This window comes from Delphinapterus leucas, chromosome 20, assembly GCF_059928025.1.
Source record: "Delphinapterus leucas isolate spDelLeu-1000000601 "Yukka" chromosome 20, BTC_Dleu_Yukka2, whole genome shotgun sequence".
Taxonomy (NCBI): domain Eukaryota; kingdom Metazoa; phylum Chordata; class Mammalia; order Artiodactyla; family Monodontidae; genus Delphinapterus; species Delphinapterus leucas.
In genome coordinates, this window is record NC_143148.1 from 34,722,135 (window position 1) to 34,866,313 (window position 144,179).

Below are 144,179 nucleotides of genomic sequence, written 5' to 3' on the forward strand. Positions count from 1 at the left end.
GAGTGATATTTATGCACTTGTTCATAGAAGTAGCTGTCTCCATACCAGCTGATTCCCTTGGCAAAAATAACACATTCAGATGCCAATGCAGTGACCTATTCACAACTTAAAAATTAATAGGTATTAATTTGGTCTAACATGAATGAAGAGGTATTGAGGATTTTCTTTTCCTGATGTTCATGGCAATGTCCACTGACCTCACCCTGATTCTCTCTGTGTATGAACGCGTTGCCAATTATGGTACTAACAGACCAGTTAGATAAATGGAGATGGAGCTCAGTCTCAAGGGGCAGAGAGATCTGAGTTCAAAACCAGCCCCAAACTGTGTGCAGTTGGACAAGCTGCTCAATCTATTATATAGAATATGTAGAATGGGTCCATATGAGGGAACTTTCAAGGCTGTGAAGAGTAAATGAGATAACGTAGCTAGGACACTCGGTCCAGGGTTACTGCATGGTCGTTACTCCTTCATTGGACTCCCTCCTACTCTTCCTTTCTTACAACAAACTGCCCTGACAGCCATGGCAGGAGATTCACTTTAAATTGTTGTGACCTTTATCCTGGAGTACTGCTTCTGTCACTATTGGGGAAAGAATTGAATGCTTTCACCTCTTACTAGGCCTTACTTCATCTTAGGGGTCTGAGCCCTGTAGATTCAGAAAAGTCATAAAGATAGAGCCAAGGCAAGACACAAGATAGCTTTCTCACTGTTACTGTCACACCAGCTCCACATGCGGAGGCCCTGCCTTTGAAGAGCTCAATGGAGGCTGCTTCATCAGACTCTTTCTATTTTCATCCCTGAGTGTACAGCGAGTTAAATGTGTTGAACATCTCCTGGGGCACCTTTAGCCTGGTTGTGCAAAAACTGTTGAATCTTGAAAGCCTGGACCTTCTTGATGATTTTTGAATTAAAACTATTTCCTCTTTCTATCTCTCTCTGTTGTTTTTCATCATTAAAAATGAAGCTCTGCATCTCTTGAAGAAAAAAATGCAGTCTATTAAATTTGGAGTGTATTTCTGTGTGTGTGTGTGTGTGTGTGTGTGTGTGTGTGTGTGTGTGTTTGTATGATGCATATTTTGGATGAATGTTTGGGGTGTGGGGCTGACAGGTACAATTGGCCTGACTTGTCTGGTCTGGCATATGTGGTGGCCATGTTTTGGATGTGTGAGTATAGGAGAGGGGTATGCAAGCGGCACGTGCGTTTGGTATGAATGTGTGGAGGGTGTGTGTGTATGAATGTAATATTGTGAGTGTCAGTATTCCTGAGGTATGCATTGTGTGCATTGGGTGGGTAAGTCTGCCATATGTATTTAGTTGTGATAGACATGTGGGGCTATGTGTGTGAATATATATGTGTGCCTGCACCCATCTTTTTATCTGTTAGTTTTGTGTCTTTCAGCTGCATTGCTCAAAAGCTATAGAGTTATAGCTCAGAATAGTTCTCATAAATAAAAGCATTTGGCCTCTGTGGTTTAGCCGTATAGAAATTGGCAACACCCTCCCTGTCAGGGTGTCTGTTGCCAGAGGCGAGGCTTTGGGGAGATACCCGACAACTACTTGGAGGCAAGTTAGATGACTCACCTTCTCGGATTGAAACACCCCCGAGATCTTATTGTTCCATGCAAATCACAGCCCTAACTCTGCCTTTTGAATTGATATTTTCACACCCTAAGAATAGAACCACCAGGATCCCACTTTAGCCTTTGTATTGACTCATAAACCCCAACTTTCATAATTCTCAAGGAGAATTAGAGAGTTGGCAGCAATCAGAGATCTTTTTTTAAAGTCCAACCCAGTGTAAATATTTTATCAGGAATCATATGTCCTGTTAATTTGATCATCTGTTCTGCTCACAGTACTTACCCATTTGTACTTGGCCCACGCTGAACGCTTCATGCCTTAGGAGGGAATCAATGTGGGATGTTCCTATAAATCTCTCTAAGGAGGCCTTTCCCCACAGCATCACCACTGTGCCCTTCAGTGACTGCAGTGTTGTACCCCTAGAGATCCCTTTCCATAAACCTTCCCTGACCATCCCAGTGATGGGGGAGCAATCCCTTCTCTGTGAGTTATTTGTTCTTTTACCCTAAACTTTGCATGTGTGGCACATAAACCCAAACTCATAATGGGCACAAGGTCTTCCTCACCAGACTGAGGTGCGTCCATCTTGCTTCCTAAACACTGTGAAGTCTCTGACTTAGAAGAGGAAATAATGGGCTCAGAAAAGGGGGAAGAAAAGAAGGAAGAGAGGGAGGAACAGAGGGAGGGAGGAAGGAAGGAAGGAAAGAAGGAAGGAAGGAAAGACTAAAAAAAATAATAGCCATCAAAAATATGTTTTTTCAGTGCCAGTCACTCTTTTAAGTGCTTCATGTTATTACTTCACCTAATTCATTTATCAACCCTATTTAAGTAGGTTCTGTCATTTCACTTCAAGTTATAGATGAGGAAACAGTGACAAGCAAGGTCAAATGACTTGCCCAGCATCACTCAACTTACTAATGAGCTGGGCTACAAACCAGGCAGTCTGGCTCTAGATGCCAACCTTTAATCAGCCCACATGTTGCCTATTTGGGTTTTGTGCTCTGCCCAACAGTGTGTGTGTGTTGTTGCCTCTGTGACACCGGGAAGGGGCAGCTTCAGACTCAATCCATGTCTTTTGTCCAGATAGCCTTTTTCCCTTTTTATCTCCTTACATTAGTAAAGATATTTTTTTAAAAGGCAGTTGTCATACATCAAATTCTATCTTGCTTAAGCTAAAAGGGAACTTGTTGGCTCATAAACAGCGATGTTCAAGTCTAGGATGGCTTTCATTCATGACAGAAGTAAGCAGAACTGCATAATGTCATCAGCAATCTGTTTGTTTTTTTTTTTTCCATCATTAAGTTCTGCTTTCTTCTGTGGTAATTCATTTTCAGGTGGGCTCTGGGCACAGTAGAGCAAAGATGGTCAGTAGCAGCTCAGCTCTATGGATACATGATTGGAGTTTAGAAATTCCAGTGTAAAGTAGGAAGACTTTTTTTCCCTTGATGAATTTGACAAAAGTCCTACACGTGGTTCACATTGGTTAGGTTTGGTGCATGCCCACCCTGAACCTGTCACTGGTGGGGTTGATGCCGTGCTATGTTTGGCAGGGCCAACCTCATCTGTCCTCCACTGGAATGACAGGTAGGGGGAGCGCCTCGTAGACCACAGGGCATGAGGATGGGAAAGGGTGGTCCCCACAGACACACGGGGCAAGCGTGAGTAGAAACAGATCCGTCACCGTGTCTCTTCTGACCTCTTTCCCTCTCTCATCTCTTTCCCTTAATCGGTAGAAGTGGGTATGAATCTGCAGTTATTCTGAAATAAGTAGGTTTGCAGTATTTCTAATAGTCTGGGGCCTGGGACACCATAGAGAAAAAAAACATGCTCTTCAGACCCAGAGTCCTCATCTAACTAGTCAATGGCTTTCTCATAATTAGAGTGGATCGTGCTGGTCCAAAGACCAATAGATTCAGTGACTTCTTTGCACTAGAAAAATGGCCTATTTGAATTTGAAATGAGGATCAACATTGTAACCCTGGATATAGTCAGAGGGACAAAAAAGTCTTTAGGACCATAGGAAAGGAGACTGCATTCATAATACAAGAGGACATGGTTTAGATTGTTTAAAGAAGAAATACGTTTTTGGTAACAGAAGCGTGAAGGAGCATTTATATACCATCCTGTATTTCCAAGCAACTGGAGATCAGACAAAACTACATGAAATTATCATGTGGAAGCACCATTCTTTCCACTCAGACATTCTATACACGTACCTGAGGGACGGTTAGGGTTATTCAGATTTAACCATGCCGTTCTCTTGCTCAATGATCCCCCATTCCCTGCAAGATAAAGTTCAAAGTCTTAGACAAAAGAGTGAGGCTAAAACCTTTAGAGACTGTAAGTACTGAAAATATTATAGCATATATTTCATATGTAACAAAAGATGAAAACAATATTATGATTTTTCCCATGATCATTACTTGTGGATTTTGTTTGCGTTTGTAATAACAATTTTTCTTTCTCTCTTTCCTCTCCTGAGTGCCAAAGCATTTGCCAAGTCTCTCAGATTGTCATGTCTGTGCTTCTCACATTATAATGTGCATGCTAATTACATGAAATCTTGTTAAAATGCATATTATGATTCAGTAAATCTGGGGTGGGGCCTGAGATTTTTAATCTCCTTTACCTCCAGTCCCACAGCCTGGAAGATGCCTTTTTGATTTTAGATCTCCTGGTGGTTACTCCATAACTTTAAGTTATACACTTATAACTCCTTTCCTTTATTTATCAACTTAAGGCATTATCTTTTTACTCCCTTTTATGAAATATGAAAATTTTGTTCATCAATACCACCTCTTTACCCCATCCTTTTTTCCTTCCAGTGTTTGATAGTTTGATATTATTTTTAGTTTTACTATCATCAATATTTCCCTGTTTCATATTCCATCATCTCTAGTCAGTATTCGGCTCTCCTTTGTGTGTGATAAGAGTAACGGCACCCATTCCATTCCCTTTGTCTTTGCGTCTGCATTCCACCTTTGACCTTCTACCTTCTGTCACTTCTAATTTTACTCTTACTTTTTATTTCTAACGTTTCCCAGATGATCATGATGCTGCTCTTGCAGCAAAGAAATTGACCTTATCTTTCCAACTTCTTTTCTCATCATCCTCTACTACATGTCTACTCAATTTCTGGTTATCTTGAACAGATCAGACTCTTTCCTAGATTTTGCTCAGTTTCCTCCTCTGGCACCCACTTCCCACCTCGCCTGTCTAACGCTTGCTTTTACTGCAAAACTAAATCTCAACGTTTCCTGTAAACCTTTAAAAATTTTCCCTTGGCTCCCTGTTTTTGTTTCTTTATAATCTTAACTCTATCAGGCTTATGGAATAGAAAAATCAGGGATAGTATAACATGATAGCTGTCCTACAGGATTAAAAGGCTATCATATGGGTGGGAATTTTATATACATGTAGATTTTTTAGGTGGGGAGGGGCAAAAGGAACAAACCTAAAACCTTGAAATAACAGGTTTAGGTCCTAGCTCATTGTGAAGAAGGGCTCTTAAATATTCAGAGATATTCAATAATGGAAAGGGCTGCTTGTCCTGAGTAGTAATGAGCTTCCCATCTCTGGAGGTATTCAAGCAGAATCTGGTCAACTGATTATTGGGGGCACCTCCAAAGAGATTAGTCCACAGAAATACTGGTAAGGTTCTCAAATGTAGCACTGGAGTATATGACACTACCAGGCATGTCTACTAAAGCATCAATTTAACTTCACTGTTTTTGGAGAGTGAGAAAGGGAAGGGAGTCAAGAAACCTAACTGGTAAATAATCTGAAACATTTTTATAATATCCAAACAAACAGATTTATTATGAAACAAAATATAGAATTTTAATGTATTTTTAAGATGAAACATGAGAATTCCTTGGCGATCCAGTGGTTAGGATTTGGCACATTCACTGCCAGTAGCCCAGGTTCAACCCCTGGTCAGGGAACTATGATCCCGCAAACTGTGCGGTGTGCCACCCCCCCCCCCAAATAAAAAAGACGATGAAAGAGAAAACTTCGACCAAATTTCAAATTTGAAATAAGCCTATTTCAAATTTGAAATAATTCCAGTTATGACCCTATATATCTTAGATAATGCTTTCCTTCTGCAAAACTGTAGGCATGCTTTAGTTTACTAAAGCAACTGGGGAGAAATGGGAGGAACTGGATCAGTGGTTCCCAAACCTGGCTAATCATGAGGAAGACTTTTCCTAAAAGTCTTGGACCTTACACCTGATCATCTCTAAGGGCTTAGGAATCTGTATTTTATAAAACATTTTCAGGTGAGTTTGGCGATCCACCAAACATGGGAATCAATGAATGACAGACTTCATTCGTTTTTCTAATGGCGTCTTAGTCAGGATAGTCAATAACCAGCTGCTGCGACACATAACCCCACAATCAAGGAGTTTAACACTCTAAGGGTTTATTTCTTACTCAATCCAGTGTGCGTCAGCAAGATCAGGAGAGACAAGAATCTCTGCTCCGTTCAGTCAGGGACTCAAGCTCCCTCTAGTGGTTCTGTTAACTGAATCCTAGGCATTTGGCTAGGGAACAAGGAAATGAGAGTCTGGATATCACATGGCAGATTTTAGCAGTGGTGTGCTGGAGTTGGCTTATACTGGGTTGTGAGAAGCAATTGCTAAACTTGTAGGAATTTAGTGAGTTGTCTTTAAAATATGACCCTTATGAAAAATTAAATTATATACACTTCAATTAACTAAATTATATTAAAAATAAAACACCATTTCCTAATTATACTACCACATTTATAAAATTCTCTTGAGGTTATTTACATCTACTGTATCTGTATGGTAGAAATACAACATAATACATATTTTCCCCCAACTTCACATTATGTTAGTACCTTGAAATTAGACATGGTGGGAGTATTTATACCATGGAAATTGGCAAATGCTGCAAACCAAGACTCCCCTCTCACCCTCCTCGGTAGCTGGTTGTTAAATCTTTACTAGGACATACTTATTTTAGGGGTCTACGCCTGGAAGTGGCATATATCACTTTAACACGTATTCCATTCACCAGAACTCAGACATATGGCTTCACCTAGACGTATGGGTCTAGTTTAGTTGCCCCATCGAAGACCACAGATATTGGTAGGTATTTAGAGCCTTATCATGAAAGATAATTTAGCCATTGAAATGACTACTTTCTAGGACATTTCCATGAATAAATTATATAATATGTATATGTAATGTGTTTATGTATATAGTCACTTACAAAAATTCATGAATCCCCAGTTCAAAACTAGGATTGGGGGTATCTTGTGAAGAAAGGCCTATTTTGGTAATGCTAATAAGCTTTCATATGTGAATATTGTATTTCAGTTTATCATGTACGTTGCCACTCTAAAATTCTCCCATATCTCGAGACCTGCAATTTTATATTGACCTTGTAATTGTGAATCAGGGTATGGTATGTCAGTGAGAACACCGGCCTCAGATAAACATATTTAAACATCAGCCTTTTACTCTGATTGGTTTTGAAAGTTCAGCTGATTAGCTATAGATATTTAAAGCCATAATTCCTAAAAAAGAAGATATCAAAAATGAGTATACAGTTAATTCTCAAATAACGCATGCATCAAAATGCTAGGAATTCCCACATTACACTAGAACTTCTGACCTGGGTCTCAGATAAATAGATATTTAATATTAAATATGGGATGCTTATGTTGTATTAATAATTTCCATTTTGAATTTGTATGTTATTATTATTTTTCCTAAGGAAGCTATACATTTATTAAAAATTTTGTGTGCAGATTCTTGAATACATTGTCTTTTTTTTTTTTTTTTTCTTTTTTAAACAAGATGTTGGGGGTAGGAGTTTATTAATTTATTAATTTATTTTTGCTGTGTTGGGTCTTCATTTCTGTGCGAGGGCTTTCCCTAGTTGTGGCAAGCGGGGGCCACTCTTCATCGCGGTGCGCGGGCCTCCCACTATTGCGGCCTCTCTTGTTGCGGAGCACAGGCTCCAGACGCGCAGGCTCAGAAGTTGTGGCTCACGGGCCTAGTTGCTCAGCGGCATGTGGGATCCTCCCAGACCAGGGCTCGAAACCGTGTCCCCTGCATTAGCAGGCAGGTTCTCAACCACTGCGCCACCAGGGAAGCCCCACATTGTCTTTTAAGGAAGCAAATTAAGTCACAGTGGGGTTCTTATTCTCTATAATTTCTTTATTTTTTATTTTGTTAATTTCTGCTCTTATTTCCCTCTATTCATTTCTCCTATGTTTATTCTTCTGTTTTTTTAAAATCCATATCTTTATTCAAATGCTTAGTTTATTAATTTTTCATCTTTTTTTCTATTATGTCCATTTAAGGCTTTAATCTCCCTATAATTATTTACCCTAGAAATAGCTCTTCACTCTTATTAATTAGTTAACTTTTTAAAAAAATTATGTATATTTAAAGTGTACAATGTGGTGTTTTGATATATATATACATTGTGAAACAGATCTATCACCTCACATAGTTAGTTATTTATTTTGAGACGAGAGTACTTAAAATCTACCCTCAGCAAATTTCAAGTATATTATGCAGTATTATTAACTATAGTCACCATACTCTACATTCATCTCTAGACTTATTCATTCTATATAACTGGTATTTTATACTCTTTGACCAACCTTTCCCCATTACCCTGATCCCTTAGCCTCTAGCAACCACCATTCTACTCTCTGCTTCGTACGAATTTGATTTTCTTAGATTTCACATATAAGTGAAATCATGCAGTAGTTTTCTTTCTATCTTTGGCTTATTTCACTTAGCATAATATCTTCCAGGTTCATCCATGTTGTTGAAAATGGCAGAATTTTCTTCTTTTTAAAAGCTGAATAATATTACATTGTATATATATACATATACATGTTTACATATACATGGGTAAAGTTAAATATATAGTCAAATACAGATAATGTAATACTGTAATGGTAGTGTGTAAATTACTTTTAACTTTAATATAAAAGTTAAAAGGCAAAAATATTAAGAATAATTATAATCACAAAAGTTTATTAATGGATATAGAACATAAAAAAAGTAAACTCTGACTAAAAAGACCCACAGTGTAAAGGGGAAGTGGTTAAAGTGCAGAGTTTTTGAATGCAATTAAAGTCAAGTTGTTATCAACTTAAAATAGATGATTATACCTATAAGATATTTTGTGTAAGCCTTGCGGTAACCACAAAGAAAAAACCTACCAGAGATACTCAAAAGATAGAAAGAAAGGAATCAAAGAAATCATTACAAAAAATCATCAAATAACAAAGGAAGACAGCAAGAGAGGAAGAGGGGAACAAAACAACAGCAAAACAGACAGAAAACTGTTAACGAAATGGCAATAGTAAGTCGTCATCTATCTACAATTTCTTTGAATGTGAATGCGTTAAAGTCCCCAATCCAAAGGCTTAGAGTGTCTGAATGGATTTTAAAATCCATAATTTCCAATGACCTACCTTAGAGTTCTCTCTTTGTTTTGGTTAAGTCTGCTTTGAAGCTCTCTGCTTGTTTTTTCATTTCAGACATGTGTTTCTTAGCTCCACAATTTCTGTTTAATACTTTCTTATGATACCTATCTCTTTGTTGAACTTGTTTTGTTCAAGTATTATTTTCCTGATGTCATTGAGTTGTTTACCTGTGTTTTCTTGTAGCTCACTGATCTTTGAAAAAATTATGTTGAATTCTTTGGCAATATGCAGATCTCTATTTCTTTGGGGTTGGTTATGATGAGTTATTGTGTTTCTTTGGTGGTGTCATGTTTCCTTGGATTTTCACGTTCCTTGTAGTCTTGCGCTGTTGTCTTCACATTTGAAGAAGTAGTCATCTCTTCTAAACATTAAGGACTAGCCCAGGCAGGGAAAGACCTCCTCTCATTGGTGGGTGCAAGGATGTCAGCTGGGTGTGGTGAGTGATGACTCCATGTCTGGATCCATGTTGGGAGATGCACGAGGATGCCAGTTCTGGGGGTATGCAATGGTGCAGTCTCAAGGGAGCATGCGGGTTGGGGGTGGTGGGTGTGTGGATGGCCACACAGCTGCAGCAGGCACTTGGTCCCATGGTTGCACCTTTGCAGCTGGGATAGGTGCCTGGTCCAGCAGGCATATGGGTGCATGTGTGGTGGCACTAGTGGGTGCCAGGACCAGTGCATGGGCACGTGCTTCATGGTGGGTGTCAGTTCCCAGGCATGGGGGCTGTGGCCTCATTGAGACTGGAATGGGGGGAGTAGCACTTCTGACTACAAGTGGGGAAGGGTGGCTCTTGGCAGCTCCAGTTCCAGGGGGCACAGTGCCTCTGGCTCCAGGCAGGTCCAGCAGCTAGGGTCTGTGTGAAGACTGGGAGTGCTCTGTGGTAGTAGCTAGGGCTGTTGCGATCAACAGTGGCAAAGGCTACTGAGATACCCTGCTGTTCTTCCCCATGGGAGGAACTGGTGGCCGACAGGATTCCTCATGGTGACGTGCCAGCAAAGGTGATGGGCAACGCAGGCAGAATGTTTCTTGCTCCCTTATATATTGCCATTCCCAGTCCTATGCTCCTCTGGGTCACTGCAGCTCCCTAATGACACTCCAGAGTTCTCCCAGAGCTGTCCTCATCCATGGATAGTTGACTTTGTCACTGTTTTTGTGTGGGGATGAGGGCTGGGATCTCTTAGTCTGCTACCTTGCTGATGTCACTCTTAGTATGTTATTTAGAAATGAAACTTTGGGTAATATTAAGTTGTATTTTGGTTGTACTAAATTGGAATTACATTATAAGACCCAAGAATCTCTCTCTCAGTTTTTTTTTTTTGAGATTCCTGCAGAAGAAGTGAACATAATGAGTAATATAACATGGAAACAAAGTGCACTGTTAGTTGGACCAGGGTTCAGTACTCCTCAGAGCAGCATTTGGGAAAGCAGGTTTGGAGCATATGTCTTTAGGCTTAAGGTTTAAATGAGACTGCCAGTTTCCCTGAATCCCAAATCTAGACTACAGGACCTTATTACTCTGTGGATTGCTGCAATAATAAATTAATGATGAGGGAACCCTCAGGTTTCAGGCTCTTAGTCAATTTACCAACCCAGCCACACTGAGCAAGAAAATGAAAAATGAGAGTGGGCCTCACCCATACGAGTTAATACTTAAAAAAAAAGTTATTTATTTTGGCTGCACTGGGTCTTAGACGCGGCACACGGGGTTCTCTAGTCACGGCTCATGGGCTTCTCTCTAGTTGTAGTGCGTGGGCTCTAGAGCTCATGGGCTCAGTTGTGGAGCATGGGCTTAGTTGCTCCGTGGCATGTGGGATCTTATTTCCCTGACCAGGGATCGAACCCGCGTCCCTTGCATTGGAAGGCAGATTCTTAACCACTGGACCACCAGGGAAGTCCCCCCATGTGAGTTAATACTTAATGCAATAGTTATTCTGCCTATTGATAAACACAGACCAATTTGTGTCCCAGATGTTGACAAAATACTTCAGCAGCCCTTTGTCCTTATGAAGCTGGGGAGAGTTTCACTATACCACCAAACCATTATTTCAAAGAACAGGTCTCATCAAATACAGCAGCTGAAAATATGGAGCAAATGAAGATATCCCCTTCCCCCCACTGTATTTATTAACTACTATGGAATTGTTTTCCACGTTAGTCATCATATCAATAAAAAAAATAAAAAGGATATATATGCCATATATAAATATTTTTCAATTGGAAACATGTATTTCATCCCTTGTGACAGCCATGAGATTGTCTTGCAAATTCCTAAGTGTAATTGACTTTTGAAATTCATAGCAGCTTTTGTGTTCAGAGGATGTTTCCCACCAGCTGCTCCCAGCTAATGAATGAGTGTGGCAGGGATAGTAAGGTGGGCTCATTCCAAGGAGACATGGGACTCTTCTAATGGTGACTTTGGCTTGAAGACTCCCTATTGGTCTTGTGGAAACTTCCTATGACTGCATCACAGTCCAGGATGGCTTGACCCAACCTCCGCTGCCTCACTCTTTTATTTGAGATCAGATTGCTTCCTGGTCTGATGGTTTTCCCAGCCTTTACAGCTCTCACATAGGTGTCTTTCCTGAGAGCATCCTTGAATGTTTAATCTTAGATTAACACAGCCGTCTAAGAGTTCAAGAAGGACTTGCAAAAAAGTGATTTTAATAACTTTATTAAAAAATACAGAATTTATGATGCCTTTAAGAAAGACTAATGAAAAATATCTAAATTTTCCTCATGCTTTTGCCCACATGCAGCAATGAAGACCCAACACAGCCAGAAATAAATAAATAAAATAAAAAATAATAAAAAGCCAATTCTTTTAAAAAATAAGTCCTATCAGGTATGATTGGTCTGTTGATTGATAGATCAATATCTATCTATCATCAATCATTAGTTTATTGTTTTAAAGTTTTGGCTGATACAGTCTGGCAAATATGGTATCTTCAGTTGATTATCTTAATTTGTGATAAGATTTTCAAGAGCAATGCAATAGAAAATCTGAATTACTCCAAGCAAGATGTCCGTAGGATAATGGGGCTGTGCCTTGCTGTGGTAAACACACAGAGCGTGGTTCATGGTGAATGAGTGCTTGGCTAGGTGTATCTTTTTTATAGGTGGTCTCCATAAGCAGCTTGCCCAAGTTCTGATGAAGCTTGAGATTAACATGGCTCTGTTGGTTTAATTCCTGGTTTCTGCTGGAGTTCTAGTAACACTGGCTTATCAGTCTTAAACAGGGGACCAGTACATTTTTGGCAGCATTGCTTGTTGCTGGGAGTTCTGTCAGGAGAAAAATCAATAGCCATATAGTTATGCTTGTATTTTTCTTCTGCCTGGTATATTTATAGTGGTCAAGTAAAATTGATGTGTGTGTGTGTGTGTGTCTGTGTGTGTGCGTGCATACAGTGGTTCTTAGAGCAGATATTAAGTTGATGATGATAATGATAAATAGTCTCTGAATAGTATGTAAGAGCTCACAAGTCATGTCCACATATACTGTGTATTTAAATCCTAATTGTAACTCTGAGAGGGAGATGTAATTATCCCTATTTTACAAATTAAGGAACTGAGGATCAAAGAGGTTAAGAAACGCCTATAGTTAATAAGAGAACATAAACCAGGAGGTGTGACTATGTTTCCATACTCTTATCAATACACATTACTTCTCTTTTTTGATATAGCTTTGATTCTACTTGCAAAATATATTAAACTAGACATTCTGTGGTTTTGGATGGCTGATAATTTTCATAAAGTTTGAAACTGGATTATTCTTTTTCTCTTGAGAGGAAAGAAGAAAAATATTTTTGAATGTTTATAATATGCTAGGCGATGTTTAGTTATTTTTACATATATAATCTCACTTGATCTTCAAAATAAGTTTTTTTTTTTAAATTAATGTTTATTGGAGGATAGTTGCTTTACAATGTTATGTTAGTTTCTGCTGTATGGCAAAGTGAATCAACTATACGTATACATTTATGCACACTTTTTTTGATTTCCTTCCCATTTAAGTCACCACAGAACATCAAGTAGAGTTCCCTGTGCTATACAGTAGGTTCTCATTAGTTATCTATCTTATACATAGTAGTGTATGTATGTCAATCCCAATCTCCCAATTCATCCTACCCCCTGTTCCCCCCTTGGTATCCATACACTTGTTCTCTATGTCTGTGTCTCTATTTCTGCTTTGCAAATAAGTTCATCTGTATCATTTTTCTAGATTCTACATATAAGTGATATTATACAATATTTGTTTTTCTCTTTCTGACTTACTTCACTCTGTATGACAGTCTCTGGGTCCATCCACATCCCTGAGAATGGCACAATTTCATTCCTTTTTATGGCTGAGTAATATTCCATTGTATATATGTACCACAACTTCTTTATCCATTCCTCTGTCGATGGGCATTTAGGTTGCTTCCATGTCTTGGCTATTGTCAGTAGTGCTGCATTGAACATTGGGGTGCATGTATCTTTTTGAATTATGGTTTCCTCTGGGTACGTGCCCAGGAGTGGGATTGCTGGGTCATATGGTATGACCTTTAGTTTTTTAAGGAACCTACATACTGTTCTCCATAGTGGCTGTATCAATTTACATTCCCACCAACAGTGTAAGAGGGTTCCCTTTTCTCCACATCCCCTCCAGCATTTATTATTTGTAGATTTTTTGATGATGGCCATTCTGATTGGTGTGAGGTGGTACGTCATTGTAGTTTTGATTTGCATTTCTCTAATAATTAGTGATGTTGAGCATCTGTTCATGTGTTTGTTGGCCATCTGTATGTCTTCTTTGGAGAAATGTCTATTTAGGTCTCTTGCCCATTTTTGGATTGGGTTGTTTGTTTTTTTGATATTGAGCTGCATGAGCTGTTTGTATAGTTTGGAGGGTAATCCATTGTCAGTTGCTTCGTTTGCAAATATTTTCTCCCATTCTGTGGGTTGTCATTTCATATTGTTTTTGGTGTCCTTTGCTGTGCAAAAGCTTTTAAGTTTAATTAGGTCATATATGACAAATCTACAGCAAACATCATTCTCAATGGTGAAAAACTGAAAGCATTTCCTCTAAGATCAGGAACAAGACAAGGATGTCCACTTTCACCACTACTATTCAACATAGTTTTGGAAGTCCTAGCCATGGCTATCAGAGAAGAAAAAGAAATAAAAGGAATCCAAATTGGAAAAGAAGGAGTAAACCTGTCACTGTTTGCAGATGACATGATACTATGCATAGAAAATCCTAAAGATGCCACCAGAAAACTATTAGAGCTAATCAATGAATTTGGTAAAGTTGCAGGATGAAAAATTAATACACAGAAATCTCTTGCATACTATACACTAACAATGAAAGATCAGAAAGAGAAATTAAGGAAACAATCCCATTTACCATTGCAACAAAAAGAATAAAATACCTGGGAATAAACCTACCTAAGGAGGCAAAAGACCTGTACACAGAAAACTATAAGATATACCATGATATATACCAGAGATATACCATGGAGATGGAGAGACATACCATGTTCTTGGATTGGAGGAATCAATATTGTGAAAATGACTATACTACCCAAAGCAATCTACAGATTCAATGCAATCCTTATCAAATTACCAATGGAATTTTTCACAGAATTAGACAAAATTTTTTACAATTTGTGTGGAAACACAAAAGACCCCGAATAGCCAAAGCATTCTTGATAAAGCAAAATGGAGCTGGAGGAATCAGGCTCCCTGACTTCAGACTATATTACAAAGCTACAGTAATCAAGACAATATGGTACTGGCACAAAAACAGAAATATAGATCAATGGAACAGGATAGAAAGCCCAGAGATAAACCCATGCACTTATGGTGACCTAATCTATAACAAAGGAGGCAAGAATATACAATGGTGGAAAGACAGTCTCTTCAATAAGTGGTGCTGAGAAAACTGGACAGCTACATGTAAAAGCATGAAATTAGAACACTCCCTAACACCATACACAAAAATAAACTCAAAATGGATTAAAGACCAAAATGTAAGGCTGAACACTATAAAACTCATAGAGGAAAACATAGGCAGAACCCTCTTTGACATAAATTGCAGCAAGATCTTTTTTAACCCACTTCCTAGAGTAATGAAAATAAAAACAAAAATAAACCAATGGGACCTAATTAAACACAATATAGTTTAAGAACAAATTATTTCCACTTTTACAAAAGCTAGGAGAGTTTCTGGAATGGACTTCTCAGTGTTTTCAGAGAATATTACAAGGAAAGAATAGACTATTGTGGAAACCACCTGTAAATTCTAATATAGACATTATTTCAATTATGTAATTTTATCCCCTCAGTCCCATGAGGTAGGCAGCACAGTTCATAATATTCCCAACATATTTTTATTCATTTATTTTTTAATGTTTATATTTATTTTATTCTTTTTAAATTGAGGTATAGTTGATTTACAATATTATATTAGTTTCAGGTGTACAATATAGTGATTCAATATTTTCATAGATTATGTTTCATTTAAAATTATTACAAAATAATGGCTATATTTCCCTGTGCTATGCGATATATCCTTGTTGCTTATCTATTTATACATAGTAGTTTGTACCTTTTAATCCCATACCCCTAGCTTGCCGCTCCCCTCTACCTTCTCCATGCTGGTATCCACTAGTTTGTTTTCTATATTTGTGAGTCTTTTTCTGCTTTTTTATATACATTTGTTTGTATTATTTTTTAGATTCCACATATAAGTGATAATATACAGTATTTGTCTTTCTCTGTCTGACTTATTTCACTAAGCATAATACTCTCTAGTTCCATCCATGTCATTGCAAATGGCAAAATTTTGTTCTTTTTATGGCTAATATTTCATTTTATAAACACACACACACACAAACACACATACACACACACACCACATCTTCTTTATCCATTCATCTGTTGATGGACAGTTGGGTTGCTTCTATATCTTGGCTATTGTAAATTATACTGCTATGAACACTGGGGTGCATGTATCTTTTCAAATTAGTGTTTTCCTTTTCTTTGGATACATACCCAGTGGTGGATTTACTGGATCATATGGTAGTTCTATTTTAGTTTTTTGAGCAATCTTCATACTGTTTTCCATAGTGGATGTACCAATTTACAATCTGACCAACAGTGTATCAGGTTTCCCTTTTCTCCACATCCTTGCCAACATTTGTTATTTGTAGACTTTTTGATGATAACCACTATGACAGGTGTGAGGTGATAACTCATTGTGGTTTTGATTTGCATATCTCTGATGATTAGCAGTGTTGAACATCTTTTCATATGCTTGTTGGCCATCTGTATGTTGTCTTCAGAAAAATGTCTATTCAGGTCTTCTGCCCATTTTAAAATTGGGTCTTTCTTTCTTTCTATTTCTCTCTTTCTTTCTTTCCTCCTTCCTTCCTTCCTTCCTTCCTTCCTTCCTTCCTTCCTTCCTTCCTTTCTTTCTTTCTTTCATTCTTTCTGATACTGAGTTATATGAGATGTTCATATATTTTGGATACTAACCACTTATAGGTCATATAGTTTCCAAGTAAATATTTTCTACCTAAATATTTAGGTATGTGGTCTTTTCTTTTTTTTTCTTTTAAGGAAACTACAGACTTTATTTGGATTTCAGCAGTTTTTCCACTAAAGTTCTTTCTTTGTTCTAAGATCCAATCCATAATCCCACATTGCATTCAGTTTTCCTGTCTCCTTAGTCTTCCCAAACTTGTGACAGTTACTCATTCTTTTTTGTTTTTCATGTCTCTTTTTAAAATATTTTATTTTATTTTTTAACATCTTTATTGGAGTATAATTGCTTTACAATGTGTGTTAGTTGCTGCTGTATAACAAAGTGAATCAGCTATATGTATACATATATCCCCATATCTCCTGTCTTGTGTCTCCCTCCCACCCTTCCTATCCCACCTCTTTAGGTGGACACAAAGCACTGAGCTGACCTCCCTGTGTTATGTGGCTGCTTCCCACTAGCTATCTATTTTACATTTGGTAGTGTATACATGTCCATGCCACTCTCTCACTTTGTCCCAGCTTACCTTGCCCGCTCTCTGTGTCCTCAAGTCCATTCTCTACATCTGCATCTTTTTTCCTGTCCTGCCCCTAGTTTCTTCAGAACCATTTATTTTAGGTTCCATATATATGTGTTAGCACACAATACCTGTTTTTCTCTTTCTGACTTACTTCACTCTGTATGACAGACTCTACGTCCATCCACCTCACTGCAAATAACTCAGTTTTGTTTGTTTTTATGGCTGAGTAATATTCCATTGTATATATGTACCACATCTTTATCCATTCATCTGTCGATGGACACTTAGGTTGCTTCCATGTCCTGGCTATTGTAAGTGGAGCTGCAGTGAACATTGTGGTACATGACTCTTTTTGAATTATGGTTTTCTCAGGGTATATGCCCAGTAGTGAGATTGCTGGGTCGTATGGTAGTTCTATTTTTAGCTTTTAACGGAACCTCCATACGGTTCTCCATAGTGGCTGTGTCAGTTTACATTCCCACCAGCAGTGCAAGAGGGTTCCCTTTTCTCCACACCCTCTCCAGCATTTATTGTTTGTAGATTTTTTGATGATGACCATTCTGACCGATGTGATGTGATACCTCATTGTAGTTTTGATTTGCATTTCTCTAATGATTAGTGATGTTGAGCATCCTTTCATGTGTTTGTTGGCAATCTATATATCTTCTTTGGAGAAATGTTTATTTAGGTCTTCTGCCCAGTTTTGGATTGGGTTGTTTGTTTTTTTGATATTGAGCTGCATGAGCTGCTTGTATATTTTGGAGATTCATCCTTTGTCAGTTGCTTCATTTACAAATATTTTCTCCCATTCTGAGGGTTGTCTTTTCGTTTTGTTGATGGTTTCCTTTGCTGTGCAAAAGCTTTTAAGTTTCATTAGGTCCCATTTGCTTATTTTTGCTTTTGTTTCTTTTGCCTTGGGAGACAGATCCAAAAAAATATTGTCATGATTTAAGTCAAAGCCTGTCCCACCTATGTTCTCCTCTAGGAGTCTTATGGTTTCAGGTCTTACATTTAGGTCTTTAATCCATTTTGAGTCTATTTTTGTATATGGTGTGAGGGGATATCCTCAGTTTTAGAGGTGGGTCATTGGAACGTTAAAGACGTAATATGCTACTCAGAGTGCTTGGTTGCAGATGATAGAAAACAACTCTAACTTATGAAAAAATGATAACTTATTGGAAGGATATTGGGAAGCCCTGAATTCCACTAAGACTTGAAAAAAGAGGGGCTTCTCCAAAATATGAAGGGGGTTCAGTTCTCAAATTAGGAAATATTTACAATAGTGATAACTTGCCCGGGTCTCCCATTTAGAAATGTAATTGATGCTCCACTCTTCCTTTTATTTAATTTTTTTAAAACTCCAAATTCACATTTATGCCTTTTCAAACTGGAAAGTTTTGTACCTTCCTTTCTCTTTTTAGGAGAACTCAAAATGTTAAGGTACTCATCGTCAATTGCCTATGAATACTTACAATATGTGAAAGTAGCTTTAAGTTTTGTGGTGAGTACAAAGAAATAAAGCATACCTTTGCTGAGCCTCCTTCAAGCTTCCCCTGAGGACTGCTGTGCTGGGCTGGGAGGGGCAGCACTTGGACTGGTCTAAGCCTCTGAGTTGGTGGGAGCAGGTCTTAAGTGTCCATATGGTCTTGGCAGCCAGTTATGCACTAGATGGGGGGGGGTGATTAAATGCAGAGATGGGGTTAAACTGTTAAATCCCAAGTGATATGAATGTCTACAAATGAATGACCCAGAAAACTCCCTCCCCCACCCCATACTCTGTATTTAGGAGACAGATCATATAGACTTTGAAGAGCAGCCCAAGGATGAATAGATTTATATTGTAAACCATGCTTGTTTGGTTAAAAAAAATTCTGCAACAATTTACTCTCTTACACCACAAAATCCTTCTTCATTAATAATAGATTTCATTATTTAAATTTACTGCTGTAGATTTCAAATATCAGGCTGCTGGTAAATTATTAGCCAGTCTCTAAGTAATAAGAACTAATATTTATTAATGAGAGTTTAAAATATGTAAACCATATAATTTCTTAATCTAATCCCAATGCAATGAAATAATTAATACACATGAGTCCACACCACTGTGATCATATTCACACATTCTGCTTCCTTGGTTCCCTCTTTATTATTACAAAATAATTGATGTTTGTCATATGGCATATAATGAAATTGATGGTGACCCTGCCTGCCAGTGAAAACATATATTTCACTTTTTTTACCTGTTGTCCTTTCCCCCACCGCATATCTTCCAACATTGACTAATGAAATGCCATGTAGAATGGCATTATAGATTTGTCATTTAGCCAAATATTATGTAAGGTAATAAGTACAACACTGTTGCTCATTCTTTCTTTTTTCTTTACCCTTTATTCAACTATGGTTTAAAGTGTAAAATGGGCTTACTGCACATGGAACCTAAAGTTGGGATATAAAAACTTCTGATAGAATTATGATTCAGTTTTTTATATGGGGAAATATTTTAAATGTGTAAAAATAAATATATGCTCTTTGATTTCAACATTGAACTGTATCTGCTTATAGCATAAGATTCGTGTGTACATTCCACTGCTTTGGCTTGTGTAACTGTGAAAGAATTTTGCTTTCATGTAACAGGGACGTCTATCCACGTACTGGGTGAATTATAAACTACTTCAAACACCCTTGGAGGGAGGGGGCGTGGGCTATATTATGCTCACATTCCTGCCAGTGATATAAATGTCCTCTTTTTTGATGGAGGCTGGCCATGAGAAAATTTGTTTCACACGACAACATTACATACCATATTTAGATTTGTAGCCATAATCTTGTCGAGAGTTGATTATCACATGATTGGAGCAGTAAAAAAAATGAATTGGGGTTTAAACTTTTATGAGAAAGCACTTATATTGTGGAATAAGACTTCTTAATGGAGCGCAGGCATTAAACAGACCTTGTATTAGGCTCTGAAATTAATGGGTCACTGTATAACTTTCTAGTTTTCATAGCCTGATAAGATTAATGCTTGCTTATATAGCAAATTCAATGGCTCATTTAATTTCATATGAATGTTTAAAGTTAAATTGCTTTTGGATTAAGTCTTAATTCATTATTCATTTTAACATCTGAAAGAACTTTCATTTTTCTTTCATTTTATTTAATCAGGTGCATCATCATTAAGTAAAGCCTAAGGACGTAGATAGCTAAAAATAACGTGAAAAGGAAATTTATTAATTTACATTGAAAAGAGACTTAATTGTTATAAAATTTATTCAGTACTATACCATGCTTATGTATGGTACTATTTCAGAGACGAGATATTTATAGGCTTTTTGTCATATTTTAAAACACCAAATTGAAAAGCTGCCTATTTGGCCACCTAATGTTCCATGTGTACTCCTTGAGCAAAGATTACAATTGACCTTTATTTATACATTTTTCATTTATTCTCATAGTCAACAAACATTTATTCAGAACCTACACTCTATAGGCACTGACCAAGCACTGTGGAGTATTCACTGTTGAAAACCACTCCATGACTGACCTGTAAGAATCAACAAGTCTTACAGAAGGGAACTTCACTTCAGAGGGCTATGGTGTTCCCATCTGTACCGTGAGGGGGTTCTATTCAAGATCTCTAAGGTCCTCCTCAGTTCTTGTATTCTGTGATCCCACGGCTATATCATCCTTTGGGGTATGGGCAGAAAAGGAAAAATGAAATTAATGAATCTTCAAATTTATACTATTGGTCATTAATATAATATCAATCATAACCATAACTACAACTATAATTATTAGTTTGAATATTCCTTTGAAATATATCCATTCTATCATTTCATGTTGGCCAGGTAACCATTATTATCTCCAGTTTGGAAAACAGTTGTGATAAGCATTTATTGAACATGTACTGTATTTCTAGGACTTTGCCAAGTCCTATGAGGCATGGATGTGTTGGTCTGTCTTGGTCACTGCTCTGTCTATATGGCCTGTAACAGCGCTTGGCATGTGGTAGCTGATCAATAAATATTGTGCATTCCTCCTCAGGCACTGCCAGGTAATTCTTAAGAACAGGCCAGGGCTTCCCTGGTGGTGCAGTGGTTAAGAATCCGCCTGCCAATGCAGGGAACACGGGCTCGAGCCCTGGTCCGGGAAGATCCCACATGCTGCGGAGCAGCTAAGCCCGTGCACCACAACTACTGAGCCTGCGTTCTAGAGCCCGCGAGCCAAAACTACTTAAGCCCGCGTGCTGTAGAGCCCGTGCTCCACAACAAGAGAAGCCAGCGCAATGAGAAGCCCGTGAACCACAACGAAGAGTAGCCCCCCCTCACCGCAACTAGAGAAAGCCCGCGTGCAGCAACGAAGACCCAACACAGCCAAAAATAAGTAAAAAAAATAAATAGGGCTTCCCTGGTGGCGCGTGGTTGAGAGTCCGCCTGCCGATGCAGAAGACACGGGTTCGTGCCCCAGTCCGGGAAGATCCCACATGCCGTGGAGCGGCGGGGCCCGTGAGCCATGGCCGCTGAGCCTGCGCGTCCGGAGCCTGTGCTCCGCAACGGGAGAGGCCACAACAGTGAGAGGCCCGTGTACCACAAAAATAAATAAATAAATTTATTAAAAAAAAAAAACAAACAGGTCAGTGTGGGAAACATTAATGTAACTCAGAAGTTCTTAAAAACGTGATCCCTTGTAGCATCAGCATCACTTGGGAACTCGCTTTAAAATGTATATTTTCTGATCCTCTCCGGATCTGCTAAATCAGAAACCCTTCGGTGGGGCCCTGTAATCTGTATTTCAACAAGCTCTCCAGGTGTGCATTAACATTTGAGAATCCCTGTTAAAAGGAGTCAGCTTAGTGTTGGGTCCTAAGGAGATGGGAGCATGTCCCATGCCCACCTGGTCTGAGATCTGAAGGGTCGAAAGGAAAGCAAACCAGCTTCTAGTCTTGACAGTGGGAAGTGAGGGTGTGGGTGGGAACAAAGAGGCTGAACCAGAAAAAGAGCTGTGAGCCTGCCTGAACTCTCCTCCCGACTGGGCAGGGGAAGTATCTGCGGCACCATCCACAGGTGCTGCAAAGCAAATGTGTTCACGTCTGTGGTGAAATTGAGTGTAGAGAGAGGATGCTGATTTAGCAATGGGTTTAACCAATGGAAAGGGTTATTTAGAAGCTGGGTCGAGCCAAGGTAAGGATGTGGAAATCAGGTAGGAAGTCGGTAATGGAGTAGCAAGGCCCGCATTTTCCTGATACAATTTTTTTTTTTTTTTTTTTTTTTTGGCGGTACGCGGGCCTCTCCCGTTGCGGGGCATAGGCTCCGGACGCGCAGGCTCAGCGGCCATGGCTCACGGGCCCAGCCGCTCCGTGGCATGTGGGATCCTCCCGGACCGGGGCACGAACCCGTGTCCCCTGCATCGGCAGGCGGACTCTCAACCACTGCGCCACCAGGGAAGCCCCATTTTTTTTTTTTAACATAAAAAAAAAGGTTTTCTGATGTTTCCTATGAGAATTTAAGAATTCTAAAGCCCTTGCTTTTTCCACATAAGGAGTGCCACATGTGAGATTTTTTCGCCCTCAGGTATGTTGGCTTAGAGTAACATATTAGATAATGAATTATTCAGGGTGTTTCCTAGGTTGGAGGAGAGACGCACCTGTCTGAGACGCTTACAGACTTGATTAGATAACATTTGTCAGCTGCATCAGCTGGAGGTAACTCCTGACGCAAATTATATTTCCCTGTAGGTAGTGGAGCCAAGCAATGTTCCAGATTTCATGGGATTGCTGAAGAGGCTTGCAGGAGTGTCATGCCTAAGAGGCTGCATTGCATTTGTCAAGATAATCAGACTATTTGCAATCACTATTTTCTGCCCTCTTTTTTCAGAGTTCCTAGATGGGAATATAAAATAACCAAGAAGAGGTGACACATTTATGTGCTATAAATAGATCGTTTCCAGTCAAAATGTAATAGATCCATACTTTTCTTGATAAATTCCTATCAGTGATTTCTTTTCTGTTTTTTTAAATTCCTTTCTGTCACTGAGTGAAATAAATTAACTTGTGATCACATAATGAGCCATGTTTATGCTGCAAAAATTTTGTGTTTATACACCAAACTACTTATACTATACACAGGAGATTTTCTATTTTGCTGAAAATACCTTTTCTTTTCTTTCTTTTTAAAAAAAATTTATTTATTTGTTTTTATTTTTGGCTGGTTGGGTCTTCCTTGCTGCACGCGAACTTTCTCTAGTTGGAGTGAGTGGGGGCTACCTTCGTTGCGGTGCGCAGGCTTCTCATTGCGGTGGCTTCTTTTGTTGCAGAGCACGGGCTCTAGGCATGCGGGCTTCAGTAGTTGTGGCACACAGGCTCAGTAGTTGTGGCTCACGGGCTCTAGAGTGCAGGCTCGGTAGTTGTGGTGCACGGGCTTAGTTGCTCCGTGGCATGTGGGATCTTCCCAGACCAGGGCTTGAACCCGTGTCCCCTGCATTGGCAGGCGGATTCTTAACCACTGCGCCACCAGGGAAGTCCCCAAATACCTTTTCTTTTAGCTTCTGGAAAGCTCTCTTTGGGCTTGTTTTTAAAATATATCTCCCAGAAAAGCACAATATTATTTCTCATGTTGGAGTAGGCATATCTGTGGTTCTGCTCTCAGCACAGTCAAGAGAAGGTTGAGCTTAAATCACCGTGTGTGAGGAAGTGTTTGAGAAACAGTGTGATTGCATTCAGATCCAGCTCCCTCACCAGCCAGTTCTGGGAGACTTTAGGGACGGTACATGGCCTTCCTCAGATGGTGCTGGTGGCTGCCTAAAACAGATGTTTGGTATTAAATAGAATAATGTATGCAAAGTGTTTTTGCTCAGTGTTAATAAGCTCTCTATAAATGTTAGTTTAAATTTTTGATCAAAGATAGCAAGACAGAGTGTAAAGAGCATGATGGGAAGTTGGGTCTAAAATTCATATACAGGCAGACCTCGGAGAGACTGTGGGTTTGGTTCCAGACCACTGCAATAAAGCAAACATCACAGTAAAATGAGTCCCACGAATTTTTTGGTTTCCCAGTGCATATAAAAGCTGTGTTTACACTATACTGTAGTCCATGAAGTGTGCAATAGCATTATATCTTAAAAAAACACAATGTACATACCTTAGTTAAAAAATACTTTATGGTTAAAAAATGCTAACCATCATCTGAGCCTTCAGTGAATAGTGATATCTTTTTGTAATAGTGACATCAAAGATCACTGATCACAGATCACTGTAACAAATATAATAATAATGAAAGTTTGAAGTATTGTGAGAATTACCAAAATGTGACACAGAGACATGAGGTGAGCAAATGATGTTGGAAAAATGGCGCCAATAGAGTTGCTAGAAGCAGGGTTGCCCCAAACCTTCAATTTGTAAAAACATAATCTCTGCAAAGCACAATAAAACAAGGCATGCCTGTAATTTCTTGTTAGTCCACAGTTTTCTTATCAATGCCAAGAAGAGTTTGAATTCATTGGTTTCTAAGAGCTGTTGCAATCATGGAGCCTTAGGAGTCTATTAAAAGGACCTCGGACCTATTTTGAGAAGAGAGAGATGTGGAACTAGCTAGCTACCCTTCTCTCCCTTACCTTCATTTTTTTTACCCCCCACTCCCCCTCTTTATACTCATGTTAAATGTCTCTGCTTGTCTCCTTAACATATCACCCCAACATTTGCCGTGTTAGAGAGAAGGGTCAATTGAGAAAATGGACTTTCTTCCTAAGAGAACTTATTCAGCAGCCCCTTGTTACCAAGGCACATATCTCCATATTGTGCCTGGAACCCCTTCACTGACAGCCTTTAGGAAGGCGGCAGCCACATGGTTCTGTGAAGTCAGGTCAGGACATCCAGGTTTGCATAAGGGCTGAATGATAAGGGAACGGTTGATTCGGTTTGGTAATTCAAGTGGGGTTCCAAGTCAGTTTTGGCTGCCATGCAAAGGATAAACATTAGATCTCCACCATCATGAGAACATGGACAAAACTTCTCTGTCGTTCAGTCGTATCTCAATATTAAGCTATTGACTGGAGTATCATGTCTGAGTGAGTGATTTGTAAACAAAATACATGAACAACCACAGATGGTTCGCTAAATCAACTACCAGATTTGTGGAACTATTAAAAAATAGGCAGTAGAAAGAAAATTAACTGGCTTTGAAAGATGATTATGTTGTATCACTTGATGGTAGCAAGTTAAATAGTATGTGCCACTTTGTCAATAAGAATGTGTCTGAATGTGAGACTGCAAGCCGAAAAGTTATTAGGTGTTATCTCTAACTGTTGAGACTTTGAACAGATTCGTTGCTATTCTTTTAGTATATAAGCTTCTAACTTTAAAAAGATGTTAACAGTTTTGACAAAGACAAAATCAGAGGCTGTTAGTTTGCAACCTTGGGAGTTATTTGGGTGTCCCTAGACGAAGGGCAGGGAGAGACCAAAGAAAGAGGCAGGCCACTCCAGGTTGGTAGGTGGCAGGTTTATTAAGAAGGGGAACCTACATACGGCTTGTCTTAGGCAGCTGCAGACAAGCAGATCTTTGCACCTGCCTGCTAAAATCTTAAAGTTTACATAGAGGCCTTAATGGGGATCCGTTACATATACCATACAGGGGGTCTCAATCCCACCTTACTGTCTCAAGGCTGTGTCCTTGGGCAGCTTCCAGTGTGGGGAAGGCAAGCAGAGCTCTCAATCCAAGGACAGGGGAGGGGGTAAGAGCCTCTGATTGCCTGGGTCCAGCTTGTGGGTCAGCTGGCAGTCACGTCCTCTCAATGACCCCCTCCAACACTTTACCCCTCCTTATGGGCTCTTATAATCTCATGTGTCCCCCTCGTCTGCAATGTGCCCTGACCAACAAGAGGTTTCATTAGCATGGAGGTGGCTTGTTTGGCAGCTGTCTGGCTGCATTGGAGGCAGATGTAGCAACAATATAGGCACATGTAAGAGAAAACACTGATTAAGACAAGGATTCCCAAAATCAGTGATGATTTTTTTTTTTTATCAAGAGCCCCATAATCCAAGTCACTGATTTATTAAGTCCCCTAGGCTGGGGGTTAGGTCACTCAGGGCATTTATTTGTGTTTTTATTTGATTTAATAAAGGTGGTATATACATTAGCAGACTCATCAGGTATGAGCACACAATATTCTGTTTGGATAATTGCATAGGTGCCCCCTTGTGAGGCAGTAATAATGTCTAAGGCCATCCTCTTTTGGAGGACAGCATTTCTCGTTAGAGACATTTCAGTGTTCAGTAAGGACAGGCTTTGTTGGCTATCGTTTAAGGCTTCCTGAGTGAATTTAGTAAGTGCTTCTGTGTGTGCTATAACATCCTCCAGGTCAATGGAGGGAATAAAGAGGGAAGCCAAATGATCATACCAGTGAAAAACAAAATGTGCCCCTCTGGCCTTGAGGAGAGGGAAGTTGGCAGTTTTTGCTGTGGGTAGATTTTCTCCTGTGCCCGGGGAAAACCCTGGGTGCAGCAGCCCAACCACCCAGGTGGAAGCCACGGCCAAAGATGTGTGCTGCGTGACATTGAGTCCCATTCAGGGTTACCTGGTAAATACCTGGGAGGTGTGACCAGTCACTATCAGTCATTATCCTTTAATATGACGGAATGACTACACAGCTCCAGTGATACCCATCTCATATTCTTGGTACAATTGAGTTGGTTCTCTTTAGAGTGATTTCTCTGTTTCTAACATAGGGCTGCCTGGGTGTTCAAATGTCCATATCCTGTGGTAAACCCATAAATCCATTCCAAATCTGAGCATAGCCACCCATAGCTCTAATGGTGGTATTTCTGGGACCTTTCTGGTCAGTAGTCTGATGGGCTGCCTGTTGTAGTTTGATTGGCAGAAAAAGAGTACCGTGCCCCATGTTACTGATGATGTGTGCCACAGGCCAGGTTTTTGAATCAGTTGAATTAAGCGTCCTAGTTGTAGCTTGTTCTTCCTTAATGTACTGCTTTAGGGCTTTCCAGTCCCCTTCCTGGAGCGGTGATCCCTACCATGGCAATCCTGATGAGCTAGAGAGGGGAGGCTGCCCACATACCCAACAATTGGATTGATTTCTTTGCTGGGCATTCTTTGCAGGCCCACCGTAGAAAGGAAAGGTCCATCCTGTGACCGGACACCATAAGAAAAGCAGAAGTCTAAGGTCAAAAAAGACATTATTTAGTAGGAACTTGTATGGGGAGGTCTTCCCTTCTATAAGAATTACACTTGTGGCCTAATCCTTAGATGTTAATGTGGCTGCAGCTTTAGGAACCTGACCTGGTTGTGCAAACCATACATGTTGGCCGGCCTGGGAGGGAGGGGGGAGGCAGCACTGTCAGGTATGAAGAGGTGGAGTGGGGGCAGGGTATTCCAGACCAGGTCCTTTACTTTCTCTCCTCTTTAAACGGCATACATTCCATTCCAGGTAGAGTGTATTTCAGCAGGCTTATCTTGCAGCAGGACAATGGGATCCCACTGGGTGTGAAGTAACTCATTGGTTTTGTGGGATGTCCCATTGCAAATTCCAGTAGGTAACTCCTTTCCCAGATGTCAGAGGGCTTGGCGTTCTCAGCAGCATAGCTCATTGATCCATGGTGAAAGTTGGGGCAATGGCTGTTTCCTGTGATTTCTGTACTTTTATGATATTGGGCGCCTTGGTAGGGGTCCCCAGTCTGGCCTATGGGGCACTAGGCCCTACTGGTTGGCCATTCAAATGTATTAAAGCCTGGGACAGTACTTTAGCTCACCCGGCCAAGGTGGTTTTGCCTGTTAGTAATTTAATGTGCTGTTTTAATATTCCATTTTTCCTTTCTACCAAGCTTGCTGCTTGTGGGTTAGAGGGGCGATGGGAACCTACATTCAATATTGTGTTCTTTGCCCAGTCTTGGACCTTTGAAATGTGACCCCAATCACTGTCTATTCAATGAGGGTGTCCATACATGGTACTCAGTTTCCCTAATTCCCTAATGGTGGCAGCCTGGTTTGCATGGGGAAAGGTTGGGTTAGGCCAGAGGCAGTGACCACATAAACCAAGGCATATTTAGAACCCTCACTTGCAGGGAGGGGGCCAATGTAATCAATTTGCCCATCTCTCACCTGTTGGGAACTCCAGTGGATGACCCCAGATTCCTTCGGCAATTATTGAGAATGCACAGAACATGCTGTTACTGCATTAATCAAGTCACTGTATTCAAGGGCAATCTGGCATCCTTGGTAATACATCATTCCATCGAGGCACTGTGGTGGCCTCCTTTCCATGCACTTCTTCTGCTGTATCTACTGAAGGGTCAGTTGCTAGGGCTCATATCTGGGCTAAGGCATCAGCTTCCTGATTTCCAGGAGGTGTCAGTGCCTTATGAGCTGGGATGTGGAAGACAATGAGGACTACCTCAGGCTCTTGCAGGTGAGCCCAAATGTCTTTCCATGAATGCTGACCCATAAGGGCTTATTCATGACCATCCAACCCCCAACCTCCCACTGTCCAAGCCACAGGGTTCATCCTTTAGAACAGCCCAACTGTCAGTGCAAAGGATTGACAGCCAGGGCTTATATGTGGTCATCAGCCAAACCACTATGAGCTCAGCACATTGGCTGTTGCTCTTTGTTGCTGTTTCCATCTAGATGGTGTCATTATTGGGCCGAATAGTGACTGAAGTCCATGTGGACAGATGCCTCGGCTAGATCCATCTATATACCAGGCATCAATGGGAATTCCCCCCATCTTCTCTTTGCAGGCTGCAGGGGCTGTCATAGGAGCAGAAGTGGAAACATCTGGAGGACGATGTATTCTACATGCCTAACAGCACCAGCATTTTTAGAGGCAGTAGGCTGGTGGACAGGGTGCTCCTCTGCTGCGGATAGCATATCACTTAATCACAGTGGGGTTTTGAGCCATGGCAGAAGTGGGTCGATGGATAGGAAGGGAAGTTCTTACCACGACATGCTGCTCCTTCAGGAGAGGCTCTACCTGGAGGAGTGCTGAGTACCCTGTAGGAGCTGTTGTTCTATGGGGGTGTATCATGTTCCTGCCCCCTTCCAGAGCTGGGACCAAAACCCTAGGGGTACTCTCTCCTTTTTGTTTTCTGTGCCATAGTGCCCAATGCATACCTTCCAGAGTCACAGACACATCTAACTCAAATGGTATCCCTGCTTCGGAGATGCCCACAACTTTAATCTGCTCTACTAGTATTTTTGCCTCTCAAAGGTGGCTTGCTGCTCTGATCTCCAGGCTGTTATGTGCTCTTTCTTTACCAGGTAGTATAAGGGATGGAGGCACTGTGCCAGGTGGGGAATAAAAGTCCTCCAAGACCTCAAAATCCCTACAAAGACTTGTATATCTTTCATGTTCCTAGGGATTGGATAGGCTTTCAACTTATCAGTCACAGGTTCTGGGACAACACATGTCTTAATCTGACCAAACGATTCCCCAAAACTTCACTGCAGTGCTTGGGCCTTGAATTTTCTGTGGGTTCACTGCCCATCCTCTCCCTCACAGTTGTTCCAGAAAAGCCTGCAGTGTTCTACAGTAGAGGCAAGTGTTCATGTTTTAACATTGTATCATCAGTGTAAGTGCTCATTTTATTGAGTTGAGGAAGGAGAACAGGAGCAGTTCTCAAGTTACAGTCCCATGACATAAAAGGGGGCTGTGCAGGTAACCTTGGGGAAGCACTCGAAAGGTCTGTTCTTGTACTTCTCACATGAAGACAAATTGGTCTGTGACTCAGCAGCCAGGGGTTTGCTGAAAAAAGCATTTGCTAAGCCCAGCACAGCATGGTACACTCCTAGGACCAAGGCCAAGGTGTCTAAGATGGTGACAGTGATGGGCACAGCCACATGGATGGGGGACAGTACCTTGTTGAACTCTCAGTGGCCCACTCTCACGATGGGCTGAGCCATCTGGCTTTTTTATTGGCCATACTGGGCCAATAGTTAACTTGGGATTTCCCCCACATATGCCTTTGTCCCAAAGCCCATTTCTTCAGTTTTCTGGCCAGCTTGCCAATTACTAGTTTGCAGACTTAGGAGCTTCCTGGCTGTAATCTGAAACTGGCCCCCATACTTGGAGGGCAGGGAGAGATGGAAGAAAGAGGCAAACCACTTTAGATTGGTGGCAGGTTTAATAAGCAAGGGAACTTACATACGAGGCTTGTTTTGGGCGGTGCAAGGCGAGTAGATCTCTGTACCTGCCTGACAGAATCTTAAACTTTATAAAGAGGCCTTAACGGGGCTCAGTCATGTATACAGTCCAGCTGGTCTCAACAATACATTACTATCTCAAGCTGTGTCCTAGCGCAGCTTCCAGCACGCGGAGGGCAAGTGGAGGACACATTCCAAGGGCAGGGGAGGGGTGAGGAGCCCAGGTCCAGCTTGCGGGTCCACTTGCCGTCACATCCTCTCAATAACCTCTGCTAACAGAGGCCCTGAACCTATACTAGTCAAGGAAATGATTCTGTGGACAAATCTGCACCAGGTAAAAGGATGGAGAGGGTGGTTGTGTTTTTCAGCCAGAAGTTGCCCTGTGATTGAGCTGACTCTCTTTCCCAGTTCCTTTACCCTGGGCGCCTTGCTCAGCCGCCTGACCCCACTTTTATTCCACTTGGTTGTAACTGAGTTACCGAGTGGTCGACTCGGCTTTAAACTTTGAAAGTGAGTCAAGGAGAGAATCAAGTAGCAATTCTAAGAGATAAAAACATTAAGAAATATTGCCTCAGACTAAAAAATTGCCCCCAGATTTTTCTCAAGTGCAGCGGAAATGAAAGCAGAAAATTGCTCTGTGCCATTTCTGGGGCCTACTGCTATTAGAGACAGATGATAAACCTCACCAAATTGGCCCACCACGCAACGAGCTGGAGCAGATAGATGTAGCTTGCCCTTTTTAAACAGAGCTAACATGGCAACAAGCTGATTGCAGCTAAATCAAACCCTGTCACCGAGCTCTCTTTCTGGAGGCCACCAGTTGAAAGGAGTAAATATAAATATGTATGTGCATGCTGCTCATGAATGCCGCCTTTACTTAGATCCCTCCAAAAAGGGGCAAAAAAGAACTAAGCAGCTTAAACTTCCTCCCTCCTGCTTCATCGATTGGCATGTGGTCTCAAATTAACCCTGATTTTTAGGCAGATTTGGGGTTTCAGAATCTCCCTGTAAGGTCCATTGTGCCCTCGGAATCAAACCTGAGTTTTAACCTTAGCTCCAGTGTTTATTAGCTGAGTAATCTGTTACCTTTCCCTGCTTCTTAGCTTGAGGGATAAGATTTATTATATTTTTTTGTGTTACTTCCCCTCCCATTCCTGCAAACGGAATGAGCTTTTTGCTTGTTTTATTTTGTTTTTGGCAGTTGGATCGCCATTGCTAAATGTGAGAAATAGATTGAGAGAGTGAGAACGAAGGAGACTTGAGAGAGAAAATGGGAGAGCATAATAAAAAGCCTAAGTAAAGCGGAATAATAAAGAGATGAAAGAAAAGGAGAAAGAGGAGAATTACAGGGACTGGTGAGTTTGGGAAAGTCCCATGAAGAGGGGCTGGAGTGGGCACAAAATCCCTGAGAATAGAAGATTGGTGGTGGGAATTTTGAGAGGTGACTGTAAATTAGGAATTTGATCCCTTTAAATATATTATTTAGGAGATGCATGTAAAGAATGGATTCCCTTTGTAATTCCCGAGTTTAGTTTTATGGCTAGATGGCACAGACGCTGGACCACAGAGACCATAGTTTATATTCAGCTTATACAAACACTAATTTATTTTGATTTCATAGTGTTAAAAAATAGGTATAGGTATTTCAATTTTATATTTGATAACTCTGAGCGTTATATATAAATTATTAGATGAGATTATTAGGTAAGGGAATCAGGTTTCAAATCCAGGTCTGTCTAAATACCAGTCCCTACTCTTTTCCATATCATGCTTCCAAGCCACCTGAATTCCAAACCAAGGTATATGGCAGAAATAAATGACTGTTTTCGTTTTTTTTTGTGGTATGCGGGCCTCTCACTGTTGTGGCCTCTCCCGTTGCGAAGCACAGGCTCTGGACGCGCAGGCTCAGCGGCCATGGCTCATGGGCCCAGCCGCTCTGCGGCATGTGGGATCTTCCCGAACCGGGGCACAAACCCGCATCCCCTGCATCGGCAGGCGGACTCTCAACCACTGCGCCACCAGGGAAGCCCCATAAATGACTGTTTTAAGTAACAGGAATTGTTTCATGAGGAAACTTTTTGCCTTGTTAAATAGTGGAGGGCAAATGTTCAGCTGTTGGCCATAACTGGGTCAGCTATTGATCACTACACACGTTCGTTCAATCAGCAAATATTTGTTGTATGTGACACACACTGTAAGGAGCTGGGAAACAAATATAAATAAAAAAGAGATGTGATCTCTGTTCTCATGGAGCTTACGGCTCTAGTGGGGAGACAGGCATTCATCTACTAATAAATTCATAAGTACATATAGACCAAGTTATTTGAAAGAAAGGAATATGGTTTTCTGAGAGCCTGTACTGAAGTAGCCTGAGATTGGGGGTCAGAGAAAGACATGAGGATGTGCATGCAAACTTTTTCAATCTGTAATGCTGCTGTGTCTCTTTTGTTCAAAATACCTATTGACTCTCTACTTTGTTTACTGTATTCAGTGCCTAGAATAATGCCTGGTAAAGTCTCTGCATTGTATAACTTGCATTCTGATAGAGGAGATGGACAATAAACAGAGAAAACCAATATATGATGTATTTTCAGCTGGTGATAAGGGAGATGAAGGAAAATAAGGCGGAGTGAGGAGGAAGAGTAACCAACAGTGTTATTTTCAATAGGATGTGGGATAACACATCTGAAGGAGAGACATGAATGAAGGCTGGGACTGAACCATGCAACACAGGGGAGAACAACATTTCACATCAAAGGAACATAAAGGAAAGCACCCAAGACAGGTATATTCTTAGTGTGCACAAGTAACAAAGGAAGCAAGGAGGAAGGGGCAGTTTGAAAGAAAGCTATAGAAAACACAGCAGGAGAGATGATCAAGGGCCCTTTTGCAGACCTTGGTAAAGGTTTTGGACCTTAATATGATGGGAAATATTTGGGTGCTTTTGAGCAAGGGAGTTACTTGGTCTAATGCACATACATATATGTGTATGTGTCTATATATGTCTATACACACATCTATATGCATGTCTATATATATCAGTACATGCACATATCTTAGATGTATCTCCTAGGAATAAAGGTGACTGTTTCCATCACTGGGCACACTCCATCAATAGGCATAAATCAAAATGTCTTAGATCAAATTAGTACCCCTACGGCATAATGTAAATGATAAAGAGAAGGGATCTCATTTTGTCACTTTCCTTTCAAATATCAAGTTGTGTTAAAAAAAAACATTTTTGTCAATCATAGGTGCAGATGGGAAGAGTGAGTGACTATATACCAATAAATATGTGAAAAAGATACTCAAAATTACCAATCATCAGGGAAATGCAAATCAAAACCACAATGAGGCATCACCTCACACCTGTCAGGATGACCACCATAAAAAGACCATAAATAACAAGTGTTGGTGAGGATATGGAGAAATTAGAACCCTGTGCACTGTTGGTGGGAATGCAAAATGGTGCAGCCACCATGTAAAACAGTATAGAGACCGTCCCCCCAAAATGAGTTTTTTAAGGAACCTCCACACTGTTCTCCACAGTGGCTGCATCAATCCACATTCCCACCAACAGTGTAAGAGTGTTCCCCCTCCTCCACACCCTCTCCAGCATTTATTGTTTCTAGATTTTTTGATGATGGCCATTCTGATGATGGCGTGAGATGATATCTCATCGTAGCCCTGATCTGCATTTCCCTAATGATCAATGATCCTGAGCATTCCTTCATGTGTTTGTTGGCAATCTGTATATCTTCTTTGGAGAAATGTCTGTTTAGGTCTTCTGCCCATTTTTGGATTGGGTTGTTTGTTGTTTTGTTATTGAGCTTCATGAGCTGCTTGTAAATTTTGGAGATTAATCCTTTGTCAGTTGTTTCATTTGCAAATATTTTCTCCCATTCTGAGGGTTGTCTTTTGGTCTTGTTTATGGTTTCCTTTGCTGTGCAAAAGCTTTTAAGTTTCATTAGGTCCCATTTGTTTATTTTTGTTTTTATTTCCATTTCTCTAGGAGGCAGGTCAAAAAGGACCTTGCTGTGATTTATGTCATAGAGCATTCTGCCTATGTTTTCCTCTAAGAGTTTGATAGTGTCTGGCCTTACATTTAGGTCTTTAATCCATTTTGAGTTTATTTTTGTGTATGGTGTTAGGGAGTGTTCTAATTTCATACTTTTATAGGTACCTGTCCATTTTTCCCAGCACCACTTATTGAAGAGGCTGTCTTTTCTCCACTGTATATTCTTGCCTCCTTTATCAAAGATAAGGTGACCATATGTGCTTGGGTTTATCTCTGGGCTTTCTATCCTGTTCCATTGATCTCCATTTCTGTTTTTGTGTCAGTACCATACTGTCTTGATTACTGTAGCTTTGTAGTATAGTCTGAAGTCAGGGAGCCTGATTCCTTCAGCTCCATTTTTCGTTCTCAAGATTGCTTTGAATATTACTCAGCCATAAAAAGAAACGAAATTGAGTTATTTGTAGTGAGGTGGATGGACCTAGAGTCTGTCATACAGAGGGAAGTAAGTCAGAAAGAGAAAGACAAATACCATATGCTAACACATATATATGGAATCTAAGAAAAAAAATGTCACGAAGAACCTAGGGGTAAGACAGCAATAAAGACACAGACATACTAGAGAATGGACTTGAGGATATGGGGAGGGGGAAGGGTAAGCTGTGACAAAGTGAGAGAGTGGCATGGATATATTATACACTACCAAACATAAAATAGATAGCTAGTGGGAAGCAGCCGCATAGCACAGGGAGATCAACTCAGTGCTTTGTGACCACCTAGAGGGGTAGGATAGGGAGGGTGGGAGGGAGGCAGATGCAAGAGGGAAGAGATATGGGAACATATGTATATGTATAACTGATTCACTTTGTTATAAAGCAGAAACTAACACACCATTGTAAAGCAATTATACTCCAATAAAGATGTTAAAAAAAAAAAAAAAAGTCTCTTGTCTTTTCGGCAGGTCCAGACTTTTTCCCGGACTCCCTTCCGGCTAGCCGTGGTGCACTAACCCCTTCAGGCTGTGTTCACGCTGCCAACCCCAGTCCTCTCCCTGGGATCTGACCGAAGCCCAAGCCCGAGCCTCAGCTCCCAGCCCCCGCCCGCCCAGCGGGTGAGCAGACAAACCTCTCGGGCTGGTGAGTGCCGGTTGGCACCGATCCTCTGTGCGGGAATCTCTCCGCTTTGCCCTCTGCACCCCTGTTGCTGCGCTCTCCTCCATGGCTCCGAGGCTTCCCCACTCCGCCACCCGCAGTCTCTGCCCGAGAAGGGGCTTCCTAGTGTGTGGAAACCTTTCCTCCTTCACAGCTCCCTCCCACTGGTGCAGGTCCCGTCCCTATCCTTTTGTCTGTTTTTTCTTTTTCTTTTGCCCTACCCATGTGCGTGGGGAGTTTCTTGCCTTTTGGGAGGTCTGAGGTCTTCTGCCAGCATTCAGTGGGTGTTCTGTAGGAGCAGTTCCACGTGTAGATGTATTTCTGATGTATCTGTGGGAAGGAAGGTGATCTCCGCGTCTTACTCTTCCACCATCTTCCTCAACTCCGAGCAGGTTGTATTAAGTTATCCTTCAAGATTCCTTCCACAGATTCTCTAGTTATCCCTATAGCTGTTCATCGTCTAGAATATACAATTGCCTAGAATCATAAAATCCTTATGGGCCAACCTACCTCTGGAAGTTCTCCAGCGCCAATATTTCAGATGCCTCTCCTTTATTTCTAACAACATTTTACAGACTTTTCTGGTTGCATCCAGACCTTGTTTGAATTATTCTGCAATGCCTTGTCCTCCCCTTCCTCCCTCAGCCATGTCCATTTACATAGCGATGGGCTCAGAATCCAGACTGCAGCTCAGAGAATTGGGCTGTACTTGCTTTGGCATCACTTTGCATCACCTCACCTTGGAATCTGCTCTTGTGCCTGCTCAGGGCATTTTGTGAAAATTGCCAATAATATGGCTTCTGCGTCTGCTGGTGTCACTTACCCTTTAACATGATGGAATAAAAATGTTGGAAGTACTGGAGATGCTTGTTACTCTACATTTGGAGCTGTCTGTGGATGTGGCCCTTGACCTGCAGCTTCTCCGTAGAGATGCTTTCTGCTTCTGCTAAAAGTACCGGCTTTCTAAAGCAGTCTCACATCATTGCTAACTCCCCCCTCTTTCTTCAGGGTCAGACTTCCTTTGTCCACTGACAATGGGGACAGGGAAAGGAACTCACAATTATTGTACACTGTTTTGGTGTTTTATATCAGTTATCAAATTCTGAGCTCACACCCGCTCCATCTGGGAATCTCTGTGATTCCCATTTTATAGAAGAGAAAGCTGAGTGTCCAAGGAGTTGAGTAAGTTGCCAAAGACACAGACATAGTCAACAGTGGAGATGAATGCATGAATTTTATGATTAAACTTACAAGAGTCAGTTTTGCTTGCCACTAAGAACCCCGATACAGGAATCAAGTCCTCTTTAAACCAAAGTTTATATCCATTCATCAGCTCAAATTCATCACCTGTCTTTGAGATGAACTGTAGTAGATGAGTTGGCCTGCTTAAAAAGATCTGAAGAGAGATACCCTTGTTCCCTAGGGCTCTGGCGAGTTGTCATTTGTAGGGGAGGTGAAAGTGTGTGTGTGTATGTGTGTGTGTGTGTGTGCGTGTGTGTGTGTGTGTGTGTGTGTGCGCGCGTGTGTGTATGATTTCAAATCCAGGTTTCATTCTTCATTAACTGTTTGAGGCTTGGGGAAGTTAAGCAGCATGACCCAGGTCAGTTTTCTCATGTGAATGATGGATATAATATGCATCTCATCCAGATTATGAAATGAGCCATTTGTTTAAAGCACTTCTCACATAGTAGATGTTTAAAAATACGCATTAACGTTCCTTTTTGTAACAGCCTTTAAGAACCTATGTTTTCCGGGAGTTCCCTGGAGGTCCAGTGGTTAGGACTTGGCACGTTCACTGCTGGCACCCAGGTCGGGGAGCTAAGATCCTGCAAGCCGCTTGGCACAGCCAAAGAAAGAAAAAAAAAAAAAAAAAACCTATGTTTTTCTGATGTAACATTACAAAGTCAACCAAACTAGGGAATCAAAGCCAACTGAAGTAGATACCTTTAGTTTCGTTGATCGAAAGTAGGTGGAAATCTTCAGCCAGTGGAAATCCGGCCACCCACTTGCAGAGTAGGGGCAGGACTGACAGAAAGTTAAATCCCTCAGGCATGTTGGAGAGAGAGTTAAGCCCTGGCAACAGTTATGTCCCAAATCAGTGATTTTCAAAGTGCTCTGGAGAGCCTTAGTGTTCTCTGGAGAGCTTCAGGGGGTGTCAGTGAGAGGAGGCGACGGGGGTGCAAGCCTGACTCTTGCTCCATGTGAACTCTTCATTATCTTTTAAACTTTTGCTTGAGTCATGGCATCCAAACAACATGGTGGGAATTAGATCAATGGACTCACTGATCACAGTTGATTTCTCTTCCTCCTCATTTGTAGAAAACCAGGGCTTCTACTTTCCTAGGTACTCATGTCTGTTGTGTGTCCCTTGCAAGGGACTGCGACTAGCCATTGGTGCCCCTCATGATGAGGCTCAGACCTGTATGGATTTACTAAATCATAGACAGACTGGCACCCTGTCCTTAGCTCTGGCCTTGGGTTCATTCACAAGGGCATCTGCTCCATTTTCCTGCTTTGATGTTGACTCCCCCTCTCCACAGACTTGGATGCTGGTGTCTCACTGGAGCTCAGCATGTGATTTTAAATTCAGATGGTCAGATAGCTAAGAAAGTGCTGATAGCTTATGCTGTGGTGAAATATGCTTTTTTTGTTTTGTTTTCTGTACATAATTGCTTTTGTATTTTGCGCCCCTTATCCCCAGCTGACAATATTTTAATTAAAAGTTGAGGTGAGAGAACATGGGGAAGTTTGTGGAGAAACGTGCTTGCTTTTTGTTTAATCCTACCACTCCAAAAAATGCTTTAAGCCCTTTGGTAAGCAAATAGAGAATTGAAAAGTGAGAAAAAGCCAGACAATGTGTTTTTCAAAAATATCTTATTTTGTTTATTCTTGTCTTTTAAGAAAAGACTCAGAATTCAAATGCTTTTGCTCTCCCAACTCTATATTATTGCTTCAAGAAATGATCAAGATCACTGAATCCTTTCATTCCTAAAGCATTATAAAAATAGAAAAATCATATCTATGTATATATGTCTATTTATGATTTTTAAATGGCAAATTCAGCACAGGACCTAATCTAAATCAAATATGAATTCCAAGCCTGAATGTAATTGATTAAATTAAAATCAAGAATTGTTTCTAGGGCTTCCCTGGTGGCGCAGTGGTTGAGAGTCCGCCTGCCGATGCAGGGGACACGGGTTTGTGCCCCGGTCCGGGAAGATCCCACATGCCGTGGAACGGCTGGGCCCGTGAGCCATGGCCGCTGAGCCTGCGCGTCCGGAGCCTGTGCTCTGCAACGGGAGAGGCCGCAACAGTGGGAGGCCCGCGTACCGCAAAAAAAAAAAAAAAAAAAAAAAAAAAGAATTGTTTCTAAAAGGGATGCTCCTATATATTACTACTCATAAGGATACAGTGGGAAGAGTGCATTATTTTATTTCTTCCATCAGATGGTTTTCTCTCTTCACTTCTGCAGAAAAATAGAAGTTGCAGGTAACAAGAAAATTTATTTCTGTTCTCACTGTTACAGCCTTACTCAATTTTAGCTGCTCCCTCCCAGTTACATGTAGTCTCTCTCTAGTGTGATCTTTTTCCTGACATTTTTCCTGAGCCTCGTTTCCAAGGGAAGAAGCAAACATACTTGTAAGCTTCTCCTAGAAGCATAGTTGGTTGACTTTTGCCACCTTTTCTTTTTCATCATATAGTATCAGTAAAGCCTCCTTTAGCCTGGTTTATTTTCCCAGAGTTGGGCCAGTCCACAAATGATCTTTGTAAACAAGCTGATAAGAGGTGCCAGGAAAAAAAAAAAGCTATTTTAAGGATTTCTCCTTTCTTTAGATACAGATACTGCTGAAGGCTTCACTGGGTTTTGCCGTCTTCTATTTTGGAGACCCTGTAATTTACACAGGAATAGTTCTTTTAGCATCAACCCTGCCAAAGACTGAATGTTTTTGTCTCCCCCAAATTCATATACTGAAACCTAATTCCCAGTGAAATGGAAGTTGGAGGTGGGGCCTTTGGGAGGTGATTAGATCATGAGAGCAGAACCCTCATAAATGGGATTAGTGTCCTTATACATCTCGGAGAACTCCCTTGCCCCTTCTACCATGTGAGGACACAGTGAGATGACAGCTGTCTATGAACCAGGAAGCAGGTCCTCACCACACACCAAATCCGATGGTGCCTTGATCTTGGATTTCCCAGCCTCTAGAATCTGGGGTGGGGAGTGGGGAGGTGGGGGAAACAGGTGAAGGTGGTCAAAGGGTGCAAACTTCCAGCTATAAGAGGGTTAAGTTCTAGAGATCTAATGTACAGCATGGTGACTATAGTTAACAATATTGTTTTATATACTTGAAAATTGTTAAGAGAGTAGATCTTAAATGTTCTCACCAAAAAAAAAAAAAAAAGTAACTATGTAAGGTGATGGATGTGTTAACTAACTGTATTGTGTTAATCATTTCACAATATATACATATATCAAATCATCACAGTGTACACCTTAAACTTACATAATGTTATATGTCAGTTATATCTCAATAAAGCTGAAGAAGTTTTTTTAAAAAGGGACCAAAAATATACATTTGTAAAAAATTTTACAGTTATGATTTCTGGACTTAGATGTAGGGGCTACATGTGACTTTTATAATAGTGCTTCTCATATTATATTGACATACTTGGTATAATAATAAATATTTGTTTTATTCATTTATCCATCCATCAATGCATTTGTCACAGGTCTGCATCAAAACAGAGCCCAAGGCAAGGATTAATTCTGATGCAATCAGCCCGCATTCACTTGGTAGTTAAAAGGATAGGGAAAAAGAAAATTAGTTGAGGAGAGATGAGAGGCATTCAAAGAAAAGTGGCTACTGCTTTATAATAAGTCACAACAGACATAGCTGATTGCTCAGTAGATCCAATACTTAAGATCACAGGATGCTTTGGACAGAGAAGCTGTTCCTTGGAATGGTACCTTGGAGGGATAAAGGATAAGAGAATTTGTCTTCTGGTTCCTTCTTCTTTTCCATCTTCTGTCTCTCATTGGTTAATGTTTGTCTTATTGGGAATTAATGCCTCCAAACTTCTGGGTTGCTTTTTAAATCTCTGTTGGCAAGCATTATAGAAGCCATTTGATGTGGCACTTTGGGTCCAAACTGATATGATAGGCAGAAACTACTTTTATGATTAGCAATTTTGCATCCCATTTGCAATATTTTTACTTACTCCAAGGTCATGAAGATATTTTCTTATTTTTTTTTCTAGGAGCATACTGTTTTATTATTCACTTTTACATCTACAGTTCATATAAAATTGATTTTTATGTATGGTGTGAGGTAGGAGGCCAATTTTTCAATTTGCATTTTCAATTGGCCCAGCATCAATTATTATAAAGGCTATCTTTTTCTCATTGCAATTTTACTTCTGGACTTAAAAAAAATTTATTTTTCATTGGTCTTTTAGTCTTTCCTTGTACCAATATCCAACAGTCTAAATTGTTATAATTTCATAATTAACTTTTAATGTCTAGTAGTGTAAGTGCACAGCTTTGATCTTCAAAACAAAGTTTCGACTATTCTTTGCGTTCCTGTAAAATGTTAGTATTGACATCAGTTTGCACGCACAAATATCCTTGAAATTTTTATTGGAATTGCATAAGATCTACAGATCAATTTAGGGAAAACTGATAACTTTAAATCATTGAGTTTTGCATCTTTAAACATGACTTTTCTTTCCATCTTTTTATCCATTTTTTCTTTTGTTCCATCTTTTTGTTCTTAAAAATTTTTTTTCTCAATAATAGTTTTTAATTTTCAGTACAAAAGTCTTACACATTGTTCTTAGATATATTTCTGGGTAATAGATTTTTTTGGATGATATTTTGATAAATTTTTTTTTGAAAATGATTTTGTTTTTGTTTCTGGTGTTTATTAATAAAATTGGTTTTTGTATATCAACCTTGTCATTAGGAATTCTTGCTAAATGCACTTATTATATCTAATATATTGTCCATAGAGTATTGAATTTTCTATGTACACAACCATGTATTAAATAGTTTGTAAATAATCACTCTTTTAGTTTTTCTTTTCAAAATTTATATATATATATATATTTTTAATCCTAAAGCCTTGACTAGGCACTTTTTCATTATTAAATGTTGAATGAAATTGGTAAGCAATGACATTGTTTTATCATTCCTGATCTTGGGGAAATCTTTTAATATTTCACCTTGAAGTTTTTTACATGAAAATGTATGAAGTACGATTTTTTTTTTTTTTTTTTTTTTGCGGTACACGGGCCTCTCACTGCCACAGCCTCTCCCACCGCGGAGCACAGGCTCCGGACGCACAGGCCCAGCGGCCATGGCCCACGGAACCAGCCGCTCCGCGGCACGTAGGATCCTCCCGGAACGGGACACGAACCCACATCCCCTGCATCGGCAGGCGGACCCCCAACCACTGCGCCACCAGGGAAGCCCGAAGTATGATTTTTTAAAAGATGTGATTTATCAGATTAAGTTCCCTGCTATTTCTAATTTGCTGAGAGTTTCGTTTTGAAATCATGAAAGAGTTTGAAGTTTATTAAATGCCTTTCTTGCATCTGTAAATATGATGGTAGATTTTCCCAGTCATTTTATTTTCTTAATTGGTGCATTACATTGAATTTTCAATGCTAAACCAATCTTGTTTAGAAGAAGCACAGGGCTTCCCTGGTGGTGCAGTGGTTGAGAGTCCGCCTGCTGATGCAGGGGACACGGGTTTGTGCCCCAGTCTGGGAAGATCCCACATGCCGCACAGTGGCTGGGCCCGTGAGCCATGGCCGCTGAGCCTGTGCGTTCGGAGCCTGTGCTCCGCAATGGGAGAGGCCACAACAGTGAGAGGCCCACGTATTGCAAAAAAAAAAAAAGAACAAGAAGCACAAATTGGTTGTAATATATTTTCCTATATATTGGTGAGTATTATTCTGTTCAGGAATGTGTGTCTGTATTCATTAAAAAATAGGTCTGTCTCATCAGATTTTGATGTTAGCTTATTCTGGCATTATAAAATGAGTTGGGGTTTTTCTCCATTTTTTCTTCTGTTCTGTGGAAGAGTTTATATACTCTTGGGGTTCTTTCTTTCTTAAATATTTAGAAGAATATACTAGGCAAGTAATCTGATTTGAAATTTGTGGGAAAATTTAATAATGGATTTAATTTCTTTAAAGTTGAGTATAAAACTATTCAGAATCCTTATTTTTTCCTGTATTCCTTTTAGTTTAAGTTGTATTTATCTAGAAAAATGTTCATTTCATCTAATTTTTAAATTTATTAGCAAAAAGATGTTGATAATCACATCTTATTATCTTGTTAACATCTGTAGAATCTGTAGAGATGTCCCTTTGTTCTTGACTGAAATTGATGGTTTGTGCATTCTTTTTCTGTTTTTATGAATCATTTTTGTTAGGAAGCTGTTAATTTTATTATATTTTCAAAGAAACAGTTTTTGTATTTGTGGACTTATTATTTGATGTTTGTCTTCTATATTATTTTCTGCTCTTGTTTTTGTTACATCTTTCCCCCGTTTTCCTGTGGTTTTATTTTCTATTCTTTATTTTTAAAGACTTTCTCTTTGAAATGGATTCTTATTCATTTTTCTTTTCTAACACATGTATTTAAGAGTAGTTTTAGCTGCATTCAAGTTTTGATAGGTACATTGCTCTGTTGTTGCATGTGCGTGTGTGTGCATGGGTGCATGTGCAGAGTTTCTAATCCATTTACGTTTACTCTTATATTAACTGGCTTAACAATTTGTTCTCTATTTATCACATTGGTCATATTCTTTTTTCTCTCACATTTCTTGTCTTTTATTGATTAATCATTAAAATGTTATTATTCCATTTACATCACTTATTAAATTGTTATTTTACTATTCCTTTTGTGGTTCCTCTAAGTATTAAGACATTCATCCTTAATTTATTCCAGTGCAATATAATTTAGTACTTTTACTACTTCCATAAAAATTCCAGGGCTGTAGAACACTTTATTTCTATTGATTAACCTCATGCCTGTGCTGTTATTATCCTACACTTTTCTACGTATATTAAGTACCATAATGTATTACTATTGTTTTATGTAATAAATATTTATGTAGATCCATCCACTTTTTTTTTTTAACACCTTTCTTTGCTCTTTATTTCATCTTTTATTCTCATGTTTCCATCTGGGATCATTTTCTTTTTGGCCAACCAACACACTTTAAAAGGATGCCTACTATATCTTTTGCTAGTATTTCTGATTGTTTTTAGCAGATTTTTTTAGGATAACTAACCAAGTTCCAGAAATATAGAAATCAGTTGGTTCTTTTCAGTGGACTCACTTTCTCTGCTGTAGAATTCTCAAATTAAACTGAATGAGCCCGCAGATCTTTTTTTATTTTGTATCCTGATATTACTTTCAATAAAAATTTAGTAATTTAGTAAAATTAATTATTTTGAACTAATAAGCTCAATTAGACTTCATTTATTTTCTTTAGCTAGATTGGCATGTGGTGTTAATGCTTAAATATGCAGGGAATTAATTTCTTTTAAAATTGTTGAAAACACATGGTTGATTGAGGCTTGCTAAAACAGAAATATTCTGTATATATCTGTAATACTATTTTTATGTCTTTATCAAATATCACATCTACATTTTTCTATAGTTATGTAGTCCTTTCCTCCTTGTATCCTTATAACTGCTTTGGATTTTAACATACTGTGCTAATTCCTTTCATTATATTTACTTTTGTATTTGGTTAATTTTGTCCCCTGAGACATCATATGCTTTTGTGTCTGGCAACTTGGTAATAATAGTAGTAGTTGTTGTTATTATTATTCTCTGTTCTTTGAGGGGACAAAGGAGAGCCTGGTATATATTGCCTGATAAAACCCTGTTTTGAGTCTATGATAACATCTACCTTGTTTTTTTCCTGAGATAATACACATAACGTCATGGTATCAGAAATATCCTTGATGTTAAACATCTCTATTAGCAAAAATGTCTTCCGCAACCATAATATACTAACTTGGAAAATTGTTATGATGTTTCTCCCCCACAGACTTTCGGGATGTGAAATTTATAAACATTACCTTTGTCTCAGATGTAAATGTTAGAAAACTAAATGTCTTCAAAGAATCTGACAGACACACCAAAGCCAAATTTTATTTCCGTTACAAAGCAAGTATTGCCTCTTTGGATTTATTATATATATAATTAGGAGCTTACTAGAGTCTAATGAAGGCTATCTGTATATCACCACTATTGCAAAAGTGTACCTTTGACAATTGATATTTTGCGTGTAGAATAGAATTTAACTTTGTGTGCTACACATATTTTGATATTCAGGGATTGTCAGACTTTTGGTTTAAGGAAGTTTGATGGGGTTACTGTGGACTTCATTGTTCAAATGAAAAGTTCAGAAAAGAGAGTATAATGGAATTTGGAATCTATTCTATCTGCTTTTGAATACAGTCCAGCTATTATATTAATACCAAGATGGATAGAACAGAGCTGGCCCTATGTGCAATTTTTCTTACTTTGAAGCAGGCTACATGAAGAATTTTTATGTTTTGTTTTTGAAAAGTAGGTAGATTATATTCTTGGTTCATCTTTGTTTTGCAGAGGTAAAATTAGAGGCCTCAGCCTCCTGCTGGCAGAACAAGCTCTCAATTTCTCACTGTAGAAATTCAATCTGATTTCTATCTTTTTCACTAAAAAGCTGTCAACAGCAAATAAGCATTCCCCATCAAAGAGCCACATTCATTTCTGAGGTATACAAATTCCTCTCATGGGAGAGGATTCAAGTAATTTAAATTGTTTCTGACTTTTAATTTCTTTTCTGGGAAACAGGAAATGATATTAGCATGGACTTTTAACTGCAGTCCAAAATGAAAGAAGAAAAGACATGCACGGACACTCTTCAGGGTGACATTCCCAGTGCCTTTATGTCTCAGAGTACAGCATGTTTACAGCACATAAAACAGTGTTTCCATCTGCATTCTTGTTTGCAGCTAGTCATCTAATCTGAGCTGTAGCTTCATGCTTTTAAGATGCATTAATACAAACTCATCTGTTTTAGAAGCAGACTTGCTGTTGGAATGTATATTGCCAGCATAAAAATAGGAAATGCCTCTGAAATAAAAATATTTTTCTTTCTTAGAATTTAGTTTGGGAAGTGGCCTTTTCTTTAGAAAGAGATGAAATTCTAGGTATTATCTTGTCCCCTTAATTTTTACTTTTTTTGGGCTTATTTTATTTATTGAAGATGAGGGTTTGATAGAGTACATTGGTTTGTAGCTAAACATTTATGCTGAGCATATGCATTACTTTCTTTGCAGAACTTCGTTAAAGAGACTTGTAAAAATGCGAGCTTTTGGTTTTAAACCGTAAATTTCATTATCTGTCATTCTCCCCGGCCAGTTCATGCAGACATTCACAATCTCAAAATCTTATGATTGGGCTAAAAGTGGTAGGCATGGTATACACATACAAATAAGTAAGCTACCTATCACAGTTAAAAGCAAAACTCCCTTTACGTGCAAATGCATTTGACAGTATTTAGAAAAGAAGAGGAATTTAATAAGTAGATTTAGAGTGAGCTAGAAATCTACGACAAAGGTTATCAGATGACTTCCAGGACTTTAAAAGTCCTCCCACTTTTCGTAGGAGTATTCTGATTAGTGAAGGTCCCCTTAAAATGAAGACACGTAGAATCAAACTCAATTGCAAACGGTGTCTCATTGGCACAGGATGAAAATGTAATCTAACTATATTTTCTGATCTAGCATCCATATATATGTGTCTGTGTATCTATATCTATATCTTTATCTATATCATCTATCTATCTAAATCCTGGGCTCATTCTTTTCTTTATTCAGTATAATTTTTTTTAATTTAATTTTATTTATTTTTTTATACAGCAGGTTCTTATTAGTTATTCAGTATAATTTTTGAAGATCTACCTTGGAGGTTCCCAACAGTGAGCTAAGAACTATACAGTCTTGACGGAGGATGAATAAGGCTGGATCTTACAATATGGGGCTAGGGAAGATGCATGCTAATTACATTATTACATGTGTGACATATTTTAACGATGGAGAAGTAAAGGACATTAAAGCAGCACATAACAAGTATCCCTGGTCCCTAGCTGGGTTTAGAAGTTTGAACAGCCTGTTAATGTAGAGCACCCCCTGCCCCCAGATGGATAATTGTGAGAGCATTTGTTCAACAGGTACTTGCAGGAGAGGCTGAATAGAGAAACAGTGGTGGCAGTGCTGAGACTCTCCTTTCGTGTCTTGAGTGATTCAGCACTGGCCCTAAGTTCAGCATAATAGAAGCCCTGCTGTTAACCAAGCCCACCCTCACCCAGTTTAGCTACTGCGGGTTTTAGTTGATCAGCCCCTCTGGATTTCACCCTCACCAACAGTTCCACATTATGCACTAGAGAGAACTTTGGTAGATTCAGTATGACTTCATCTCATTTCATTTCGAGTGATGTTTCTGCACCCTTTATAGATTAGGACTCTGAAATGTTGGGTCTCCTGAAGTCTCCCTGAGAAATGGTGTTTAAGGGGCCTCCAAGGAGGAGGAAAAGCTATGCATATGAAGAGGGACTGGGAGAAGGAGTCTGAGAAAGAAGGAGCAGTATGTGCAGAAGCTCTGAGGAGAAAAGAGCAGCTGCTGAGAAGGCCAGTAGGTCAGTGGAGGGGAGAGAGAGAGGGGCCAGTAGGTCAGGGGAGGGATACAGAAATAAGGGAGAGGTTGGCTTGAGACGAGGCTAGAAGGATGGGTAAACTTTACCCCTTTTATTCATTTGTAACCCCAATTCTATTCTTTTCCCTTTTTGCACTGTTCTGTGCTCTGCAAAGTTGACCCTTGCAGATTGCATCACCCAGACTCCCTGGCTTGCCAATTGTTGGATTTGACCAATGAGATGCAATGACAGTATACGGAAATGTGGAGGAGAGATAGGTCGAGGTATGTCTCTTCCAACTTTCTTCCTGCTTTGGTTCCCTGTCTCAGGCAAGAACTGCATCCCTCCAGTTCCTCTGGAGACCTCTCCTCCATGGCTGCAGCTCTCATTGGATTCCTGGAGCATCCTAGCATTGGCTTTAGGGATATTAATGTCTTCACATTATTTCTTACTGCCCTATCATCTTTGCCCCATCATAATTCCCTAAATTATGCCTGTACTCCTGTAAACAGTCCCTAAGTTAAAATATCTTCATCTGAATGATGTAGGATCAATTCTGTTTCCTGCAGGGAGCCTGACTCATTTAGGTGGGTTCTAAGGCTGTGCAGCTGAGGAAATATCTTGTAAATCCAATAAAAATACCACTTTTCTTACCTCACCCAAGATGTTTGATTCCCACATCCTGGAGACAATAAAAAGATGGAGCCTTGGTGAATCTTAGTAACTGCTATCATGCCCCTTTCTGGTATGAACCATATATGAGGCTGGTTGAAGTCATATCTGTAAGGTTGGAAGAGGGTTTTCCATGCCTCCTGATTCCCTCTTCTCCCTGCCTATTTGAAAGGCCATTTCTGACCTCTCACCTGATTGGTATTGTGTGCTAAGCTGAGGAATTAAAAAAAAAAAAAAGTCCTGAAAGCTACATGCATTTTCATACCCGCAGCTAACACGTAGGCTGTATAGACCCATGATAAAATACATATGGTTTATGATGATTTAATAAGTTACTGCTTTCTCCAGGACAGGAATCCTGGTGATAACTTGGCCCAGAATATAGTATCTCAATATCTACCTCGCTTGTGAGGTGGGTCACAAGTAATTTGTTACCATTCATAATTAAGTACTGAAGTTTGCAAATAATTATCTATGGATTCATAGTTACCCTACAATAACAGAGTACTTTCTTGCCTTCTGCTGTACTTCCTTGAGAAAAGAAAAAACAATTAAGATACAGCTAACATGCAGGGAATTGTATAGAAAACCCCGCCTCTTTGTCTATGTCATAGTCGTGAATGGAGTGGTGATGCTGGTATTTAACTAGCACCTTGGAATAAAAAGACCAAGAACCACTGCCTTCACATTTAACTATGACTAGAGGTATAATTTCTCATTTTGTGACCTGTGTATAAGGAGATTTTATTTTCTTTTTGTGGGGAGAGTACATGGCAAGGAATAATAATTGTTCATAAGCCAAGAGCGTTTGCATTTAGGATGTCAGCTTCAGGAGGGTGGAGCCTTTGTTTTTTCACTGCTTTGGCCCCAGTGAGTAGACTAATATCTTGCCTATAACAGATGCTCAACACATACTTGTGGAAAAAATGGAGAATTGGATAGTCTACTTTCTGGAAACAAACAGGTACTTCCTTCTCAACCTCTCTGCCTGAGAAGCATTATATGTGGGTGGTAAGAGAACAGGTTTTAGATACCAGTTAAACTGCTTGCACTCAGAGCTGTCCTTTATTTGGTGTGCCATCTCGTGGGATTTAACTAATTTTGTGTTCTTCAATTTCTTCATCTATTCTTTTGTAAAGTAAGCTACCAGTATTTACTTTGCTGTGTTGTAAGAGTTCATAACATAAAGTGTGTGGAAATACAGGGTAAGAAACCTTAAATACATAATTTATCATTATTATTCTTTTCACCATATGATATTATTTATGAGCAAACTGTTTTTGTAATTTCTGTATCAGGAGAAACAGATAGATGTTCCCCAATGTTGATATAATCTTTGGGATGGAATATAACAAACTGTTGGGACTAACCACGATTTATGCCAAGACCAGGGCCTTACTCCACCTAAATTTTACTAAATATGGGTTAAAGTTGGCTCTGATGAAAGGAAACAGTCATTTTGCTCAGTTTGGTTCAAATTACTCTTCATGTCAGGGGAAGAACAGACAACTGGTTTTTGTGAGAAGAAGCACAATAGGCTGGCTAGAGCCCACAAAACTAGGAAACTGAATCAGTTTTCTCATCTGTAAAATGGGCATGAAAATCCCTGCCTTTTCTCTATCACAGGGCTTCTGGGAGGAGCATATCAGAGAATGGACTGGAAATGTCCTATGTTAACTTTGGGACCTGTACATATCTTGGAGGTTACAATCCCCCCCTGAATTTTATCTGTTAAATTAGTGAATCAGAATGGCCAATCTTGGTAAAGACTAAGGCATGATGGCAGGTGAGAGTGTGAAAGCTTGGTAAACACGTGACATATTGCTTTTTTGTCATATGGCCTTTCAGCTCATGAAGGGTGCTTCCTGTTGCAGATCTAAGAAACCAGGGAAACAAAGATCCCTAGTCCAAGGAAAAGAGGGATGCTACTTTCTTCCAGGAAAAATTCCTGAAGCTTCCAGGACCCCCTAGACTGAAAGCACAAGAGTTAAATACTGTTGCTGAGAGAGAAATCAATACGGATTTCAAGAATAAGATAGCTCTGTTCCAACTGAAGTGGGATGTGTGAAGCATACGATAGCCTATTTCGGGTCTAGCCTGGCCAGCAATTTTTAAGGAAGGAACTTGATAACCCCAGGTGACTGTGACAGTGTAACCCACTGGGGACTTGAAAATGAGAATGTCAGTGCATTGCTTCTATTTATCTATTTCTTAAAGACAGAAGTGGAAAAGGTTGAAAGCAAATATTGTCTTGAAATGATGGAATATATTGAAACTCTTTTGCTGTTAAACTAGCCCAAGATCTGGGTCTGCCTTATACACAGTGGCTTCAAACACTTTTTGACTATAGGATCATGTGTTGATCAGAGAAGCCCAGTAAGTGATACAGGTAAAAATGGACCTGTTCCAGTTGAAGGGAAATGGGGCCTCTGGATGGGTCTCTGACTACATTATTTGCCCAGTGATCGTCATCCCTAAGATGGGATTCTCCTGGCTCTGACCACTCTGCTCAGGTTGTCCAGCCCATCTGTCAGGTCACTCAAATGATGCCCCTTCCTGCTGGGCCTCTCGAGTAGAGTCATCAGGGACCACATGGATGCTTCAGACTAGGACTATATCGTCTCGTATCTCTACAGGGTATAGCGTAGTACCTGGCACCTAGGGAGGCCAGTGTGTGCTTGCTAAGTTTACCTGGATTTTCCATTTTGTCCCCCTTTCTATTACCACCTGTACCTGGGTCCTTCCCGCTTCTTCCATTCATCTCTGCAATGTTTCTGTTCTCTGAATTCTTGGCTTCTTCAGGTCTGGGCTATCCTACTAATATTGAGCCTTTCATTAAAACACTAAGATGTAATATTTGGGTGGAGACTTTGAATTCTTTGGAGATAGATGGGGGCCTTGAATGACAAGAGGAATGACTATGTATTAAGCAAGACCTCTTTCTACAACTTATCATTTACACATGAGTATATCTACTTAATGAACACTTAGTATGAGCACTTACTATGTATCTGACACTTAATGAGCACTTACTATGTGTCTGACACTGTTTCCGATGACAGAAATACAGCAAAGAATAACAAACAGAATCCCGGCCCTTAAGGAGCCTACTTTCTAGTGGAAGGAAACAAATATAAACAACATGAAAAAATAAACAAAAAAATAATAGATACCACAATGATAATTAATATAGGGTGATGTAACCGGGTGGCTGGGTGCTTTTGAATGTGTAGTCAGGAAAAGCCTCCCTGAGAAGGTAACAGGTTGGGAACTAATCCTGCAGAGATTAGAGGTAGAACATTTCAATAAAAGACAATTAATGCCAAGGCTTTGTGGATCCTTTCAGAAGCCGGGTGGGAACATGGCAATAGAGGAGATGGCAGAGAGCAGAAGGGGCCAGGTTGGATAGGGCTCTGTAAGCCAGGACAGGTAATACAATGTTATTCTTTTTTTTTTTTTTTAATTTAACTTAAAAAAACTTACCTTTGGCACTCCCCTGGTGGTCCAGTGGGTAAGACTCCATGCTCCCAATGCAGGGGGCCCGGGTTCGATCCCTGGTCGGGGAACTAGATCCCATGTGCATGCTGTAACTAAAGATCCTGCATGCCACAATGAAGATCCCGCCTACTGCAACTGAGACCTGGCGTAGCCAAAATAAATAAATATTAAAAAAAAAATTAAAAGAAAAAACTTAAGACCTCTTTTAACATGCGTTTGCAGTTTGTTGACTTTCTTTGAGAAAATCAAGTTGTAAACTTTCATTGCAAATTAAAAACGAGCTTCTTAAAAATCTCAACTTGACCAGATATGAAACAATTTAAAAACCTTTAAAGGTGTATCGAGAATAACCAAGATTAAAAAAAAAAACACGTTTGTCATGACCCAAAAGAGGTATCTTTAAGTAAAAATTATAAAATCCCGGGCTTCCCTGGTGGCGCAGTGGTTGGGATTCCGCCTGCCGATGCAGGGGACACGGGTTCGTGCCCCGGTGCGGGAGGATCCCGCGTGTCGCAGAGCGGCTGGGCCCGTGGGCCATGGCCGCTGGGCCTGCGCATCCGGAGCCTGTGCTCTGCAGCGGGAGAGGCCGCAGCAGTGAGAGGCCCGCGTACCGCAAAAAAAAAAAAAAATTATAAAAACCCCATGCAGCATAAACAATGCAGATAGTTCTAGTCATCTGGTCAACAGGCAAAGAGCAAGCAATTAAGGTCTTCAGCTCCAATCTTTTGTTCATTTCTTATTGTAGGAATTTCATGTTCATTTCTTCTTGTTGGATGGCTAAACCGATGACTGCAGAGATGGTAAGCCAGGCATTTACTCGGCACCACCCTGCTCAGTCGTGGGAGTGGATGAATTCTCAGCAGGTGGATAGACTGCATCTGTCTCTTTGCCACCTTGTGGTTGAGGGTTTTCTGGGTGTCTGCATCAGTAGTTGAAGTTGCAGCGGTACCCATGTTGAGGTGGCTATTGACCTCTAGGTCTCCTCTCCTAGATTTTCCTTATCTTCTTCATTGCCTTCCTCTCTAGGCTGTCTGGCTAGGAGGGCCCCTGCGGAATCGTGGTCTCTAACCTGATGCATATTCTGTCTCATGGGTCTACCTTGCTCTGCACCCTGGTTGTAAGCACCCTCCATTCCCGCTCTGTGCACAGGAGGGTTGGAATACTGTGGTTCACTCCCGAAGGGTCTCCGCATGTGCAATGGTGGGCCCCGGTGGCGCTCTCCCACCCCACATTCTTCTCCTACCCTCACTATTTTGGTAATTATGCTGCTAACAGCATGGAGGACCCTGCAATGTGGAGCGTATCTATCACACAATCTGCAGCAATGTTGACCATCACCAGGGCCTGTAACACATGCTGCCTCCGCCTTCTCTTCTCTTTTCAACAATGTCAAACTCCACCCTTTCTCCATCTCCTACACTGCAAAGGTACTTCCGGGGTTATTCTTATGGCAGTCTGGTGTACAAATACATCTGCCTTGGTGTCATTCCTGTTGATGAAACCACATATGTTTCTTTCTTTCTTTTATTTTTTAAAATTTTTTGGCTGTGCCACATGGCATGTGGGATCTTAGTTCCCTGACCAGGGATCGAACCCCTGCCCCCTGCAGTGCAAGTGCGGAGTCTTAACCACTGGACCGCCAGGGAAGTCCCAACACATCTGTTTCTTAGGTTGAACCATTTGGCTATTCGCAAACCCTTGGGTGCAATGATCTTCTCATCCCTGAAGGCAGGCGGGGGCTGCTTACTGTTGCAGTGATGGTGACTGGGACCCACTGTGGCAGCTGAGGCTCCTCCCAAGGTGTGATGGTAACTAGGCCAGGATGGTGATGGGGCTGCTCAGGGCTCTCTGGGGTCAGGTCTCCATTCCCACTACTGATCTGCAATGTTATTCTTAATAGGATGGGAAAGCATCGAGTGGTTTTTAAAAAAATCGAACCTTTTACTTTGAGATAGTTGTAAATTCACATGTAGTGGTAAGAAATGGTGCCAGAGATCCTGAGTGCGCTATACTCAGTTTCCCCTAAGGTTAACGTCTTGCAACATTGTAATGCAATATCACAACCAGCATATTGACATTGATATAATCCACTGATTTTATTGAGATCGCCACAGTTTTATTTGTACTCCTTTGTGTGTTTTATCATACACTGCGTAGTTCCATTCAGTTTTATCACTTGTGTAGAGTCATGTATCCATCTCTCCAGTCAAGATACAGAACAGTTCCATCACCACAAGGAGGCTTTGTGTTGCCCTTTTATGGTCACATCCATGTCCCTTCTACCTCCATCCCCAGCCCTAATCCCTGGCACTCACTAATCTGTTCTCCATTTCTATAATTCTGTCATTTCAAAAATGTTATACGTATGAAATTTACAGTATATCACCTTTCGGGATTGACTTTTTTCCAACATCAATCTGTGTCAATATGCATGTATCAGTAGGTTGTTTCTTCTCATTGCTGAGTAATATGACATGTTTTGGATATACCACAGTTTATTTAACTATCACCCACTGAGTTGGTTCTGGTTTTTGGCTGTTATGAATAAAGCTGCTATGAGGACTTGCATACAGGTGTGAACATTAGTTCTCATTTCTCTTGGATAAATGCCTAAGAGCGTGATTGCTGGGTCATATAGTAGTTGCATATTTAGTTTTTTAAGAAGCTGCCAACATATATTCCAGAGCCACTGGGTCATTTTAAGTAGGGGATGATCTGATTTATTATTTTGTTTTTGTTTTTGTTAAGACCATCCTAGATGCTATTTGGGACATAGATTTTTCAGGTTGCCAGACACCAGCTCCAAGGTCAAGAGGACAAAGATGATGGCTTGGTCTAGGAAGTCACTGATGGAGAAGGAGAGCAGTGGATTTGACCTCAGGCAAAGGACAGAAATTAGGAGTTATCATTTTTGAGTTTGGCTTCTATTTTAATATGCGTAGGTTCCTCACTGCCCTCCCTCCCTCCCTTCCTTCCTTCCCACTTTATGCTTCCTGAATTGTTCGGGATTTCCTTGTTTGTTTGTTTTCGGACTAAATTCTAAAAAACAGACCAAATCTATGCCTTCATTAACAGATGTGTGCCTTTATAAAGCTCTCCAGAGAATGAGACTAGACACAGGATTTCTTTTTTTCCATCTTACTGTGCTTCCAACTGCCTGAGATACTGTCTCTGCTGCAGAAACCCACCCTCACTCCATTTAAAAAACATGCTGATGAAAGGATTCTGGGTTTTATGCAGAACTAAACAATAACTGCAGTGGGTTGGAAATAGTGATCTAGTTAGTCACACTGCAGTGCAACTCAAGTGAATGAAAAACTGAACCTGGAACTTGGTATGTGAGCTGATAGCCTCAAGGGCACAATCAGTGAGAACTTGTCCAATTCCCTCTCATCTCTGGATTTCTAGGAGATAATCAGGAATGTAGGAAGAAGTGTATAGAGTGCATACAATGTGCTACACTCTTAACATATTTCATTTTATTTAATTCTCTATGTCACTCCACGTGGTAGTTAGCTGTCTCTCCATTTTACCTATGCAAAGACAAGGCTCGGAAAGATCAAGTAATTTGCTTAACACTAGTTAGAACACTAGTAGTAGAGTCAAGATTTAAATGAATTCTGTGTGTAACTTTTGTTCTTTCTTTTTCCATGCACAGGCTGAAAGACATGCAGTGGCAGAGCTGACGTATTTGAACTTCTTTCCTGCTTTCTGTAATCATGTTAATCAGGATTCTTTTAGTCTCAGTGATAGAAACCCAGCTCTAAACTGGCTTTGAATAAAAAGGGAAATTTGTAGGCTGACAATTTTAAATATAGCTTCAGGTATAGCTAGATTCAGGTGCTCAAACAATATCATTAGGACTGAGTTCTCTACATCTCTAGATTCTGCAGTTCCACTTTGTTTTCCATTTTCAGGCAGGCTCTCAAGTCAGGATGGTTCCGAGACAGTGCTGACTCACTTTTTCACTTTCCAAGTCTGTGGAGAAAGCCCCTTGTCCAGTTGCTTTGGAAAAGCCCTGAAATTGGCTTTGGATTGATGTGGGCCTATTTCAATTCTGAAATAATCACTGTGTCCAAAAAATGGAACTAAATGAATTGGTGAGAACTGTGATATGGTTCCACCTCTAGACCTAGGGGATGTGTCAAGCCACATAAACACAAAGTGGAAAAAAGACAGCTCCTTGAGAAAAATATTGGGCTGCTATTATAAAAAAAAATGGCAGAAAGACATTAGGTAAGACTAAATAATGAAAGGCCACTGTGATGCTCTATTAATACCATCTTATCAAAGCTTTTCCTTTTTCCCTCCCTCCCTCTCTTTCTCCCTTCCTCCTTCTTTCCTTCCCCTTTCCTTTATTTCTATAATGCTTATTAAGTACATTTATATGCATTATTTTCTTAGATACTTTGGACATTACAAGATACATAATAAGGATCTATTATTATTATTCTCATTTTATTGAGTAGAACATTGAGACCCAGAGGTTGAAATGACCCTCTTTTCTCTATAAGAATTTGGAGAAAAAATTCTTATTTTTCGTGGAGAAAAAACAGTCCAAGCTGGCAAGGTTCAGTGATATTTATATGTCTAAACATGAGAGGGATAATCAATCATCTGTGCCCATGAAGAATCAAACCTGGGACCTTGACCTCATTAGCACTGAGCTACTAGCTCTTTGGAAATAGAAGGCAGTGAATGGTATGAGAGAATTAATGCACATCACAAATGTCTAATGTGTTACTAGCCTGAGAAGGCCCAGGGGCAAATACAGCTCATTCTATGACTACAATATGAGCTATATGTCATTAGGAGCCCTTGGAGAGGATTTATAAAGAAGCACATTTTATGTACTTAGAAGCAAACCCACTTTTTTATTCATTGTTGACTGTTTTTTTAACATTGAGAGAATTGATGCTTAGTCTAAAGAAGCTATAAATGTGTTCAAGACACAGTAGAATGGGATCTGTGGTTCTTCTGGAAGGGTGATAAATCATAGGCACCATTAGCCTGGCTCTCCTTGATTAAAAGGGGTGTCAAGGTGAGCTTAGGAAATGAACCACCATTGCCTACTGTGATTATGAATCTGAGGTTTAACAGGCTTTCCTGAATCATCTACAGCTTTAAGAGATATCTCTGTCTGAGGCCTGTGCTATCAAAAAATGTCAAAAAGTGAATTGCATAAAAATATCAGGAATATTAACTAATCTTTCTCCACTTTCTACTGGAGTTAATCTGGCGAAAGGAGGCAGCACACTCCTGTGAACAATTATTCATTTAAGACATATTTCATAAATATTTATTGTGTACCTTGTGTCAGTCAAGCACTTGGGTTAAATGGACACATGTGGTCCTTTTCCTCAAAACTCTTACAATCTGTATTGGAGTGGGTAAAATAATAAATAGTACAAGAAGACAGGCAGACATTAGGTTGAATCCTCTCTTCTGCAAATGTTAAAGTTTACACTCTTAGTTTCCTTATCTTTAAATAGGTAAATATTACCTCCTATAGAAATAAAGTTAAAGAGACCATGTCTCTAGAGTGCCTATCATGTGGCAAAAATGAAGATGTCAGGAATTTTAGCACTTTTCCTGTTTTCTACCATTTTTTCTTGACAAATTACCCTTCTCTTCTTTCTCCCTCCTAACTGATCAAGAACTGAAGGCAAAACTTACTTTATTAGGGGACAGTCCACCATGCCTAGATTCTCCTGTATTCCCCCCGTACTAGGTAGGACTCACTGACTGAGGCAGGATGCTGGGATGGAGCATAGACTAGTCCATCTTGGAGGAAATAAACATTTTTCCCTCAAAGGAAAAGAATCACCTTAAACCTAGGGAACATTAATGCATATGCTTTTTATTTATTTATTTCCCATTATGGTTGATTACAGGATGTTGAATACGGTTCCCTGTGCTCTACAATAGGACCTTGCTGTTTATGCATTCTATATATATTAGTCTCCATCTGCTAGTCCCAAACTCCCAATCCAACCCTCCCCCGGCCCCCTCCCCCTTGGCAACCACAAATCTATTCTCTCTATGTCTGTGAGTCTGTTTCTCTTTCATAGATAAGTTCATTTGTGTCATATTTTAGATTCCACATATAAGTGATATCATATGGAATTTGTCTCTTTCTCGCTTAACTTCACTTGGTATGATAATCTCTAGGTCCATCCATGCAGCTGCATTATTTCATTCTTCTTTATGGCAGAGTAATATTCCATTGTGTGTGTGTGTGTGTGTGTGTGTGTGTGTGTGTCTTCTTTATCCATTCATCTGTTGATGTACATTTAGGTTGTCTCCGTGTCTTGGCTATTGTAAATAGTGCTGCTATGAACATAGGGGTGCATGTATCTTTTCAAATTATAGTTTTGTCTGGATATAATGCATACGCTTTTTAAATCCAGGAGAAAATATTTACCATTATCTAGCCCAGGTGTGCATCAGAATCACCTTGAGGACCTGGTGAAAATATGTGTAAAAACTCTGATGCAGTAAATCTCAGTTGGGCTTTTCTGTTTAAAAAGTGTTCACCATTGTGAACAGTGGATTCAGTGCTAAAAACAGATAGGATATCAAGCCATGAAAAGATATGGAGGAACCTTAAGTGCATATTACTAAGTGAAAGAAGCCAATCTGAAAAGGCTACAAACTATGTGGTTCAACTATATGACATTATGGAAAAGGCAAAACAATGGAGACAGTAAAAAGATCACATGTTGACAGGACTGAGTGAGGGGAGAGGGATGAACAGGCAGAGCACAGAGGATTTTTAGGGCACCGAAACTATTCTATATGATACTCTAATGGTGGACGCATGTCATTATATTATGTGTGATATATACATACTAAGGTTGCATATATTATATTATAAGGTTGCAGATAGAGTAGGTGGCAGAGCTCAGACTTGAACCCAGATCTTTCTGACTCCAAAGCCCATGGTCTTTTCTCTGAACCAGGTTTTTGCAAAAGGGGTTATAAACACAGAAGATCTCACTACTGCTGTTTGCTGTTGGGCTCTGGGAGATACATCCTCCGGAAGAGGAAAGCTGACCTTTTCTCAGTATACCTAAAAGGACTACGCTGTGGTCCACAGGAGGTTCTTTATACTTCTCAAAATTCATAATGAGAACAAGAAGTTTGCCTGGAGTCCATTTGGTAATTTATTTCAGGATGTCTGGCCCTGGCAGCTCGTGGGATGCATATCAAACAGGAAGTGAGGCCCGTGGACTGAGTAAACAGCTGAAGGTAAAGTGGTGGATCAGTGTCAGACAGGGCAGAGGTGACTTGGCATCAAACCAGCCACACAGCTCCTTTCATTCCTGTTCATTTGGATGATTATTAAATGTATTGCATTTTCATTTTGATTCTTTTCCTTTTGGCACACAAGAAGGATATTTATCTCATGATAAGATCTTGAAGCCGAGTGTCAGGTTTTGGGTCTCTAAATGCCACTCCAGTATTAACATCACAGAACACATTATCTTTCAATGTATGCGCAAGAAAAGCAAAGCATACCAGCGACCCAGAGTTGTGAATAAAGTGGTTGGGGGCTTCCCTGGTGGCGCAGTGGTTGAGAGTCTGCCTGCCGATGCAGAGGACGTGGGTTCGTGCCCCGGTCCAGGAAGATCCCCCATGCCGCGGAGCGGCTGGGCCCGTGAGCCATGGCCGCTGAGCCTGCGCGTCCAGAGCCTGTGCTCCGCAATGGGAGAGGCCACAACAGTGAGAGGCCCGCATACCGCAAAAAAGAAAATAAATAAAAGTAATAAATAAATAAATAAATAAAGTGGTTGGGAGCTATTTGCTTTCTAGTGTGATTCCCTAGTGCACTTCATGCCTATGGTGGACCAGAATGACATTGAACAAGGGCAGAAATATCTAGGTGATGGAGGACATTGTGGAGAGATGATTCATATTGCACCATCAAAGCACAATTTGTAAATTAGGATCTGTTAAAAATGGAGTTTGGAGTCAGAATGACCAATGTCTAAATCCCAGCTCTTCCATCTACCAGCTTTGTTACTTTAAGGAACTTCAGTTTCCCCAGCTGTAAAATTGGAACATAATGAGGATTCAGCGGGATAAGTCCTGTCAAGTATTTAAGTGCCAGGCACTTAGATGGTGCTCAAAAAATGTAGGTTCCCTTTCTTTCCAGTTCCACTGTTCAGAGCTGATGTACATGGTGGAGGAGGACGAGGAGGAGGCTGTTCTGTGTTTATATTTCCTTTTAGGTCTCTTGATCGGCAGAGAGATGTATGGGGTACATAACCGAGGAGAGGAATAGATGAAATTTGTAGTCAGGTAGAGTGATCAAGGCAGAGAAAGGAGAAACTGAATGGTTTAGGTACCTATTATGGGGGATGTGGAAATATAAATGGAGAGTTGAGGAGATGAGAGGGTAAAGGGAAGTGTGAGGCAGGTAAGGATAAAATGCAGGCTATCTATTGGGGCAATCTTTTATAGGCTTTTGTATACTTTTCTTGGACAGGAATCATAAAAAATTAATAAACAGAAACCTCAATTAGAGTTGGGAGACGAGTAGGGGGAGCGCTCACCCTGAGAGGTGAGCCAAGCCCAGTAGGAAGGAGAACAACTCCTTTTCTTTCCTGTCAAGGACTCAGCTAATGAAAAGCCGTGGACTCTGTTTACTACAGGCCCCCCAACTTCCTTTTCCCCTCTATAAAAATGTTATCCTCTTGCTGTGGGGGGACTTGCATGAGGCTCCCATGATTGCAGACCCCGAATTGCAATCCTCTGCTGGCACAAATAAACTCATCCTTGGAGAAGTATCAGGCAGTCTGTTTATTTCAGGTCAACAAAATCAAAAAGTCACACTCAGGATGAGAAGAAAAGGAGCTGCCCTTATCTACCACAGTTTGTGTTGTAATATTATTTTCAGATATTTTACCATCATCCCTGAAGAGGGTACTTTATATATTTATTTAAAATTTAATTTTTATTTTATATTGGGATGTAGTTGATTTACAATGTTGTCTTAGTTCCAGGTGTACAGCAAAGTAGTTCACTTACACGTATATATATATCTATTCTTTTTCAGATTCTTTGCCCAATATAAGCTATTACAGAATATTGAGTAGAGTTCTCTGTGCTATACAGTAGGTCCTTGTTGATTATCTATTTTACATGTGGTGGTGTGTATATGTTAATCCCAACCTCTTAATTTAACCCTCCCCCCAACGTTTCCCTTTTGGTAACCATAAGTTTTTTTTTTAATACCTTTTCTTTTTTCTTTGTACCGGTCAACAAACTTTATTTTTAGTATTTCTGCCTCTCCTTTCAGATTCCTTCTCAAATCCTTGCTCCTCAACAATTACCCCAAGTCTTCTTTTTTTTTTTTTAACATCTTTATCGGAGTGTAATTGCTTTACAGTGTTGTGTTAGTTCCTACTGTACAAAGAAGTGAATCAGCTATATGCATACATATACCCCCATATCTCCTCCCTCTTGAGCCTCCCTCCCACCCTCCCTATCCCACCCCTCTACGATGTCACAAAGCACCGAGCTGATCTCTCTGTACTATGCAACAGCTTCCCACTAGCTATCTGTTTTACATTTGGTTGTGTATATATGTCAGTGCTATTCTTTCACTGTGTCCCAGCCTCCCCTTCCCACCCTGTGTCCTCAACTCCGTTCTCAACATCTGCATCTTTATTCCTGCCCTACCACTAGGTTCATCAGTATTATTTTTCTAGATCCCATATATATGCGTTAGCAGACGATATTTGTTTTTCTCTTACTGACTTACTTCACTCTGTATGACAGACTCTGGGTCCATCCACCTCACTACAAATAACTCAATTTCGTTTCTTTTTATGGCTGAGTAATATTCCATTGTATATACGTGCCACATCTTCTTTATCCATTCATCTGTCGATAGACACTTAGGTTGCTTCCATGTCCTGGCTATTGCAAATAGTGCTGCAATGAACATTGTGGTACATGACTCTTTTTGAATTATGGTTTTCTCAGGGTATATGCCCAGTAGTGGGATTGCTGGGTCATACGGTAGTTCTGTTTTTAGTTTTTTAAGGAAGCTCCATATTGTTCTCCATAGTGGCTGTATCAATTTACATTCCCACCAACAGTGCAGGAGGGTTCCCTTTTCTCCACACCCTCTCCAGCATTTATTTTTTGTAGATTTTTTGATGATGGCCATTCTGACCGGTGTGAGGTGATACCTCATTGTAGTTTTGATTTGCATTTTTCTAATGATTAGTGATGTTAAGCAACTTTTCATGTGTTTTTTGGCCATCTGTATGTCTTCTTTGGAGAAATGTCTATTTAGGTCTTCTGCCCATTTTTGGATTGGGTTGTTTGTTTTTTTGATATTGAGCTGCATGAGCGTTTTTTTTTTTTTTTTTTTTGTGGTACGCAGGCCTCTCACTGTTGTGGCCTCTCCAATTGCGGAGCACAGGCTCTGGATGCACAGGTCCAGTGGCCATGGCTCACGGGCCCAGCCGCTCCGTGGCATGTGGGATCTTCCCGGACCGGGGCATGAACCCGTGTCCCCTGCATCGGCAGGCGGACTCTCAACCACTGCACCACCAGGGAAGCCCTGTATGAGCTTTTTGTATATTTTGGAGATTAATCCTTTGTCAGTTGCTTTGTTTGTGGATATTTTCTGCCATTCTGAAGGTTGTCTTTTCGTCTTGTTTATGGTTTCCTTTGCTGTGCAAAAGCTTTTAAGTTTCATTAGGTCCCATTTGTTTATTTTTGTTTTTATTTCCATTTCTCTAGGAGGTGGGTCAAAAAGGATCTTGCGGTGATTTATGTCATAGAGTGTTCTGCCTATGTTTTCCTCTAAGAGTTTGATAGTGTCTGGCCTTACATTTAGGTCTTTAATCCATTTTGAGTTTATTTTTGTGTATGGTGTTAGGGAGTATTCTAATTTCATTCTTCTACATGTAGTTGTCCAGTTTTCCCAGCACCACTTATTGAAGACACTGTCTTTTCTCCACTGTATATTCTTGCCTCCTTATCAAAGATAAGGTGACCAGGGCCAACCCTGGTGGCACAGTGGTTGAGAGTCCGCTTGCCGATGCAGGGGACATAGGTTCGTGTCCCGGTCCAGGAAGATCCCACATGCCGCGGAGCGGCTAGGCCCGTGAGCCATGGCTGCTAAGCCTGTGCATCTGGAGCCTGTGCTCCGTAACGGGAGAGGCCACAACAGTGAGAGGCCCGCATACCGCAAAAAAAAGAAAAAGATAAGGTAACCATATATGCGTGGGTTTATGTCTGGGCTTTCTATACTGTTCGGTTGATCTATATTTCTTTTTTTGTGCCATTATCATACTGTCTTGATTACTGTAGCTTTGTAGTATAGTCTGAAGTCTGGGAGCCTGATTCCTCCAGCTCTGTTTTTCTTTCTCAGGATTGCTTTGGCTATTTGGGGTCTTTTGTATTTCCATACAAATTGTAAAGTTCTTTTTTCTAGTTCTGTGAAAAATGCCATTGGTAGTTTGATAGGGCTTGCATTGAATCTGTAGATTGCTTTGGGGAGTAGAGTCATTTTCACAATGCTGATTCTTCCAATCCAAGAACATGGTATATCTCACCACCTGTTTGTATCGTCTTTGATTTGTTTCATCAGTGTCTTATAGTTTTCTGAGTACAGGTCTTTTGCCTCCTTAGGTAGGTTTATTCTTAGGTGTTTTATTCTTTTTGTTGCAGTGGTAAATGGGAGTATTTCCTTAATTTCTCTTTCTGATTTTTTGTTGTTAGTGTATAGGAATGCCAGAGATTTCTGTGCATTAATTTTGTATCCTGCAACTTTACCAAATTCATTGATTAGCTTTAGTAGTTTTCTGGTAGCATCTTTAGGATTTTCTATGTATAGTGTCATGTCATCTTGCAAACAGCGACAGTTTTACTTCTTCTTTTCCAATTTGGATTCCTTTTATTTCTTTTTCCTCTCTGTTTGCCATGGCTAAAACTTTCAAAACTATGTTGAATAATAGTGGTGAGAGTGAGCAACCTTGTCTTGTTTTTGATCTTAGATGAAATACTTTTCAGTTTTTCACCACTGAGAATGAGGTTGGCTGTGTGTTTGTCATTTATGGCCTTTATTACGTTGAGGTACGTTCCCTCTATGCCCAGTTTCTGGAGAGTTTTTAATTATAAATGGGTGTTGAATTTTGTTGAAAGTTTTTTCTGCATCTATTGAGATTATCATATGGTTTTTATCCTTAAATTTGTTAATATGGTGTATCACATTGATTGATTTGCGTATGTTGAAGAATCCTTGCATTCCTGGGATAAACCTCACTTGATCATGGTATATGATCCTTTTAATGTGTTGTTGGATTCTTTTTGCTAGTATTTTGTTGAGGATTTTTGCATCTATGTTCATCCATAAGTTTGTTTTTGAAGTGTGTAGGTCTGTTTCTGTTTCATAGATAAGTTCATTTGTGTCATGTTTTAGATTCCACATATAAGTGATATCATATGATTTTTGTCTTTCTCTGACTTCACTTAGTATAGTAATCTCTAGGTCCATCCATGTTGCTGCAAATGGCATTATTTCATCCTTTTTTATGGCTGAGTAATATTCCATTGTATATATGTACCACATCGTCTTTAGCCATTCATCTGTCAGTGGACACTTAGGTTGCTTCCATGTCTTGGTTATTGTAAATAGTGTTGCTATGAATATAGGGGTGCATGTATCTTTTTGAATTAAGTTTTTCTCCAGATATATGCCCAGAAGTGGGATCAGATATTTGACCATCATCCCTGAAGTGGGTACTTTAAATACTCCTGCCCCTTGCTCACAGTTTATGGCCTAAACCCTCTCCATTTGTTTTTATGTTTACCAAATTCCAGAGTATTGGTTCCCTTTCTTTTCTCATTCTAATGCATTTCCATGAATAAGGCAACTGCTTTCTCTTCTCTGGCCATTGTTCTCTTTCCTGGATTTGGCCTGACACCTACCCTTTGATCCCACATGCTGTGGCTGCTGCCCTAGGTAACCCCTCAGTTGAAGGAGCCCTGTGTTCTGGAACCAACCAAGCCTTGGTTCACTTGACTGAGATCCCTTGCTGAAATTAACTCAGCTCCCTGTAAGGGGGAATCTGAAAGTCTTTGTCTTCACCAGCCAAAGAATTTTGATATGATCATTGAACTTTACAATCAAAACAGATTTTAAGGGCCTGAGCTTGTTTCCAGTGGTAATATGTTTGAAAAGGCGTATTGAATTACAAATTTGGGGGCTTCCCTGGTGGCGCAGTGGTTGAGGGTCCGCCTGCCGATGCAGGGGACGTGGGTTTGTGCCCCGGTCCGGGAGGATCCCACATGCTGCGGAGCGGCTGGGCCCGTGAGCCATGGCCGCTGGGCCTGCACGTCCGGAGCCTGTGCTCCGCGGCGGGAGAGGCCACAGCAGTGAGAGGCCCGCGTACCACAAAAAAAAAAAAAATTACAAATTTGTTTTCATCTCTTTATCCAAGTATCAATGCAGAAGAGAAACAACCTAATGTAGAGAAATAAAATGAAATAATTAAAAAGTTGCAGAATGTGATCTGCCTAAGATAAAACAAAGCAGGCCTATTGGATATAATGGTTATCTGTTTGCAGTAAACATGAAGTGAGAACAATTCATGACTTGTGATAACATTCAACTGAAAGGAAGTAAATTAGATGTAGACAAGGCCAGGAGAGGATTACAAACACATGCAGGGCCAAGGCATACAAAAGGAAGATGGGGGCATGGGCAGAATTTTTATCTTTATCAGGTAATTGAAATAATGCTTTATATTAACAGTATGAGTTTAAAGCGGTATGAGTCAGGAGGACTGGAAAAAAAAGAACAAAGAAGGAGAAGGAGAGAGAGAATGCAAAGACCACTAGAAACTATTTGAGTTGAGAAACTAAAGAATAACTGAAGGCCTACTGTGGGCCAAATGCTTGTACATATATAATTTCATTTAAGCCTTGTGACAGCCCTGTAAAGTGTGATTAGCAGTCCCATTTTTGATGGTGATGGGAAGTGAGGCTCAAGTATAATAACTTGCCCAAGTCTTTTTAGCAAGTAAGTAGTAGAGTTGAGATAAAAGCTGAGGTGTGCCTGACTTGAAAGCTTTGTTCTCTCCTATACGCCACACTATCTCATAACTGCTGAGTGATATTGTACCATTGAGACCTGAAAGACTGTTACAAGTACTAGATATGGCTGGGCCAGTAATGGACGTGAGCTACTCTGTTTCTGTGTTACTCATGTACGCACAGACACACACACACACACACAACCTTAGCCCCACATAGAGCTCCTAGCTTTATATAACCCTTTGAATATCCCACAAACAGGTCAGATTCAACTTATCTAGAAATCACTAACGCATCCTGCTCTGATTGTCATATTTTGCCTCCTCTGCCCATTTGCTTAAGTCAGAAATTTGAGGTTTCCCTTGATCCCTTCCTTTCTGTTAACCTCATGTTCAATGAATCTCCAAGTCTTATTAATTCTACCTCCAAAATGTCTCTGTTTTCTTTTTTTTTTTCATTCATTCTATCCCAACTTTGGTTCAGGCTAACATCCTCTCCTGCCAAGAATGCTAGAGCAGCCTCTTGACTGGTCCTCCTAGCTTTTGTTCCCCTCCCCCGAGTCCACTTTCCTTGTTGCAGACACAGAGATATTTATGAAATACAAATGTGCACAGATCTTCCGTGCCTCTCCATTTCTTTAACATAAATTTCAAAGTCTGTATATAATAAGTCATTTTAATAGTCTTTGCATGGGATATTGCCTCTCCCCTACCTCCGATTCTGTAAGTAGGTGAAAAAAATTGCATTCTCTACAGTGTCATCATGCTTTCATTATCATTCATCTTGTTGAACATGCTATTCTTTCTACATGGTTCTACATGGTCTACCTTTCTGCCTTTCTTTTGTTTTTTCCTGGGCTAATTAGTTCCTACTTGTCCTCCAGAAGCCAGTACAGATATCTCTTCCTCCATAAATCCCTTCTTAACTGTCCAGAGATTCAGTTTGGAATAACTCATGGCCCTCCTAAATGTTTACCCATGATAGCTCTTATTATACTGCATTTTAATGGAGGCATTTCTGCCCCCTAAACTGTAAGCTTCCTGTGAGCAAAGACCATATTGTATTTACCAGTGCTGATTCTAGTACCCAAAACATGATAGATGCCTTGTAAATATGTTTAATTAGCTGTTGTCACAGATAGAAATGAATGTGCAGGAGATTTATCAGGGAGCCCTCTTGGGATGGGGATTGGGCAGAAGGAGAAGTTTAGCCTTGAAACAGCCGCATGGAAGCTTCAACTGTCCTATGGGAAGCTCTGAAGCTGGGACAATCCTTCAGAGTGGTCTCAAATTGAGGTGAGACGACCAGATCTTTATACATCTGTGTTGTTCAGTAATTGGGTGAAGGGGCTGTCTTCCACTACGGCAGTCAGTCTGCAAGGGGGGTTGATAGCTGAGGGCTGCCTGTCAACAGCATGTCCAGTGTTGGGAAATTTATCCTTCACTTCTGAAGGAGAATTTGAGTGGCATTGTCCACTATGGGTGTCAATCAACAAACACACACTCAGCATACTAGCTCAAGAAATAAAAAATGTTCTTGTGGAAGCTACAGTAATACCGCCTCAGGGAGCTCATGCTTATGTTTCTTCTGGACATGAAATTATTGCGAAAATGGTCTCAACTTATAAAATTGGTTGTCTTCTTCATACTCTCTGTAACTCCTAGTAGGGGATATTCTTAACTAGACACTCAAACTCACAAGACCTGAGCATGTAACACCTGGCACCGGTTTAATCAGATGGATATTGGTCCAGAAACATAGACAGCATCCCACGTGGGCTGTGTTAGGCATTTCTTTCAGAGGGAATAACCCTCATAGCAATCCAGTCTTTGAGTGTTCCTCTCCTGCATCTCCCCTTCTCTCCCTCCACCATGAGAGTTTAGGTGTGAGAGAACAAGATTCACATTCAACAGGTACAATAGCTGCCTTGGCATAGAAGCCTCATGCCCCATAGAGACCAGTATGTCCTGTAATAGGCTTAGGTATAGCTTTCAGGTCCCCAGAAAGGATATGCCCACTTGTGAGTCTCTGTATTCAAGGAATCATAAAGCTGTGCTTCCACCAGGTATTTTTGGTTTATTCATGCTTTTCCAGGCCAGGTTTATCTATCATGGGCCATCTTTACCATAAATAATGTTGCCTGGTAATACAAATGAGAGTCCACCTGTATCAGGCTTTCAGGAGAAAGAGCAAGAAAGTTAACTAAGATCAGATTTGTCTTCAGAGAGTGAGAAAAAGGTTTGATCGCCCTTCTTCGCAAGATCCCTATCTGAATGAAGGCCCCTATCTCATTTTCATCACACCACAGCATATAGTCATAACACCAGTTAACATGCATGTCAGGGTAGATAATCCTTCTAGCAAGTTGTTCTCTACCTAGTTCACCTCTTCTCTTCATGGCTCTGAATATGAGAGCGATTTTGTTAATCTTTCTGATTTGGGAGATAGTACGGTGCCTCGAACATAATAGATACTTGCTGTGATCTGAATGTTTGTGTTTCTCAGGTGATTTTCTTAATCCCTGATGTGATGGCTTTACCAGGTGGGGCCTTAGGTCATGAGGATGGAGCCCTCTTGAATGGGATTAATGTTTTTATAAAAGAGACCCTACAGAAATCAGTCACCCCTTCCACCATGTGAGGGCAAAATGAGAAGGTGCCAGCTATGAACCATGAAGAAAGCCCTCACCTTGAGAAATAAACGTTTGTTGTTTATAAACTACTTAGTTTATAGTATCTTGTTATTACCCCCTCAAAGGACCAAGATAATACTCAAAAGAAAAATGCATTTAGTTAACAAAAAAGAAAAAAATAAATTGAGAAAAATCAGAAGAAATGCTCCCATATTTCCGTCTACTAAACGTAACAATTTAAGATATTTTAGTATATTTCATTCTAGTCTTTCTGTAGGCACAGGCTTAACGATTGGTGTACTAACCCTCTACTGTGTTTCTTACCTTTTTCATAGACAGACATTTTTAAAAATAAGGGGATTATTACATTACTAGGAAGTCGATTCTGCCTCAACCGATCAACCTAAAAATAAATACTCTGTTTGGAGAAGTTCGGATGATGAGATATTCAACATTTATTTTATGTACACCACCTGCCAGACCATGTGTTAGGCACATAAAGAGGGAAAGAAAAATAAAACTTAGTTTTGCCCTCAAAGCACTTACATGCCCTTCATGGGGAAGGAAGCTTCACATTCATATTTTATTTCCTGTGAGGTGACTGTCTAATGTTGGCTTAAGCTTGTTCTGTTTAGTTGAAATTATGCTTTTAAAGGACAAGAAATAAAAGTTAGGCCCATTGAAGAAGTTTCACCAAGGAGCCAGTTTCTCAAAAATAAACAAATAATCCCTGCAGATTAGCCACCCTCTGTAAAATAATTTTAACACAATATCCAGCTGATCATTTGGAAGGCAAGCAAGTCAGCTGGTGGGGTGTGAATGTTAGTGACTTGGTTGTCATGGAAACTTTTCTTCCAGACCAGGAAGAAGGCAGTCATGGGGAAACACGGGATGTGGAAAAATAGCCTATTTCTCCATCATCTTTTCTCTCTGTTGATCACAAGTCAATATCCTACTGGGGCTGGGAGTGGAGAGAAAGGCAGGCATCCTAGGCATACAGAGGAGAGAAGCAGTCCCCTTTGTGCAGAGAAACCCAAAGGACATGGTTCAAACAAGAAGTGTGCGGATAAAAGTTGGAAAGCCAAGGTCATAAATTTATTTTACTTTTATTCTCTAATTGCTTTTACTGATTTTCTTTTAATAAATGATTCCGCACAAGTTGTTAAAAGGCTTTTTATCCTCAGTCGTCCTCAGCTGCTGGGGGAGAAGGACTGTTGATATGAAAGTTTGACTAGCATTTGCAGTGCTGACCAAGACACATCCCAGTCTTGCTCAGAAATAAAGTCTGGGGGCTTCCCTGGTGGCGCAGTGGTTGAGAGTCTGCCTGCCGATGCAGGGGACACGAGTTCGTGCCCCGGTCTGGGAAGATCCCACATGCCACGGAGCGGCTGGGCCCGTGAGCCATGGCCGCTGAGCCTGCGCGTCCGGAGCCTGTGCTCCGCAAGGGGAGAGGCCACAGCTGTGAGAGGCCCGCGTACCGCAAAAAAAAAAAAAAAAATGAAGTCTGGGTCGCCTGTTTAGCCCCATTAGGAAAAGCCAGAGTTAAGCTGTGATGGGTAAGACTGTCAGTCTTTAAACAGTCTTTAAACTGTACATAGGTGTAAAAATTACTTTTAAAACTTGGTCTAACCTTGGTTATGATATTGTTTATAAATTCTTATGATTCTTGCCAGTATCTCTCCACCTTTGCCCCGGTTAATCTGAATTTACATAATCATAATAAATAAAATAATTTTTTAAAAGGTAGAGTTATATACCCCTAGCTACATGTCCAGCTTTAAAATGCATTATAGCTATTTGTTCACATTTACACCCTTTCTTCTAAATTGTGAGCTCTTCAATGCTTTGGATGGTGCCTTGTTCATCTTTGTAAACTTACTATTAGCATAATACTCAGTTCTTAAGTGTTTGATTCATGGAGCAACTTCTACATACTAGTCTCTGGGATATGTTGGTAAACAATGCTTGTCTAATGAATAATTAGAGGATGGATTTAATAATTTAATAATTCTGGATTTTCTTGGTTTTCTATGTTTTGAAAAGCTAAACAATTATTTCATAGGGACAAAATCCATCACACAATTATTTTCCTGGTGGCAGCTGCAGAAAATAATTAAGATAGAACCTCTGTGGGAATAAGTTGATAAATCATCATAGGCTGGTAAAGTCTTACTTTTGTTTCCTATTATTATTTAGAAGTCTTCTCTTAATAGGTTAAATAAGATCTACTCATTACATACCAAGAGTCTGTAGGATGTTTTTTCAGTATACATTTCTATTTGTATACAAAGGCTAATCTACTCATTACACAAAGAGTTTATTTCTCTTGCTCACAGTTATGTGACAATAATTCAAAATATCTTCATTGTCAGAGTTTGTTTTCTCTGACCACAATATTGCCCAGTTTTTCCCATGTTCTTACTTGTATACTGAACATGCTTATAGTCTCAGACCATGATTTTTGCCTTTACATCATTTATCTACCTTTTCACATAACCTAAACAGTTTCATCTCAATACTTTCTCATCCCTTTGTTTATCCATAATTCCTGCTCTGCCAAAACCTTAGGCCTTATATGATTTATTCAGCTCTTTTCCCAAGTTGAAAAAATTTCTTCATTAATTCTCTTAATACTTTAAAATAGATCCTATGTACCAGGAATTGTGCATTGGAGATAGAGTTTAACGTTATTTGAGCACTTCTTTCAAGATGCTCAGAGTCAAATGCAGAGATCCTTAATCTAAGTTAAATGGACTTCCTAAAGGATATGCAAGATATTGCCCCGCCCTTTTTTTACTGGGCACAAGGTCCCTACATTTTGTAGAGTTCTCTAATGAATGGTATAGACAAAGAAATATATAAATTTTAGTGTAATAAGTGCCATTTATGATCAGGATAAGAATAGGAAGCAGTGAAGGATGCTTTGGTAGGATCAGAGAAGGCACGTTCTTAGACTTTAGCTGATTGAATTCACCAGAATTCACCTGCAAACTAGTCTCAGCTGGGACCTCAGTGACTCTCCGCAATCCTTCTATTATATTTTCCTGCTGACCCTTGGTCACGGTCCTACATTCCTGCTATCCTCTCAAATCATTGTTTCTTTTCACTTCTTACTTTACTCATCTTCTTGAAAGGGTTATGGCCAAGTCCAGATATTTCGTTGAAAAATTAAAGGGACCTGCACTGCAGAATCTGAAATGTTCTTATAATGGTAACCGCTTAGAACTAACATTGCCTGCAAGGCATATTAGGTAAGGATATCTAATTCTAAAGGTGAAAAAGCCTCCAAAGCAAACAAGTAAACTTCTGGGAAAAAGGAGGAAACATCATTTACAGAAAAATATTTGTATGCTTCAATTTCTACTTCATTGAATTTCTACTTTATTATCTCTAGGGAGTCTACAACCTGCTAAAAATGGCTGTGAGTTGGAAAGGGGAGTCTGGGAATCTGGAGGCTAACAACAGTAAAACCTTATTTACTCTTCACACTTTTTAAAAGGCGCCTCGATTATGAACCTTGCCTGAAGTCATGCAGATAACCAATTATAAACTAAAGTTGAAATCCACTTCTGCATGGTGTGGCTTATGTTCTTCTGTCTACCTCAAGCTGCCTTCTTTTTATTCCCCCCCGAGCTTTACTGAGGTATAATTGACAATTAAAATTTGTATATATTTACAGTGTAAAATTTGAAAATTTGATATACGCCTACACTGTGAAGGAACCATCAAAATCAAGCTAATTAACATATCCATTCCCTCACATAGTTACCACCTTTTTTTGTGTGTGTGGTAAGAACACTGAAGATCTACCCTTGTAGTAAGCTTCAAGTATACATTACATGTCCAGAACTTACTCATCTTGTAACTGAAAGTTTGTACCCTTTGGCCAACATTTCCCGATTTTTCCACCCAGAGTCCCTGGTAACCATCATTCCATTCTCTGCTGCTATGAGTTTGACTTTTTTAGATTCCACATACAAGTGAAATTACATAATATTGTCATTCTGAATCTAGTTTATTTCACTTAGCATAATGTCCTCCAGGTTGAGCCATGTTGTCACAAATGACAGATTTCCCTCTCTTTTAAGGTTGACTAATATTCCATTGTATGTATATACCACATTTTCTTTATCCATTCATCCATTAATAGACATTCAGGTTGTTGCCATTTTTTGGTTATTGTGAAAAATGCTGCAATGAACATGAGGGTGCAGTTATCTTTTTAATATCCTGATTTCAATACCTTTGGATAAATACCCAGAAGTAGAATTGCTAGACCTCATATTAGTTCTGTTTTTAATTTTTTGAGGAACTTCCATACTGTTTGCCATAACAGCTCTACTAATTTACATTTTCATCTGCCATGTACACGGGTTCCCTTGTCTACATATCCTTACCGGCACTTACTTTTTTTTTATAATAATAGCCATTCCAACAGGTGTGAGGTGATACCTCATTGTGGTTTTGATTTCATTCCCCTGACGATTAGTGATGTTGAATACCTTTTCATGTGTGTGTTGGCCATTTGTATGTCTTCTTTGGAAAAATGTCTGTTCAGTTCCTATGACCATTTTAAAATTGGATTGTTTATTCTTTTCCTATTGAGTGGCATGAATGGATAAAGATGTGGTGTGTGTGTATGTGTGTGTGTATATGTGTGTGTGTGTGTGTGTATATATACCCATATATATATAATAATACCCATATATATATAGGTATTATTCAGCCATGAGAAATATATATATATATATATATATATATATATACCTATACCCATATATATATATTTATGGGTATCACTCAACCATAAGAAAGAAGGACATCCTGCCATTAGCAATAACATGGATGGAACTTGAGAACTTAGTGCTAAGTGAAATAAGTCAGACAGGGAAAGGCAAATACTGAATGATATAACTTACATGTGGAATCTAAAAAAGCTGGACTTGTAGAAACAGAGATTAGAATGCTGGTTATTTAAACAATTATTTTGAATCCTTTCCAGCAATTCATAGATCTCCATGTCTTTGGGTCGGATACTGGAAAACTATTATGTTACTTTGATAGCATCATGTTTCCTTGATTTTTTTATGTTCCTTGTAGCCTTGTGTTGATGTCTGTGTATCTGAAGGCATAATGACCTCTTCTTAACTTAATGGACTGACTTTGGTGGGGAAAGCCCTTCACCTATGGGTGGGTACAAGGATACCAGCTAGGTGGAGTGTTGCAGCTCTGTCTCTGGGGAAGTGTAGTGGTGGCTCTGGCTCTGGCAGGTGGTGGGGGGAGAATGCAGCAGGGTAGACTCCAGACAGCTCTCAGCTGATGTCAGCATCAGCAAAGACTGGGTTCCTCAGTGGCAAGGCTGCAAGTGACCACCGAAGTGGTCAGGGCTGCTTGGATCCTCAGTGGCGAAGGCTGCTGGGATCTCTTGCCCTCTTTTTCTTCCATAGGAGGAAGAGTTATGCTGGGCTAGGGAATGGGGTGACATAGGTAAAATGCTCTCTATACTTTTTCCTATGCCGTCCTCAGTTTTTGTCCTCCACTTGTTGCACCTTCTTCATAGCACTCTGGAGCTCTCCTAGAGCTATTTTCATTGGTACATAGTTGTTTCATAATTGTTCTTGTGGGGGGACAAACATTAAGACCTTCTAGTCTGCCATCTTGCTGACATTACTCCTTATAAGCTGCCTTCTAAGACAACAGAGAAGCTATCCTTCCCCTAAATCAGAGCCAAAATCCAAGGCTTACTTGCAGGCTGTTAGTTTGGGGATGTGATTCTAGGGAGTAAGTGTGAAGGATTGGGGTGGTGGATCAGGGAAAGAAGGACCATTAATAGAAGGATGTGAAACCAACTTGGCCAAGGATACAGGATGGCTGGTTCTTTGGGACCTTTTGAAAATCTTAATGAGTGTCTCAAAAATCAGAACTGTCTGAGGTAGCAGGGAGTGGAAATATGCGTTTCAGGTATCTCCTGCATAAGTGTCAAGCACAGAATCAGAGTTTTCTGAGTACACGTCTTTTACTTCCTTGGTTAGATTTATTCCTATATATTTTATTCTTTTTGATGCAATTGTATATGGGATTATTTTCTTAATTTCTCTTTCTGATAGTTCATTATTAGTGTCTAGATACACAACAGATTTCTGTATGTTAATTTTGTATTCTGCAACTTTAATGAATTCATTTTTAGTTCTAATAGGTTTTTTTTTTTTTTGGTGGTATCTTTAGGATTTTCTATGTCTACTATCATGTCATCTGCAACAATGGTAGTTTTTCTTCTTCCTTTCCAATTTGCATTACCTTTATCCATTTTTCTTGTTTAATTGCTATGACTAGGACTTCCAATACTATGTTGAATAAAAGTGGTGAGAGTGGGCATTGTTCATTTTTACTCCCCTCTACCCCATTTAATGTTTTTGACTTCATATTTTACAACTTTTCGTTTTGTGTATCCCTTAGCTACTTGTTGTGGATATAGATGATTTTACTACTTTTGTTTTTTAACCTTTCTACTAGCTTTATAAATGGTTGATCTACTACCTATACCATATATTTGTCTTTACCAATGAGATTTTTTGTTTCATAATTTTCATATTTCTATTTGTGGTCTTTTACACTTAGAGAAATCCCTTTAACATTTCTTATAAAACCAGTTTAATGGTACTGAATTCTCTTATCTTTTGCTTGTCTTTAAAACTGTTTATCTCTCCTTCAAATCTGAATGATAGCCTTGCCCAGTAGAGTATTCTTGGTTGTAGGTTTTTTCACCACTTTGAATATATCATGCCACTCTCTCTGGTTTGCAAAGTTTCTGCTGAAAAGTCAGCTGATGGTCTTATGGGAGTTCCCTTATACATAACCAGTTGCTTTTCCCTTGCTGCTTTTAAGATTCTCTTTTTATCTTTAATTTTTTGCCATTTTAATTACAGTGTGTCTTGGTGTGGATCTCTTTGGGTTCATCTTGTTTGGGACTCTCTGTGCTTCATGGCCCTGGATGTCTGTTTCCTTTCCCAGGTTAGGGGAGTTTTCAACTTTTATCTCTTCAAATAAGTTCTCTGCTATTTTCTCTCTCTCATCTCCTTCTGGGATGCCTATAATGCCAATTTTAGTATGCTTGATGTTGTTTCAGACATCTCTTAAGCTATCATTATTAAGAAAATTTTTTTCTGTTCAGCTTGGATGATTTCCACAACTCTGTCTTTCAGTTCACTGATCATCTAATCTACTGTTCTCTGTATCATCTAATTTACTGTTAATTCCTTCTTGTGTATTTTTTATTTCAGTTATTGTGTTTTTCAGCTCTGTTTGGTTCTTCTTTATAGCCTCTAACTCTTTGTTAAACTTCTCACTGTGTTCATCCATTCTTCTCCCAAGTTTGTTGAGCTTCTTTATGATCATTACTTTGAACTCTTTAAAAATTTTCTTTAATTAAAAAAATTTTAATTGAACTATAGTTGCTTTACAATATTATATATGTTGCAGGTGTACAACATAGTGATTTACAATTTTTAAAGATTATACTCTATTTATAGTTATTATAAAATATTGGCTATATTCCCCATGCTGTACAGTATATCCTCGTAGCTTATTTTATACCGAATAGTTTGTACCTCTTAATCCCATACCCTTGTATTGCCCCTCCCCGCTTCCCTCTCCCCACTGGTGACCTTCCCTCTCCTCACTGGTTCTCTATATCTGTGAGTCTGCTTCTTTTTTGTTATATTCACTAATTTTTTAAAAATATTTTTTAGATTCCACATATAAGTGATATCATGCAGTATTTGTCTTTCTCTGTCTGACTTATTTCACTTAGCGTAATGCTCTCTGAGTCCATCCATGTTGCTGCAAATGGCATAATTTCATTCTTTTTTATGGCCAAGTAGTATTCCATTGTGTGTGTGTGTGTGTGTGTGTATACCACATTTAAAAAAAAATAAATTTATTTATTTTATTTTTATTTATTTTAGGTTGCTTTGGGTCTTTGTTGCTGCACATGGGCTTCCTCTAGTTGCGGCAAGCCGGAGCTACTCTTCATTGTGGTGTGTGGGCTTCTCATTGCAGTGGCTTCTCTTGTTGGAGAACATGGCTCTAGGCGTGTGTGCTTCAGTAGTTGTGATGCGCAGACTTAGTTGCTCCGCGGCATGTGGGTTTTTGTGGACCAGGGCTAGAACCTGTGTCCCCCTGCATTGGCAGGTAGATTCCCAACCACTGTGCCACCAGGGAAGCCCTATACCGCATCTTTATCCAGTCATCTGTTGATGGACACTTAGGTTGCTTCCATACCTTGACAATTGTAAATAATGAACATTGGGGTGCATGTAACTTTTCAAATTAGCACTTTTGTATTTTTCAGATATATACCCAGGAATGGAATTGCTGGGTCATATGGTAGTTCTGTTTTTAGTTTTTTGAGAAACCTCCATACTGTTTTCCACAGTAGCTGCACCAATGGTGTAAGAGGGTTCCCTTTTCTCCACATCCTTGCCAACATTTGTTATTTGAGTTCTTTTTGATGATAGCCATTCTGACAGGTGTGAGGTGATATCTCATTGTGGTTTTGATTTGCATTTCCCTGATGATAAGTGATGTTGTGCGTCTTTTCATATACCTTGAGCTCTTTATTGGATAGATTGCTTATCTCCACTTCACTTAGTTTTTCTGGGGTCTTCTTCCTTTGGTTGGAACATGTTTGGAACATATTTCTCTGTTGCCTCATTTTGCCTTATTCTCTGATTTTATTTCTAGGTATTAGGTAGGTCAGTCCTGTTTCATGATCTTGGAGAAGTGGCCTTTGTAGGAGGTGTCCTATGGGGCCCAGCAGCACACTTCCCTCTGATCACTAGAGCTATATGGTCTAGGGGTACCCCCTGAGTGGGCCGTGTGAACCCTTCTGTTGTGGTGGGGCTGACTACTGTGGGTGTGTTAGTAGGTGGGACTGGCCTCTGGCCTTGTTGGCTGCCAGTTCCTGCCTCACACAGCCTCTGCTGGCTGGTTGGTGGCAAGGTCGAGTCCCAGGGGATCCCAGGGGGTCCTGATGCTGGTGTTGGCCTGCTGGTGAGTGGGGCTATGTCCCCACATGGTTGGCTGCTTGGCCTGGGGGGTTCCAGAACTGGTGCCAACTGGCTCGTGGGCAGGTAAGCCCCTGGCGCTAATAGGCTAGGGAGAGGACTCCAAAATTGCACTTGCCAGCACTTGTGTCCTCGCGGTAGATCAAGCTCCCCATAATGGCTGCCGCCAGTGTCTCTGTCATTAGGGGAAGTCCCAGTTGCCTCCTGCCTCTCTGGGAGGCTCTCCAAGATCCGCAAGTGAGTCTATCTCAGGCTACATTCAAATTACTGTCTCTGTGCGGGATCTTGGAGCATGTGAGATTTTGCACTCACCTTTTAAGAGCAGAGTCTATGTTTCCTGCAGCCCTCTGGCTCTCCCATATGCAAGCCCCACTGGCCTTCAAAGCCAGCATTCTGGGGGCTTATCTACCCAGTGCAGGACCGCTGGGCTCGGGAGCCTGATATGGGGCCCAGAACTCTCGCTTCTTGGGGAGAACCTCTGTAGTTGTGATTATCCTCTTGTTTGTGGGATGCCTACCAGGGGGTGTGGGTCTCGACTGTACTCTGTTGCCATCCCTCCTACCTGTCTCATTATGGTTCCTTCCTTATATCTTTAGATGCAGAAAATCTTTTCTGCTAGTCTTCAGGTCACTCTCATCTATAGTAGTCTGTAAATAGTTGTAATTCTGGTGTGCCCATGGGAGGAGGTGAGCTCAGGGTCTTCCTGCTCCATCTTGGCCACACCTCTGTCTAGAAGTTCTTAGAGTCTGTGCAGGCACAGGGCTATATCCTCTAAGAAGCCCTGCAATTCAGAAAGCAGTGATACTCTGTGGTCTTTGCGACAGCTGCTTCTTTGGAGGTTCATTACTAAATCTTTGTCATTGGGATCTTTTCTTTTCCCCTGTGTATGTCCTGTGCTTCTTCCCTCTTATGGAACCTAACTGGCAAATGAAATCTTATGCAGAACCATAATATGTTGGATGCCAAATAAAGTCCCCCTGCTTGAATTAGATAGTTTCTTAGAGAACTGAATGCTAGAAAATGGAGAAGAAAGGGTATGCGGACCCTCATCTGATCTCTTTTGGATGCCCCTGAGGTATTTAAAAAATCCACTAAGAATCAAAAGAGCAGTTAGAAAATGATTGCCTTGGGGCATGAATTAAAGATTCTGAACATTGGAGCTTTTACCACATTTAAAGCCAATCTCAAAATGTGAGCTACATGAAGGCAACGACATTGTTGTATTCAATTGTGTATTTCCAGAACTTCTAAGCATGCTTGGCACATGCTAGGTCTCAGTGTTTGTTGAATAAGTGAGTGACTGCTGTGTTCAAGGTGCTGTGCTACTATTTGTTTTTCAGTAAGTTGGGAAAAGCTAGTTTTGGTTCAATACTGATTTTTTTAGTCCTTTGTCACTATCACCATTTGTGAGATGAATGGCCATGATTAGAACATAAGTCTGTTGGCCTCAAAATACAGCAGTACTAACTGACTTTGAAGAGTCAAATCCATGACATCAGTCTACTGAGAAATATCCTCTCATTGAGAGTTGGTCAAACATAGAGGTCAAAATGGCCTGGGGAGGAATGGGGTCCATTAAACATGGAATCTGGAAAAGAACAGACGTGCAGGAGGACACATTCATGAGATCTTATAGAGAAAAATTAAATGTATTTAGCATAGACATAATGCTGGGATTATTTTGACTCCTGTATAAAGAAAAATAAATAAGTAAAACTCTGTGGTAAGGGACTGGCAGTTCTAGAAAGTATATCTATCAGAAATCCTTGATTGGTCCTATGACACTGAAAGTATTCCTGTAGCCATCCAAAACAAATATTTTTCTTGTTTAAATGTTTAACTTGCACATTACATATTGCCATATAGAAAATATGTTCTCTGTTGATGATGTTAGCAACAATAAAATTAAATATATTGACAATATTTGAGTTACTACCAAACTTCTGGCTACAGAGAATGATTTATTCAATGAGGGTGGCAAATGGCAATTCCTGGCGGCAATCCTAGCAATGGTGGGTTTACCGTAAATACCTTGGAATTTGCTTTTTATATCTGAAGAGGAAGATTACCTTTGTGTATTACAAAGGTTGTAAAGATCAGTTTGTCATTGGAAATCCTTGCCTCTGAACAACTTACATTGTACTATATTTTTTGGAAAAATTGTTTCTACAGTGGTGTGTTTTAACAACAGAATTGTTCATGTAGGATCTATCAATAGGGTATCACAATCCTGATAAAGTCTTGTGTGGAATCAAACAGTCTCTCATTTTACATTATACCTTTGTTGTTTTTAAATTATAATTTATTTTTCAATAATGGAGTAATACTTGCTCGTTGTAAAGAAGTAAGGGAAAAGCATAATCCTAAACACCTAGGGACAATCACTGCTTTCATATTTCTAACTTTTAATTTGTCTTGAGTATACAAGTTAAACATGTTTAGAGAAGAAATTTAGAAAATTCAGACATGCAAATATGAGAAACTGAAATCACTCACAATCTCACCACTAAGAAATGACACTTTCAACATGTTGGCCAAAGTCCTTATCTAGATTATATATTTGTATACCAGATATTTAAGATATGCATTTTATTTTGAACAAAAGAAACCACACTATTGGATGACAATTTTTTATTGTGATTTATTACTTCATTTTCATATTTCTAGGCTAATAAGATTCTTTTATAATACCACTCTTACTGAATCTATAGAATTCTATCACACTACAATTTATTTTAACAGTCTCCTATTATTGGCATTTTATATACAAACCTCTGAAATATTTCTTCATTAAAACTTTACACCTACTCTTCGTTATAATTTTTGGATAAATTCCTACAAGTAAAATTTTTGTGCAGGAAAGTGGAATAATTTCCATTCTCACTGAGAGTGTATGAATTGTTATTTATACTGTATATCATCATGCTTGGGGATTATGTATAATTATATAAATATATATTAATGTCCTGGACAAAAAGGGGAATCTGACTGTGTCAATGTCATTTGGTTGGAAGGAACAGATTTCACTTACGTTGCTTCATGTAATGAGGATTTTGTGAGGAAGCTTGTGTTAATCGGGCCTCATAGGATCATAGAAAAGCCAAGCACCAAGGAGTCTGGTGCTGAATGTGATACAGGAAGGCTTTTCAAGATGAAGTACAACTCTAGCTATCAGATCTGGTCACCTGCTGCCCTTGGTAAGAGATTTAAAAAAATATATTTTAGGGGCTTCCCTGGTGATACAGTGCTTGAGAGTCTGCCTGCTGATGCAGGGGACACAGGTTCGAGCCCTGGTCTGGGAGGATCCCACATGCCGCAGAGCAACTGGGCCCGTGAGCCACAACTACTGAGCCTACGCGTCTAGAGCCTGTGCTCCGCAACGAGAGGCCGCGATAGTGAGAGGCCTGCGCACCACGATGAAGAGTGGGCCCCGCTTGCCGCAACTGGAGAAAGCCCTCGCACAGAAACGAAGACCCAACACAGCCAAAAATAAATAAATAGATTAAAAATATATATTTATTTTAACTTTTTATTTCATCTAAATTTTTAAAAAACTCAGCTTTTATATATAGTAATGACATAGATAGTAGAAAAGACTAAGAGAGAGGAACTCAAACAGCTTAACAGCAGAAAAACAAATAACTCAATTGAAAAATGGGCTAAGGACCTGGATAGATATATATTAAAAAGAAGACATACAAATGGCAAATAGGTATATGAAAAGATGCTCACCATCACTAATCATCAGGGAAATTCAAATCAAAACCACAATAAGATATCACCTCACACTTGTTAGATACCTATTATTAAGAAGACAAGATAATGAGTGTTGGTGAGATGTGGAGAAAAGGAAACCCTTGTATACTATTGGTGAGAATGTAAATTGATACAGCTGTTCTGAAAAATAGTATAGAGGTTCTTCAAAAAATTAAAAATAAAACTACCATATGATCCAGCAATCCCACTCCTGGGTTTTTATCCAAAGAAATAAAATCATTATCTTGAAGAGATACCTATACCCTCATGTTTACTGAAGCATTATTTATAGCATTTGAGACGTGGAAACAACCTGTGTACTTCAACAGAAGTGTGAATAAAAAGAATTACACACACACATACATAAATATACACATACACACTGGAATATTATTAAGCCACAAACAAAGATGAAATCCTGCCGTTTGTGAGAACATGGGTGAACGTGGAGGACATCATGCTAAGTGAAATAAGCCAGATACAGAAAGAAAAAGAGTATATGATCTCACTTACATGTAGAATCTAAAAACAAACTCTTAGAAGCAGAGAGTAGAATGGTGGATACCAGGGGCTGAGCGTGGGGGAAATGGGTAGACATTGGTCAAAGGGTATATAAGTTATAAGATGAATAAGTTCTGGAGATCTAATGTACAGCATTGTGACTACAGTTAATAATGCTGTATTGTATACTCTAAATTTGCCAAGAGAGTTGATCTTAAGTAACAGAATTTTTACTAAACTTCAGCACTCTTCCGTTTTGGATTCTTACATAATATTTCTTACTGCTTTCTGCTCTTATTATCAACTTTATATACTCTCTATTTCTCATATTTAAACTTCTAGATAAATAATATCATTGGGTCAGAGCATAATGAATGTACCTCCTGGGTCATGCTTTTGCTCCACACTGCTTCATAGGTCAACTGGATTTCCAAGCCCAATGGGCTATGACCTGAGAAGCAGGGCAGAGACACAGAGAATGGTAAACTGTGTAAGAACCCCATCCACAGAGGGGTATATTTCTGGCAGAAATTCGGAGCAAAATAGGCTTCCCTCCTCCTTTTTATTTTAAATTACATTTTACTGTATATAAACAGCAGTGGGGCTTCCCTGGTGGTGCAGTGGTTGAGAGTCCACCTGCCGATGCAGGGGACACGGGTTCGTGCCCCAGTCCGGGAAGATCTCACATGCCGCGGAGTGGCTGGGCCCGTGAGCCATGGCCGCTGAGCCTGCGCGTCCGGAGCCTGTGCTCCGCAACGGGAGAGGCCACAGCTGTGAGAGGCCCGCGTACCGCAAAAAACAAACAAAAAACAAGCAAAAAAACCCAGCAGTGAATAAATATTATATAACCACTGGTCATTTGTATTTCTTGTTTTGAAAATTTAGTGTTAATATATTGTATTCTAAGATTAAAATAAATGGAAATGCAAACATTATTATTTAACAGGAAAATGTTTAGTTAATGAAGTTTTTATTTCCTGTTTGTTTGAATCAAGTACCTTTGAAGTTGGGAAAGTATTTTGGAAATCCTTAAATCACTTAAAATAATTTAGACCTGCTATTAATTTTACATCACGAGCGAGTAGTTAATGCACAGTTAGCAAGTTCATCACTGCTTTTTAATTAAACATGAGTTGATTGTGAAGAGAGGATATTGAGCATTTGAGAGATATATCTAATGGTTTTATAATTAGATGAAGATTACATAGCAAGAAATGCCCAATTTAGTTCTTGCTATATATTAGCTGTATAAAAAAAAGTCGATACTTCATTTACCTTGATCAAAATAGCCTACAGCAAGATAATTAGGGATCACTTTTGCAAATGGTGGTGCTTAATAGACATATTAATTGATATCAATCTTCCTTCAAATAGCCCATTAAGTAGAAAACTATTACATAGAAAATAGTTTATCAATAAAAATAAAAAATGCGTTTCTTTTTTATGCAAAGCTAATTGACTGCACTCATATATTTTCATTTATTAAAGTTAAATAATGCTTTGTTGATGACTAGCCATAACTGTCAATGAATCTCAAATATTGATGGTAGTTAAAAATCACTTTATAAAAATAATAATGATATACCGCATAATCAGAAACAATAAAATGTAAAATTATTATATTGAAATAAGAAAATAATGAGACTGGCACTTCGCTGGTGGCACAGTGGTTAAGAATTCGCCTGCCAATGCAGGGGAGCCCTGGTCTGGGAAGATCCCACATGCCTCAGAGCAACTAAGCCCCTGAGCCACAACTACTGAGCCTGTGCTCTAGAGCCCACAAGCCACAACTACTGAGTCCGTGTGCCACAACTACTGAAGCTTGCGCACCTAGAGCCTGTGCTCTGCAACAAGAGAAACCACTGCAATGAGAAGACCGCACACCGCAACGAAGAGTAGCCCCCGCTTGCCACAATGAGAGAAAGCCCGCACACAGCAACGAAGACCCAACGCAGCCAAAAATAAATAAATTTATTAAAAAAATATATATATATATATAACTGCATCTCTAACTTCTGATCAATGGAGCAGTTCTCAGAGCTTCTTAGAATCTGTTTCCTGTGTTATTGTCCTCAGTTTGGCTCGAATAAGAAATGCTCTTTAAAAAAAAAGAAAAGAATATGACTTAGTTTATTTATTTGTGCTTAAGATTAGGTAAACTTCTAATAATAATTTTCAAAATAATCTCTTTTTGAGGAGATTTCAGTAAATTGGTGGAATATCATACCAGAACTTTTGTCTTCTGAAAGTGCTGGATGATTGAGGTCTGTCCTAAAAAAAATGAACATTTCCAATCAATCCACATTATATATCAGATACCAGTTTGTGATAAAATTCACAAAGCTGAAAAATTAAGTAAATAATAATAGCAAATTCTACAATAATAAATAAAATTTCAAGGTTTGGGAAAAATATAACTAACTTATAATTAGTCTTTGGATCTACTTGATTACTGTAAAAATTCAATCAAATACAATCACAACAAAAGCCAGGGAAAAGACTGCAATCTCAGAAGGAGGTCTTAGAATAAATGGATTCAATTAACATTACATAATTTTGTTTTTCTAATTGAAAGTCAAATCTATTAATTAATCATAAAATTAATTTGAGTTACATAAGCATTAATAATAAAATACAAAAAAATCAGCACCTATAATAACAGTAAATATATTGCCATTAGATTTTTTTTTTTTTTTTAGATTCCATATATATGTGTTAGCATACGGCATTTGTTTTTCTCTTTCTGACTTACTTCACTCTGTATGACAGACTCTAGGTCCATCCACCTCACTACAAATAACTCGCCATTAGATTTTGGTTTTGGTTATGTACTTGGTGCGTGTGCGTGTGTGTGTGTTGTGCTGCATGGTGATGGTGATATAAACTATTTCTATTGTAGGTCACAGCCTGTATTAGTAAGGATTCTTCAGAGAAACGGAACTAATAAGATCTATCTATCTATCTATCATCTATCTATCTATCTATAGATATAGATATATCTATTAATATATAAATCAGCTCATGTGCTTCTGGAGGCTGAGCAGTTCCATGATCTGCAAGCTTGAGAACGAGAAAAGCTGGTGTAATTCAGTCTGAGTTCAAGGGCCTGATCGCTGGTTTGGAGTTCAGGGCTGATGGTATAAGTTCTGATCTGAGTCTGAAAGCCCAAGAACCAGGATTGTAGATGCCTAAGCCAGCGGATACATGTCTTAGTTCAAGTAGAGAGAGAGAGAGAGAGAGAGAGCGAGCAATTTCACCTCTCCTCCACCCTGTTTTTCTATTTAGCTATTCAACAGATTGGATTATTTCCATTGGTAGGTTCATCTTTCTTTACTCAGTTCACCAATTCAAATGCTAGTGTCTTCCAGAAACACCCTCACAGGCACACCCAGAACTAATGTTTTGTTAGCTATCTGGGCATCCATTAGCCTATTCAAGTTGACACGTAAAATTAATCATCACACAGCCAAAGTTTGAAAAATATATAAATTTATTATCTCTTGTATAATGATTAAAATTTTTATAGTTTGTGATTATTCTTATAATATGTTGTGATATACAGGTGTGGATATAAATTTGAATCAAACCATCCAGGTTTGAAATATGGCTTCATTATTTAAAAGCTGGATGTTAAAGAGCAGTTTTCCTGAACTCTTTGTTTCCCCATTTATAACATACGTGTAGTAATACTGTTCAACTGACTGGGTTGTATGTGTGTGTGTGTGTGTGTGTGTGTGTGTGTTGGTGGCATCAAGACTTATTATAAAGCTATAATAATCAAGACAGTGAGTTATTGGCATAAAGATAGACAAACAGAACATTGGAACAGAATAGAGAGTCTGAAAACAGACCTGTACACGTACAGGTATACATGATCATAAAACAGTGATTGAAAACGACTAGATTTTATGGTATGTGTGTGCTTTCTGAGCCTAGAAATGTAGGCAGGGGTCTTGAATATCGTTTTGGAAAGTTTGAGTGTATTATCCTGAATGTAATATATAGTCATTGAAGAATAAAAAGGGAGAGTGACAGGATAAGATTGACTTTAGAAACATCAGAAAGAAGTGATATGGAAGATGGATTATAGAAGGGTAATGTTTGATTCTGGCAGTATAATTAGGAGGCAGTGAGATTGAGGAAAGAAGAGGGGGTAGATTTGAGATGTATTTAAGAGGATAGAACCAATGGTCATGTCTGGCTGATGTAATGGGTGAAGGATAATGGAGTAAGAGGTATAAAGGACAGCTCATAGATTTCTGTCTTGGGATTCTGAGCACAGACCCATGCCATTCACTGGGATAGGGAACAGGAGAAGAAGTAAGTTTTGGAGGGTACTTGATGATGCAATTTTGAATTTGTTGAGTTTGGGGTTCTTTGAGGACTGCTAAAGGGAGTTTCCCAGTACTCAGAAGGATATTTGGGACTAGAGGTGAGTGGAGAAGACTGGCATTATGCTAAGAATTTCGAAATGTTCAGCATATGTGTGGAAATTGAAGCCATAGACTTGAAGCTTCACAGAAAGAGTCTATATAATAAAAAGAGAAAAGCATGGAAAAGGTCAAAGGTAAATCTAGAAAGTAACAGTATTTAAGGGATAAACAGAGGAAGAGAAGTCAGAGTGAATCAGAATTTATTTTTTGTAGGTGCCTAGGGGCATAAAACTGTCAACGAAAAAAATCAATAATATTAGAGCCAAATATGAGGATTGTAACCTGGGGAAAAGCATCTCAGAAAGCTCTGAGAACTGTTCCATTGGTTAGAAATCAAGGCACAGTTATATGCTTTTTTTTTTGAGACAGAGGGCTGTACATCAAATAACATATTATTGACAGTTTACATAATCCAGATCTATGCGTCATCGTGGTGGGTCGTGTGACCCCTCACAAGATGAAGAAGGAATGTTTTCTTTTAAAGAGTCATCTTGTTGGTGCTAGGCGGATGTTGCTCTTTATGGTTGAGCAGGTATTCCTGCTGATGGAGGAGGTCTGGTCGATGCGTAATGTGGATACACAGTACACAGTGGGAAGAGAGGGGAGGCCAAAGGGCAGAGAATTTTTATGCTTAAATTTTTCGTGTCTTGCCATAAACATGAATTTTATTTCACAAAACTAATTTGGATTGTGTGTGTGTGTGTGTGTGTGTGTGTGTGTGTCTCAGTGACAGTAAGGGAACTTGTCTTGAAGCTGTGTTTCCTTCAAAGCACATTGTTTTTACTCAGAGTGTACGTTAATGGGGGAGGGCTGTTGAAGATTAATGTTGTCACTTTTTCTTGACCACACTAAGACAGACTCTTTAAGGAGACTAAGCAGGTAGAGTCAGAGATAAGAAGAGAGTGGACATTGGCATCAAATGTTGGAGAGCAGGAAAGTAAGATAAGGACTGTAGTTTGTCAGATTGCCAGCAGGAAACAGATTGCACTCTCAACTTGGGTAATTTAGGAGAGCTTAATAAGAGATCATTTACCAAGGTGTTGAGAAAGATGCAGGGAAACTCCAAGCGACAGCGCCTTTCAGCAGGGCTGGTAAAGGGTGATGCCATGACTGCTTCTCAGCCTAACAGGGCAGGAGGAGGGAGCAACTGTCGGAACCTGGCATGAGAGAGCTTTGTGGGAGACTGCCGCTGAAGGAGCTCTAAGTTGTGATGGAGGGGCTTTGCAGGGAGGTGCTGGAGGGTAGTTACCCTGACCCTCTCTTGACTCCTCCCCTTGCTGCTCTTGCCTGTGCTTTCTATCGGCCAACCCCAATCAGAAGCAAGGCAGTCAATGAACATAGTCCATATAGGTCAGCCTCTGGGGTAGAGCAGGTTGGAGGAGAGATGGGAGTGGATCTAAGAGGGGCAAACAAAATATACACAGCACAGACTGAGAAATATCTATTGGAATTCATCACAAGAGGTTTTGACCCTTTATTGAGGTCAGGGCAGTATTGGGGCAGAAGGTAGATTGCGGAGAGTAAATCAAGGATGGAACAGAAGTGAAGAGGAGGAGTTACTGTTAAGGGAGAGCGTTTAGGGAATGACTGGAAATAAATTTTGGGTAATGGTTGGCAGATGTGAGTTAAGATGGCAGACCCTTATTCATATATAGAGTCACAGACCCAAAACAGTACCTTGCAAGATCTCCCTGTAATTTTCCAAAACTGTGACAACAATAAAGTCCAGATCAATAAAAGAGACATCTTAGGACCAATCTGTAAGGAGATGTATGTATGTCCTGCTTACTGCATGTTCATTGAAACTTGTATATGCACATGAGCTCTGTAACATGCTGTCTCCCCCACTGGAGATTCTGCTTTAAATGTCATTACAGATCTTCTTTGACTTACAGTGGGGTCATGTCCCGATAAACCCATCGTTAAGCCAAAAACGCATTTTATACACATAACCTACCAAACATCATAGCTTAGCCTAACCTACCTTAAACGTGCTCAGAACACTTACATTAGCCCGAAATTGGGCAAAATTGTCTAACACAAATCCTATCTTACGATAAAGTGCTGGATAACTTGTTTAATTTATTGAACACTGTTCTGCAAGTGAAAAACAGAATGGTTGTCTGGGTACATGATGGTTGTAAGTGTTACCGGTTGTTTACCGCCGTGATCACGTGGCTGACAAAGTAGGGAGCTGCGGCTCCCTGCCACTGCCCAGCATCAGTAGAGTATTGTACTGCATATTGCTAGCCTGGGAAAAGGTCAAAATTCAAAATTCCAAGTATGGTTTCTACTGTATGTGTATTCCTTTCTCACCATTGTAAAATTGCAAAATTTTAAGTGTAGCCGTCATCTGTATAACCTCAGTGCCTAGTGAAGTGTTTGAAACATAGCAGGTGCTCAGTGAAAATTATTGAATACAAAAATGTTCAAATGTCCAAAACCCTAAAAACATCCCAAAGGCATAATCTGATGCATGAACACAATCAGTTACATTTAGAATAGCTAAAAAAGCTATTTGTCTCTTCAGTAGAGCCCCATCCCTCTTCAGTATATGCTATACATCTCACTTTCATCACTCCTTTTGTTCCTCCCATAAGTAGTTTTCCTTAAAAGAGTTTTGACTCCTCCTACCCAGAGAAAGTTTGATTCTTATTTGACAAGTCATATCAACTTTGCACAAATGCTGGAACATCTCTCATGTGAATTTAAGTGTATTGCTAAACTCTTTCTCTCCATGAAGCTTCTTTGGAAGGCTTTTCTAGAAAGTAGTTTTTCTCCCATCTTAACTGGTTCCATTTCCAACGTGCTATTACAGTGTCTGAGTTCTAAGACTGACTGAGAAATATTTCCTGTCTAATTGGCTGAAGGGGGTAGAAAGTTGCTTTAAGTACTCTATGACTATTTTAGATATGGTCCTCTTGTTTAAGAGGTATTTTGACATATTTAAAAATTCTTAGTAATATTTTTGGAAAGAAAAGTATAGAAAGAATCTTGCTTCTTCTAACCCTTTAATTTTTTGACAATTTCCATTTCTCTGTTCTAAGTTACACAATTTGAAACCAAATTCTACTTTTTATTTCGTTTACAAACCATAATATCACAAAGTATGATAAAAGCAAACTAGCCTGAACAACAAAATATTAAAACATAATGAAACTTGGAAATTCTAAGTTCTAGAACAAAAGGTGAAATTAAAATCTCTATTATGAAAAGGAATCCGGCACATTTCAGTCTGGCCCCTGGGGCCTTTATACGACAGGCAGAAGCGTAATATATAAAAGATAGTAAATCAGGTTGAACTTGGTGTTTCTCAGATTTTAATGGTTTGTTTTTAACCCTTAAGACTAAACTCTCCAAGTAGTTGTTTAAATTACCATAGTAGGATTAGTAGGCATAGTTGTGTAGGAAAAGCAGAATTTTCTGCTTCTGAAATGTACATATTTCACAGGTCATGTACTTCCACATGCCAAGATACATTAAAATTTTACTTGTTTAGGAATAGCTCCATTTTTAAGCTTCCAAAAGAGATCAGCTGAAATGATACACACTTTGCACATAAATATTGGAAGGGCTGAGAGAGTCAACGTGATTCTTGCCTTGTGGAGACTAGACACAGTGGATTTCCATGTTGTACATAGTCCTGAGTCTTTGTGGTTCCAAAACACACCCACTTTACAGGATGTGTTATAAATACATTGCTCCTCAAAATAATCACTTAACATTTGATTGTTATTAAAATACTGAAAAATATCTACTTGACTATTTAGATTATTTCATTCTGAACATATTATTTTTTTGGTGTATATAATGCTACTTAAGTAATTGAGTGTTTTTTTCCCCAATTGTTTGAGTGCTGCAAATTCAATCTTCTGTAATTAAAAATAAACCTTCGAAATGAACACAGCTGTTATTTTCCCATATACTTTATTAAAAGTGATAAAAATGGATCAAATATAACCATGAATTGTGCCTCACTCCTATGACATATCAAGCTCCCATTTCCTTAAGCTTGGGGAGGTGTTTTTTGAAATAATATGATACTGAAAGAAGGGAAATAAAATTCTTAGAAAGATTTAAAAAGATTTTTAATAGATGGGATTTGAATAAGACTGATCAAATGCTGGAATGGATGCTTTCTTTTCTTTCTTTTCTTTCTTTCCTTTTTTTTTTTGATTGCCCACATTGTCTGAAAACTGTTCAGCAGAACAAAGGGTTTTATGGATGAAAGACTAGTATGAAGAAACATGAATGTCATCTCAGGCTCTGAAAGACAGTCTGCTAATGAAATATTCTAAAAGTCATTTTCAAGGTGGTTGAAAGTTCTCACTGATGTGCACCAATGCTTTTGATAAAAAAATTATATATATCAAATAATTACACAAATGTTGGCTCTGGGGATAGAGAAAAAAGGTTAGCTTATATGCACCCAAATATTAATGAAAGATTTGTGTATCATTCTTTCCATGGGTAAAAATAATGAGACACCTGATAACATTACTTTGGTAGTAAATTTTTTACTTTTTACATATGAATAATGCCTTTTTCTGCTATCTAGGTAACGTTAACTAACTGTGATCTATGATTTACTACCTTAATGGTTAGCTCTTTATGTGCAAAGTGTAGATCATCTTTAAAAATTGAACTTTCTCAAAACATCCTTGAGTGAACTTTCCTGATAAATGCAAGAAGTAGTGACTTTTCCCCAAAGATCCACTGACCCACTCTATTAATATACATACCTGCCAATGACACCTACTTATCCTCTGTTCTACAGTATGCATTCTTTCTTTAGGATATATGTATCCTAAGTAGTTTTATATATATATATATATATATAAAATCTCAGTAATATTTTAGTGTATATATGTGTATATATATATATCCCCATATATATATATATATAAGTATACCTGTCATATATATATATATATATATATATATATATATGACATATACATTTGTGTGGGTTTATAATTTGATGGTGGTCCAGTGGTAAAGAATCCGCCTTGCAATGCAGGGGATGTGGGGTTGATCCCTGGTTAGGGAACTAAGATCCCACATGCTGCGGGACAGCTGAGCCCTGTGCCACAACTACTGAGCTCATGCACTTCAACTAGAGCCCACGTGCCATAAACTACAGAGCCCATGCACCCTGGAGGCTGTGCGCCACAACTAGAGAAGAGAAAACCCGCACACCACAACTAGGGAGAAGCCGGCGCACCACGATGAAAATCCCGCATGCCTCAACAAAGATCCCGCGTGCCACAACTGAGACCTGACTCAGCCAAAAATAAGTAAAATAAATAAATGTAATTGGATGGAACTTTATATTCAGATGTTCTTGGAATCTGTCTGCATCAGTTTTCTGTGACTTTGATTTTAATCATGCAAGGATGATGAGGACTCTCTTAAAGGAATGTCTATCATGGTGCCCCATACAGAGAGACCCTTACTTACGGTTACAATGGTTCTATGACATGATCAAATTAATGGAGACATGGTTCGTAGGTTTCTTTAAACACTCCATATCAGATTGACCGTGGGGCATCTACCTTCTGCTCCTGTCACAATCCCAGATGACTGGCTAAATCACGGTGCTCTAATAACAAAGTTAAGCTTTGTATGCTTGGGTTTGTGTTGGGCTTGATTACAAAAGGCAACTAATCTGGGGGATGGACTCTATCTCCATTCCATTTTATACTTTCATGAATGAAATTTTAATTATATGCATTGATACAAACATAAACAAGAATTTTGCATGACATTTAATACGTTTGGGGACCAAACTGGTCCCAGTCTCTCAAACCCATCTGCCTTTGTACATATGTTATTGCCAGTTTATAATGCACTTTTCCCTTACACTTTCTTTTCAACTTGAAACTCCTTCTCAGCAGTCTAGATCAAAATGTCTATTTAGGTCTTCTGCCCATTTTTGGATTGGGTTGTTTGTTTTTTTGATATTGAGCTGCATGAGCTGCTTGTATATTTTGAAGATTAATCCTCTGTCGGTTGCTTCGTTTGCAAACATTTTCTCCCATTCTGAGGGTTGTCTTTTCATCTTGTTTATGGTTTCCTTTGCTGTGCAAAGGCTTTTAAGTTTCATTAGGGTCCATTTGTTTATTTTTGTTTTTATTTCCATTTTTCTAGAAGGTGGGTGAAAAAGGATCTTGCTGTGATTTATGTCATACAGTGTTCTGCCTATGTTTTCCTCTAAGAGTTTTATAGTGTCTGGCTTTACATTTAGGTCTTTAATCCATTTTGAGTTTATTTTTGTGTATGGTGTTAGGGAGTGTTCTAATTTCATTCTTTTACATGTAGCTGTCCAAAGAAAATATGCAGATTGCCAACAAACACATGAAAGGATTCTCAACATCACTAATCATTAGAGAAATGCAAATCAAAACTACAATGAGGTATCACTTCACACCAGTCAGAGTGGCCATCATCAAAAAATCTACAAACAATAAATTCTGGAGAGGGTGTGGAGAAAAGGGAACCCTCCTGCACTGTTGGTGGGAATGTAAATTGATATAGTCACTATGGAGAACAGTATGGAGGTTTCTTAAAAAACTAAAAACAGAAATACCGTATGACCCGGCAATCCCACTACTGGGCATATACCCTGAGAAAACCATAATTCAAAAAGAGTCATGTACCACAATGTTCATTGCAGCACTACTTACAATAGCCAGGACATGGAAGCAACCTAAGTGTCTATCGACAGATGAATGGATAAAGAAGATGTGGCACATATATACAATGGAATATTACTCAGCCATAAAAAGAAACGAAATTGAGTTATTTGTAGTGAGGTAGATGGACCTAGAATCTGTCATACAGAGTGAAGTAAGTCAGAAAGAGAAAAACAAATACCGTATGCTAACATATATATATGGAATCTAAAAATAAATGGTTCTGAAGAACCTAGGGGCAGGACAGGAATAAAGACCCAGAGGTAGAGAATGGACTTGAGAACATGGGGAGGGGGAAGGGTAAGCTGGGACGAAGTGAGAGAGTAGCACTGACGTATATACACAACCAAATGTAAAATAGATAGCTAGTGGGAAGCAGCTGCATAGCACAGGGAGATCAGCTCGGTGCTTTGTGACCACCTAGAGGGGTGGGATAGGGAGGGTGGGAGGGAGATGCAAGAGGGAAGAGATATGGGAACATATGTATATGTATAGCTGATTCACTTTGTTATACAGCAGGAACTAACACACCATTGTAAAGCAATTATACTCCAATAAAGATGTTAGAAAAAAAACAACCCACAATGATGTATTCTCTTTGAAACGTCAACTGACATTGTTACAGTATTTTTTTACATATGTATATGAGACAATTTCATATCATATTGTAATTTTCACGTATTTTTATACATATTATACTAGTCAGAGAGGTTCTAGAGCTTAGGGGCTAGTGCTTACTCAATAAAAAAAAAAATCCCCAAGACCAAGGTAGGCACTCAGTGAATATTAGTTTTAAAAAATTGTTCAAAGGTAAATACGAGTATGTAAATAGGATATTTACAATTTATAAGAAAGACTAAAAGAAAATGGAGACCAAGATGTGGTAACATTTAGAGATAGTTGAAAAAATGGAGTCACCTTGTAGAGAAATTGTGGTCCTTGTGCACTCTTTGTGGAAATATAAAATGGTGCAGCTGCCATGCAAAACAGTATAACAGTTCCCCCCAAATTAAGAATGTAATTACTATATGATTCAGCAATCCCACTTCTGTGTATATACCTAAAAGGATTGAAAGCAGGGTCTCAAAGAGGTGTTTGCACGACCATGTTCATAGCAGCATTATACATAATTGTCCCAAAGTTGGCACAATTCAGGTGTCCATCGATGGATGAATGGATAAACAAAATGTGGTGTGTACATACAATGGAGTATTATTCAGCCTTAAAAAGGAGGGGAATTCTAATGCATGCTACAACATGGATGAACCTTGAGGACATTCTGCTAAGTGAAATAAGACAGATGCAAAAAGGCAAATGCTGTGTGATTCCATTTATATGAAGTACCTAGAGTAAAAAAATTCATAGAGAGAGAAAGGAGTTTAGTTGCCAGTGACTCAGGGTAAGGGGAAATGAATTGTTTAATGGGTGTAGCATTTCAGTTTTGCAAGATGAAAAGAAATTTTGAGATTGCTTGTACCAAAATATGAGTGTACTTAGCACTACTGAACTGTATGAACCTCAAAATGGTTAAATGGTCTATTTTATCTTATGTATATTTCACCACAATCTAAAATAACTGATAAAGAGAAGACATCCTCATTATATATATCACAATTATGTCAGACTAATTCATAACAAAGGTATTTTAATGTCTATAACTTTGGTTATAAATTTTGGGGCAGCGAGTTTATTTTTTATTTTATCTTTTATTTTTTTAACATCTTTATTGGAGTATAATTGCTTTACAATGGTGTGTTCGTTTCTGCTTTATAACAAAGTGAATCAGTTATACATATACATATATTCCCATATCTCCTCCCTCTTTCATCTCCCTCCTACCCTCCCTACCCCACCCCTCTAGGTGGACACAAAGCACTGAGCTGACCTCCCTGTGCTATGTGGCTGCTTCCCACTAGCTATCTATTTTACATTTGGTAGTGTATATATGTCCATGCCACTCTCTCACTTCATCCCAGCTTACCCTTCCCCCTCTCTGTGTCCTCAAGTCCATTCTCTACGTCTGTGTCTTTATTCCTGTCCTGCCCCTAGGTTCATCAGGACCTGTTTTTCCTTTTAGATTCCATATATATGTGTTAGCATATGGTATTGGTTTTTCTGTTTCGGACTTACTTCACTCTGTATGACAGACTCTAGGTCCATCCACCTCACTACAGATTTCGTTTATGACAGACTCTAGGTCCATCCACCTCACTACAATTTCGTTTCTTTTTATGGCTGAATAATATTCCGTTGTATATATGTGCCACATCTTCTTTATCCATTAATCCGATGATGGACACTTAGGTTGTTTCCATCTCCTGGCTATTGTAAATAGAGCTGCATGAACATTTTGGTACATGCCTCTTTTTGAATTAGGGTTTTCTCAGGGTATATGCCCAGTAGTGGGATGGCTGGGTCATATGGTAGCTCTATTTTTAGTTTTTTAAGGAACCTCCATACTGTTCTCCATAGTGGCTGTATCAATTTACATTCCCACCAACAGTGCAGGAGGATCCCCTTTTCTCCACACCCTCTCCAGCATTTATTGTTTGTAGATTTTTTGATGAAGGCCATTCTGACCGGTGTGAGGCGATACCTCATTGTAGTTTTGATTTGCATTTCTCTAAGGATTAGTGATGTTAAGCATTCTTTCATGTGTTTGTTGGCAATCTGTATATCTTCTTTGGAGAAATGTCTACTTAGGTCTTCTGGCCATTTTTGGAGTGGGTTGTTTGTTTTTTTGATATTGAGCTGCATGAGCAGCTTGTAAATTTTGAAGATTAATCCTTTGTCAGTTGCTTCATTTGCAAATATTTTCTCCCATTCTGAGGGTTGTCTTTTCGTCTTTTTTATGGTTTCCTTTGCTGTGCAAAAGCGTTTAAGTTTCACTAGGTCCCATTTGTTTATTTTTGTTTTTATTTCCATTTCTCTAGGAGATGGGTCAAAAGGGATCTTACTGTGATTTATGTCATAGAGTGTTCTCCCTATGTTTTCCTCTAAGAGTTTTTTAGTGTCTGGCATTACATTTAGGTCTTTAATCCATTTTGAGTTTATTTTTGTGTTTGGTGTTAGGGAGTGTTGTAATTTCACTCTTGTACATGTAGCTGTCCAGTTTTCCTAGCACCACTTATTTGAAGAGGCTGTCTTTTCTCCATTGTGTATTCTTCCCTCCTTTATCAAAAATAAGGTGACCATATGTGTCTGGGTTTATCTCTGAACTTTCTATCCTGTTCCATTGATCTATATGTCTGTTTTTGTGCCAGTACCATATTATCTTGATTACTGTAGCTTTGTAGTATAGTCTGAAGTCAGGGAGCCTGATTTCTCCAGCTCTGTTTTTCTTTCTCAAGATTGCTTTGGCTATTCGGGGTCTTTTGTGTTTTCATACAAATTGTGAAATTTTTTGTTCTAGTTCTGTGAAAAATGCCATTGGTAGTTTGATAGGGATTGCATTGAATCTGTAGATTGCTTTGGGTAGTATAGTCATTTTCACAATATTGATTCTTCCAATCCAAGAACATGGTATATCTCTCCATCTATTTGTATCATCTTTAATTTCTTTCATCAGTGTCTTATAGTTTTCTGCATACAGGTCTTTTGCCTCCTTAGGAGGTTTATTCTTAGGTATTTTATTCTTTTTGTCGCCATGGTAAATGGGAGTGTTTCCTTATTTTCTCTTTCCAGTTTTTCATCATTAGTGTATAGGAATGCAAGAGATTTCTGTGCATTAATTTTGTATCCTGCTATTTTACTGAATTCATTGATTAGCTCTAGTAGTTTTCTGGTAGCATCTTTAGGATTACCTATGTATAGTATCATCTGCCAACAGTGACAGTTTTACTTCTTCTTTTCCAATTTGGATTCCTTTTATTTCTTTTTCTTCTCTGATTGCAGTGGCTAGGACTTCCAAAACTCTTTTGAATAATAGTGGTGAGAGTGGGCAACCTTGTGTTGTTCCGGATCTGAGAGGAAATGTTTTCAGTTTTTCACCATTGAGAACGATGTTGGCTGTGGGTTTGTCATATATGGCCTTTATTATGTTGACGTAAGTTCCCTCTATGCCTACTTTCTGGAGGGTTTTTAATCATAAATGGGTGTATCCTTACATTCCTGGGATAAACCCCACTTGATCATGGTGTATTATCCTTTTAATGTGCTGTTGGATTCTGTTTGCTATCCTTTTGTTGAAGATTTTTGCATCTGTGTTCATCAGTGATTTTGGCCTGTAGTTTTCTTTTTTTGTGACATCTTTGTCTGGTTTTGGTATCAAGGTGATGGTGGCCTCGTAGAATGAGTTTGGGAGTGTTCCTCCTTCTGCTATATTTTGGAAGTTTGATAAGGATAGGTGTTAGCTCTTCTCTAAATGTTTGATAGAATATTTTTAATTTTTTAAGTATAGTTGATATACCATGTTGTGCTAATTTCTGCTGTACAGTGAAGTGACTCAGTTATACACATATATACATTCCTTTTTTATATTATTTTCCATTGTCCTTTATCCCAGGAGATTGGATACAGTTCCCTGTGCTATACAGTAGGACCTTGTTGTTTATGCATTCTGAATGTAATAGTTTGCATCTACTAACCCCAAACTCCCAGTCCATCCCTCGCTCTCTCCCCCCACCCCCTTGGCAACCACAAGTGTGTTCTCTTTTACTGTGAGTCTGTTTATGTTTTGTAGATAGGTTCATTTTTGCCATATTTTACACTCCACATATAAGTGATATCACATGTTATTTGTCTTTCTCTTTCTGACTTGCTTCACTTAGCATGATAATTTCTAGTTGCATCCATGTTGCTGCAAATGACATTATTTCCTTATTTTTTTATGGCTGAGTCTTATTCCATTGTATATATATGTACCACATCTTCTTTATCCATTCATCTGTAGATGGACACGTAGGTTGTTTCCATGTTTGGCTATTGGGAATAGTGCTGCTATAAACATAGGGGTGCATGCATCTTTTTTTTTTTTTTTTTTTTGCAGTACGCAGGCCTCTCACTGTTGTGGCCTCTCCCGTTGCGGAGCACAGGCTTTGGACGTGCAGGCTCACCGGCCATGGCTCACGGGCCCAGCCGCTCCACGGCATGTGGGATCCTCCCAGACCAGGGCATAAACCCGTGTACCCCGCATCGGCAGGCAGACTCTCAACCACTGCGCCACCAGGGAAGCCTGCATGTATCTTTTTGAATTATAGTTTTGTCCAGGTGTATGCCCAGGAGTGGGATTGCTGGATCATATGGTAGTTCTACTTTTAGTTTTCTGAGGACCCTCCATACTGTTTTCTGTAGTAGCTACACCAACATACATTCCCACCAACAGTGTAGGGGGGTTCTTGGGGCAGCTAGTTTAAATAGAGATTATCTGGTTGTTACAGAGATATCCACATGCAAAAGAGAATTTACTGTTTTATAATTTTAATACCAATCCATTAAGATGTATTTATTGCATATTCACAGTGTTTCATAGCCTTTAGTCATTGGGAGAAAGGATAAAAATGAATATCAAAAAGGTGACTACCTGACTGTATTCTAAGGGTTTTTATATAGCGAAGTCATAGCTCATAACACATTAAGGGAATTGACACAGCTGCTTTGTAAAGTCAGACATTCTGGAATTGTTCTAGAATAAATCTTAGCTGAAAATTAACTCAAGAAATTCAGAGCACTGACACAGTAAGAAAGGACAATGAGCTTTCCAGCAACATTCTTGGTCAGTTGGATCTACTATAATTGTTCTTAAATGCTCACCTAGCAGTTGCTTTAGCAATATATCTCTCCAGGGGGAAAATGGCCAAACAGGAAAACCTGAGTGTCCTCAGCTATTTCTCAGCAGTGATGTAAGTCTTTTAAATCAGATCTGTCGAGTTTCACGTTCCTACCTCTGAAGCTGTTGCGGACGGCCTAGAGAAAGGCAAGTTGAAAGGCAGCTATCAAAAGTGGGTTCGGGGGTGTGGCCACCCATGTGCAGCCTAAGCCGGAGTGATTGGATGGTGCTGCCGTGGCAGGAGCAGCGCAGAGTGGGGTGGCCGCTGGAGATGCCTGACCTGTTCTGTTCTGAGGCCAGTGGTGTGATGGAGCGGGCCAGGGACCATTTACACCTGAGGTGGACTGTGGAACAGCACGTACCAGAGGTAGAAGTCCAAGTCAAACACAGAAGGATAGCCTCACTGAGCAACCAGGAGTGTCACCTGTACCCGAGGCGATCTCAGCAGCATCGGCAGCAAGTCCCTGTGGTGGATTTCCATGCAGAACTGAGACAGGCGTTCTTAGCTGAGATACCGAGAGGTTGTTAAAGCAGTATTGGAACACCCAGGTAGCTGATTTCAAGAGAAAACAAACAAAATAAAAATAGGCTGTATCTACTGTTTGAAGCTTCTGCCCCAGCTTGCATTGTTTGGTGGAGAACCTTCGACATACCTTCATCTGTAGCCTTCCCTTAGGTCTTAAGGATCCCGAAACTTTCCTGTGGGCATTGGATTTGGTGGAGCAGCAATCATGACTGTGGGGAAGAGCAGCAAGATGCTGCAGCACATTGACTATAGGGTGAGATGTGTCCTGCAAGATGATTGGATCTTCACTGGCACCTTTAAGGCTTTTGACAAGCATATGAACTTGATGCTCTGTGATTGTGATGAGTTCAGGAAGATCAAGCCAAAGAATTCGAAGCAGCCAGAGAGTGAAGAAAAGCGGGCTTTGGTTCTGGTGTTGCTGTGCCAGGAGAACTTGGTTTCCATGACTGTGGAGGGACCACCCCCCAAAGATACTGGCATTGCTTGGATATCACTTGCTGGAGCTGGAGGAGGCCCTGCGGTTGGCAGAGCAGCTGGCAGAGGTGTTCCACCCGGTGTTCCAATTCCCCAGGCTCCCGCTAGATTAGCAGCCCCTGTCCGAGGGGTTGCGGGGGAGGCATCCCAACAGGTAATGACCCTACAGGGAAGAGGCACTGTAGCAGCTGCTGCAGGCGCTGCTACTGCCAGCACTGCTGGAGCCCCAGCTCAGTGTCCACCAGGACAGGGGACTGCCCCCACACCTGTCGGTTGAGCAACCCTACCTCCAGGAATTATGGCTCCTGAACCTGGTATGGGACCACCCATGGGCCCACCAATTAGGCTTCCCCTACTTGAGGGACTCCAATAGGCATGCCCCCTCCAGGAATGAGACCCCCTCCCCCAGGAGTAAGAGGTCCACCTCCACCATGAATGTGGCCACCAAGACCCTAGGATACTATTGATCCTTCTTAGTCACTGTTTTTCTGCAGTGCGTCTTGTGGAATGTGTGTAGTGTTTGTGAGCTTTTGTCCCCTCTGCTGCATTAATATTAGCTAATAATGCATAGAGCAATAAAGAAAAGTGGGTTCAAAAGGAGGTAGATGAACTTCATCTAGAAATTTCAGAGATTGATTGGGGATTGAGACAACTATCAAGAGGAAAGGTGTGGACCCAAATAGAGAACCAATACTGGCAAAATTAAGGGGAAGTAGGTCAGAGGAGACAAATAATACTAGATAACAACTCACAAATAACATTTATGAACCATAGACTACATCCCAGGCACTCTTCTAATCACTTTACTTGTATTAACTCAGTGAATCCTTTCAACAACTGTATGTGATAGATACTTACATAATTCTCCAATGTCTTACCTCGTATCATCCCAAAAGGAGACCTGGGGACAAGGATTTGGATTCAATCCCAGGGCAATGATATCAGGTGCTCTGTCTTCTATGAGAGAGTGGAGAAGTCAGTCAAGGAAGGGAGGAAAACCAAATAAGTTCTGTTAATTAGTGGTGTCTGCCATGGGCAACCAGGGCTCCAAATGCCACTGGAAATGCTGTATAGAATATGCCTCAGCACTGTTTCACTGAAGGACAGGGAAGCGTTAGATTTTATCCATCAGCTCCTACCCTTCATTAATTGAGGATTGCTTCTGAGGCATTAATTCCTAGGCACTGTCATGTCATCATATTCCAAGACATCATCAGGAAGAGAAGCAGTCCTTGGTATATAAGGAGCTGCAGATGGTGTCAGAGCAATGACAGCATCTGCTTCACTGAGTTTGCGTATGAGGAACATGGGACACAAAATTAACATCATTCAGTTTGGATTTATTCTAGAAATAATGACCATTGACTGAAGCTAGGTTTCTATATTCTGCCTGTGTTTACATGGGTAACTCAGTACAGCTAAAGCTGATGAAACAGACAAGAATAGAAAGACATCTTACATATGAAATCCATAGCTAACAGTGAGACACAGTTCATTGGTTCATTCATTTATTCAATCATTTGTACTTTCATCCAAAAATTTATTAAGTGCCAGTGTTGAGTTTAGTAGTGTTTTGTGCACTGGGGATGGGGTGGGGAGAGGGATATAAGGAGAACAATTATGACAAGATTTCTGTTGTCATGCAGCTGACATGTTATTGGAGAGACAAAATAAATAATTTCAAATGATAATGAATACATTGAATAAAATAGACATCTACGTGACTAATTACAATGCTAATAGTTACTCAGAGCACCAGCAACTTGGCCATAATTGCCAAAGAAAAAGGGAACATCCACTTCTTACCAGAATTAAACTCCTAAATATGATACTGAGGACTGTGTAGTTAGCAAGTGGATGGCGGTACAGCAAAGGAGAGGTGGATAAAGAAATTGGAAACACAGTGCCAGCAGGGCTTGGTGCATACCTGCCCTGATTAGAATGATGAATTGTGATGTTTCAAAAGGAAGAAAATGGTTGTGTATATTATCCTATATTTAACTTTGCATAAAAGATTAAAAGCATATCATCACATATTCTGTATCATTCATTTTAGTAGGCTGAGTGTGTGCTCAAATATGTGATAACTCTAGATCAGGGATTAAGAACTTCAGGGCATGCTTTTTTTTTTTTTTTTTGGCCACTGCTCGACTTGCGGGATCTTAGGTCCCCGACCAGCCCTTGGTAGTGAAAGTGTGGGGTCCTAACCACTGGACCGGCAGGAATTCCCAGGGCCTGCTTCTTTCTATGGAATGTATTTCGAGTTACATGCTGTAGGTCACCCTTGGAGACTAGTCTGTCGTGGGATGTCTGTAATCAAAGTCTGCTCATGCATTCTCTCATTCTTTTAGTATTATCTTTATTCTCACATTTACTGAGTGCCCGTATCGGGCAGGTGCGGTTTGGGGCACTGAATTGAGCAGGAGAGACGTGGTAACTGGAGCTCACATTCTAGTGGGGGAACCTGACAACAAGTAAACAAGAAACTGATCAACAAAAATGTTAACAACCCTTTCAATTCGGCCCCAGCAGGGTCCTCCAGCCCAGTGTCGTTGGAGCCAAATAGAATGATATACTGAGTTCGGTTCAGAAGCAAAGGAAAGTTTTATTCTTTGATCAAGAAATGGAGAGGTGCGAGCTCGTACTCTCCCCATGGGCCGTGGGCAGGGCTGCTAGGGTTCTCCTAGCGGGGAGGGGGGCCGAGTTCTCGCGGGTCTGGCGCAGGCGTGTTGCTCACGCTCCAGGTCACGGTGTCACGCACAGTGTCTCCGCCCGCGGGCTCGCCGCCTCCATCTTGAATCGCAGTGCTGTGCGCCGCCCCTGTGCACGGGGCCGTGGAGCTGAGGTGTCGGGCGCAGCTGTGTGGCTCGAGGAACTCTGGCTCAAAGGGCTGGGCACAGGGCCTCTGCGTGTAGCAGCCTATGGGCAGGTGAAACTGAATAAGCACAAAGGAAAAGAAAAAGAAAGGTAAGACACTATTACCCAGCTTTTATTTTTGTTTCCTGGGAATTGTTAATGGGCTTTACCGGTGGCAAATCTCTCCTCTGGCTTTTGTCCTGCTCTTCATTCTCGAGGGGCGCTGAAGGGCGCAGGTTCATTTTCTGTAACTACTGCCTCCTGATTTCGGGCGTCGTCATAACCCGGGGTAGAGGAGCAGAACTCCCCAGCTCCCTTTAGCTATGTATGTCACCAGGCTTTGGCCCTGAACTCCCCAGCTCCCTTTAGCTATGTATGTCACCAGGCTTTGTCCCTAACTGTTCGTATCCCTGAGTGAGACAGTTTAACCTTTTGGAGACAGAGGATGTCACCGAATTAGACGTGAGACCCCCCTCTTGGGGTCCTAGCTGAACCGAAGCCCCCCCGAGTGTTCTTTCCCCCTCAGGTTCGTGCTGCCAATAATGAAATTGAGTTTGGCGCAAGCAAGACTGGCTTTTATTCAATGGCTAGGGAATGGAGAAGGGTAGCTCATGCTCTAAAGGCACCTTCTTCCTGAAAGGAGGAAAGTGGGGGACTTTTAAGGGGTGAGAGGTAAGTGCGTCATCAGAAACTGGGGAAAAGGACAGAGATTTCCAGGAACAGCCCGGGTATGCGCAGTCCCTCAGGCTCTCTTGCACACGCAAGGCCCTCTTGCACATGCACAAACTGTGTCTAGCAGAGTACAAATGCCCCTATGGGTGGAGATCTTAGTGTGGTAATGAAGTAAAGGTAACTTGCAGACACCTCCAGGTTTCATCTGCGCAGGTACGTTCCTGCGGTCAATTCAGAGCCGGTTTGGGGCGGTTGACCACTGTATATCTCTCAAAACATATACCTCTCAAAGTACAGCTGCAAAACATCTCTGCCAAACACCAGGGACTTTTGAAACAAACACAGAAATGAATCTGGGCAGGTGTTGTTCAGCTCTCAGGAGTTGGTATGGAAACAGATAAATGAGGGGAAGAAAAGCGGTGACCTTTAGTTTACTTTGCCTGCTACCTTGGATCTAGCCAGTTTGGTCTGGTTTTGTTGTGGGCCTTTGTGGCAACCTGTTGATAGAACACAACTAGCTTCTATAGTTAAAAGTAGTTTCTGCACCCAGGGCCTGGGCCGCATGGCATGGGTGACAAGGACACCAGTTAAGTCAAGGTACATGGCCGACATATTAGCAAGAGCAGCATGTCTCAACTATCTGACTGATTATACTTTTCATGCCGGGAGTTACCGTGACCTCAACTAACCAATTATATAGGGCTTCCCTCCCATAGTGAGTTTCTTGATGAGCCTCCCTGATGGCTTGACAAGCTGCAGTTGGGGAAAGAAGTATGGCTCGTGTTCATTAACTAGCCACCCATGGCCTCCTAGATCTCTGATGAAGCCCTGTTTTGCACTTTGTCTGATTCTTCCTTTATGCAGATTGGGGAATAATTGGATGGATCTGGCCTTCGAGGTATGAGGGGTAGTTGCCAAGTTACTAGTTCTCTGGCCACCCTTTTGGCAATCGCATCTGCCTTGTTGTTTCCCTCTGCATCCCCCTTTTGGCGACCCCTACGATGAGTTACTACCACCTTTTTTGGAAGCTGTACTACTTTTTTTTTTTTTCTTTGCATAACAAGTTTATTTTTAGAAGGCATATAGACAATAAACAAAGTAAACATCCCATCAAGATCTTAACTTCTGCCAAGTGTTATCTGTCCTAGAATTGCTCTATTGAGTCCAAGTGTCTAGACGTCTTAAACTCAATAATCGTCATCTTCATCAGAGTCCATTACTTTTCTTCTGTTGAATTTAACTGTTGTTTTCTTTTCTGTTTGTTGGCTTACCTTTTCGAGGATTTCTATTAAACCTTGTTCTGATACCTTCCCACTTAGTTGTCCATACTGTGCCATCTGTATAAGGCAATTCTCTACTGCTTTAGTTTTCTCAGGCTTTACAAGTGCTAAGTTACTTAATCGGGCCTGGGCTGACTGATCCAGAACTTGGGCTAAGGCACTGTTTCTCATTTCTGCTTCCCTTTGCTTTGCTTCCTGTTGCGCTACATGGCCAGGGTCCCCGTGCTTCGCCTGCAGCTCGGCCCGCCTGTGCTTCCTCAGCGCCTCAAGCTCCTCCTCCGCCATGGTCTGGCCGTCTGGAGCGAGCAGCCGCGGCCACGCTCCAGCCCACCCAGAGAGACCTCTGGGAAGCTATACTACTTCTGAGAGCTTCAGTATGCTTAAGCCACGTTCCAGCTGTTTATTCTCCGCAGTAAGCATACCTCTTTCCTTCCAAATAGCCCTATGTGCATGGAGGAGGGCATATGCGTACTGGGAATCTGTGTAAACATTGAAGATCCTCCCAGTCCTGAACTCTAAGGCTTTTGGACAGAAGTCCCTGGAGGGTAGCCCTCTTGCTTCTGTGACTTGGGTCCAGGAGGTTACAGTGTATCCTGTCAGACTTTTCCCCCTCTCATAAAACTGCTCCTGTTTGTGAACCATTCCTTTCTGGCATTTGGAAGAGGCTCATTTCCTAGCTTGGGGCAACTGGAATAGATGGTGTCTGTGGTTTCTATACAGTCACGCTCCAGGGACCCCATTTCTGTGGGTATCAGGGTGGCAGGATTTAGTGTGTGACAGGTTATTATGATAGCCACTGGATTGTCTAAAAGCATAGTCTGAACTTGAATCGACCTTCCAGGGGATAGCCATTCTGTTCCTTTAGAACTTACTAAAACGTGAATCTGCTGTGGAGTCCATATAGTGAGTGGCTGACCAAACATTAACTTTTCAGCCTCCTTTATCAGGGCTGCAGTAGCTTCCTCAGCCGGAAGGCAAGGAGGCCATCCCTTTGTGGCTTGACCTAATTGTTTAGAGAAATAAGCAACCACCCAAGTAAGGGTCCCAGGTTTTGACCTAATACCCCGAGGAGATCCTCCTTCTCTCATGAATGTAAAGGTCAAAGAGTTTAACTAAATTTGGGGGGGAGGCTAGGTCAGGGGCCTGAAGTAATTGCTTTTTCAATTCTTGAAAGGCCCCTTCGCATTCTGAATTCCATTCAAAACGATCATCATCCTTTCCTTTGAACTTTTCATATAGAGGCCTAGCTAATGGACCATAGTTAGGGATCCAGATGTGGCAAAACCTGGCCATCCCCGGGAAACCCTTAAGTTGTCTTCTAGTTTTAGGAGGAGGTGAGGCTGCAAATGGCTTCTTTCCTTTCCTGGGGTAGGCTTCTCTGACCTTCTGTGAGAATGAAGCCTGAGTGGGTCACCCTAGTTTGTGCTATTTGAGGCTTTTTCTTGGACACCTCGTATCCTTTATTGGCTAGGTGGTTCAGAGCCTTCCTTAATAAGCCTGGTGATCAGAATGTTGTGTACATAGTGGAGGAAGGTTCCCTCCTCCAGATGTTGATCTTTCAGGTCTTTAGCTAAAGTTTCTCCAAAGATGGTAGGGGAATTTTTGAACCTTTGGGGCAGGACTGTCCAGCAGTATTGTTTTTTTATGTGTTTGGGCCCTGCCACTGAAAAGCAAAACTTTCTTGTGAGTCTGGGGCTAATGGAATACAGAAGAAGTCATCTTTTAAATCGAATACAGAATACCAGGACTTGGGGAAAATACAGTGGCCAGCAGGGTGTAGGGGTTAGGGAGGACTGGATGTATATCCTTGGGGGCTTCACTGACTGCCCTGAGGTCCTGCACCATCTGATATTCCCCATTGGGTTTCTTTACAGGGAGAATGGGTGGTATGACAGGCTTATTAGCATAGTCTAATTAGGTCCTGGTCAGTTAGGCCCTGTATAACAGGGGCAATGCCCAGAAGGCCTCCTGATGGAGAGGGTACTGTTTTCTGTTGGGCCATGTGTGTCCTGGTCTTTGATGAACTATCATGGGACTGGCTCCTACAGCTTGTCCTACCCATCCCTAGGCTCATACCTTGGGATTTACTCCATGGAGGTCGACTTGCTCTGTGTGGGGAGGTTTGTCCTCAGCTGTTAACATTATCATGTTGTACCCCCTTTCTAGGGTACGCCAATCTCTAGTTTGTCTCCCATTAGGTGGATAGTATCCCCCAATTTATGTAAGATATCTCTTTTTAGCAGGGGTATAGCACATTCAAGAACATATAGGAAGGGATAGGTGAGTGTGTATTCATCCAATTTACATTCTAATGGCTCTATGAATGCCTTTTCTTGGGCCTTCCCTGATACCCCCATAATTTTACAACTCTTATGACTGAGTTTGCCTGATCTGGTGTTCAGAACTGAGTAAGTGGCACCAGTGTTGATTAAGAATTCGACAGGCTTTTCCCCTATGTCCAGTGTCAGCTGGGACTCCTCGGGGGGCTCAATTGAAGTGCCAGCTTAGGAGCCCCCTGACCCCATTATTCTTCATTGGCTTGGACCATCTGCCTTTGAGGGTGGTGGCTGGGATCTGCCATTTCCTCCCCCCTTCCGGGGCAGCGAGGTCATTCTTCCTTCCAGTGTCCCTCTTGTTTACATATGGCACACTGATTGGGTCCTTGTTTCCTCGGTTTGCTATCCCTCGGTGGGGGTTGGGGGTCACTCACTGGAGTTAAGAGTCTCCGTGGGCAGTTAGTCCAAATTCCCGTGCCCCCCCGTTGACATTGGAGGGCAACGGCCAGTGGGTGGGCTTGCCTCCGTGCCTTTTTATCCTCTTTTTCTCCTCTGTATCACTGTTATTAAACACCCAGTAGGCAGCCTTGACCAGGTGAGAGGTAGGAATATCTGGTTCTATTTCTAATTTCTGAAGTTTAAGCCTAAGGTCAGGAACACTTTGGGAAATGAAATATGACCTCAGGATTGCATTCCCTTCCAATGACTCAGTCAGTGGTCATATAGATTCAGAGACATTCCCTGAGGCGCTCTAGGAATGCTGAAGCGTTTTCCATTGGCTCTTGGTTGATTTCCCTTATTCCAATTTGTTTCTTTCCTGCTGCCTGGATTCCCTTTAGGATCATATTTTTATAACGGGTCAGTCTCTGTCTTCCATCCGCTTCTCCATGGCCTCAGTGGTCCTAGTTGGGTTCATTATCTGGGACCACTTGCTTCCCTGGTCTGAAAATAGCATGACCTGCATGATTTCTTTTCTCTATGTCTGCTCCTCTCAGGCTTTTGAAGACTGTGGCCTTTTCTTCCCCCATTAAGAGTACGTTGAGGAGGCTCTGAATGTCAGCCTAGGTGGCGTCATGGGTCTGAAACGTTCCCCTAATCAGATTCAGGAACCCCTCTGGATCTTCTTTCAACCGCTTACTATGACTTTTCCAGCTACACAGATCCAAAGTGGTAAATGGGATGTGTACCTGGATGGGATGAGAGCCCTCCTTCTCCAGCAAGGACCTGCCTCAAAGGGAGCACGTTTCCTGGTGGGGTGTTGGCCCCTGGCTGGTAATTAGTCCCGCATTGTGTAGTTCTGGACTGGGTTCTGGAGGGAGGGGGCTGGCATGGAGGGGGCCCTTCAGGCCTGTGGCCCCAATGGGGACATATGAAGGAAGAGGGCAGGGAGGGAGCAGTAGGAGGAGGGTTAGGGAAGAGATCAAGGAGGTCCTCAGAGGAGGGTCAAGGACGCATCAGCGGAGGAGAGCCCACATGCCTTTTGAAGGCCTTTGTTCTGATATAAGGCCATAAAAAAATAACCGGACATAGGGAGTTTCACCCCATTTCTTTTGTCTCTGGCATAGCAGGTCCAATTGTAAAATAGTGTAATTTAGAGATCTATGGACGGGACAACTTTCCCCATCTCCCAGCTGGTATTGGGGCCAGGCTGTATTATATAGGAAGCTTAAATGTTTTGGGGTCAGGAGGTCATACCTGAAAAACTGCCAGTTCTGCAGGAGGCACCCTACTGGGCTGTCCTTCGCTATGGTAGAATTTGGTTCCCCGTACCTTAGGTGTTCTGACTTGAATTTGTTTCCAGCTACTGAGAAGGCAGTTAGAGTGATTTGTTGGCACAGAATTGTCACAAGGTTTGACCCAAACAAGATTTCTGAAATTTGGAACCAGCACCAAACTGTTAATGGATTCCTAAAAAGGCCCAAATAGGGGGCATCCAAATGGCATGGACTCTGATATAACTGGGGGTCCCCCTTGAACTTGTAACGGCCCATGCTTGAGATAGTTCTTCCTCAGTCAGGATATCCCACAGGAGGTTAGACAGGACATCCTCCGGGCCAGAGTAGCTTAGCCACATTAGTTCCTGACCAACTTGGTTCCTTAGGGTGTGGCATAGCTCTCTGAGGTGGGGGTCTTCTCTTTCCTCCTTTTGGCTGAAAAGGAGGAGTTTTCAGACTTCCCACTGGGTGAGAGTTAAAGGCCTGAGGGATCCCCGTAGTATTCACCAGATTGCTGGGGCAGCTGGGATTCTGTGCTGATACTGGGAGGAGAGCCTGTGGAACCTTGGTTGATAAAGAATCACTCAAGTGTCGCCTTGTCAGCCGAGGGAGAAGAGGTCGAGTGGTGGGTGTTTCTTGTTCTTGTCAGCAGCTCAAGAGCTTCCCAATAATGGGGTTCCTGGTCTTGCGAGTGGCTCGCAGTGCTCCCTAGTCCACTTAGAGGAACTAGCACTGACTGGAAGAGAGATCAAGTCACCGGTTGCGTACCTACCTTGGGACCCTTTCTCACTTGGGCGTCTGCAGTGCCTTTTCCTGAACTCAGATTGCGCAACCTTGTTCCTTTTTGTCAGACTGTCCTCAATACCTGGACATCTTCCTGGTCTCGCCTCTTGGCCACTTTCCTTTACCAAACTGAAAGTGACTAGGGAGGATGGTACTGTTGACTCCTGAGGTTGGCAAGGATGGCAAAAAGTCCTGGTGCGTCCGCTACTGCCTTGTACTGGGATTAAGGGGACAGCACTACTGCTGAGGCCACAGGCAAGACTGCCTGGGCTTCCTCCCATCCCCACCATCCCCGGGCATCTGGTACTGCAGGAAGGCCAGCCAGAGGCAGCAGGCAGACCATACGTGAATTTCAGTCTCTGATCACCACCGATGCCCCAGTGTGATTGCTTCAAGGGGGCGCCGTCCAGATTACTCTAGGGGCTACCCTGTGTGTACACCACAACTGGGTATCAGGCTGCTGGGCAGAGTTGCTCTGAATTCGGCCTTAGGCTTCCTGCTGTTCTATCAAAGACCAAAGACCAGAGTCAGTCATCCTCACAGGAACCTCCCAAAGCCTCAGCTGTCTTCCCACTGGAGCTAGGGTGAGCCCAGAGCCTAGTGGATAGGTGCAGGGGAAAAGGCCACAGTGCATCCCACCTGGGTTGCCTAAATTTGTTACTGACCCTTTCTCCTGCCTGGTGTTATTGGAGCCAATACTAAGACTAAGTTTGGTTCAGAAGCAAAGGAAAGCTTTATTTTTTGATCAAAGAAGGGAGAGGTGCAAGCTTGTGTTTTTGAGTACACACTCTTCTGGGCAGGCCATTGGTGGCAGGACTGCTTTACAGGGTTCTCTTCAGCGGGGAGGGGGTGGAGTTCTTATGAGTGGACTGCCTCTGTGCTGCTCGTGGCTCCAGATGGCAGTGCATCTCTGCACATGGCTCACTGTTGCCATGTTGAATTGAGGTGTCGTCACAGCACTTCTGCTGAGCTGAGGTGATGGGCATAGCCATTTTGCACAGGGAACTCTGGTCTGAAGTGCCGGATGCTAGGCCTCTGCATGGGGCACCCTATGAGTACAAAGGAAAAAAAATGGTTTGACTTTATTTTATTACCCAGCTTCTATTTTTATCTCCTGGGAATTGTTAATGGGCTTTGCCGGTGACAAAATCATCACACTAGTTGTAAGAATTATGAAGGAAATGAAGTAGGTTATGTGAAGGATAAATAACCAAGTACTGGGGAGGGGTGACATTTGATGTAAGGTGGTCAGTGTCTCTGAGAACGGGACTTTGATGGTGGGGCCTTAAGGACCAGGGACTAGTCACATTGAAAAGCCAGGAGTGGATTGCTCAGAGCATGAACACAGAAGATAACCATTCCAAGGTCCTGAGACTGGAAAGGGCTTGGCTTATCTTAGTTTTAATAAGTCAGTGAGTGAAGGGTGAGGAGTGTCCGAGAAAATGGAAAAGGTTGGCAGGAGTTAGACCAGACCCTCCTGTTCACTTGGCCAGTTTAGTGTTTATGTGAGACAGTAAATTTATTTTTGGTTTTTTACCCACCAACCAGATGCAAAACAGACAACAACAGCAAAACCGTCTCTCTCTAAAACTAGAGGGAGAAGTATCACATTACTGGAACTGTGTGCTCTGGTGTCTCCTCCCATCCACATGAACCATGTCAGTATATCATCTCTAGCTCCTAATTCAATGCCTGGCCTGTATTAGCATTCAACAATATGTACACAAATGATTTGTAATTGCTACGAGGTATTTTATGTTTCCTGTTCTATCAGGCATGCTTAGAACTGTGGGATTAGCACATAGGATTAAAATGATTTTAAGATAAGAGACTTTTAAGACACTATAGAGTTGATCCTTGAACAGCCTGAGTTTGAACTGCGTGGGTCTGCTTATCCATGGATTTTTTTTTAATAGTAAATACTACAATACTAAACAATCCCCGGCTGGTTGAATCTGCAGATGCAGAACCTGAGATACAGAGGTACCACGTATACTGATGGCCAACTATAAATTATAAGGGATTTTTGACTGTGTGAAGAGGGTTGGTGCCCTAAGCCCTTATTGTTCAAGGGTCAAATGTGCAGTCTTTAAGGGACCAGTGAGCCACTAGAAATCACAGAGAGCCTCCTGGGGCAGACGGTTGTTGATACGTTTTGACAACTTATTGATTTTTTAAAATTAATTAATTATTATTTGGCTATTAGCTAGTCTTTATCTCACTTATAATATCACAGAAGTGTTTTTTTTTATTGGAGTATAGTTGATTTACAATGTTGTGTTAGTTTCAGGTATACAGCAAAGTGAATCAGTTATACATGTACATATATCCACTCTTTTAGATTCTTTTCCCATATCGGCCATTACAAAGGATGATGTTTTTGTTGATTCATTCATCTAAGGTACCTATAGAGCATCTCCCTCATGGTAGGCATTTATGCTGGATGCTGGGGAGACAAAGGCAAATGCTACATGGTCATCATTCTCACCACTTAAGGAGTGAGTTGAATATAAAAAAAAGGAAATGTTATACAACATCAGTCATGCAGTTACAGAATCTCTAGAATGTGCAGTGCTGTCATATACAGTGGTGCAGTGAGGGTCTAGTCTGGTAGGGAACATATGCAAAATAGCTGTCATGCAAATCACGGCGTGCTGATATTTATCACCAACAACTGTTAAATGATGTCAAATGATAGGCTTGTTTGTATGTATAAATGACAGAAACATACATAGCAGATTCTTGGGAGTGTACTAATTCTTAGAGATTCTTAATACTTCACTAAGTAATGAGATATAACATAGAGGGTTTTTAAAAGAACTATTTCAATAAAAAAATTTCCTTTCATAAGATATTGAGAAAATTCTGATTAAAAGATGAACATATTTTTGACCTTACAAATATACTCCTGGGAATATTTTCTGAAGATATATGTGTAAAGATTCAGACACAAAAGTTTTTTGGGTTTTTTTTATGCTTTTCTCCTTTTTATTATATCAACATGCCAAGCATACTCCCTTTTCTACCTCTTGTTTTACTGTATCTGGAAGGCTTGTCGCCCAGATTTCCACTGGGCCGATGCCATACCGTCATTCAGTTCCCTGTTCGAAGGTCTTCCTATCATCGAGACCATCTACTACTTCTTGTTACTCTTTGTCTTCTTAACCTGCTTTATTATGATTATTACAGTTTTATTGTAGGACTTAATCACCAGCTGTTATATTTATTTGTGTGCATTGTTTTTCTTGTCTGTTTTTATCCCTCAGTCCCAGAAATGTAAGCTCTGTGAGAACAGACTTTGTATTCCCAATCTGGGACAAGGTAGATATGAGCAATGAACACATATTCCATAAATAATCCTTTAACAGATAAATAACATAAACAAAACAAGCTAAATGTCCATCAGTAGGTTATTCACCAGTGCATTAGGTAGCCATATAATGAAATTCTATGCAGCCTTTAAAATGGCATTTTTAGAAATATGTATATGTATATATATATTTTAATGTGGTAAAATGTTCATAATAGAGTGTAAGAAAAGGTATAGTTTGCAAAGCAGGCTTTTCACTGTCCAGTATTATTCTCTCTCTTCCTCCCTCTCTCTCTGCATATACGTAGCATCTTTGTGTGTTTTTATCTGCATATGAAAAAAGAAACAAAATGTTAATGTTAATTATTTCTGAGTGGAGAGAAATCAGTTTAATTTGTTCTTTGAATTTTCTATGTAGTTTTAAACTTTGTTCTTTCTGTTTCTATTTTTTAACAAGTTTTTGGGTGTGTGTGTGTACAAAAACTCTAAAGTAATAAAGGCATTTTTAATCCTCAAATAAATTAAGCACTTGTGTTGAGCATTGCAGATTTTGGGGGTTTTGCTAGTTTGTCTCTCCGGAGTGACCCATATTGATTAATTTCAAACTTTTCATTAGATTGTTACCTGTTGCCTCTAATATCTTTATATAGGCAGCCAGTGACGTAATGCTTAATTCAAGAATTTGGTAGAGTTTCTATGTGCAAAGGTATACAGTAATATTACTGCAATATATGATATTTTAGCATCCTAAATACACACTTTTAAAATCGACCCCTAGTATATGCTTTTAAACAAATGATAGTTTAATGTAAATAGCAAACTTTGTCTTCTGTATTTAATGTGGCTTTTGAGTTTTGGTTGCTTACTTTCCTCTTTTCTCTGGCAAATTTAATGTTACTACTGTTACTAAAAGAACCTATTTATCCCTTCAGTCTTTTGATAAGCCTGAGATCTTTAGATACAGTATTTACAAGAAAGTTATGGTGCTACTGCTATGAGAGTCTAAAACGGTAATTTTATGATAATAATGCTCCATATAAATGACAATCCTTAGGCAATCTCTTAGTATTTCCTCCAATATGGATCAGCCCATGAATTTATGAGGAAGATTAAAAATACATTTTAAACTTCTTTAAACTTTTAAAATCTTAAATTAAATGCTTAACTCTTTTAAATGTGTGACACCATCCATCGCAATTTTATATTTAGACATATAATAATGTATAATCTCAGCTCGCTGTCCACTTGTAAAAATGGGAATAGACTTGAAGAAATAAGCAATTTCCCAACAGAAAATTGGAAATTCTGCCAACCAGTTCTAGGTGACCTGCCATCAATCAGTGTTAAATTCTCTGGGGTTATTGTTGAAGGGTATTGCTATTAGTGAAGGGCTTCACTGGTGACTAATGATATATAACAAATACATTGAGGAACTATAGAAACCCCCCGAATGTGTAATTGTCTGGCAGCTTTCAGCGGAGACCTTTACTAGCAATTGAGAAAGTGAGATTTTTATAACCTCCTTGTAGTTCTCTTATTAAAATATGTTTTTAGAGAAATAGGTGAAATGATTATGCCGTGCAATTAAATTAACTGACAAAATATTTCTTTATGACTAAACTGTTTAATGTAGGCATTTGGAATGTGTGGTATCATTTAGAATAGGTGCGAATGTGACAATTATTCTGATTCTGAAGTTAAATAAGAAGTCTCAGTTTGCAATAAAATCTCCTTGTTTGGTATTATTAAGCAATTATGATTAATGTCTGAAATGTAATGTTCCATGGTTATAATTTCCTCATTTGCTTGAGTGAGTACATTAGGAATTCATTAAAAATATAAGCCTTTTAGATACCTGCAAACTACAAATTCAATGAGGACTTTCTGGAGGTTAGGAAACATTTTTGAATAAGAAACCATGACTGGGGTGAACCAACAGCTGGCAGATAATTATGATGGATTTCTAGTCCTGCAGTGCAGGGATAGACAAATGAATTTGTTCATTGATGTCAAAAATCAAATCCATTCTGATGTAAAAATTTAATTGCAAGACATACCTTCCATTCCTCCAACTCTTAACTATAAAGGCTGAAGCACGTAAGGCCTCAAACTTACAAAAGTGGCTAATGCTGATGGATAAGCCATAGATATATGAAGGCAGCTAAGAATCTGATGTTCTCAAAAAGCAGTTTGTCTTAAAGTAGTGAAAATAGTAAAATCAATTGATTACTTGATCAATCAATCCAGCATTCCTGGAGTACCTGCCTCACCAGATGGTTGTGAAAAGTAGATGAAATGAAGTATGGAAAAAACCCCAATCTTGTGTTTGTTCTGTCTGGAAAGTGTCATTTAAGGTGTTGACCCAGAGTTAGTTGTGTGGTGGTCAGTCAATTGACCTTTGTCTGCTTAGGATAAAGGCAAGCAGTGAAGAACCTCTCCATCCTCTGGGGAGATTGTTGCCAATCAAAGAAGGCTGAGCTCTGGTGTCACTTCCTCTTTTTATAAGGACACAAATCCCATCATGAGGGCCCCATCCTCATGACTTCATCTAAATCTAATTATCTCTCAAAGGCCCTACCTTTTAAAATCATCATAATGGGAGTTAGGTCTTCAGCCTGTGAACAGTCAGTCTATAACAAGGGGTATGAGGGCATATCCTTAAAGCCTATAAATCATGACAGGTATACAAAGAGGAGCCAAGATGTCTCTTACTACCATTTTATAGCTTGAGAGAGTTACATGGCAATAAAAAGAAGTATCGGTACAAAAATTGATGGAAAAGGGACCTGTTATCACAGACAGCCACTACACTGAAGAGAAAGGACAAGGAATCACATTTGCCTTATAGCCTTAACTCATCATTTGTTCTTGGACACATCTATTCAGTGCTCTACAGCTCAGTTTCCTTATCTGAAAAATGGAAATCATAAAAGTAAATTGTGTAATATATATGAAAGTGGTGTCAACCAATGGGCAAATGGAAGGAATTATTGTCTGTATTAGTTTCCTATTGCTGCCTCAACAAATTGCTACAAACTTATTAGCTTAAAACAATACAAATTTATTATCTTATGTTCTGGAGGTCAGAAGTCCAAAATGAGTCTTCAAGGCTAAAATTAAGATGTAGGCAAGGCTATGTTTCTTTTGGAGGCTCTAGGAGAGAATCCATTCCTTGCCCTTTGTAACTTAGAGAGGCTGCCCGTATTCCCTGGCTTCTAACCCCACATCACTCCAACCTCTGCCTCTGTTGTCCTTTTTTTTTATTATGTAAAAACCACACAACATAAAATTTACCATCTTAACTATTTTTAAGTGTACAGAAGTGTTAACTGTATGTACATTTGTTTTGCAACAGAACTCTAGAACTTTTTCATCTTGGAACACTGAAACTCTATACCCATTGAATAACAACTCCTCTTTTCCCCCTCCCTCCTGCCTCAGTCTTATAATGATCCTGATGCTGCAAGTTTGGCCTCTGTGCAGTAGTGCCACTGAAATCTTGGAGACATTGGGTGAAGTAGAAAAGAATAGCTTTATTGCTTTGCCAGGCAAACGGGGACACAGTGGGCTCCAGCCCCAAAAAACTATGTGTCCCAACCCAGGAGGATTTGATGAGGGGTTTTATAGCAACTGTTCAAGGGTGGGGTTGCTGATAAGATTAGGGTGTGTGAAGGGCCTCCAATCCTCTAATCTGGTCTCCCGTAATCTTCTTGATGAGCTTCTCTGGTTCCTTTAATGTAGCCTCAGGTGATCTTTCTCTGGTATGAAGAATTCTAATATGGTAAAGAACTTAAAAGCATTGTTACCTGTATCCCTTGAGGTGGAGCCAGGACTGTGCCCCAGGCTGCACTATTGTTTCCTGGCTGCCTATCCCTTGTCTTTGCATCCCTTCCCTTCCTGGATTAGCAACTGTTTGAATCCGCCCTTTGGAACTCAGGGAAGGTCATGGAGGCTGGAGTCAAGTAATGGGGGACAGAAAGGCTTCCGTGCCCAGGAGCCCCACAGGGTCCTGCTTGGTTTAAGTCCTTGTGATTATATTGGGCCCACCTAGATAATCTAGGATGATATTCTCACCTCAAGATCCTTAGTTATGTCTACAAAGTTCTTTTACTTTTGCAGGTTTCGGAGATTAGGATGTGGACATCTTTGAGGAGCCATTATTCTCTACCACATTATCTGATGAGCTAGTTCAGGTAGTTAATATAAAGAACTTAGAAAAAGAATCAGAAATACTGTAATCAGAAATGCTCAGCAGAGTGAGACATCAACTAATTTTGTATAACTTTATTTTCTTTTCTACAATTAACCTGCATCCTGGGAAAATTCAATTAGGTACCTTAATGGATGATAGAATCATGTGGGTTAATTAAGAATATGATTTAGGGTTTCTTTTGAAAGAAACCCATTTGAAACAGATGGCTTGTCTTGTTTTTTTAAAAGTTCTCTAATAAAAGTACTGCCTGAAGATGAACTATTGTATGTATGTTCTGTAGGCTAGGGCACATCATGTTGATGTGAGATGCGGGTATAAACCAAGAAATAACAAGGCTAGTCTTCTTTCCAATGCTAGTTATAACTTAATTTTCCCCCTCTTTTTAATATTAACAAGCCATATGCTCAGGTTTATGACTAAGAGACCAGCCTTATACAAGTCTTCAGGAGAGAGGGCTTCTGTGAATTTGTTTGTAAAGATTAGGGAAATGAGGTCCATCTTGATTCCTTGAATTTTAAAGCTAGAAGGGGCAACTGTGCAATTTGAGGTGCTTCTTGTTTTGTTTTCCTGAATGCCTGAGGGACAAGACAGCCTACCAGACACACAATATAATCTGAGAATCTAAGAGAAATGTTGCAGGATCCCCCTCAATGAGAACAGAGACTCTGAAGCAGTTGCCTCTTTCAGGGTGTAGTCATAACCACACGGAGTACATGTTCCTTGAGGGCATAGACCTCTTGGCTGAACTTGATACTCCTGAGTTTATCAGGAGGCACAGTTTCATGAGTTACATTTAAGAAGAGAGGATGAGTGATCTACACTGAGACTTCGCAATGTCCCTCAAAGGGAACCCAGCATGAAAAGGAGAAAGAAAACCAGAGAATGGGGCTTCCCAGTATTTTGGTTCTGCTTCATATTTGGACTGAGTGGAGAGGAGACAGCCTTATATTCTGGACCCTCCAAAATAAAAGAATTAAGCATGGTGGGAGCTAGAATGATCCCGCATTGCTGGATTCTCCAGAAGTTTGCTGATTGATTGGTCTTCATATGGGTAGCACATGAAGCTCTTCAGTTGCTGGACCCACATCTGAGCCCAGCAGACGAGACGACTACCACCACCATGGGAAACCTTAGTTCTCTGTTCTGAACTGCCCCTCGCATGCCGCCTGTGAGTGCTATACTGATGCTAAGCCTTCTGAGTACAACCCTAAGAACCCCTTTGATCACCACTCATCCGCTAAATAGGTCTCCAACCAGGGTCACCTAGAATACACTTTCTCCTTTCATTATCTTATAAATTCATAATTACCCTTAAAAGGTTGGTGCATGTGTGATTTCCTTCAGGAAGGTTTTCCCAAAGCCTACTGTGATGTAAGTCATGACCTCCATCTTCACTTCTAAAATGCTTCTTTTGGCATTTTGTGCTTTTTTGTATCATAACCAATTTAATAGAAATGTTTGTTTACTGTTTTTTAAACCTGTAAGACTGTGAGGATAAGAAGTGTGACTTATTCCTTTCCGTATTATGCCCAGTACATGGCATAGGGTCCTGCACATGATAATGAATATGTAAATGAAGGAATGAGTAAATGAACGCACAAGAGCTATTCCAGCCCAAGGCTGTTCTGCTGAAAGATAACTGCATGAATTTTTTTTTTTTTTTAGCATCTTTATTGGAGTATAATTTCTTTACAATGGTGTGTTAGTTTCTGCTATATAACAAAGTGAATCAGCTATACATATACATACATTCCCATATCTCCTCCCTCTTGTGTGTCCCTCCCACCCTCCCTATCCCACCCTTCTAGGTGGACACAAAGCACAGAGCTGATCTCCCTGTGCTATGTGGCTGCTTCCCACTAGCTATCTGTTTTACATTTGGTAGTGTATATATGTCTATGCCACTCTCTCATTTTGTCCAAGCTTACCTTCCCCCTCCCCGTGTCCTCAAGTCCATTCTCTATGTCTTTATTCCTGTCCTGCCCCTAGGTTCATCAGTACCTTTTTTTTTTTTTTTTAGATTCCATACATATGTGTTAGCATATGGTATTTGTTTTTCTCGTTCTGACTTCCTTCACTCTGTATGACAGACTCTAGGTCCATCCACTTCGCTACAAATAACTCAATTTCGTTTCTTTTTATGGCTGAGTAATATTCCATTGTATATATGTGCCACATCTTCTTCATCCATCTGTCGATGGACACTTTGGTTGCTTCCATGTCCTGGCTATTGTAAATAGAGCTGCAGTCAACATTGTGGTACATGACTCTTTTTGAATTATGGTTTTCTCAGGGTATATGCCCAGTAGTGGGATTGCTGGGTCATATGGTAATTCTATTTTTAGTTTTTTAAGGAACTTCCATACTGTTCTCCATAGTGGCTGTATCAATTTACATTCCTACCAACAGCGTAAGAGGGTTCCTTTTTCTGCACACCCTCTCCAGCATTTGTTGTTTGTAGATTTTCTGATGATGCCCATTCTAACTGGTGTGAGGTGATACCTCACTGTAGTTTTGATTTGCATTTCTCTAATAATTAGTGATGTTGAGCAGCTTTTCATGTGCTTCTTGGCCATCTGTATGTCTTCTTTAGAGAAATGTCTGTTTAGGTCTTTTGCCCATTTTTTGATTGGGTTGTTTGTTTTTAGCACCTCTCTAAACGTTTGATAGAATTCTCCTGTGAATCCATCTGGTCCTGGGCTTTTGTTTGTTGGAAGATTTTTTTTTTTTTTTGCGGTACGCGGGCGTCTCACTGTTGTGGCCTCTCCCGCCGCGGAGCACAGGCCCCGGACGCACAGGCTCAGCAGCCGTGGCTCACGGGCCTAGCCGCTCCGCGGCATGTGGGATCCTCCCGGACCGGGGCACGAACCCGCATCCCCTGCATTGGCAGGCGGACTCTCAACCACTGTGCCACCAGGGAAGCCCTGTTGGAAGACTTTTAATCACAGTTTCAATTTCAGTGCTTGTGATTGGTCTGTTCATATTTTCTGTTTTTTCCTGGTTCAGTCTTGGAAGGTTGTGCTTTTTCTAAGAATTTGTCCATCTCTTCCAAGTTGCCCATTTTATTGGCATATAGTTGCTTGTAGTAATCTCTCATGATTTCTGCAGTGTCAGTTGTTACTTCTCCTTTTTCATTTCTAATTCTGTTGATTTGAGTCTTCTCCCCTTTTTTTTCTTGATGAGTCTGGCTAATGGTTTATCAATTTTGTTTATCTTCTCAAAGAACCAGCTTTTAGTTTTATTGGTCTTTGCTGTTGTTTCCTTCATTTCTTTTTCATTTATTTCTGATCTGATCGTTACGATTTCTTTCCTTCTGCTAACTTTGGGGTTTTTTTGTTCTTCTTTCTCTGAATGCTTTAGGTGTAAGGTTAGGTTGTTTATTTGAGATGTTTCTTATTTCTTGAGGTAGGATTGTATTGCTATAAACTTCCCTCTTCGAACTGCTTTTGCTGCATCCCATAGGTTTGGGTCATTGTGTTTTCATTGTCATTTGTTTCTAGGTATTTTTTGACTTCTTCTTTGATTTCTTCAGTGATCTCTTGGTTATTTAGTAGCATATTGTTTAGCCTCCATGTGTTTGTTTTTTTTACAGTATTTTTTCCTGAAGTTGATATCTAGTCTCATAGCAACTCCAAAACCAGAGCCTCAGCTCCCAGCCCCCAGCCCCCACCCACCCCAGCGGGTGAGCAGACAGGCCTCTCTGGCTGGTGAGTGCTGGTCGGCACCAATCCTCTGTGTGGGAATCTCTCTGCTTTGCCCTCTGCACCCCTGTTGCTGCGCTCTCCTCCTTGGCTCCAAAGCTCCCCCCGCCCCGCCCACCCCCTGTCTCCACCAGTGAAGGGGCTTCTTAGTGTTTGGAAACTTTTCCTCCTTCACAGCTCCCTCCCCGAGGTGCAGGTTGCATCCCTATTCTTTTGTCTCTGTTTTTTCTTTTTTCTTTGCCCTACCCAGGTACGTGAGGAGTTTCTTGCCTTTTGGGAGGTCTGAGGTCTTCTGCCAGTGTTCAGTAGGTGTTCTGTAGGAGTTGTTCCACATGTAGATGTATTTTTGACGTATTTGTGGGGAGGAAGGTGATCTCCATGTCTTACTCCTCCGCCATCTTCTGCATGACTTTCTTTAGAATCATGCCTGTTACTGTAAGATGAATCTTTATGAAAACAGAAACTCTTCATTCAGTTTGAGTAAGTCATTATTTTACCTAATTTAGAGAAGGCACAGGTAAACATGTTGGCAGTTACAAACTAAACTTAATAAGATAGACTATTCTTTACCTTCTGGTTTTGGAGAGAAAGAGTCAAGTGATATGTTTATTTTGAAATGTGATACTACATATTAATAATATCAGTGTCTTGTGCTAGGCCCTTATGTGTTAGGTGCTGTGCTAGGTGCACTGGAGCAGAATTCAATTCTTAGAACCATCTGCTTCCATTATAGAAGGGGAGACAGGGTTAGAGAATTGAAGAGGCTTGCTGTCTGCCCCAGAGCCAGTACATGCCTCAGCTGGGGATCTAAACTTGGCTGCTGCTATTCTGAAAGCTATGCTTTTAACCATTCTGCAACCCTGCCAGATTTGGTCATCTGAAAAGTCTAAAATGCTTTAGTCATACATTTTGTTTATGATACGCACTTAAGTCAGAATCTCTGTAGCAACAGTAGGAAAAAAAAAAAAAAGCAAAAAACCTCTGTAACAAGTAGCCAGTAGAGGCAGGATCATCTGGAAGTAAAGCAAGATTCATATCATGTAGTTCCGTAAAAAGTAAAGTCATGTTAGTTTAAGAAAATGACCAGTTGAGTGTGAGAGAAAGGACTGTATTAGATTTCCCATAGCCTAGGATTTCCTGGTTTCAATGCCATTTCTTACCACTCCCCAGGTTCACCGTATTGCAGTTGTGTTAATTTGCTTCCTGATCTTTGAATTTATCAGATATTTCTCTCCCTGGGCCCTCGTACCTATCTCTGCCCTCACTTTCTGGAACTCTCTTCTTTAAATGTTTGGATTACTTTAAATGTTTGGATTACTGTCATCCTTTGTGCCTGGAGTATAGTAGACAACCAGTAAATACTTTCTGAATAAAGGAAAGAAACAGAGGCACATGAGTTACTGGCCTATTTAGCATAATTTTTATACTGATTTGCATCAAGGTCTCCCTCCCCTACTCTTCTTTGAGATATTAAGCATGTGCCTTTTTTCCATTACATCTCCAGAAGATGGAAAGGGAAAATGAACATATCATAATTATTTGGTTTATAACATTATATAAGCTTCATGTGTACAACATTATATTTTATATTTTGCTCACCACCAAAAGTTTAGCTTCCATTTCTGATGTACCAGGTTCTTACATATAATTGCCCCTTAAATCCTCAAAATATCTCTTCATAGCAGTTTACAGACATGAAATTTGAGGTCAGAGAAGTTAATGGTGTAGTCAAAAGTATTAAAACATAGAACCAGCATTGTAACCCAGGTCTATCTGATTCCAGAGGCTGTCTTCTTTTCATTGTACCAGAGTGACCTGTATTGATGAAATAATCAGAAGCATTTCTTACGGAAGGGAAGAGGTGAAGGAATAGGGACTAACTTTAGGAGTGGTTAAGAAGGATGTTTGCATAAGGTGGAGGTCATGAGTTTCTTTCCTTTAGTGCATCTCATTCCTAGTCCTGGGGTAATTGTATTAGCTCTGGGTATTGTGGACAAAATCTATTTTGATAGACTCTTGAGAGAACAAGAAGTTGAATGGTATTTTCGCAGTAAATAAGTTACCCTAGACAAAACAAAAGTATACTTTTCTCTTCCAGTAAAATAAGAGAAACAGGAATTAGGCTATAGAAGTAGGAACATACTACTTCTAGTAAATGAAAAAGGAAAACAAGAAACTGATTGTAGAGGACACTGAATGCAAAATTGTTCTGCTCTCAAATGCCATTTTGGGCTAGCACATGTAGAGAAACACCTCTGTCATTGTATTGAGCGCTGAACCCTATTATATCAAGTGTGTTATCTTTGACCCTCATAGCTGGTGGTAGTGTGGGAGGGACCAGAATCATGGGCTTTGGAGACAGGCAGACACAAACTGATTTCCTAGGCAGGTCTTCTAGTTACTAGCTGATTGACGCTTAGGCCTTTAAACTCTCTTAGCCTCAGTTTTGATGCCGAAAACTCAGCCTCTGTGTATCAGTGCCAAATCAAATCTCAGTTTTGGGTGAAGTAGAAAAGAATAGCTTTATTGCTTTGCCAGGCAAAGGGGGACACAGTGGGCTCGTGCCTCTCAAAACTGTGTGTCCCAACCCAGGGGGATTTGATGAAGAGTTTTATAACAATAGTTCAAGGGTGGGGTTGCTGATAAGGATCAAGGTGTGTGTAGGGCCTGCACTCCTTTAATCTGGCCTCAGGTGGCCTGATGAGTTTCTGTGGTTCCTTTAATTTGGCCTCAGGTTGTCTCTTGAAGAGCTTCTCTGGATCCTTTAATCTGGAATGAAGAATGCTAACATCCTCCATTTTTGGGGGGTTTTAGTTTTGTAAAGAGCTCAAAGATATTGTTATGTGTATCCCTTGAGGCAGAACCAGAACCTGTCCCACAGCTGCACTATTGTTTCTTGACTGCTCCTCCCTTGTCTCTGCATCCCCTCCCTTCCCTGATTAGCAACTGTTCGAATTTGCCCTTTGGGACTCAGGGAAGGTTCATGGAGGCTGGAGTCTATTCTCTACAAACAAGAAATGGTGGACAGAAAGGCTTCCATGCCCAGGAGCCCCACAGGGTCCTGCTTGGTTTCAGTTTCTTCAATAAGAAATGAAGAATATCTAACTCTAGTGTTTTGTGGACTAACTTCAGTAATGCTGCAAAATGCTTTGCACAGAAAAAGGTGCTTTATAAAATGAGCTATAGTTATAGTTAATAATAATATTATTGTAAGGTCGGATCTTAACAAACGGCACCAGGAAACAGCGGAAAGCTTCAAGTGAGCTTTATTAGGGAGTGCTCCCGGGCGAGGGTTGGGCAAGATTTTATAGGGGAAGAAGGGAAAGGGGTGTGGTGAATCTGGGAGGGCGCAGGGTATTTCTTATTTGGTGGTCTTTTCGGGTATCCTGGGGGACCGTTGGTCCCGCCCCTCAAAAGGCGGGAAGGCTGGGCTGGGTTCAAAGTCCCCAGGTCAGTTCCTGGAACTGGGTGATCCGGAATGTCTCCAGGGCAGTTTCTGGAACTGGGTGGTCTGGAGAATTTCTGTCTGATGCAACCTGTGAATCTGATTGTGTTCCCCTGCCTCGGGCCAGTTGGCCTTACAATTATTAATGTTAACAATAGTAATTTGTAATGATTAAAGATATTTCTAATATCTCTGTAATGATAAAGATGTTAGAAATAGTAATGGTGCATTATTTTGTACATAACATATAATCATTAAATAGAATTACTTGTAATTTGCTTTTTATGAAGTGGTAAAGTGCATAATAAAGATGCTTCACTTGAATTGTATATCACTTATGTACTTTATCTTAAAATGAGATGTTATTCCTTTAATAGATATTTAGTACAGTTATGGATTATGCTGTCTTCCTTCATTTGTTTGAGTAATTACTTTCTGACTGGGTCTTATAGAAACCTGATTAAAAATCACCAGTAATACTGTTTCTTTACTGCTCTTCATGTTCTTTAGTAAGGTGTGAAAAATAATTATATCTGTTAACAAAAACTGACTACTTAAGCAGCCGAGCATCAGTATCTTTACCTTTTCTTGGCCTGGATTTGCAAGATAATCACTGGCCATTTTTTTTTTTTTTTTTTTTTGTGGTACACAGGCCTCTCACTGCTGTGGCCTCTCCCATTGTGGAGCACAGGCTCCGGACGCGCAGGCTCAGCGGCCATGGCTCACGGGCCCAGCCGCTCCACGGCATGTGGGATCTTCCCAGACCGGGGCACGAACCCGTGTCCCCTGCATCGGCAGGCATCGGCAGGTGGACTCTCAACCACTGCGCCACCAGGGAAGCCTCCATTTTTTAACAGTGAATAATTGAGCTCCCCTTTTGGAACCTGAAAATGGAAAAGTAGTGAAAAAAAAAGGCTTAAAAAATTCACAGAGTCATGCATACAGGTTCTGCATACTAATCTAAAACTCTGCCTGAGGGCATGGCAATCCCCTCCCATTCTGAATTCAGTTCCCACCCCATGGCTCTCAGGAGAGCAGGAGTTCAGAATCAAACAAGCATCTATGCTAATAATACTTTTAAGGCATTTAAGGAAGGCATTTATCAGAATCAGGACGTTTCTAAAGTGGTGTTGTCAGCTGAGACGTTTCGATTTGTTCTGATGACAAAGAAGAATGAGGTTAAGTTAATCAAGCAATTGCCAACTTTTGCTTTGGTAAAGAAATTAAATATTCAATCTGGAAATTAGATTAAGGGTCCATGTAGAGCTGGGTCTATGTGGCCAATGAAAAAGCATTTCAGAAAGGAATATTGATGTATGGTCCCATAGAACACTGAATCCCCTTAGAGGTTTCCCTCCTTTGTGGTAAAAGTATAAAAATTAGAGCGGGGTAGTGACTTTTTCTGAAAATGATTTTTGCTTTATTTAAAAGGCACACATTCTGAGATTATATCATTCTATATGTATCCATCTATCAACTATCAGTGAAAAAAATTAATCAGTGGTTGATCTAAGAAAGATACAGAAAATTTTATTTGAGCCAATCTGAGGATTATAACCTGGGAGACAGTCTTTTAGAAAGCTCTGAGGCTTTTGGAGGCTCTGGGAGATGAAACATACCCACTTGGTGAGAAGGCACTCATTGTTTTGCCTCAAAGAATCAGTAGTTTTTTTGTTTTGTTTTTAATTAAAGTATAGTTGATTTACAATGTTATATTAGTTTCAGGAGTATAATACAGTGATTCAATATTTTTATAAATTATACTCCATTTAAAGTTATTATAAAAATATTGGTTATATTCCCTGTTCTGTACATTACATCCTTCTATCTTATTTATTTTATACCTACTAGTTTGTACCTCTTAATCCCTTTTCCCTATCTTGCCCCTTCCCCACCCTTCTCCCCATTGGTAACCACTGATTTGTTCTCTGTATCTATGAGTCTGTTTTTCTTTTGTTTTATTCATTTGTTTTATTTTTTAGATTCCACATAGAAGTGATAATATATAGTATCTGTATTTCTCTGACTGACTTATTTCACTAAGCATAATATCCTCTAGGTCCATCTATGTTACTGCAAATGGAAAAATTTCATTTTTTTTATGGCTGAGTAATATTCCATTATATTCCAACATTCCATTATATATATATACCACACCTTCTTTTTTAAAAAAATTTTATTGGAGTATAGTTGATACAGTGTTGTGTTAGTTTCAGGTATACACCATAGTGATTTAGTTACACATATACATATATTCATTCTTTTTCAGATTCATTTCCCATACAGGTTATTAGAGAATATTGAGTAGAGTTCCCTGTGCTATATAGTAGGTCCTTGTTGGTTTTCTATTTTATATATGGTAGTGTGTGTATGTTAATCCCGAGCTCCTAGTTTATCCCTCCCCCCCATGTTTCCCCTTTTATACCACATCTTCTTTATCCATTCATCTGTTGATGGACACTTAGATTGTTTCCGTATCTGGGCTATTGTAAATAATGCTACTATGAACATTGGGGTGCATATATCTTTTCAAATTAGTATTTTTGTTTTCTTTGGATATCTACCCAGTTGTGGAATCCTGGGTAATATGTAGTTCTGTTTTTAATATTTTGAGGAACCTTCATACTGTTTTCCGTAGTGGTTGTACCAATTTACATCCCACCAACAGTGAACTAGTGTCCCTATGTAGTCTGCGTGTACCCAGTGGCTTTGGTGGGAGAGCTGGATCTGAAGTGAGCATGGACTGTGTCTTCCCTCAGGGAGTGCTGCATCCACTGTCTTGGTGGGAGATAGGGCTGGAGATGGAGGGGCCACAGCCAGAGCCAGGTGCAAGCTGGGGCTTCTCCTATGTTCAGTGGCTGCCACCACCCTGTTGGGGTGGGGTTGGGGGCTGAGGGGCTGGAGCAGGAGCCTTGAGGGAGTTGGGTTTCTTCTGGGTATGTGGCAGAGCCTGAGGGCTTGGGGCTGCACTTCTGTGCTGGTTTCACTTTTTCCCCAGTGTGTGTGCCTTGGTTAGAGGCTGGGTCAGGGCTGGAGGGGTTGGTGCCACATCACTGAGCTGGCCATACGCCTTCCCAAGTGTGTATAGGGACAGGTTCTCCAGCAAAGGTGGTCTCTGCTCTGGAGCTAGCTTCAGGTTGTGTGCAGGGACATGTGAGCTGGCAGTGCTTGTCTCTGTCCTGGTCAGAGTCAGGGCTGGGGTTCGGGCTGTCTTTGTTTCCTCCAATTTTGCGCACTTTTGTTGGCAACGGAAATCTCCACCTTAGTGGGGAGCAGTGCTGGAACAAGAGGGGCTGGGGCAGGAGCCTGGGATGTGTCCTGGGGTGGTTCTGGCAAGCTGACCAGAGACCCAGGCAGTTTTCAATCTGCTGCCACCACACTGTGACTGTAAGTCAGTGCGTGTGCTCTTCAGGAGCACAGTCTTGGTATCTTACAGCCCTTTGGTAAGCCCCACTGGTTTTCAAACCAGATAAGGGGTCTCATCTTCCTGGTGTCAGACTCCAAGGCTGAGGTGCCTAATATGTGGCTCAAACCCCTCGCTTCCCAGGGAAGAGCTCCTATCCTGTGATATCCTCCTGCGCTTCTCTGTCTCCCAACCAGTTTCTTTCTCCTTGCTTCCTAGCAGAATCTGTGTGTATCTTTCTTTACAGCCTTGGTTGTAGAAGAGCTGTTTTGCCAGTTCCCAGGTCCATTTCAGTGAGAATCTCTCTGTGGGTAGTTTTAGTTTTGGTGTGTTCACGAGGGGAGGTGAGCCCAGTATCCTCCTACTCCACCATCTTGATCTCCAAAACCCTCCATAGTTCTTGCTGAGAAGAAAATACTTTGTGAAAGAAAGGAGGTGGTAATATAGTAAAATGGGAGAGAATGCTGGTCCTGGATTTATTTTCTGTTGGCTCCCAACTCTTACATAAGATCAACAGCCTTATTAACAGCCTTACTAACCTCCTAGGGCTTTGTAAATGATGATCATTAAAGGGTTTTGTTAAGATTAAATGGGGTAATGCATACAGAAAGCTTATCCCTGGTCCTAGCACATAGTGAGCACTAAATATGTATTACTTATTTTTGGAGATTAATATGAACTTTCTTGTAATGGGATGGAGGCCAGAAGAAGGAAAAATGTTTTGTGAACTTCATTCTCAGGAATAGAAGAACAAAAGTGCGTTGGGACATATATCCACCCTATGACCCAGAAATTTTAGTTCTGGTCATTCACCAATGAGAAATACAAAATATGTCCAAAATGGGCAAGAATTTTCCTCACAGCTTTATTCAGAAAAGCCTAAAACTTGAAACAACTCAAATGTCTACCAGCAGGTGAATGGACATACAAATTGTGATATTTTCATACAATAAGATATTAATCAGTAATAAAAAGGAATGAACTCCTGATGTGTACAACAACATGGATATATCTCAAAACATTATGTTGAGCAAAAGAAACCAGACACAAAAGTTGCTTATTGTATAGTGTGTATAGTCTGTAAATGAATTTCTGGAACTGACAAAACTAAGCTAATGTAATAGAAATTGGAGCAGTAGTTGCCTTAGGGGGAGGGTTGACTGGAGAGGTGCACTGGGAACTTTGGGGTGATGGGAAATATTCTATATCTTGATTGGAATGGTAGTTACGAAAGTGTATACATTGTCGAAACACATCAAAATATACACTTAAAAAATGAGCATTTAATTTTACGTAAATTAAAATTCAGTAAAAAATAACTCCCAAGAAAATGCACCAGGTCTCCTCTTTACTATCTCAGAAGTTCATGTGAGATCAAAATCTATAAGAACTTTGTATAAGATTTCATAACCTTTAGGAATTCTTCATCGTTTCTTCCGATGTGTAATTCTCTGTGGTGAAGAGCAATTCAACTCTGAAGTGAGAAATGATCAATGACATCATTGGGAGCAAAAAGAAGCTGGAGATACAGGGCTATATCCAAACTCAGTTTACGAGAAAATTGCGCATTAGCTACAATTTATTATCTTCTAAATCCCACAGCGAAATTTTGTTTTGTTTTCAAATTCTCTTAGAAATATTTGGTTAAAATTAAGAGTGATTTGCCTTGGATCTATTCCTATTACTACCCACTATCTGTTGCCACTAAGCCTAACATATTGAGTACTTTCATTCTGCAACAGTCAGCAAGCATTCATTGAATGCCCACCGCCTGCTCAGGAGGGTCTTTAAAGAGGTAAAAAAATAGGTGTTAACATGACATTTTAGAGCTGGGCAATCCATGTGGTTAAATAGCCTTTTATATCTGCGGAAATTGCAACACAGAGAGGGCAATTGGCTTAATCAAGGTCGCTTTTGCACTCCTGGGCTTAAATCTCCTGAATGCCAATCAAAGAATCTCTTCATGGAATCCCATTGGTATAGTTCTTGCTTTTAGAGGATTTATGATCTATTTGCAGTACTCCTGCAAGCACAAGCCAGAGATTAATTAGAGCATAAACAAGGAGACGGGAGAACAGGGAAGAGAGATTTAACATTTGAGCATCAACTAGGTACCAGATAATTTCCTGTGTTTTAATTCTCTGAACTATCCAAGAAATGCATGTTTTTACTCCCATATCATCGTTGAGAAATCTGAGGCTCAGAAGGTTCCCATGACTTACGTAAGGTCATAATGGTAGAAAGTGGCAGAACCCAGGTATGTCAGGCTCAGAGTCTTTACATTGATGAAGCTGGAGCATTATAAAGCAATCTTTTAAGGAAGGGATTTCAGCGAGAAAAATACTCAACAGACCAATTGAATGAATTGCCTTGTTTTCAGTAAGGAAAACAAAATTTCAAAGCCAGTTTGGGGTATCCAATGTAAAATGGGAACTTGCACGTTCCACAATGACAGAGAAGAGAAAGTCAGGTTGGGAAGATGGGATGTAAGAGAGGAGCATTCACCTGGCTTTCTTTTGCATTCACTATTAGCGACATAGAGCTTCTAATCAGGCATTTAATACTTTCTTTTTGCCACTCAGTAAAAGGCTTTTTATTTCAGTTCGCCTCCTAGGTGTTCTATGTCAGGCAGTTACTGTACCTGAAGGTTTTCAAAGTCTAAGAAATTAAATGGGCGGTTCTTAAAGCAACACTCTCTTGAAAGCATAATTGCAGTTAAGTAATAACAACCTGAGCGCACAATATCGGGTTTTCTTCTCTCAGCACCTGGGTTGTGAGTTCCTGATGTATCAGAAGGAAAAGCAGAACCCTAGGCCCAGAGCAGAACCCTGGCCCTTGTGATCCAGGAATGAGAGCATGCTGCCTAACTATATCATATTAGGTTTGCAGAAAATTACTCCCGCCCTTTCTTGTTTGGTTATTTTCTTAGTTTCTTGCATTTTTATAGCTGGTAGTTAGATTATGTGAAGCTCCAGTGTGTCAGAAGGACTGAGATAGGGCCCTGGAGTGTTTAACAGGGAATTCTGGGGCTGACCTTGGTGTGATTGGCATTAATGCTGCTGGAACCCAGGATTCCCAAGGGCATTCACATTCACCGACCTGACCAACCACAAGATAGACAGCACAGCTTTCATCATGCCAGAATCCATTCATGCTGTCTGAGTTATTTTGTAATGTTGTGGTGGGCAGAATTCTAAAGGTGTCTCCCAAGATTCCTGTCCTCTGGTTATTAACGAAACATGAATTTAGGTACTGCTGTGAAGGATTTTTTGCAGGTGCAGTTAACATTACTGATCAGCTGACTTTAAAATAGGGAGATTACCATGGGGGTGTCAGGGTGGGTCCAGTGTAATCACATTAGCCCATAAAAGCCAGCAGGAGAGGAAGGCAGAAGAGCCAGTCAGAGAGATGCTGCAGGTGAATAGGAGACAGAAGAGACGGGCAGTGTGAGAAGGATTTGTCTTCCCACTGCTGGTTCTGACATGTAGGAGGCTATGTGCAAGGACTAGAGAAAGGTCTCTGGAAACTAAGGGTGGTCCCCTGCTGACCGCCACCAAGAAAACAGGAAAACTGTATGGAACTAAATTCAGCCAATAACTGAATGAACCTAGACCCAAGTCTCCCCTAGAGTCCCCAGAAAGGAACACAGCCCTGCTGACACCTTGATTCCAGTTTTCCAAGACTTTAAGCAGAGCTGAGCCAATCAGGTTTCTGATCTACAGAACCATTATATAATAAATAGGTGTTGTTTTAAGCTGCTACATTTGTGGTGATTTGTTTTGCGGCAGTAGAAAATGAATACAAATCTCTCGCGATGGGGACTTCCTGTGACATTTTCAGCCTCACTTTTTCAGGTTTTAGGATGAGGCACTCTTTTTGGATCACTTTTCAGAGATTCCAATTAAGAGCCGCAATTATTTTGTTTGAGTGTGGAGGAAGTAATAAAATGCACATTGAGCCAAAGTTTTATTTGGATGGACTTTCCGTGACTGAGGTTCTTCTCTCCACCTTATTTTCCACTCAATGGGCTCTGAAAGGTTAGTTCTCAAAGTCGGGACAGTGGGTACTTCAGGAAGTCTCTAGAGAATTGTTATTTGATGGATCCAGTGCAAAATAAAAAGACTTTGTGTTAGTTTCCTAGGGCTTCTGTAACAAATTACCACAAACTGGGTGGTTAAAACAACAGAAATTTATTGTCTCAAAAATTTATGTCTTATTCTAGTTTTGGAGGCTAGAAGTTTGAAGTCAAGGTGTTAATAGGGACTTTGCTCTCTCTGAAGGGTTTAGGGGTGCTTCCTTCCTTGTCTCTTCCTAGCTCCTGGGGGTTGCCGGCAACCTTGTCATTCCTTGGTTTATAGACCTGTCATTCCATCTCTGTACCCGTTGTCACATGGTGTGCTGCATGTCTTCACATGGCATTCTCCTTTCTCTATGTTTGTGTCCAAATTTCCTTCTTCTTGTAAGGACATCATCATTGGATTAGGGGTTACCCTACTACAGTATGACCTCACTTTAACTTGACAAAGTGAAGTCCCTATTTCCAAATCAGGTCACATTCTGAGGTTCTGGATGGGCGTGAATTTTGGGGGAACCCTATTCAACCCAGTACAGATGTGATGTTTGGTTCTTACTGTAGGTTTGGAAAGATAAGGCACCTAAGGAAACTTTGAAATATTATCCAAATTCACGGTGGTTTCCTCAGTTAAGCACCTAATGTATGGTTTTTGTCTATGTGGTACTAAGCCAAAATGGATGAGATTTAACTCTCAAACCTTACTGAAATATTTCATAATATTTTAAGGCAATAAAACAAAAATTTTGGTTTTATTATGTTACCAAAGGAGGTAGTGACTAGTTTAGAGTTATAGAATGTTGGATTTGGAAGTTACTACTTACCTCCCTGCAATCACAAAAACTGTTCCAAGGCAGATATTCTCTGCTCTATAAAGACAAACAGAACAGACACACACACACACACACGTTGGTCTGACCAGTCTGCGTGGGAGGGTGTGATTGGAGGCAATTCATAATACCAAAGGGTTAATAAATGAACAAAGTTTTTTATGCCAATAAGATGTATTTAATATTTGGGCAATAGCCCTAAATTCAGTTCCCAGACAACTTCTATTGTGGAAAATCAGGCACACCTTAACAAATCACATGTGTCCATCCACATGCTGAATTTGCTTGGATTTTATTTTTTCCACTCTCCGATTAAGATGCAAGGTTCAAATATTTGGATATTTGGAACTGAAGCTTTCCTCAGCCTTGGCTATTCAGTACTTTGTATTTGCCTATGTGTTCCATGACAGACTAATCCATAGTAGATTAACATATTTTCATCAGCTTTGGTATTACATCCAAAGTGCAGTGTGTTTGTGTGTATGTGTGTATACTTTACTAAATGCTTCAAATTACCCTTTGGTAATGATGACAGATGGTATTTTTAAAAATTGAATAGGCTCCCTCTTCATCCCTCTCTGTCCTCTTTGAAGGTTTCTGTGGCCTGGAGAAGTGCATATTGCCCTGAAAGAACAGCTAGTGCCTGTTGCCTTGTTTCACCAACTTCTCCCTTTTCTTCACCATCTTCATTGTTGGTCTTTCTCCCTTTCCATTCTGACTTTGCCTAATCTCTTCATGGGATGCACTAATCAGATCCCTCTGGGCTTCAGAATCTCTGCTTCATTTCCTTATTACTGATCTTATCTCTTGAGCCTTCTGTAGAGCTCTGCAGACAGATGTCAGGAGCCCCTCCTTACCTCTGAACCTGGGTGTCTCTTATCTAGTCTCCCTACCTCTAGTCCTACCCTTCTCCAGTCTATTCCCCAAACAGCAACCAAAGAATCCCAAGAAGTTAGTCTGAGGCTCCAACTCCCATTGCATTCAATAGCCAAACTCATTAATATGGCTTAGGAGGTTCTTCATGATGTGTCTCCTGCTTACTCCTCTGATTTCATCCTTTGTGCCCCTTGTCTGTGACCCCTTCCTATACTGTAGACATAGTGGATTACTCTATTTAGCTTCCCAGTTGTTGTTATTATTATTATTTTTTGGCTGTGCTGTGTGGCTTGCAGGATCTTAGTTCCCTGACCAGGGTTTGAACCCGTGCCCTTGGCAGTGAAAGCATGAAGTCTTAACCACTGGACCACCAGGGATTCCCCCCAGTTGTTTAATGTTCCCTCTTCCTTCTAGGCCTTTGTACATTCTGCCTCCCACCCCCCAATCTGGTACATTCTTTTCTTTCCTTTCTGTGTTCATCAAATAGTTGCTATTTGTCCACATTGACTTAAATGTCTTCTTCTCTAGGTAACATGTTCTGATCTCTCAGGATTTTATTAGGGAATCTTTTTTTGTACTTATATTACCCTAAGTTTTCCCTAGTTAGTGCATATAATTGAGCATCATAATGTCTGTTAGGTTATCCTATTCTCTCCGAGGTTAATTGTAAGCCTGGATGTGTTTTGTCACCAACATGGCATATAAAAACCATTCAAGAAATATTTACCATTCAAAGTAAGCTGGAAAGAGAAAAAGAAGAGAGAGAGAAAAAGAAACATTTACTATTCAAGAAACGAATGTAGGGGAACTTCCCTGGTGGTACAGTGGGTAAGACTCTGTGCTCCCAATGCAGGGGGCCAGGGTTCGATCCCCAGTTGGGGAAATAGACCCTGCATGCATGCCACAACTAAGAAACCCGCATGCCACAACTAAGAAGTCCGCATGCCGCAACTAAAGATCCCCGTGCCACAATGAAGATCCTGTGTGCTGCAACTAAGACCCAGTGAAGCCAAAATAAATCAGTAAATATTGAAAAAAAGAAACAAATGTAGGAATGTATGAGTAATACCTTTTCTATTCTATAAGCACTGGAATTTTTTCCAGAGTGCCTTTTCATAGATACCTACAACATATGCATGGTTGAAGCTTATGAGCAAATCCTAGACATGTTCTGTATCACATAAGATAGATGTTTTGAGAAGTGAGGTATTAGTGTTAGTGAGTAAGAATGATGGTTGCTGGCACAAGCTTGACTCTGGGAAAAATAGGCCTGCTATTGTAAGGTCAGTTCAGAATTCAGAATACGGATGTTAACAGACCATCAAACCATGATCATCATGAATGTACAGCCTCTCATTTGCAGGGCTCTCCACAAAGGAGAGATGTGCAAATGATTAATAGTTACGGTTTCCACAAGCCAGGTGTAAATTCACAAATTGTGCTCTTACTGATGAGCAGAGTCATTTTGGATGCATTTGAATCAGGATGCTTGCTGGGCTTGTCTAATGCCTGCACGATTAACACATAATCATTTTGCAATTTGGGCTGCCAGTGCTCTGTTTGGACATAATAGACGAACAGGCAGAAGACTTTGCTGTGTTTCTCTGGATGATGGAAATATCTAGGATAAAGCTATTCAATCTTTCATGTGCATAGGATCACCTGGGGATCTTGTTAAAATGCAGATTCTGAGTGGGGCCCAAGAATCTGTATTTCTAGCAAGCTGCCAGTTAATTCCAAGAAACTCACCTTAATTAATTAAAATTTGCCAAATTTATTTATTTAATTGAAGTATAGTTGATTTATAATATTATGTTAGTTGCAGGTGTACAGCATAGTGATTTAGTATTTTTGCAGATTATACTCCATTATAGGCTATTACAAGATAATGGGTATAATTCCCTGTGCTGTATAGTATATGCTTGTTGCTTATCTGTTTTATATATAGTAGCTTGTATCTGTTAACCCCATACCCCTAATTTGTCCTTCCTCCCTTCCCTCAAGTTTGTTTTCTATATCTGTGAGGCTGTTTCTATTTTGCATATACATTCATTTGTATTTTTTTTAGATTCCACATATAAGTGATGTCATACTGTTTTTGTCTTTCTCTGTCTGGCTTATTTCACTAAGCATAATATTCTTTAGGTCCATCCACATTGCTGCAAATGGCATAATTTCATTCTTTTTTATGGCTGAGTAATATTCCATTGTGTGTGTGTGTGTGTGTGTGTGTGTGTGTGCGTGCGCATGCGCGCATGTGCATGCATTCATGTCTTGGCTATTATAAATAGGCTGCTTTGAACATTGGGGTGCATGTGTCTTTTTGAATTAGTGTTTTCATTTTTTCCAGATATATACCCAGGTGTGGAATTGCTGGATCATATGGTAGCTCTACTGTTAGTCTTTTGAGGAACCTCCATACTGTTTTCCATAGTGGCTGCACCAATTTTCATTCCCAATGAACAATGTACAAGCAAGAACCCCACTTTATTTTTTATTTAAAAAAATTTTTAAGAACCCCACTTTAAATAAGAGGTGAGGTTTTAAATTTTTCTTTTTTTTTTTTTTCTGTCAGTCACCTTTAAAATGAATATTATGAGGGGTTAAGCTAGAGAGACACAGATGGGAGGTTCAGAGAATGGATCTTTGGCTTTGGTGGCTGGGACAGACAAAGAGGTGAGGGAATTCAGAAGCCACTATGTAATGTCATCTAAAACAGAGCCATTGACAAATTTGTTGCCCCTGCCTCTGTTTCCATCTTGACTTCTGAAAATGTAGAATATTAAGAAAACAAAGGTTGTATATACTTTTTCCTCCCTTTTACCTATCATCTCCAAATGGTAAAAAGAGAAAATTCCACATCTATCAAGAGTGATTTCTCTAAACCTCTCTTCAGTATATAGGCTTTTTTTTAAAAAAATAAATTTATTTATTTATTTATTTATTTTTGGCTGCATTGGGTCTTCGTTGCTGCATGTGGGCTTCCTCTAGTTGTGGTGAGTGGGGGCTACTCTTTGTTGTGTCACGTGGGCTTCTCATTGTGGTGGCTTACCTTGTTGTGGAGCATGGGCTCTAGGTGTGTGGATTTCAGTAGTTGTGGCACATGGGCTCAGTAGTTGTGGCGCACGGGCTTAGTTGCTCCGAGGCATGTGGGATCTTCCCGGACCAGGGCTCAAACCCGTGTCCCCTGCATTGGCAGGTGGATTCTTAACCACTCTGCCACTAGTGAAGTCCCAGTATACAGGCTTTTAAAATTTAGTTTTGCTCATGATAATTCCATGGCTTAGCTCTGGAGAACACATTGACATAGTTCCTTCAGGATCATTCTCCAAATGAGGAGCAGGGATGTAACTCAAAAAAAAAAAAAAAGGAACTTTTTTTTTCCACTTCCTTTTGTTCTTCCAAGTTTGTACTGAAATAAAAAAATCATCAACAATAATAACAAAAGCCTGTGCTTCCCTGGCAAACACTTCATTCAGATTTAGGGTCTAGATGGGCAAAAATTGCAGTGGTCGGACTTAATAACACTTTCTCCAAGAGTGTGTTAATTGACAGAGGCTCTTTTTACTTGAATATTTAACTCCTATTGTATTTATTTATGTATCTATGTATTTATTTATTTATTTATTTTGGCTGCACTGGGTCTCAGTTGTAGCATGTGAGATCTTCGTTGCAACATGCGGGATCTTTTAGTTGCAGCATGTGGGCTTCTTAGTTGTGGCATGCATGCGAGATCTAGTTCCCTGACCAGGGGATGAACCCAGGCCCTCTGCATTGGGAGCACAGAGTCTTACCCACTGGACCACCAGGGAAGTCCCCCTATTGTCCTATTTGACATTGAAAACAAGTAGTTTAGCTATGGATACCCAGAAGGAGGCCAAAAGATTCCTGATCTTCAGTTTTCTCCATGGTCATCGGCAAGCGTGACTAAGATCTCTTTTGACAGGTAGACTGGATGGGTCATGTTCTGCTCCATCACTTTCCTGCATGTTTCCTCAGTTGGTTTCTCAAACCTTTGCTTTTATGTACTTTAAAAGAAATAAAACCAAGTCTTCACCTAACATTTGATTCAGTCAGCTTCAGCACCTCATCTGTGTATGAAAATGAATATATTGTATTGATGTATGTGATGCCCTTTATAGTTAATCGATGAATATAATCAGATTTTACCTTCTTGTATTGTTGAAGTTTTCAGTGTTTATCTCAGAGTAAAGTGGATCTGTTAGCTCTAACGGTCTGATTAGGAAGATAATATTCAAAACTCTGACCATCACAGTAAGACCTTCCTTTTACAGAATACCCCATATGTGCCAGGGATTATGCTAAGTACCTTACATTTGTTATATAATTTAATAGTATAACAACAAAAGCTGGATGAGATGGGTGTATTTATATCTCCTTACCGTCCAACCAACTAATACACAAATATTTTAGAAATAACGAGAAAAATAAAACCAAAGCAGCATTGAGAAAAAGTAAGCAAACTACTCAAGACCATACAACTAGCAATGTTAAAACTAAATCAGATCTAGGTTGGTTTGTTGCTGGTATTAACGCTTTAACCAGTAGACTCTACTTTCTGCTACTTCTCTGTCTATGCTATATTTTTTTCTGAAGGTGCATTTCTAAGGTATGGTCTTCATGATGTAATATCACTTTTAAAATGTAACATGGAAATAGCATAAAATTGAGGAATCTATAGTTCTGTCTCTGGTACTGCAAGAAGATATATACTTTGGAAAGCAGTGAGCCATTTTACTTCTTGGGACTTCCTTTTGCTTATCTGTCATATAGAAATTGAACTAGATATTTAAACAACTTATTTACACCACTGTCATTCTAGTAATTTATAGATTATATGGTGGTTGAGGGTCTCGGATTTTGGCTGTGCACTTCTTTCTCTGGCTGAAGTGCCTCTTTTACATCTCCTACTCTTTCATCCCACCCTTCTGTGGAAGGTTAAGAATTTTCTCTCAAATCCTACATTTTCCATCTTTCTCCGCTCCCAAATTTCCTGTTTGTGAGTCCATTGCAATCATTATATGCCAGGAAGTACAACATGGATTCATTGCAATTTGAAAACATTTTTTGAAAATTGACCCAGCACGTGCACAATTTCCCTGGTCACCTGCCAAGTCTTGCTCTATCTTTGGTATGCTGTCAAGCTAACAGTTGTAAATTAGATAAAATGACTGTCTTAACCCTGGGAAGCTGAATTTAGAAGACATTTTATCAAAATAAATTATCTGAATTAAAAAATTTTGGCTGCTCTTTAACTCAATTGTAGGTAATAGGTTTAGGGGAAACTCAGCTGGTCCAGAGAAACCCAAATTCTGTTGGGCTCTTGGTTTATACCAGTGAACCCTAGGACAACACCACCACTCACTTCACACTGCAGCATTGCAACACACAGAGATCTGTTTACAACAAAGACCATTTTGGTTTTACTCCTCAGAAGGCAGAATTAAAAATTCATCACAGCTCCAAATTCTAACTTGGGATGTTGCTTCGTATTTGGATGCCATCATTGAGTTCATCTTTTGCTTGAATTTTGTGAAAATCTCTAGCCTTTGTAATGGTGATGGTTGAATAGATGAGGCCAAACTTTGAGACCCAGTGAACTTTTAATTAATGAACAGATGCACGCATCAGACCTTTAAAGAACTCATGACTATAGCTACACTTATAATGTACACTTACAATTTTCCAAGAACTATGCTAGACACATCAAATATATTTTCTCATTTAACCCTCAGAACAACTCTCAGTTTACAAATGGGAAAGTTGAAACACAAGAGAAGTCATGCCATTTTCCACAAGGTAATGTAGTAAAAGCAAAGCTGGATTTTGACCTCATGCCTGTATATTTGCAAAGCTCATGCTCTTTGCCTCCGTGTCATGAGCCCATGACTGTTGTATGGGTTCAATTTGACTGAAAGAAGCAGGAAATGTCTTCTAGCAAGAGATTCTCTTATTAAGAGCTCAAGAGTTAAATATTGCAAAAGACAAATACTGCAGTGTGATTGTTTTTTCTCATCCAGGTTTTTATTTCTATAAGTTTGCACTTACATTGAAATTTTAAGAAATTCAGTTGTTTTTTTCCTGAGCATTTTGAACTTCTGTCACATATTCTGTCTTTATTAATGTATCAAATTTCTTAAAGTTTTATGTAAATGCTTGAGATGAAAATACAACCAACCTAGGGTCTCCATAAACACGTTTCCTCTTTTTCGAGGCCGTCACTCTTCCATTAAGACCCATGCCTGGCTTAAAGCACCATGGAAGCTAACACTTGCTCATAGTTCACTATGCTGTTTCTGACCCACTTACTTTGCCCCATTCCCTTCACTGCTTTCTTTTTCTCAAAGTTTCCTGATCATGTTATTAATTCTCACATTTCTTGCTTCTTCTCACCCTCAGACTTGACACTGTTTCCCTGGATACTGACGTCCTTCCCTCTAAACCGTAGTTTGTGTTCACTCAGTGACACTTTCTCATACTTTCTTGGAAAAATAATCTTGGTGGCACACCAGTAGGTAACATTCCTACCAAGCTTTTGTCCTGGACCCTCAAAGAAAAGTCAGTCTGAAAAAAAGTAAGAAACAAAAAAAAATTTTAAGCTTTAAGAAGGTAACTTCTTGTTATTATAACCTATAGTATAATAAGGAAAGAAAACAAACATCAAATTTGTATGTCAATTGGAATGTCAATAATAGAGCAGTTTAAAAAAATTATTCATTCATTTATTCATTTATTTGGCTGTGCCAAGTCTTAGTTGTGGCACGTGAGATCTTTAGCTATGGCATGCAGGATCTTTTTAGTTGCGGCATGAGGAATCTTTAGTTGCAGCATGCGAACTCTTAGTTGTGATATGTGGGATCTAGCTCCCTGACGAGGGATCGAACCTAGACCCCCTGTATTGGGAGTGTGGAGTCTTAGCCTACTGGACCACCAGGGAAGTCCCTAGAGCAGTTTTTTTTTTTTTAATTAATTTTATTTTTGGCTGCGTTGGGTCTTCGTTGCTGCACATGGGCTTTCTCTAGTTGCGGCCGGGGGGGTGGTGGGGCTACTCTTCATTGTGGTGCGTGGGCTTCTCATTGCCGGTGGCTTCTCTTGTTGTGGAGCATGGGCTCTAGGCTTGCGGGCTTCAGTAGTTGTGGCACACGGGCTCAGTAGTTGTGGCTTGCGGGCTCTAGAGCGCAGGCTCAGTAGTTGTGGCGCACGGGCTTAGTTGCTCTGTGGCATGTGGGATCTTCCTGGACCAGGGCTTGAACCCGTGTTTCCTGTGTTGGTAGCAGATTCTTAACCACTGCGCCACCAAGGAAGCCCGAGCAGTTTTTTAAGAAGCCAATATTTTGATTTCTCTTCTTAACCTATCCATCAAATGATTATTAAGTATATACCTATGTATTCCAGTTACAGAGAACTCAGTACTTCCTGAGGCAGCCCAGTCCATTTTTATTCCACTCTTTTGGAATGTTCTTCCTTCTATTAAACAAAATTATATTTCATTGGTTTAAATTCTAAGGCATGCACCCACACAGAGCAAATCTATCTCCTCTTATAAGGCAATATTTCAACATTTATGGATAATTCTCACTATGCTAACTATCCCATTTATTTTTACGATTCTTTGTAGGAACTGGGTTGGGAACTGTCATGTGCTTGTCTCTTGTCTTGTTGGGGTAGAGGGACCCTACTTTTTCAGTATTCATTTTAAATGAACTAACTTATTTTAATCCCAGTGTGGTCTGCTCAGAAGAGAGTGGGACTGTTACCACTTTTGTTATAGACACTAAATATGTTTGTTCATTAGTAAATATGTATTAGACCTCTTTTGGTTGCAAGTTGTAGAACAATCTAACTAAAAAACTAAAAAAAAACCAAACAACCAAAAAAGAAGAATTTATGTTAGGAGTTTGCTGAGGTGTGCACAATTTGACTAGGCTTCAGGAAGATCTGGAGCCCAGTGCAAATGCCTAAATATCTTGAACCTAACCCTTTTAAATTCTGGCTGAAATAATGGAGTAAATAAGAGAGCAGAGCACAGTATATCCTGCTGACTCTTAAATATCTCTCCAAACTATCCCTAGCTCTTCACCTCCTGCTAACATACTTTTTGTGCTGACCTTTAGATTTCAAATGTGTTACAGCAGTAACCTCAGAGGGAGGCTGTGGCCACAGCAGTTCATGGTATTACTATTGTAGATGCAACCTGGTTTCATAGAAAGTAAGATTCTAAGCAAATTACGCCCCCCTCCAATCCCCGCAATATCAAAGAGGTTAGACTAATTATGGTGCATTCAATGATGAAACATAATGGGCCCTTCAAAGTCATGGTTGGAGAGTTTATAATGACATAGGAAAATGTTGATGATATAATTTCAGTAAAAATTGAAGGGCAAGAAACTATATAACCTGTGTTATTCCAATTACATTAAAAACTAAGACTTCCATGTGGAAAATGAATAGAAGCTTAATAGTGATAATATCTAGACTGTAGATTATGAATGATTTGTAGTTTCCTCTGAACATCTTTCCACAATTTCTATGAGGAACATTATTAATTTTATAAAAAATAATATGTAAAAGCAAAAAATATAAATATAAAATTATTCAATTAAATAGGTATAAATTTTGATAATTGTGAAGATTGTGATAATTGTGAGAGTTAATACATATAAATAAGGCTTAAAAGAGTGGCCAGTTTTAGGTGCTCAATAAGTTTCCTTTTCTGTTTATTTTCTATGTTCAGTGCTGAGCCCTTATATGAAAATAATTTGTCTGGATATTAAATACAAAGGCCAAATTGACATTGAATAAAATTTAAGTCAACAGAATCAAAATAAAGTGTGTTGGAGAGAGAAAATAAATAAGCTTTGTGGGTTGAAGTAGCCTCTGAGACAACGTTTAAACTCTAGGTTTTGTCTGATTCTATGATCTCCAGAATTGTCCAATTAAATGTAGCATAAGTTAGGGAATATGCTACACATATTCATAATAGTGTATGTGTTTACATGTTCTCAAGGCTAATTGCCATTTCTGAACAGCATTTAATGTGCCAGCACTCTTTAAAGAGGCCTTATAACTTCCCATGTGAACTTTTCCTGTTAGGACGAGACGAAGTTATTAGAGTCTTCCTGATCTAAAGTTATAGATGTAAATTTGAGAGTAAGGAAACAGTCTTCAATGTAAAGTAGAATTGAAACTAAGTTACATTGGAAATGCTTCCTCTTCAGTTTCCCTTTTTCCTGTTTATTTTTTTTTATTTTTTATTTTTTTAAGTTGGAAACTCCTTGCTACTTCATTGTTCTGTCAGAGGATTAAAAAAAATTATCCTTGGCTTTTGGTTAAAAAGTCTTATGTTTGTGCTGAATCTTCCCCCACCTTTCCTCTGTACATCATTTTGCTTTCTTAGCTATGTGTTTGATGCCGTGAAAGCCTGCCTCAGTGTACCAGTTATAAGCGTTTAAGATGAAACCAAGCCACAGATTATACAAATGAAAGGAGCAAAAATAACAGCATTTTGTATAAACAAGGGCAGAGAGACAATTTGTTCTAGTCAAAGATAAAGTTAAACTCTACCCGAATTACCACGTGTCAAGCTAATCAGAGAAAATGTTGTTTCTCCAATGCTGTTGTGCAAAAATAATTGAAATGACATTTCACAAAATCTAGCAGAGGTAAATTTTTTAAAAACAGGCTTGCAAGCTTCCAGATACTTCAGCTCACCCTAAGAGCTATTTGCTCTACTGAAATAATTGAAGAACATAGTTTCAAAATGTGTTCTTTCTGCTTGAGAGAATCAAGGCCATCTCTTGGGGTTCAAAGTAAACCCTGGTATGTTAAAGGGACCTCCCAAATCCCCGAGGCTGTCCTTTGAGAATCACCCAGTGACACTTATTTTTTGTTCATTTCTATACCTTCATAGTATCTGTCAGTGTGCTCATTGTAAAATCCATTTACCTGTCATCTGTTCTTGCATATTGTATATGAAATGTATTGGCAATGAATCAACTTTCTCAAAAGAAAATTGGTGAAAGTTTTATTCAGAAATTAATTTAGACTTTATTGGGGCAGTTAGCAAGTAGCAATATTAGACCAAAGAAGAATAACGTATTCATTCGTTTTGTCCCTCATCCTGTCTAGTCTTCTCTGAGGTCAGTATTGCTCAAGGTTATAAAATGAAAGCTCTACAAATCACAATCACGTAACTGTCAAGCACCTTATTAAATTTCATTCAGTTCTATACCAATTCTTAAGGGACCATCACTATCTTCCAATTCACACAAAGATTGAATAAAAACTGATCAAACATTTATGGGATTGAATGGTCATCCTAAATTTGATCTGCTACTACTGGAGAGAAACCTAGGCCAAGAAGTTTATTTAGCCTCTTAGGCAGTGGGGCTCCATTGAAAGCTTGTGAACAGATGACTGACATGATTACATCTGGCAGTGACATACAAAATTGATTTCTTGATCATTGCTTATGTGGTTTTTTTCTTTATTATAAAGGCATAAAAAGTATTGTAACAACCCAAAGCACACAGATTTGTTGGAAAGTTAAATCACTGTGGCAGACAGTACATCCAGTCCTCTGTATTTCCTAGGCATCCTTGGAGTTATATAACTTGTTCTAGCCTACAGTCTCTGAGTGACAAAGCCACCTCTGGGCTAAGGTGGGAAAGATCTGGGATGCCTCCTGCATCCTCTCTCCGGGTCAGTGGCAGCGTTGGAGGCTATCAGCTGAGGTAGTGAGTCATGAGATGGGAGCTGCCTATAGCAACTACAAGGAGAGTTGCCCTGGAGCCTTGCCCAACATAAAAGGTAGAAGTTTGTTGAATTTTGCCACTGATGTTTCAGCATGGCCTAGCTTATCCTATTATAATGATAAACAAGTATAAGAAAAGATACACAAGCTTATGATAATGGGAAAAAAGGCAAATTAAAACAATGAGATACTATTTCACCTATTATAGTTTCACTTATTATTGTTGAAAAAAAAAGTCAGAAAATACCAAACTTTGATGAAGATGTGGATAAACACAAATCTTCTTGCATTGCTGGCAGAGATACTAAAAGATGATAAAGTAATTTTGGAGAGCAGTTTGGAAGTTAGTAATGAAATTAAGAAGGACATGATCTATGGACTAGGAATCTACCCCATTGAAAATGTCACAAAGGTCTATAAAGGGTGTATGCCCAACATTGGCATACTGTCCCTTCTCCATGTCCTGCTAACATGGTTTTTCTGTTGATCTTTTTTAGATTTTAATTGGGTTTCAGAGGACTTGTGACAGTGAAAAATCTGAGGTAACCTATATGTCTATTTCTGGTAAAATAAGTAAAATATCACAGTCAGTGAATGGAATACATATAGTAAAACTTGGAGATAGATTTTAAATACATAGTTTTAAATTATAAATTAAGGAAATTAAGCATCCTTTACATAAGCTGAAAACACAAAGACACATCAAATAACATATGTTTTACAAAGTTACATATATAGCCAAGACTGTGGGTAGGGAGGAGAAAGAAAATGGGC

At 40.0% G+C, this 144,179-nt stretch overlaps 4 pseudogenes; 2 read left to right on the forward strand and 2 right to left on the reverse strand.

Moving 5' to 3' along the window:
- Positions 1 to 52,022: 52,022 nt before the first annotated feature.
- LOC111165359 (Y-box-binding protein 1-like) lies at positions 52,023 to 86,845 on the reverse strand (annotated as a pseudogene).
- A 9,528-nt stretch (positions 86,846 to 96,373) lies between these two features.
- Positions 96,374 to 98,728, forward strand: LOC111165358 (SNRPN upstream reading frame protein pseudogene; annotated as a pseudogene).
- A 202-nt stretch (positions 98,729 to 98,930) lies between these two features.
- On the forward strand, positions 98,931 to 99,655 carry LOC111165384 (small nuclear ribonucleoprotein-associated protein B pseudogene; annotated as a pseudogene).
- A 3,105-nt stretch (positions 99,656 to 102,760) lies between these two features.
- LOC149744680 (programmed cell death protein 5 pseudogene) lies at positions 102,761 to 104,314 on the reverse strand (annotated as a pseudogene).
- Between the last annotated feature and the right edge of the window lie 39,865 nt (positions 104,315 to 144,179).